This window comes from Rhododendron vialii, chromosome 7a (assembly GCF_030253575.1).
Source record: "Rhododendron vialii isolate Sample 1 chromosome 7a, ASM3025357v1".
NCBI lineage: Eukaryota > Viridiplantae > Streptophyta > Magnoliopsida > Ericales > Ericaceae > Rhododendron > Rhododendron vialii.
Genome location: NC_080563.1, coordinates 37,613,312 through 37,756,579, shown reverse-complemented (window position 1 = coordinate 37,756,579; position 143,268 = coordinate 37,613,312). Strand labels below are relative to the sequence as shown.

General features: G+C 38.0%; 10 protein-coding genes and 1 long non-coding RNA gene across 13 annotated transcripts in view; 6 read left to right on the top strand and 5 right to left on the bottom strand.

Annotated features, from left to right (window-relative positions):
- Positions 1 to 1,176, top strand: part of LOC131332012 (1-aminocyclopropane-1-carboxylate synthase 3-like) — a 4,959-nt gene extending 3,783 nt beyond the window's left edge. Inside the window, exon 4 of the mRNA XM_058366022.1 lies at positions 136 to 1,176. Within this exon, the coding sequence (XP_058222005.1) occupies positions 136 to 1,105 (970 nt within the window). The 3' untranslated portion in view covers positions 1,106 to 1,176. The remainder of the gene's footprint in view (positions 1 to 135) is intronic.
- Positions 1,177 to 9,112: 7,936 nt separating this feature from the next.
- LOC131332985 (uncharacterized) lies at positions 9,113 to 21,147 on the bottom strand. The gene is made up of 9 exons (XM_058367289.1): positions 21,097 to 21,147; positions 20,919 to 20,999; positions 14,757 to 14,796; positions 13,773 to 13,833; positions 13,654 to 13,688; positions 13,362 to 13,426; positions 13,072 to 13,125; positions 11,977 to 12,077; positions 9,113 to 9,565 (listed from the first exon to the last, which is right to left on the bottom strand). The coding sequence occupies exons 1-9, from the start codon at positions 21,145 to 21,147 to the stop codon at positions 9,484 to 9,486; spliced, it is 570 nt and encodes a 189-aa protein (XP_058223272.1). The 3' UTR covers positions 9,113 to 9,483.
- Positions 9,946 to 11,699, bottom strand: LOC131332011 (uncharacterized). The gene is made up of 3 exons (XR_009201572.1): positions 11,593 to 11,699; positions 10,528 to 10,589; positions 9,946 to 10,175 (listed from the first exon to the last, which is right to left on the bottom strand). It is a non-coding gene; the product is annotated as an uncharacterized LOC131332011 (long non-coding RNA).
- A 15,568-nt stretch (positions 21,148 to 36,715) lies between the features above and the next one.
- Positions 36,716 to 41,210, top strand: LOC131332009 (NEDD8-conjugating enzyme Ubc12-like). The gene is made up of 6 exons (XM_058366021.1): positions 36,716 to 36,912; positions 39,159 to 39,266; positions 39,462 to 39,570; positions 40,446 to 40,524; positions 40,609 to 40,725; positions 40,815 to 41,210. Exons 2-6 carry the CDS (start codon positions 39,164 to 39,166, stop codon positions 40,950 to 40,952), a joined length of 546 nt encoding a protein of 181 aa, XP_058222004.1. The 5' UTR covers positions 36,716 to 36,912; positions 39,159 to 39,163; the 3' UTR covers positions 40,953 to 41,210.
- A 17,032-nt stretch (positions 41,211 to 58,242) lies between these two features.
- LOC131332007 (homeobox-leucine zipper protein HAT22-like) lies at positions 58,243 to 61,010 on the top strand. 2 transcript variants are annotated; one of them, XM_058366019.1, is made up of 3 exons: positions 58,243 to 59,039; positions 59,260 to 59,336; positions 60,499 to 61,010. In XM_058366019.1, exons 1-3 carry the CDS (start codon positions 58,593 to 58,595, stop codon positions 60,797 to 60,799), a joined length of 825 nt encoding a protein of 274 aa, XP_058222002.1. In that variant the 5' UTR covers positions 58,243 to 58,592; the 3' UTR covers positions 60,800 to 61,010. The 2 variants fall into 2 exon arrangements, with proteins under 2 accessions (XP_058222002.1, XP_058222001.1); XM_058366018.1 differs by having other exon boundaries at positions 59,257 to 59,336.
- A 6,391-nt stretch (positions 61,011 to 67,401) lies between these two features.
- On the top strand, positions 67,402 to 77,758 carry LOC131332006 (uncharacterized). Of its 2 annotated transcripts, none has more exons than XM_058366017.1 (9): positions 67,402 to 67,559; positions 68,712 to 69,185; positions 69,690 to 69,771; positions 69,912 to 69,984; positions 70,876 to 70,956; positions 72,646 to 72,749; positions 74,684 to 74,933; positions 75,847 to 75,910; positions 76,823 to 77,758. In XM_058366017.1, exons 2-9 carry the CDS (start codon positions 68,765 to 68,767, stop codon positions 77,467 to 77,469), a joined length of 1,722 nt encoding a protein of 573 aa, XP_058222000.1. In that variant the 5' UTR covers positions 67,402 to 67,559; positions 68,712 to 68,764; the 3' UTR covers positions 77,470 to 77,758. The 2 variants fall into 2 exon arrangements, with proteins under 2 accessions (XP_058222000.1, XP_058221999.1); XM_058366016.1 differs by having other exon boundaries at positions 76,817 to 77,758.
- A 547-nt stretch (positions 77,759 to 78,305) lies between these two features.
- On the bottom strand, positions 78,306 to 88,744 carry LOC131332008 (ergosterol biosynthetic protein 28-like). Its single transcript, XM_058366020.1, has 3 exons — positions 88,558 to 88,744; positions 85,914 to 86,120; positions 78,306 to 78,548 (listed from the first exon to the last, which is right to left on the bottom strand). The coding sequence occupies exons 1-3, from the start codon at positions 88,670 to 88,672 to the stop codon at positions 78,481 to 78,483; spliced, it is 390 nt and encodes a 129-aa protein (XP_058222003.1). The 5' UTR covers positions 88,673 to 88,744; the 3' UTR covers positions 78,306 to 78,480.
- A 1,682-nt stretch (positions 88,745 to 90,426) lies between these two features.
- LOC131332005 (large ribosomal subunit protein cL38) lies at positions 90,427 to 91,091 on the top strand. Its single transcript, XM_058366015.1, has one exon. It carries the CDS (start codon positions 90,548 to 90,550, stop codon positions 90,890 to 90,892), a length of 345 nt encoding a protein of 114 aa, XP_058221998.1. The 5' UTR covers positions 90,427 to 90,547; the 3' UTR covers positions 90,893 to 91,091.
- An 8,894-nt stretch (positions 91,092 to 99,985) lies between these two features.
- LOC131332984 (anthranilate phosphoribosyltransferase, chloroplastic-like) lies at positions 99,986 to 113,689 on the bottom strand. Its single transcript, XM_058367288.1, has 6 exons — positions 113,622 to 113,689; positions 112,344 to 112,503; positions 111,190 to 111,354; positions 111,000 to 111,083; positions 110,128 to 110,316; positions 99,986 to 100,793 (listed from the first exon to the last, which is right to left on the bottom strand). The coding sequence occupies exons 1-6, from the start codon at positions 113,687 to 113,689 to the stop codon at positions 100,752 to 100,754; spliced, it is 708 nt and encodes a 235-aa protein (XP_058223271.1). The 3' UTR covers positions 99,986 to 100,751.
- Positions 113,690 to 117,061: 3,372 nt separating this feature from the next.
- Positions 117,062 to 128,658, top strand: LOC131332003 (KH domain-containing protein HEN4-like). Its single transcript, XM_058366013.1, has 9 exons — positions 117,062 to 117,214; positions 123,310 to 124,019; positions 124,634 to 125,014; positions 125,643 to 125,897; positions 126,123 to 126,458; positions 126,694 to 126,773; positions 126,903 to 127,014; positions 128,040 to 128,196; positions 128,377 to 128,658. The coding sequence occupies exons 2-8, from the start codon at positions 123,330 to 123,332 to the stop codon at positions 128,181 to 128,183; spliced, it is 1,998 nt and encodes a 665-aa protein (XP_058221996.1). The 5' UTR covers positions 117,062 to 117,214; positions 123,310 to 123,329; the 3' UTR covers positions 128,184 to 128,196; positions 128,377 to 128,658.
- Positions 128,659 to 130,252: 1,594 nt separating this feature from the next.
- Positions 130,253 to 139,590, bottom strand: LOC131332004 (amino acid permease 6-like). Its single transcript, XM_058366014.1, has 7 exons — positions 139,252 to 139,590; positions 137,916 to 138,149; positions 137,429 to 137,522; positions 135,748 to 135,962; positions 134,609 to 134,751; positions 131,660 to 131,887; positions 130,253 to 130,859 (listed from the first exon to the last, which is right to left on the bottom strand). Exons 1-7 carry the CDS (start codon positions 139,367 to 139,369, stop codon positions 130,428 to 130,430), a joined length of 1,464 nt encoding a protein of 487 aa, XP_058221997.1. The 5' UTR covers positions 139,370 to 139,590; the 3' UTR covers positions 130,253 to 130,427.
- Between the last annotated feature and the right edge of the window lie 3,678 nt (positions 139,591 to 143,268).

Here is a 143,268-nt window from a genome sequence, read left to right as displayed (position 1 = left end):
AACTTAACCAGTTGTTTTAAAAGATATTCACTGAACACAAAAAGATTATAGAGAAAAATACTTTTTGAGAAATGCCTTATAAATATCTCATTTTTTTAATTTCTGGCACTAATTTTGCCTATTTTTTTTCTACAGGTTTGACAGAGATCTTAAATGGAGAACCGGTGTCGAAATAGTGCCCATCCATTGCTCGAGTTCTGATGGATTCCGGCTCACTGAGTCCGCGCTAGAAGAATCCTACCAACAAGCCCAAGAACTCAAATTAAGAGTCAAAGGAGTGCTAATCACAAATCCGTCAAACCCTTTAGGCACTACCATGACCAAAAAAGAGCTCAACTACCTCATCAATTTTTCCATCGCCAAAAGAATCCATATCGTGAGCGACGAAATATTTTCAGGAACGGTGTTCGACTCTCCACAATATACAAGCATCGCGGAGTTAGTAGTGGAGAGAAAGCTTAACCAAATGACAGATATCTGGAATCGAATCCACATCGTTTATAGCCTGTCTAAGGATTTGGGCCTTCCGGGCTTTCGAGTGGGCCTGATTTACTCGAACAATGAGAAACTCCTATCGGCCGCCACCAAAATGTCTAGCTTCGGGCTCGTTTCCTCGCAAACCCAGTTTTTTCTCTCGAAAATCCTTGCGGATAAGAAATTCACGAGAAATTACATTAGAACTAACAAGAAGAGGATCAGAGAGAGAAAGGAAATGCTTGTTTGTGGGCTTTTGAATGTGGGGATAAAGTGCTTGGAAAGCAATGCTGGGCTTTTTTGTTGGGCCGACATGAGGCATCTACTTGGGGAAAATTCGTTTGAAGGGGAAATGGCGCTTTGGAAAAAGATAGTGTATGAAGTTGGGCTGAATATAAGTCCTGGGTCCTCTTGCCATTGCGTAGAGCCCGGTTGGTTTCGGGTTTGCTTCGCGAATGTGTCGAAAGAGGCCCTGAGTGTCTCGATGAACCGGATCAAGGCCTTTGTCGAGCCCATGGGCCGTAGGGCAAATGGTTTGAACCAAGGGGAAGTGGTTAGTAACTGGAGAATGAGGTCTCTTTCCAAGTGGGTTTTGCAGCTTTCGTTTTGTGATAGGGAGGCAGACCGTTAAGTCTCATGGGAAGATGTCAACTCTCTCTCTCTCTCTCTCTCTCTCTCTTCATTCGTGCTTGCATTATCGGTATTTGTATGCTATTTGACTTGAACACTAATTTGTCGGATATAACGCAATTTATTGTTCATGATGATATTTCGATGGCGTCCGTGTGATCTCGTTTTTTGTTAACCGATTGTTCGGCTAGTTTGAGCATGCGTCGGCTAATGTTAAAAGCCTAAATTTAACATCAGCATATTAGTTTAAAGTTCAAATGAAACAACTCCCTCCATATGAGCTTTAGTTCAGCTTAAGTTTCTGTGATGTATAGAGTCTATTAATAAAAATATTTTAGAGTTTAGAGTTCGTGAAAAGACAAAATTGCCATTAATTAAACAAGGGCTTTGTTTGGCTAATACAAAAAATGTCTTTTTTTTCATTTATTTGTCATAAATGAGACAAGAGCCTTATTTGGCTAACACAAAATATGTTTTTTTTCGTGTTTTTCGATTTTGTTGCACTTTCATAAGGTACCCTAGGGTTTTAGGCACTTTCATAGGGTTTTAGGGTGCACTTTTCTATTATAGAATTTTAGTGGTTTAAACACTTTCATAGGGTACTCTAGAGTTTAGGCACTTTCATATATAGGGTACCCTAAGGTTTTAGGTACTTTCATAGGATATCCTAGAGTTTTATGCACTTTCAATGCCGGTTAACCTTAGTCAACGTCAGTCAACCTTTGGAGGGATTTTTTTTTGTAAATCTTGGGCAAAATGTCCTTTAGACTTTACGGAAAAATATTTATATCCTTATTATAGCAAAAACCTTTATAGTATGTCCTTCTACTCAATTTGCCCAATTAACATTAGACAAATCTCTAATAACCCCAAAGCCCATGAGAGTGTGATACGTCTTCAGCCCCATTTATCATCATTAGCTAATTGTGTAGAGGGAAGGGTGTCATTGTGTGGGTAAGACTTAAAAGGATCATTATTTTACTTATCTCGATTTATATTTCTACAAAAAAAAAAATGATTCGAGAAAACTAGGCCCCCCTTTATTCAATAGTATACACGCCAGTGAATAAATGAACAAACATGCAATATTCTTTTCCTTGATTTCAACCATTATTATTTACGCAAGTGATTCTATTCAAAAATAATTTCCATCATAACGCCAATCCATTTGATAATCTACTTAGCGAAGACGTCTATTGGTACAGCCAAATTGAACAGATGTGTAAAAAAAGTGGGTCCAATCTCTCCCCTCAATTTTGAAGCAATTTGAACTCGCGCTCGCAGACTCATCTATGCACCCATCTCATTGAAGCATCACTCAGGGGCAATTTGCAAGGACATTGGGGACTCGAGAGATATGGCATACTTGGCCACACAGTGAGCCGCCTAAAATTACGCGAAACAAAATTGAAAGAACAAGAAACAAGTAAACTAGCTAAATTAAGACAATTACTGATCATGATCACTTCCAGGTTTGCTTAGACACTCAATCTTCCTTGAAGCTTCTGAACAATGTTCTTCGCGTCCCCTTCGATAATACTATAATCTTATGTCCCATGGATAGTTGCTGTCTAGATCGCGTATATCGGAAACCCAAGGCTTCAACCATTTCTGCCGAGTGCCGAAGTAGCATGCACACCCACAGTTGGAAAAGCTGCCATCCCCTTCAAGTTCCCAAACCAGTCCCTTTATCATGACAAATCCTACTCCTCCACTTCTTGGATGAAGCATTGTAAGAACCATATCAACATTGATTTTAAGAATACCAATGTCTGGTGATACCCAACATGCAGGATCCGTCATAGTTGGAGTATGAGGAGCTGGAGCAAGCTTCCTTTAAATTAATTTGTAGAACTCGTCAAACTCCTCCAAAGCATCTGATGGCGCTTTGGTTTCCTCTACCCTCACTCGGTTGAACACCCATTCATTCATTGCGTGCTTTCCAAATATTCCAGCAAACCTCCGCAAAAAGGCCAAGCATCGATCTTCCATTTCTCACCCTCGTACTGCTTTTGTACCCCAATTTCAGTCTACATGCGTCCAATTTGAGTGTCAACTAACACTTCTGGCCTAAACCGGAAGGGCAATAAAATCCAGACCTTTACAGCGCGTTCACAACGCAAGAGCATGTGGGATGTTGTTTCTGCCTTTTTGGTGCCATACCACAAACACGTACAACAGATAGGATATCTATTGGAAGCCGTCGGTGGGCCAACGCGTTGCTCACAGGAAGTATATTCTGAACACTCCGCCAAAGATAAGACTTAATTTTCGTGGGAGCAGTGATATGCCATATTCTCTTCCACTTTCCATCATCGTCATCTACCCCACTTGTCTGCCCATGCATGTGTCTCATCTCTGGTTCCGTGATCTATCTCTTTCGCAATCACGTAGGCCGATTTCCATTCGAATTCCTGGCCCAGATTCGTTTGTCCTGAGTGAAATACTCAATATCTGTTCAACATCTGAAAAGAACCATATATAAGTCTATAAATCTTACATATCTCTCCTTGATTGTATCCTATAATTAGGAAATTTGATTGTAACTTTGACTGTATCCTAGGATTAGGAGATTTGATTGTGATTTCCTTGATTGAAGGAGATCTTGATGTACTATATAAGTTAGTGAAGGCAATACATAACATATCACATTCAAAACCAATTCAATATTTGTCATGGTCCCTGCTTGCAAAAACCTGTTTAATGACTGACTTCCATCTCCCACTGTTTACATCAATCAGATCACTCAGTACTATTGAGAGGAATCAGAAAATCAGAAAACTATGATCCAAACTTAAAAATATTTTGAATAAAGACAAAACTAAGCCCAAAAAAACATATCATGAATACCGCTAAAGCAGTAGCTGAAATTTCATTGTCATGTTTTCACTAAACTAAACGGATTAAATGCACTAAAATCCATATTCTTGTGGATTTTTTGGTAGATCATTCTCCTCATATACATAAACTAAAATACCATTTAGCGAAAATAATTTGACTATTCATTAGCCTGTAGTCTCAATAATATGTAGAAACACATGATCCTACCTACCATAATATGGCAATCTCTCCTATGAAAATGAAGTGCATAAATACCCAAAATCCAACACTCAACGGAACTGAATTAATTAATCTTATGTCCAATCTCCACGGTCACCATACAGGTTAGAACAATGGACAAGAACATAATACATGTATGGAATACTTTGACTCTAAACCAAACATTTATTATAAAGAATTCAAAGCAAGCAACTCTGAATAATGATAAAAGATGAGGCTCTAATTCAGGTATGGGATAGAAGAGCATTTGGAAATACTAAGTATTCAAACTGAGAAACTTCAACAGCAATAATTTGTAGTAGAATTCAAAGTCACGGGCCTTGCTTTCAAAGTAGGCTCTCCAATTAAATGGTTCGGATCATATTTTTTAGCTCAGGATGAAGCCCATTTTGAAGGCACAGTAGTAGGCCTTGTTGTACAGGAGGCCCTCTAAGTCTATAGGATTTCGAATGTATCTGTTTCCACGAATCTCTATTCACATAAATTTCTTTTCAATTTTCATACAAGTTAAGTGCAATTCCAAGACAGGATCACAACACCAATAGAATAAAAATAGCAAAACTATACAGATGTAGATTTAGTAAGAAAACAAAGCAACCACTCCATGTAGGAGCTTGTCTATTGTTATTTGCTTCAGTCTTTGCAGCAAATGAAAGATTGTAGAGCACAAAAAGGGCACAAATTGAGGAACAAATATAATGATCAAAAGCTGCAAGAAAGATACGGAATGCGCCTGGTCCAATTGGAGATGGTCCAAAATTGTTTGTTCACGGTTTTGGAACCAACTAGCTCTGTTTTCATTTCTATTAAGCATATCCCATAGCACATGGACATCCTTGTACAGTGGTACTCGCAAGTCCTCACTTCTTGCTGAAGCTTCTCGATCTAGTCCTACAAGAGTATAGACATGTTTGATTGGTCAAATTAGACATAAAAGTGGAGTATCTGCGAGATCTTATGTATAGGGAGACCTTAACACCAACTGAACAATGCCACATGAACACTTGTATACAAATAGGGGCGAAACTAAACTTTTTTGACAAACAAGGTCAATGCGTAAGCTATATTTTATCAGCAAAGAAAATTAGAGAGTTTTGCTTAACATAAGTCAATAAGTAATCAGTGAAAGGGCAAACGTGGAAATTTTAATAAAGATCCTTGAGGCTGTTGAAAGATTATCACCGCCTCTCATGAATCCTCCGGAGTCTTCTGGGTCTCTTCACGCACACACGATATACGAATAAGAAACAGTAAAGAATCAACCCACATAACATACGTGGTTCTCCAAAATCGGGTACGTCCATGGGAGCGAGAGCGACTGTTGCTTTTCTTATTATCACTGTAGTAGGGTTTTTACACAGAGTATTTATATTCCACTCTATTCTAACCCAAATTTGGGTACACAGTCTTATTCCCAAAATACCCATACAATCCGTACCATACCACAGGTGGCTATACCCCCAACACCCCCCAACCGACGGGCCAGATGCCGGAGTGGAGCGGCATCTGACCTCTTTCTAGAACTTCTTAGTATTTCTTCATATAAACATGTGAGCCACAAGTTCTAACACTTCAGAAATTTTCGGGCTATTCCGGAAACATCTATACTTTACTAGAAAGTTCCAAAAACCTCTAAACCTTGCTAGAGTCTTCCGGACTCTTCCGAAATAATGTGGAGTATACTTGACCATCCTAGAAGCTCCTGGATTCTACTAGAATAGTTTGGAATATGATAGAACCTTAAAGGCTTCTCAACTAGCTTCTAGAAGTATTGAGTTATATCATGTATCTAGAATGTTCCTATGGTGTCTATATGATAAGCACCCGAGAATGTAATGCAGGGTGCGCTAGTATTTAGTTTTAGTTAAATTTAGTTACTTATTAGTTATTATTAACGTTGTTTGCTCGTATAGTGTCTAGTCCTATTTTGTAGGTAAATCGCCAAAAAGGGAGCTTTCGTTGCACTAGACAAGGTTTTGCCCGAGCAGAAGTTGACTTGCCAAGGCGGAACCTGTCATCGCCCGAGCCGAAGCAGATTTGCCCGAGCAGAAGCCCGATGGCCAGAGCAGAAGTTGAAGTTGCCAAGGCAGGAACTCATTTGCCCGAGCAGAAACCCGATGGCCAAGGCAGAGGCAGAGTTGCCCGAGCAGAACCCATCATTGCCCGAGCAAGAGGAAGGCGGCCAAGGCAATGACCCACTATTGGCCTCGGCAGCGATGTAAACTTTTACATCCCATCGATGCCGAGCCCCTTAGTGGCAAATACCCCTTAACCACTTCGGCAGCGATGGGACAAATCATCTTCCATCGATGCCGAACCCCATAGTAGAGCATTCTAAGGCCGTTGCCATCGATGCCGAGGGGCTTAAGAGCGGATTTTCTGAGCATCTTGGGAATATTCCAGGCGCGGACCTTCGGAGTATAAAAGCCTTTGTCATTATTTTGTACAAACAAGTAGACTTAGATTTGCTTACCTAATTTTAGATCTAGAATTAGATTCAATTTGCATTTTGAATTGTTCTTGCTGTTCTTCATTTTTCCAGCACTTATATTTTAATTTTCTGCCCTTAGTTGTTAATTTTTGTTATTGTTGCCTTAATTAAAGTTGTTTATTTTCTCCCGATCTATCTTAGTCTCTAGTTTAATTCAAGTCTTGTTATTTCATTATGGTAGCTAGATTTTTGCTTGCTCCTATCTCTCTAGATATGGGTGAGTAGTTTCAAGGGTTAGGTCATGGGATGATTAGCATCTCATGGCCCGGGCGAAAATTGCATTTTACACCCAATAAAGCTTCAAACTTTGATTTGAAAATTGATGTGGGGTTCGGGTTTGTTTGATAAATCACCGAGGTGTTAACCTCTTTGATCTTGTGTAGGTGGGAGCGTCGACTACCCACCACATAAGATGCTTAGAGCTCTTTCGCACGAGGTATTTGTCAAATGAATTCTAGAGCTAGCTTGGTTCTCAAATCATTCGATTTTCCGACTTGAGAACTTTAATCAAGTATCTTAAATTGTGTAATTGGGTGAAGAGTGTAGTTTAGCTCGAGTCTTGGGTGTTAATAATTCCTAGACCTAGCCTATCTTTTCCCTAGTTAATTCGCTTTAATTTAGCCCTTTTATTTCCACCTTTCAAAGTAAAACAAAGTTGGCCGTCTAAAGGCCGAAAGCCCTTACTTGCATCTACAAATCCGACCAAGCCATATAATATTTCCCTTGGGTACGATCCCGGATTTCCGGTTTATTATGCTTCAACCGACGTGTTAAGCCCTACGCTTGGGGTATTATTCCGCATTATTATTATCATCGGAGCGAACGAAGCACTATAACTAGGGGAGGGGTCTCCTACAATGAGATGTAACAAGAATGCAACAGAAGAGTGTAAGTGAGATAATGTCTAAGTAAGAGATTGAGTGAGGTGTCCAAGAAGTGTATTCGTAGATTGTGTAATAAGTTGTGTGTGTAAGAGTCATCCGGCAACGAATCAAACTTGTCGGTCAATCAGGAGCAGGCAGTGACTCAGGCTCTTCCTCCGCCTTTCCCTGAAGCTCCCGTTATGCACGATCTGTCAGCCCGAATTTAATTTTCCAAACGCACAAGGATCAATCTTTCACCCTCCCCTTATATAAATAAAAAAAAACCAACCCTCGATCTCTCATTCGAAACAATTCACTCCGAAAAACAAGCTACGTGAAACCCACCTTCTAAAGCTGTGTGCAGAGCTTTTAAAGTACGTTCACCGTGGATCATGCCTCGTCACCGATCCGGGTGAAAGGCACAAGAATCGATTCACCCTCCCCATATATATATATATACACACACACACACACACACATACCATCTCCATCCGGACAAGGGACATCGTAGTAGGTTAGAAAAAAGCACAAGAAGCCGTGTTGCTATTTTGTAGTAACATTTTATTGTATCATATTCAGTCATTGTTTGGTATATTTTTTCCCCAGTTTAATGCTTAGATTTCAAAATACATGCATCTATGACATCGGTTTCGCCTAAAAGAATTCTCAGCTTGTACTCCAAACATCTCTTGGATCGCACTAGTTGTTATGTTGGTTTATTTTAGTTTAACTGGATTGTATAATATTTCTACACTTCAATCACCCTCTTGCAACTTACTTGGTTAGAAGTCAGCTCTGCTTGCATTTTTGTGGCATACCATACACATCTCTTTTTTTCTTTCCAATCTTTTTTACATCAAATTGATCATATATACCTTTTTGGCTCATAATTAGGTGATACATATTAATAACTTTTGTGCATGTCCTGCCAAGCTATTGGCATCTCTTGTGATTTTTCATCCAAAGAGCATCTCCAATGGACAACCATTTTGAGAGCTAAAGCCATGTTTTGGCTTCAAGACCAAAATTATTTCTTCCAATGAGAAGCTAATTTGGGAGCCAAAAAATGGCTTGGCCCTTTCGTGTAAGGGTTGTGATCTAATGACTTAGCAATCTTATAAAAAAAAAAAAAAAAACTTAGCGATCCAATGGTTGGGATATATGGGTATGATCCAACGGCTGCAAGTAAAAACGAATAAATAATGGCTTCAGCAACGTACATTAGAGCACTTTTACCAAATTTTGCCAAACACCACTATAGCATGCCAAAAAAAAAGGCTTTAGCTTTTAAAAAATGGTCAGAACCATTGGAGATACTCTTAATTAGTAGTCCCATCCCCCCAAAGATACCTTGAAAAACTGCATTTCCCAGACCAAAACTAGAGAATTTTGAATAGAAAGCGTACTTATAGCATGCTTTCTCTATTCAAGGGAACCCGTCAAATATAAGTTATGTATTTGAAACAAAAGGATACAAAGAGGGGGTCATAATGAGCCTTTGCCTTTGAAATAGATGCATGCAGAATACAAAGAGATCATAATGGCAGGAGAGACCATCCAATCCATATTAACTTCGTAGCTAAGTTTGATTGGCTTTGCTCATTTCTTGGGCCACTGATTTTGTTCAGTGGATAGGCTAATTCCTTGAAAGGCATATAAATTGTTTTCAACCCCACCTTGGTGGTTGAATTCAAATATTGCATAGTACCAGCCAGCCGTACACTCTTTCTTGTATGATCCAATTTTTAGCACTGATGACCTCAACACTTTGCCTTTGCAAAATGCCAGGTCAAAAACACCACCCCAGAACTAATCTCAGTTCATACTAATACAAGTGTTGAGAGAGAGATGCTAAGTTTAAGGATCCTTAGACACATTCGAAGCGCTAGCATTGACTTGTTCTTATTACAGTGACCAACTAGTTTTATAGATCAACAACCAAGAGTAATCATACCTTGCAACTTCTCATGATTGTGTCATGGGAGAATTACTAGGCTCCTCAAAATTTATCAATATCTTGTCCATCCATGGTTGACGTTTCCTAACCCGTAGTTCAATTTTTAAAAAGAAATCTCAAAAATTGAAGTAAATGTTATATCTCATACTTCCAGGGAGCATTCAATCAATGACCTTAAATGAAAACAAACATTAGTAAACCATAAGTAATGAATGCATATTTATCCCCTTTTTAGTGTACTAGCAGCATTAATAAACGCAGTATGTACTATGATAGCTAATGGGAGAAACTGACACTAGGAAATCTTGAACTCCAACGGTCAGATTTGTCAGAATTGGCTCAGAACCAGCACCATCTAAGGCCTAATGTCACACCCTACCTCGGGCCAGCACTCAAATGAGCCTAAACCGACGTGAGGGTGCAACATCAACCACCAACCCATTTCCATAACTCAAGTTTTAGCAACTAAATTAACCAACAATCATTTTATTGATAACGCAAAACTTAACGTTCTTACAAACACAGCGGAAGTTTTAAGAAAGCATTAAACTATACAATAAACCAAATATGAACATAGGCTGCAACTACATCTCTATCTACAAAATTTTGCCAAAACTAGTCCAGCCTTCCCGACATGCTACCCTAAGTGAGCGTACAACCCCACGACGATCAGCAGTGGATATCTACAACGCCTGCAAAACTGGATTCCAAAATGGAATCGAGGAGTGTTATGAGACATGGATGCAATTCCATATTAAAGGTACAGCTAAAAGATATATCTCAACCAGTTAAACAGTGAACCAAGCAATTAAAAGCAACACCGAGCACACAGCCAATAATTTAAGGCATAAAGCCTTTTGGCATTAAGCCAATCACCGGGCACACAGCCAATAGTTTAAGGCATAAAGCCATATGGCATAAAGCCAATCACCGGGCACACAACCAATAATTTAAGGCATAAAAGCCTTTTGGCATAAAGCCAATTACCGGGCACTAAGCCAACAATCAAGTTCAATTCAATATAGAACAACATCTATGAATCAAACACTCACCTCGTACTCCAAAAGAAAGTACAACTATGGTTTCGGTGCTCCTTGATTCACCGACTCGTCACCTATCCACAAGCCAAACATTTTAGTATAGAAATACTTTTAAGGCTTTAACAAATGCATTAACAATGTTCTGCATGAATTCAACTATTTAACGTATGCCGAACAAAAGTAAATTCACCAATTCGTACCCAAAACCAAGAATTCCACAATTTCACACATTATCAACAGAACCACTGATCGATTTCTGACTATAGAATTCTATAGGTTTCAAAGAATACTACAAGACCACCACCACTAGCAAGAAGGCTTCTAATACATCAATCTAGATATAAAATTTGCCCAAATTGGACTCCGAATGACTAAGATATGCTCAATTGAAATTACACATCTAAAACAGAAACTACAGACCCAGCAGAACAGTCTGCGATCGAATGCTCATTAAAAATCACACACTCAATCTTTTCCAATATTTCCAACGCCAAAACAACACCAACTGATCAAGGTTTAAGACTCAACAGCATCCATAGTCAGTAAGCATATTCAACTATGACAAAACTGATGAAGAACACAGCTATAAAACCTGCCCAGAATTTCAGAATCACCAAACTATTAAATTCGGAACCAAAACTGAATTTGCTCAGACCAAACTAAGGCACAATCTTTACAGATTCAGAAAGATATACAAGTCTAGTTTCGGAATCAAGAAACGGTGCCTAAAACCGATACCCGAGCAAGAAGTTATGCCCGTTTTTCCAACATGTGTCGGGGCTGTCAGCACAGACGCGAATCTGACTGCAGCCTGGTTCATGATTTTTATCTTTTTCCATACTATTCAGAAAATTCTGAAATTTTTACAGCATAAACTACACACAAAGACGCATCTACAGTAAAAATACCAGAAAATAACATGATCGGTATGTCAATGGTAAAAATTCGTCAAAAACAGGACAGACTCAACTCTGCTCAAATCATAGTTGTGCATATCATATGTTATACACAAATTTTCAGGAATAAACTCAACTTCAAGCTCAAAAACCCTCTCTCATGGCTTCAATTTGACCATACCTATTTCCTCCTTTCTTTCCTTCTTTCTTCTTCTTCTCCACCGGCTGATCTCTCTCTCTCTCTCTCTCTCACACACGTTGGAACCTGCTGATGGGTTTTCTTTCTTTTTTTCTTTCTCTTTTCTTTGTTTTAAAGAAACCCACACACACAACACATCAGCACACACACACGGCACACATGCACAAATTTAAAAAAAAAAATTGCACTTTAGTCCTTTAGGTTATTAAATATAACATTTAAGCACCTCAATTGAAAAGGATGTTACACCTAAGTTATTTTCAACCAAAAACGAGAAACTTCTATTCCAAAGGTCTTAAATAGCTTATCAAAATCGGTAAAAGATTGTGTTCGAGAGAGAAGTTTTAGCAATAAGCAGAAGTTACTTTAACGCTTGCCAATGTTAGAAGTTTATGAGAAGTAACATAGGCAGTGTTTGAATTTTTCAACCTCTTCTCCACAAAATATATAACTTCGGAGACCCCTGACTGCTGATTAAAAAGAAAAAAGACATTGATATGGCAACCAATCATAAATTGAAAAAACTGTGACAAAGAGCGAAGAGTTGCATATTAAATGGAAGTAAACAAATCTCACTACCAGGGGCGGAGCCAGAAATTTTGGTTAGTGGAGTAAAAAATTAGATTCATATGCAATATATTTTTTCTACGCACAAGTTAAAAAATAACTAAATTAAAAGATTAATTATAAGATCGATATGCACTAATAATTCATTTTTGCCTCATAATTGGCCCCAAAAGACTTGTTATATTTGAAAAATAATACTACATGATAGTCTCATTTTTAGCACTATCAACTCTCGAAAAGAAGAGAACGCTTGTGATTTCTATGCACTTAAAACAAGTTGGGGCAATTTAGAGATTTTTTGTGGGGTCAAAATAGCTAAATTATATCTATTCCTATGAAAATTTAGGGTCAAATTAGTAAAAATGAGGTAAAAATTATACCTATCCTAAGGGAAATTTGGCAGTCAGTGGGGTCGGCCGCCCTCCATTGTACCCATGTGCCTTCGCCTTTGCTCACTACTGAGCTTGTCAACAACATGTCAATGCCACAGAGGTTGACTATGAAGCAAAGTAATAGCCTCAGGAACCTATTGGTGGCAAACCGGAGGAAGAGTGCAATTGCTAGAGCCATGATTAAGTAATTTGGGGTTTCAAACATCAGATTGTTGAGGTATAATCCCAGTATATGATCATTTTAAACAGAAAATAATTACTCTCGTTGAATTCAATAACTTTGAGAATTGATGCTCTCGTGGTTTCAATCTTTCTTCCGCAACACATTATGGTAACTTAAGACCTAACATGTACTATGAGTCCATGGCAAATCAAGTTAAGCAACATATCTGTCAAGAAACCTCATTTGCTGCAGAAGATAACAATAAAAACTATCCATCAACAAAGTTTTTAACCATTGCACTTTAGTGTTCCCTGCATCTCGCAAGTGTAGATACTTTACTTGAATGATAATCTTGGCACATTCATTGCATGGGAACATTGTGACGTAGAGCCTCTGCAGTGGAGAGAGATTAATTCAGACACTAGGATATATTCAAGGACATGCTGAAGTAGCAGTATCAGCTATAAAAGATAGGCAAATGTTATTGAGAAAGATACAATCTTGGTTTTTGTTTTAATGCTCCTTGTGGAGAAAAAAGTAGCAAGTTTGCAGACACAAAACATGCAGATGCTTGTCAAGAAAGAGACTTACACACACAACACACACTCAGAGAGAGAGGGAGAGAGAACCTGTCCCGCAGTAGATGCATGTTTAGTGTTTAGGATGGCATTGACTTCCGCATGACAAACATAAGTTCAAGAGAAACAGAATGGCATAATAGCAGCTCAGATTGAATAGAAATCATACTATATGTTAAGAAAAAAGAGTGGAGATAAAGGATTTGTGAAGCCTAGTGAAATAACTGCATAGCTACAATTCCCTAAATGGAACTCAATTGAAGCAGAACCACTATTCTTAGATCCGCAAACAAATTGCAAATAAATAATGTAGTACATGCAAATTATCACTAAGACACTTACGGATACTTAGTCTCCAAGGGATTCCCAATCTTGGATTTTTGAATTGCAAGGGGATGAAAGTCATTAGTTAATCACAAACTATTAAGAAATTGCTACTTTCAAATTTTAAGACTACCACCAACCTTTGACCAAGGAAGTGTGTCATCTGAATAACCACGAGGGAAACCGTTGTAGTAAATGTCTGGCCAGATATAAATCAGCTTAAATCAACTACATTCCCTTGCAAAGGACTTGAATTCTATCATTGAACCTTGTAGTATTGAAAACAAAATGGCCATGACAAGGAATTTATACATAGGCCAACTAATATTCAATAAGGTACTATATCAAATATAATGAAGCGAAACTTAAGAACCTACACTGAGCATCTTTTATGCCCTTGGCTCCAGAACTTTTTCTTAAATAAGTGAATAAAAGGCATGAGAACCACAAAATCCCAAAGTTAGGACATGCAAGAGCAAGCGTCTGAGCATATAGCAAATTAAGTGAACTATACTAGAGTACCAAAATAGTAGAAAACAGGCACATGATACAGCCATCAGAATCACCATGCCTTATGAAGAAACTAAAAGTCAAACTCAAACTCCATTCGAAATCAAACCATGTCATAAAATATACATTTTCTAGAGAGGGAGACTTCCTAAAGGACATGAAATTTCTACTTTGTTTGGACGGGAACTTGAAAAAAAAATTCAACTAAAAAAAAAACTCATTACCCCTACTTTCAATTATTACATACTCTCATTTCTCTCTCCGTTTTCCAATAATTATTCTTATTTCTCTCTCTATCTCTCTCCACTCATTACCCATATCTTCAATCATTATCCTATTTATCTCTCCACTCATTACACCAAAAACAAACTCAAAAATTCTAAAAACCCATCCAAACATAGCATTTAGCTGACAAATCACGTTTGCCAAATGGATTCAGATAATCGCGAAATGGATGCTCTTGTCATAGAGGGATTTTCTAGCTCGTAATGGATGTTCTTGTCATAAAGCAATGTTTTCCATTTGAGATTGCTTCTCTTCTCAGAACATTAGATGTTTTACATATACTGCAATGAGATACTTGTTAATGAGAGTTCAACTGGGAGGTCTTACCAAGTATTATACCACTTTGACTCACGAAGCATGCACCAACCTACACAAGCAAAACTATCAGAACTTCAGGTTAAGTTTTCAAATTAGACCTTGACGGAAACCATATCAGAATCAGTGCAATAGCTTCTTATAAAGGACATGAAGATACAGGGTTCCACAGAACTACATAAATCATTCCATCGGCAATCATGGGATTGAATCAGCACATGTCAGAACTCAGAAGGAATCTAAAATTTTACTTAACATGTAAACCTATAAAATCAACTCAAGAGGGCCTACTGAAGCCAAAGAAAAGGTCTTATGGTCCTTATCACAAGTAATTGGGATAAGGGGCCCAAAAAAAAACATGAACCAAAACCTAATTTTGTCAATGAGTATATGGTTCTGTCTCTTTGGGAATTCTAAAATCTATCGTATACAAATCTTAAAGGCAGCTATAAAACCTATGGTGATTCAAAAAAAAAAAAAAGGACAAGAAAAGAAAACAAACATGCATAATAGGAGGTCTATGTTTGCCATTGCATTGATCAAAGTGGTGAGACATAGGGAATCAAATTGTGCTTTTTTGAACTAAAGCCAACCTAAGTGTATCTAGCATCAGAAAGCAATCGCCAAGGTGTTTTTATCAAGTACTCCCAGTCTTTTAATAATCACAAAAATTCTACAAATTCTATACGCATATGCATCTATAAGCACCATATTTCCCCTTTATGACAAAAGAGGTGCCTAACCTAGCCCAATGTTGTTGGTGTTGCCCACCACGGGTAACGTACAAGCAGTATGCACGTTCAGATGGCCAGCACACGACTTTGTTCTTTCCAAGTTTCCCGGGGAAAAGGCCCTATAGTAAGAAGATCTAATATCTCAATTATGTAGCACTTCACAAAACCATGACCAAGCAATGTGTTTCAATGCACAACAAGATTCATTATTCTTTATCATATCTGTATGAAAATTTGATTCCTTGACAAGAGCTGGTTACTACCTTTTTTTCGGTACTTCGGATTGTTGAGAAGATCAATTATATCCTACCAATCATGGGATAGATTAGGAAACAAATACTCCAGTATATTGTATGGGCTGTAAATTCTCTTCTATGATTTAGATTCCTAAACTAGCGTAGGAATTCTCTTGAATAAAGTTTTGCTCTCTCATTCAATGAAATCAATCTTTTTGAAGGCAAAATATTTTTCTTCATTTCTTTACATGGTATCAGAGCATGTTGAAATACCCTAGCTCTCTGTCTTTTTATTTTTGCCTAAACACCCATTTTATCACCGTTTTCACTACAATGGTGACCGAATCCCCTTCGAATGAAAGCAAGCATGAAGTTGCCAATCCTTATTTCCTTCACCATTCCGATCATCCTAGAATGGTGCTTGTTTCCAAACCCCTTAATGGGGATAATTATTCGACCTGGTGTCAAGCTATGACCATCTTTTTGAACGCCAAAAATAAGTTGGGTTTCATAGATAGTACCATCACTGCGTCGTTCGCCAAGAACAAACCAGATGACCATGCAGCGTGGAAAAGATGCAATGATATGATCCTATCTTGGATCCTCAATTCACTCACACCGAATCTTGCAGACAGCGTTATATATTCAACCACTGCCCAGGAGGTATGGGAAGACCTTTGCGATCGTTTTTCTCAAAGCAATGCGCCTCGTATCTTTCAAATTGAAAGGGACATCTCTTGTCTCTCTCAGGATCAGATGACTATTGCGGCTTCCTACACAAAGCTAAAACGACTATAGGATGAACTGGGTTCTTACAATGTCACTGTTTGTTCTTGTGGGGCAGACCATAAGAGACGTAGATTGATGCAATTTCTCATAGGACTCAACGAGTCCTACAGTGGAATCCGAGGCCACATCCTATTGATGAATCCACTGCCTGATGTTACTAAGGCTTACTCTTCCATCATGCAAGAAGAGAAGCAGCGAAGCCTAGGTGCTACACATGAGGTAATGGAGACTGCAGCCATGGCTGTTCAAAGGGATGAACCGGTAGCCTTGATTGTGAGACAAACACAAGGTTCTTCTTCGCGTTTCAACTCATCTAATCACAAACCATTGCATTGCTCTTTTTGTGATCAAGGCCATCATGTGCAAGAAACATGTTGGAAATTGAATGGGTATTCGCAAGGACACCCGAAAAATAAATCCAACAAGTTCAATCAAGGAAACAATCGTTCTAAGCCCAACAATAGCCAACAGTCTTCGGCCAATAATGTCAAGGAGGGTCCAACCGTGCAGGAGATGCAGTCGGTGATAAGTGGAATCTCACTGATTTTCAATTCCAGCAAAAACAGCAAAGAGACACCATAATCCGCCAACCCTAAGGCTCATGCTGCTGGTACTTCTTCAGGTTTGTCACAAGCACCGTTGCGCCTTCATCGATTAATTATCGATAGTGGTGCAACTGATCATATTACTTCATCTCCAAATTTACTTGTCGACGGTGCTAAGAACACCTTTTTGCCGCCGGTTATTATGCCAAGTGGAGAACAGGCTACGATTACATCTACTGGGACTTTACCCTTGAATTCAGATATTTCTTTGAAAAATGTGCTTGGTGTACCATCTTTTAAGGTGGATTTGATGCTTGTGAGTCAAATTACAAGAGGCCTCAATTGTTCCGTAACCTTTTTTCCTACTTGGTGTATTTTGCAGGACTTGAGGACGAGGATGATGATTGGTTTGGGTGAACAACGAGGCGGACTTTATTACTTGGTTGCGTTGGCGTCAGAGAAACCACAACCTAATAGCCGACCCTCCACAACAGTTGTTAGCCGTTCATCCTGTTCTCATGTCATCTCCTCCACCGACTTGTGGCATCATCGATTGGGGCATTTATTTTCCTCTCGATTAGATTTTATGTCAAAAAAATTGTTAAATTTTCCGTTCAAGCCTAATTATGCTTGTGATGTTTGTGCACTTGCAAAACAGCGTAGGCTTCCGTTTTCTGTTAGTTCAATTTCATCCGTTAGACCTTTCGAACTAATTCATTGTGACATTTGGGGCCCTTACAGAGTTGCCTCTCTTGCTGGTGCTAAATATTTTTTGACAATTGTGGATGACTATTCTAGATTTACATGGGTATTTTTTATGCAATGCAAAAGTGAAACACAACGTTTACTTGCCAATTTTTTTTCTTTTGCCCAAACACAATTCAATGCCTCTATAGCAATCTTCGGGTTGATAATGGAAGGGAATTCTCTTCTATGATGGATTTTTTCACAAAAATGGCACCAATTTTCAACATACTTGCACTGATACGCCTCAACAAAATGGGGTGGTAGAGCGCAAACATGGCCATATTCTTGCATCCGCTCGAGCACTTCGTTTTCAAGCCAATCTTCCTTTGCATTTTTGGGCGGAATGTGTTCTCACTGCCGTCCATCTCATTAATCGATTACCCACACCATTTCTTTCTTGGCAAACGCCTTTTGAACGACTTTATGGAAAGGTCCCTTCTTTCTCTCATCTTTGAGTTTTTGGGTGTCTTGCATATGCGACTGCTATGCATGTTCCTCATAAGTTTCCTCCTCGAGCCCAACATTGTGTTTTTCTTGGTTACCCAGCCAGACAGAAGGCTTACAAGCTCTATGACCTTACCACCCATAAAATCCTTTCTAGTCGTGATGTTGTTTTTCATAAAAATATTTTTCCCTATGCTTCTCCTTTTTCCACTCCTTCTACTTCCCAAAATTCAGCACCTGTAATTCCTCATTGTGTGTTCGATCCTCCCCTTTCCGACATGTTTTCACCCATCCAGCCCAACTCGCCACCCGATGTGGTTCATCCTTCTGAGTCTTCTATTCAGCCCACTCCCATTAGTCCTATATCGTCCCCTCCAGCTAGTCCACCCCCCGCACAAGCATTGCGCCGTTCCCAACGTCTTCATGTCCCCCTGCAGCTTTATAAGATTATGTTTGCAACCAAGTGACGTCTCCCAAACCATTGTTACCTTTGTCGTCCAGTCCACAAAAAGGTACGTAGTATCCTTTTTGTAATTTCATCTCTTATCATTGTTGCTCACCATCACATCGATCCTTTGTTGCAACTATAAGTCAGGATGTTGAGCCTACTACATCTTATAGTGAAGCATCTTTACATCCCCACTAGCAAACACCAATGCAATCTGAATTGGCCGCGTTGGAGGCCAACCACACTTGGTCTCTCACTTCTCTTCGCCCTGGCAAAAAGCCTATTGGTTGTCAATGGGTTTATAAAATCAAACGTCACTCTGATGGCACCATTGAGCGTTACAAAGCTCGCTTGGTGGCGAAAGGTTACACACAGCAAGAAGGTATCGATTATCATGATACTTTTCACCCACTGCTAAAATGATTATTGTTCGTTGTTTATTGGCTTTAGCATCTGCCGAGAATTGGTCTCTTCACCAGCTTGATGTCCACAATGCTTTTTTTCATGGGGATCCCCATGAGGAAATTTATGTCTCCACCTCTTGGTCTTCAACGACAGGGGGAGAACACTGTGTGTCGCCTTAACAAGTCATTATATGGTTTAAAGCAAGCTTCCCATCAATGGTTTGCCCGAGTTTTCTAGCGCTATTCAAGCTGTCGATTTTGTTCAATCCAAAGCAGATTATTCATTGTTCACATGTCGGAAGGGCAAAACCTTTACAGCTTTGTTGATATATGTTGATGACATTCTTATTACGAGTAATGACCTCACTGCTATATCTACTCTTAAGCAATTCATGCATAGTCGTTTCCGGATTAAAGACTTGGGTGATTTGAAGTATTTTCTAGGCATTGAAGTCTCTCGCTCAAATAAAGGTATTTCCATCTCACAAAGGAAATACACTTTGGAAATTCTAAAGGATGGTGGATTTCTGGGCGCCAAACTTGTAAACTTTCCCAGGGAACAAAACATAAAGCTCTCGGATGAAGGTGAGTTGATTAGAGACTCGTCTCAATATAGGAGGCTCGTGGGACGCCTAATTTATTTGACTATTACCCGGCCATATATCACTTATTCGGTGCATGTGTTAAGCAGAGTCATGCATGCACCACGCAAACCTCATATGGAAGCTGCCTTTCGTATATTGCGATATTTGAAAAGTAGTCCAGGACAAGGATTGTTTTTCTCTTCTCAGAATAATTTATCTTTGCGGGCTTTCTTTGATTCGGATTGGGCTGGTTGCCCAACGTCTCGTAGATTGACTATGGGTTATTATGTATTTTTGGGATCATCTCTTATTTCGTGGCGGACAAAGAGGCAGAAGACCATGTCCCTCTCCTCAGCAGAAGCCGAATATAGAGCTATGACAGGCTCATGCTGTGAATTATCTTGGTTGCGCTCATTGTTGAAAGATTTATGAATATTGCATCCAAGACCGGCATTGTTATATTGTGATAACAAAGTTGCCTTGCACATAGCAGCTAATCCCGTCTTCCATGAAAGAACCAGACACATAGAAACGGATTGTCATTTTATTCGAGACAAAATACAATACGGTTCTGTTGAAACCAAGTATGTTACTTCGACAAATCAATTAGCAGATGTGTTCACTAAGCCATTGGGGAAGGAACTTTTTTCTGCCATGATACGCAAGTTGGGAGTTCTTGACATTCACTCTCCAACTTGAGGGGAAGTGTTGAGAAGATCAATTATATCCCACTAATCATGGGATAGATTAGGAAACAATATATTGTATGGGCTGTAAATTCTCTTATATGATTTAGATTCCTAAACTAGCGTAGGAATTCTCTTGTATAAAGTTATGCTCTTTCATTCAAAGAAATCAATCTTTCTGAAGGCAAAATATCTTTCTTCATTTCTTTATAGAATATTAAGAGCTAACTGGAATCCAACTATACCGCGGTACTGGAATAGCATTGCACGCATGCTCAGTTTATCATTTACACTACAACTCCTGGACTATCGCAATATCACTTCTGTTGGCGCAACAAACAAAACATTTGACCTCGTTCATTTGGAGAATCCCAAAACAAACGATTCCCCAAAATGAACGAGGCCTTTATGTTACGAACTCCAATTCCAATCAGAACCACAATTGTAATTAGGTACTCCCCTTTTAACATTCCCAGTTATCACGATGTAGTTTATAATACCAAATCAAAAGAATTAGGGCAAGGATATATATATATATATATATATATATATATGACCTGTCTATTAGGATCAATTAAGAGAGAGAGACTTCTCTGTGTTTCAGCTCCGGCCAAAGTGCCACCGCCTGAGGCTGAGACCTTTGGCCACGGGAAAAGGGCAAGACAAAAATTAAAATAAAAAATAAAGTGGGAAATATAAAAAAGGTTGCAAGTTTCAATTGCGTTCGCATAGCACGAGTTTCAGTCGATTCAGACTTTGCAGGTATTCAACACAGTCGTGCTCCATTAGTAATCAAATATGAGCTTAGATCGGGCTTATTTCACAGATCTAAATCGTTTATATTGTATAAATCATCAATGATAATGAACATAGAAAAATTCATGCAAATCGAATACGATTAGGTATCTCATCGAGAAGTAAAGTGAAATTTTTGTGTTGATAAGTGTGGGCTTGGCTTCATTGAATCAAATCCAAAAAAGTCTGCCAGCCGAGGGAACCTCTCGGGTTCAACACAGGACGTCAATTTGAGGGTAAAAAAAAAACTCCACTCGCACCCCCCTAGATTTCACTCTAATCGTATTGCATGCCCCTCTCTCTCTCTCTCTCTCCAAAGTAACACTGCACCTTTTTATTTTGTCAATCGGTAGAAGATAACATCACATCAAGTATTCATTACAATGTACAAACTACGGAACACTACATCAATTACGTGAAAGTCTAAGAGATAACAAAGCCCAATAACTCATTATTATAAACCCAACTCAATTACAAGCCCACATTAATGGGAGAAATAATCCCAATGGAAGAACACCCACACGTATATGAGAAAACTCAAACTCCTAACCTCTTAATGAAATTCAAAAGTCATGACCAACTAAGGTACCCCCAGTTGATTAAATTCAAAAGTCACTTTTTGGCCTAAAAAGTGGTTATTTTTCAAAATACTTGGATAAAAGTAAAAAAAAAAAATTACTTTTTCAATTTCTCGCATTGAGACAAATCAATAACCTGCATGCAACAATAGTGCTTTAACCTGGAACACACACTTATCTAGTGCCAATTTGAGTGAAATGGTAAGAAACCGCTAAACTACGGGGGTGTTTGGCAACCCTATTTTTCCATTTTTCCATTTTGGGTGTTTGGCAAGCCCATTTTGGAAAACACATTCTCGGATTCTCTTTAAAGAAGCAAAAATTGAGAATCAAGGCAAGAGGGCCTTTTCACGGTTTCCCATTTTTCCATTTTTTGTGCAATTACTAAAATACCCATACTATTATTACCTATTTACCACTTTTGCCCTACCTTTAACACTTTTTATCTACTTCCTCACGTGTGAGAGTAGACGCAGTTGCAGCACAGAGAGAGAGAGAGAGAGAGAGAGAGAGAGAGAGAACGCAAAAATAAAAAAATTAAATTTTTTTCTTACATCTTTTAACACAATAATAAAGGCCAAACGCAAAACAAAAAATATATATTTGTATACCTTCTAACATAATAATAAAGGCCAAGGGCAACTTGGTAAAAAATCAATCCATAATTCATTTTTATCATTCATCTACCAAACACTACCATAGTTTCAAAATACATTCTACACATATCTCTCAAACACTCCTACCATACTCAAAATACATTCTGGCTATAATCCAAAAAGTCAAAAAATTAAAAATAAAAAGCCAAAAAATAGACTTTCAAACACCCTACATACTTGCTTTCATTTTTTGATCTCGCTAGCTATTTTTTGTTGAGAAGTTTTGATCTCGATGTATCAGTTTTTATGTGCCATCGAGTTTAGTCGTGTCAGTAGATTGTTGTTTGATCATGCATAAAACCGTGTTGTATTTTTGTTGTCTAAGAACTCAGAATTGTTGTATTTTTGTTGGGATTAAGGTATGGGGTTCGATTCTCCATCCGGTGAGTACCCTGCAGTAAGTGGGGGGCCGTGGTTGGAGCGGCCACGCTAACTATCCCATAGATTTAGATTGCACAGTCAGGTTCATATAGTGACTTGGCGGTAGGATTATTCCTCTGTTACCAAAAAAAAAAAATTGTAAATCTAACTTTGTGAATGCCCATCAACGACCGCCCCTTATCACGTGCTTTAACCCTAGTCATTTTTCTTCTCAACTTTCCACTTTGTGAATTCCCATCAACGACCGCCCCTTATCACGTGCTTCAACCCTGGTCATTTTTCTTCTCAACTTTGCACTGGTATCAGCTAATTAAGAGAGAGAGAGAGAGAGAGAGAGAGAGAGATAGATGGAGTATTTCAGTCCACAACTAATCTATAGAGAGAGAGAGAGAGAGAGAGAGAGAGAGAGAGAGAGAGAGAGAGATTTCAGTCCACAACTAATCTATAAGCTTAAAAATAGTGAATCAATCCACTTGATGAACAACCCCATGTGTGCGGCAAACCCATTTGAGGTGAGCTTGATGAGGATAAGAGCAAATTGAGAGCCAAATTTTTTTGGATTAATTATTGCATTATAGTTTTGAATTTTGGGTGTTTGATCGGTTGAACAGACTTCTCATTTCTCAGTTATTCCATTTTGGTTAACAAAAAATACCTACAGAATGTATGTATTTTGTACATATTTTACAAACACTACACTCTTGTTTGAAAATTCATTTTGCACATATTTCATAAACACGCTACACATTCATAATACATTTTGGTCATAATCTAAAAAAAATAAAAAAATTGAAGCTCCCAAACACCCGGCCAACACATTCTTGCTCTTGTCCCTCCAGTTGAAAAGATCAAACCTAAAACCAAACGAGATTACCTAAGTAGGTCCTCAACATATTCCAAGTTACTAGATTAATAGCTCCAACTCCATTTTCATGAGGGTATTTCTCTTTCGTTCCTTAAAAAATAAGTACTTATTTACAATTTTCAAGTTTAAAAAAAATAGACTTGTTGCAATAAAAAAATATGCAATATAGATTTTATTTGATAGATGTCGATGAGATCTATCAAACCCTGCAAAAATAATTAAAAAAATATTTTCGTAAACTCATTATTTTTAACTTGAAAATCGATTCTTATTTTTTAAGTGCTTATTTGAGAAAGCGGAACGGGTGTCTCATTCAATGACGGCTTTTGGTAATTTCTACCAGAAGACGGAGAAGACCGTGATGACATAATCAAGTATTGTTTACGTCAAATATGAGCAAAATTATTTTATTTATACAATGCTATTCATTATTTCTTTCTTTGTTCATTTCGGATGTGTATCCCAGCTAGCAGACGTTGTAGGATTAAATTATCAAAAGAAGTTGATTAGTACATGTATGCTTCCTCCATTCCTAATATTTGTCCGGTCGGCAAAATAAGACGAATTTTTTTTTAAAATTTCTTTTAACAATTTATTAGATATTGACGAATTCTTTCGTTTCATGTAAAAAGTTTGATTTTTTACTCGAAAGGAATGCATTATTTTATAATTCTCGTTTTGTGGACTGAAAAAACATTTTTGACGGATGGGATTTTTTTGCCGTTTAGAGAGTACATGTATAATTAGTTATCCGTCTTTTCTAAAAACTTTTAGTCCACATGTTTCAAGTAGGTGGGACAAATAGAAATTGACCCATTTCTTAATTGTTAAAAAAAAAAAAAATTAGTGCGTCGTTTAATTGCGTATTCAGCGGCATGGCGTGGTCAAATAGCATTAACTAAACACCCACCGATTCTCCATTTTTTTAAATAAAGTCCTAAGTCAGACTTTATTTCTCACACGCAACCCAATGCATACAAGTAACCGCAGTTAGGATCAAAGCGTTGACTTTGAAGATTTTTCGGGAAGGTGTAGTTTTCATCTCTCATTCTCTCGTAAGTAAACAGTGGGCTGGAGCGATCAACGCGTATATTTGACCTCCTTGAGTGGGATCATGGAGGAATCCACCTGCCTACCTTGGAGTGTTCGGCTTGAGTCATAGATGATCTGGCCGGGGAGAAAATATTTGTCCACCACCACATCGCGGAGCCTATCACCAAAACTTTACCGAAATGCAAATAGACATAAGGCCCTGTAACTTAACCATCTAGTCCTAAGTCGACTCGAACTTAGGACGCGGTTGAAGGGGGAGGGTTTTAATCTAGCTGCATCAAACACGTGAACTACCACCTCGGATGATAAGGATTCGAGAAGGACCCGCAAACGATCCAACAAGATAGTTCAATCCCTTTTTAAGCACCGGAGAAGGAGAATTTTTTGGATGCCGAATGGGTACCACGTGGCGGTATGTAACATTGAGCACATCCTAGCCGTCCAAAAGAGTTTTGGACGACCCAAATCCGACCACTCCCTCCTCTCATCACCCCACCACTCTCTCTTCTCTTAATTTCTCTGTCTAAAAACCGGCCCATCTAAAATACTTTTGTACGGATAGGATTGCAGACGGCGTACTACGTGTGTGGTACCCGTCCGGCACCGAAAATCTTCTAACAAGGAGAAGAGCTTGTTCCCGGAAATCAAAGTTATGCTGAGTTCTACTAACAAAACAATTGAGGAATACTTCTTCCGTCCCAATTTACTTGTCTCAGTTCTATTCTAACTGGATTAAAAAACTAGTTATATTTTTAAAGTGGTAATGATTTTTATATCCAGTATGGATCTTATTTGATAGATCTTGATTTGTTCTATAATTTAATGTTTTCGAAATCACCTAAAACATTATAAATTACAAGATATAATTAATTGAAAAGTGACACGAACTCTCAAAAATAACAATTAAATTGGAACGGAGGGAGTACAAATTAACTAGCTAGCTTGCCGTATTCAACTTATAAAAGTAGAATGAAAACTCAGACTTAACAAACATAGGACTTTGAGTCTTTGACAACTCTTTATTTGGGTACAAAATCAAACATTGATCTTAATAAGAAATCAAGATACCGCATGGTACAACGTACATGCACCTCCGGAGATCATTGAGGTAATGATCGATCACGCATGATCAGAGGATTGTACAACCCCAAGAGGGTGTAGAACCGTCACCCCCGTTGGCGGCGGTGCCAGAGCCTTCGCTGCCGGTCTTGACGCCTGGCCACCCTTTGCACTGGCAGTGTTGGCCTTCCGGTATGCGGTTGTAGACCGACCGAACATGCAGCCCGCAACCACCCCAGCTAGTCTTGCCACACTTCGAACACTTCGCCTCGTAGCACATTTTCTTCTCTCTCTCTCCCTCTCTCTCTCTCGTCCTACCTCTTCTTTGGTTTTTTAAGTTGTAGACTCTCTCTCTCTCTCTCTCGTCCTACCTCTTCTTTGGTTTTATAAGTTGTAGATTTTAAAATCATTGGAGGAAAAAGTAGATTACGTATAATCTATTGTATTTTGACTTGTACGTGTTGACTTTTTCAAGCTAGGGTGTCGTGATTGACCAATTTAGGGTATCGCAGTCAATTCGACCGGAAAAAACCGACTCATTTCCCACTAGTACAAGAAAAAGCAAAGACTTTTTCTATTCGAACTTTTTTCTTTTTATAAGCAAAATGAGAGAATATTTAATCACCGGAAACAAGCTACAACGATTAAAAGGGCCCAAGGTAATAAGGCATCACAACGGGGTACAAGCATTTCGACTATATTAACACCTTCGCATCCCGACAATGACATGCAAAAATAAGTAACGATTAAAAGAGCCCAAGGCAATACGGCATCACAACGGGACATAAACATCCTGACTATGTTAACACCTTCGCACCCGACAATCACGTGCTATGCAGGAACCAAGAGGAAAAAAGCTGGCGAGATATACCAACAAATACCACAGCTGCACAGCAGAGCCTAAAACGGTACAATTCACCTGGTTAATTAATCACCTAAAGGCTAAAACTCTACCCCTATTCAACACAGTAGCACCTAAACATGGATGAAGCACAAATACTGGGATGAAATTAACATGATTGAACCTCCAATTGAAGTCCTTAATGATCCATGGCAACACGACAAAATGACTTGCGTTTTCTGCATCGGTGTTCTCACAGTACATTCATCAATATTTTTTGTTTTGAATACGTATCATATTTTTTTTAGGAGAGACCTGAAAACACTTTATTTTAAGCTATTCATGCTAAAAGCAGACTAGTGTATATTTTGTTTTGCTAAAAGTAGAGCAGATGTCGGTATAATCCATTATATATCATAGACGCGTAAATGTTCACATACGCGCCCACTAATTTATCTTTGTTAAGTCCATTTATATTGTTATTCGGAACCTAATGCTTAATTTGTGTATTGTAGGTTTTTGGAATCTAAATACATTAAAGCCAACTAAATCATGGATTGGGCCATATTATTTCTTGCTCTTGCTGATGCATGTCTCGGTGGGCCCAAAAGGCTAATCATTATTATTTGTTTTGACTGAGGGAGTTTGGAATCAAAGAAAAAGAATTTCCCCGAAGCCAATTCTCGGCAACTAGGATGGCCCACAGCCTTAAGGAAAAAGAAAGAAAATAGGGTTGTCCCTTGGCAGCTTATAAAAGGATCATCACCTGCCGCTTCGAAGGGACCTTTTGGACGCATCACAGTGGAGAAAAAGAAAGAAAGGCTGCCGCTTCGAAGAAAAAGCCGAGAATCCTTGCTACGTGAAAACTGTGTCACGGTTTCATGCTTACTGTCAGCCGAGCTTCAATGAGTACCACTTCAATGTCCGGCTAAACTCTCTTCTAGGGCATAAATGAAACTCGATTTCTGAATAATAATGTTTATGTTTTGATTTAGTGTTTTATTATTCAAATCGTGGTTGTATGACATAAGGATTTATTTGCGATATTAATTTTTCCAATCACATCTTGTGTATGAATTTCTGGGTTTCATGCACGTTCATATAACGGTTCTTAATTATTTTGTGATAATTGAGTAAGCTGGGCTATGCTCCGTAAGACGCGCCGTGCTATTAGACGGTCTGTGCCATAAAGACGGATCGTACTAGCTAGGCGGCGATACCCTATGCCATTTGGTGATTCATAAATATTTTTAGGCGATACCGTGAGGGCCCTTGAACCCTAACGATATCCGGATTGATTCGAATAATTAATATTTATCATCGCATAAAAATTGTTACAAACGGGTCGAGTGGATTCGAAACCCTAGATCTTTTCTCTCATAAACTTTCTTTATTTCTTAATTGCTTTAATTTAATTTAGCTTTTAATATTTTCGAAATCCAACAATCAAATCTCTTTCTGAATTAAGTTAGAAATTAATTAGAACAACTGCAATTTAGCCTCTATAATTCCTGAGGACGATACTCGGAATACTTACCGCTATCTTTTAGATATTAGTAATTATTCTGTTTTATTAATTATATTTGATACGAAAACGACACGATCAATATACATGCACACAAAACTTTAAGTAAGGGCGCTCTTACTGTATTAAGTTAAGGACGTCCCTTTCCCGATCAAATTGCGATGATCCGAGCAGCTCAATATGTTCAGAACGTGATTTTAAAGGTACTCGCTAGAAATCAACAACAAAAAAAAACCGGAAGGGTTTTGATCCGAGCAGTTTTTGTTTGTATTCTATCAAACGGTTTAAATAAAAACTGCTCAAATCAAGCCATTTCCGGTCATTTTTTTTGCTGATTTCTGGCGAGTACACTAAAAATCACATTCTGAACACATTGAGCGACTCGGATCATCAAAATTTGATCGGAAAATGAAAGAAAATGAGACGTCCGCGTTTTATTTAAAATGATGACGCCCTTACCTAGAAGGATATATATGAGGTATCTATAGCTAACAAGGTTGAGGTGGTCATACGTACGTACGTAGCACCTCGAGCTTATCTATAATGTGCCTTTGACTCTAATAGTGATCATGAAACAATAAACTAGAAAATTCTAGTAACATGTACAATTCGTCGCCAAGATTTTGATACATCAACAATGGTCCGATTTCAAGTTTATTCATTTCGTATCTTCCTGAGGGAAAGATGATCAATTCAAGCAATTAATTCCTAATCAGGATCCTACCACGGACGTTTTGATATCTTCTCTCTTTGAATGATTCCCAGCGAATCGGATTGTTCGGATAACATACACAAATAAATGTACTCCACATATATAGTATTTGATAGTATCTCTGAGTTGAGAATATCTAATTTCTCTTTGAATAAGAGATTTCAACGTCAACGTCGACGGTTTTATTTTGTTTTATTACTAGTGCTTACCCGTGCCTACGGCATTACGCATCCCTGTTGGAATTGTCTGTGCCTACGACACTTGCTAGCTAGTGGCTCAAACATTAAATTGATTCATTAGTGTGTAGTATGTGATCCTCTTCTTAGTAGCACGAAAAAGAATTATCCACGCTTACGGCATTCCCCAAACTAAAATTTTAAGCTAGCTACAAAGAACATTTCTAACACCAAAAACTGCCAACGATGATCCCAATAGAGCATTGCCTTTACTTTTAGACACCAAACTCCAAAAAAATACAGAGACAGAAAATCCAAAAAAATTCCAATCCCAATCCCAGTAAACTCCAAAAATTTTCAAATACCTTTGCTTTTAGGGAGTTTTCTTTACCCACCGTCCACGCAGCTCGTAGGCTTTCTTCCAAATAGATATGGTTTCTTTGTTAAACCCCCTTTGCTGACACCAAAACTTCAAAAAAACAAAGACCAAAAATCCAAAAAAATTCCCAATAAACTCCAAAAAATTTCAATTACATTTGCTTTCACGAAGCTTTCTTGGCCCAGCTCCCACCATCCATGATACTCGACAGATTTGAAAGATTTCGCTGAGTAAAGAACATTCCACGTAACTTCGTTGGCCTAGATTTAAAAGATTTCGCCAAAAATTCGAAAGAGCAGTGTTGATCGAGAGAGAGAGTGTTGGCCTAGATTTGAAAGATTTTGCCGGAGATTTGAAAGAGCGGTGTTGATCGATCGATCGAGAGAGAGAGAGAGACACCAATAGAAGCATTTTTATATGCTTCCGACAAAATCTGATTTGGGTAAAAAAAATTGATGACATTTTTGTAATATATTTGTAAGAGTGTGGGTGTTTTCTGAAGAGAGTTGGAAAGCACACATCAGCCCTTAGATCAAATGAATCTCAATCATCCTTTCAACTTGTGTTTGTGTGATCCCCATACCTTTGTGTTTTATTAGGTAGATATCTCTTGAGATCTCGGAATTCCTCTTCTTGTAAAAGATGGGACGACCAGACTATACCGTGGGCAGACCATGTCAATTTGTTCAATCGAAGATCTTGACAAAATTACCTTTAAGGATAGAAAATTGCATGTTAATTTCCATTAAGAATAAACTCAGTTTTTATACAATAAAGCTAGAGGGACCGATGGTCTCCATACCGAAACTAAATCGACGGCCGCGCTGTGCCAGCTCCGGCCACCGGACGGCCGATCCGAGCCGTCCGAAAATTCTATAAAAAAAAACGAGGTGGCCTACGCGGGAATCAACGTCATCTGATGTATGTAAGGTGTTTGATCCAAACACCCTATTTGCCGTTGATTCCCGCGTGGGCCCCCTCATTTTTTTTTTATAGAATTTTTGAACGGCTCAGATCGGCCGTCCGGTGGCCGTAGCTGGCCCGACGCGACCGTTGGTACAATTTCGGTATGCTATCTGTCGGTATTGATAGCACTACTCATTTTTATATACCTTTAAGGACGATCGCATTATGAAGATTATCTTTTTACCCTTTATAATAAATACATTTCATACTTTATTATTTTTTATTATAAGATAGGGTAGGATACCCTAGGATTTAGACATTTTCATAAGGTTTTAGGGTGCACTTCATATTATAGGGTTTTAGTGGTTTAAGCACTTTCACAGGGTTTAAGATTTTAGAAACTTTCATAGTGTATGTGTAACGCCCCGATTTTCTGGAAGCAATATAAAAAATAAAATCTTAAGAAAATTTGTTAAATAAATATAATTTTTCAAAATAAAGTTTAGCCATTACAGTCACAAGATAAATTTACTGATTCAAAATACATTAACTTCAGAGCTGAGTCTAGTCTTGATACAGATCCCAAGCATACTCGGTCTCTGCCCTTAGTATTTCTCCTGTGTCAAACTGCTCCACCACTGAATCCTGCACATTCTGGCAAATTGATCGCCGAAGCAACCGATTTACCAGTATACAAACGTATCCGTGAGTGATAATTCACTCAGTAGAATAAGCCTAACCTTACCAACCCCTTACTTTACAGCTAAGCAGCTTTATCACAATTCATATGAAAATTTCATAATAGAACGACAAGCATTAAATAAATAAATCCATTAGCAAGCCTTTAAATTAATTTCTTTTGAATCTCACATTTCATAATCATACCTGCATCATAGTATCCATCACTTTTTCAAACTTAAAATTCTGTTGAACATATTTCAAACGTTCTGCTACCTTCAATATCACGGGGTATTAGTAGACTATCCACACAAATCTTGGTCCATCAGGCTGCCCTCAAGGTCCTGCTAGGCTACCCTCAGTACCTGAGGTCCTGTCAGGCTACTCCTAAGGTCCTGCTTGGCCACCCTCACAATTCTAGGTTTATTAGGCTGCCCTAAAGGTCCTGCCAAGCTACCCTCAATACTTGAGGTCCTGCTAGGCTACCCCTGAGATCCTGCTAAGCCCACAACTTTCATCTATTTTTCCTTTTTCATTAACCATAACAACGTCTACATAATTTCTCATTGAAATCACCAAACGAATCTAAGTCCGACTCAACAATACAACAATCATGAATCCATAATAACATAATCAGTAAACATGATATATTTTAATGGGAAAGCAAACATAGCAATTGGTACTGTGCGAGTAAGTAAAGCACGTAGAGTTTTATGATTGGGCCAATGCCCTTAATTTATTAAATAAATGAGAAATTTTATCAAACAAATAATTTAACTAGTAATCATTCATCATTCTATTTATTTATTATAAGAATCATATTCAATTAACACTAAACCAAGGCAACTCAATTATTTTCATTATCGTTCATATATAACACGTAAGTTAGAACCACCCAAACACATCTCTTGGGGCCAAAATTATAAATCCAAGAAGTCCAGGGGGATAACTGTAATTGTTGTGCCATTTGCTTTAAAACTTCCAACTGGTGAACAGTTCCAAAAACGTGATTAGCAATCACGGTTAATAATAGAGCAGTGTCTTCTCGGAAAAATCTGGGTTTCGTTCGTTCAATTTCAATTTCGAATCTTTTTTATTCTAATAATAAAAACTAACCTCTTAGTACATTAATATACTTAGGGAGAGGTAGGAGAAGGATTATAATACCTTTAATCCGGACAAAACGATTTGGTGGAGTCCAGTGGGTTTTTGATTGGCGGCGAAAGATCGGTATTCTAGCAGCAACTTTGGACTAGAATAGCTTGACCAAACCTTTGTCGTTTTGGACGATTCTTGTGTCTAACGCGAAGATCTTGAAACGCTCTACAACTTTTGTGAAGAAGTCAAAGCCCGAAAACCATTCGAACTAGGAGAAAAGTAGAGGTTTTCATAAGTTCTGTTTGCTGTCTGGAAACAGAAATCCGAAAATTTCACTGATCTTTGGACAGCGATAACTCTATAAATCCTTGACCGTTTTAGGTGATTCTTGGGTCGAAATCGAAGCTCTCGATGCCCTCTACAACATTCGTGAAGAAACTTAGGCCTAAAAATGACAGCAACTAGGAAGAAACAGGCCGTGAACAGAGGAACGTGATATGGACAAAAATTAAAATGGCGTGATCTCTCTTTTCTTGTTTCTGTTTTTGCAGTGAACTAGGAGTAACATAGAGGGAGTAGTGGAGAAAGGTAGGAGAGTGGCATGTTATAGAGATTAGAGAGATGTATAGTTTAGGAAGAGTATGAAGGTGAGTGAATAAGTGAAAAGATAGAGATAGAGGGAGAGATAGGTGGGAGATGGATATCCAAATCCCATAAATTGTGGAATGGTTACTAATATCTATTTTATAGACATATAGACACACTTATACATAGTTACAAAACTAATTAATAAGATATATGCTAAACTAATTTTAAATACCAAAAATTAATCTAGGTTCTAGTTTAATCAAATTACACTTTTAAATAATTAATCGATTACTATAGACTATTTGATTAAAAATAATTTCTTTATTCAAAAAAAAAAAAGGGCAAAAATCGGGGTCGTTACAGTATGTACCCTAGGGTTTAGGTTTAGGTTTAGGTTTAGGTTTAAGCATTTTCATAGGATTTAGAGTTTTAGGCACCTTCATAGCGTACCATAGGGTTTAGGTTTAGGCATATTTTTGTGATTTAGACACTTTAATAGAGGCAATTTTTTAAAAATATTTCAGAAATACTTAACGGTGCATTTTCATTTTTTTTCTGAACCTACACGTAAAGATCCTTAGGCCTATTGGTGAATGGTGAAAGACACGAGGTTGAATTTGAAAACTCGATTATGTTTGGGCCCGGTTGGTAAAGTTTATCCCCCCGCCAATGAGCTTCTTTTGACGTTTTTGGATAATGCAAGAAATACAGTACACTATAGTCTGTGGGGTGGTGTTCAATTAAGATGCTCTCGTTTCTCTATACTTTTTGAACTTGGATTGTATTGGGTGAGCTCCCCTTTCACCTTGATCTGCGAAAAGAACAGTCGGTTAGTGCCTAGCCAGCCAAAGATAGCCAGCAGGCACTCCGATGATTAAAGGTGCTCTTTCGCTATATTATTGAAATACAGGTTAATAGCAATAATCAAGTTTTTTCAGCTAAATGATTGAGTAGTATTTTGGGAAAATGACGATCAATGATGTGTTTTGATAATTAATATCCGTTAAGGACATTTTTAGCATTAACAAATATTCTCAGTATGCCCTTGGCAGATATTAATTATCAAAACACGTTATGAACCGTCATTTTCCCTTTCTTTAAATGACAAGATAAAGGCCCAATTGCTTAACAAAAAAAGAAGAAGATAAAGGCCCAATTCTAAAGAGATCATAGGGCTTCTTCGGTGCAATGTTCAGATGGGCCTCAGCCTCAACTCCGCAGCAAACTTGAAATGCGACACTAATAAATTTGTTTTGGGTCCAAACATCATAGGGCTCATCCTGCCAAAGTTTCTTAATTTGGGCAAGCATGGCGAATTTGGTTTTAATTGAGGTGGCCCACTCCAACTCATGCACTCAAGAAGAAGAAGAAGAGCCATTTTTACAAGGAGGGAGGGAGAGAGAAAGAGAGAGAGAGAGAGAGAGAGAGAGAGAGAGAGAGAGAGAGAGAGAGAGAGAGAGAGAGAGAGAGAGAGAGAGAGAGAGAGAGAGAGAGTCAATCCTCACATCAAGACTGCAACAAAAAAAATGTTTCATAGAGTGATGATTCGACTCACAGATGAATGCCAGAAAAGCAATGACGATAATCCAATATAAGAGGAAGTCAATCAGACTTGCCAGCCCGAAGGATGACTTATAGGTTCCAATAAAAAGAAAGAATTTTTGTCAAATCAAATTTCAAGACGCCATTAACACAAATCAAGTTTCTAGGTCTGGAGTACTCAAACAAAATATAAACGTGTACTGGAACGTCACCTTTTAATTTGATATCAAAGCCATGCAACTAGATCGAGGCTTGTCTACTCTAGTTGTATGAAGTGCATGTGTATTCCAATCGTTAAAATTAGGTTCTTTAGTTGAGATGCACTCAAACTGACTTAGACATTCGATTATAAAAAACAAACCATGATAATTAGGTCACGCGATTTCATAATTTCATTGAATAGAACTGAGAATAAGAATTTTTCAGCTAGCGAGAGGGACAAATATAGGGCAAATTTTAGGTGGGTTATGGTACACTTTGCTTTTTTTCCCAAAGTCGGTGGCTTTTTTATGCTTCATATGTATTGAAAGTAAGAAAGTTACATACATGATGCAAACTTGCTGTGTCCCGGGGTGTTGGGATGCTTCATTTTCACCTTTTCCATTTCTCGTTTTTTAGTTTTAGGTGTTTCGTTGCTTGTTCCCAAAACCCATTTCTTCAAAATGCATTTACAGATTTTGAAGATGGAGAGCAAAAGCCAAAAAGTGCTCCGAAGGAGCTTTTTCCATTCCCATTTTCTGGCACCAGCCACGTGAAAAGACATCCCTACCCTCAATGTTTTGGGATAATTCCACAAAACCCTAATCAGTCTTGAACGTTATCCTCTCCTCCATTACTCACATCATCTTCCACCACACAAATGATGAGAGAGAGTCGGAGCTGCCGACTGGAAAACAGGGAGCACCACTAATGGGATCCACTATTGACATTCACTGTTCGTTTTGGTCATATTTTCGAAAAAGCTCAAAAATCGATTTGCAGCACAAAGTCTTGTTCGTCTCTCCGTGATGACCTCAGAACAGAAATCGCAATCGCCGTCCGACCAAGGAATCTGCAGACTCCGCACGACCGTTGAAGCATTGATTCTATTCAGATCTGCCGAGAACGAAACTGTTCAAAAATCAATTTTGAGCATTGGGTTTTGTGCACATCGAGGAGACGATCTCAGTGGTGCAAACGCTGTCATGTTCTGTTGCCGGAGGAAGTCGCACGCACGGTTTGAAGTTTATGCGTGAGAACGTGGTGCAGTGGAAGGAAGAAAGGTTGAAGAAAAACAATGACCAAAAAAAAAAAAAGAAAAACAGTGAATCTTCTGTTTTGTTTCTTTACACCTAAAGAAGATATTGCAAAGTCCAGTCAGCATTCCATTATTAATAATCAAGGGCAACATAGTAAAAAATCAACCCATAATTTATTTTCATTCCATATCTCTTAAATACTATTCCTACTGTAAAATATATTCTGTACATATTATCTAAACACTCTACCAAATTCAAAATACATTTTAACAATTAATTCAAAAAGCTAAAAAATTGAAAATGAAAAGCCAAAAAATAGACTCTCAAACTCCCCCATAATTTATTCCCATTAGTTCGACCTTTCGAATTCTACCTACCAATTATTATTTGTGGAAAATTCCATCAGTGAAAGACGAGACATTGTTGATTGCTAGGGTTTATGAGAGAGAGAGAGACGTCGATTGTGGAGAGAGAGAGACGTTGACTTTGGGGTTACAACTGCAAACGAGTCGAGCCGATTCAAGCCGAGCTCAATTTTGAAACTAGCCTAGATCCAGCTCTTTTATTGTCGAGATGTGTTTGAGCTCGATTCGTTACACAACGAATTTCTATAAGACGAGCCGAACTTCTATATAATTACAAGCCAAGCTTTTGTAAACAAGACAAGATATAAGTAATTAGAGTACGGCTCGTTTATTAAACGAGCTTAAAATTTGAGCTCCAATCGTTTACGAATGAGCTAAGCAGAGCAGAGTCCATAACGAGCTGAGGTTCGAGTTGCTTGCGAACTCGATCGTTTTCAGCCCCTATTTAGGGTGAGATTTGGTGGATCCATTTTCGTCATTTTCATTCTTCTAAATGGGTGTTAAATTCCTCTATTTTCCCTTACTTTTCCATCATATCAACACAAGAATCAGTGGGAGTCTCGACATTTTTTGTTGGTTGCAACGATGTGTTTGTTAGCTTCATAAGGAGGGGATATGGCTTTGCCCCGAATATAGATATCCGGTTTGGCTATATCCCTCGTTTGTTTATCAATAGGAATCCGGATTATTTAATCCCCCTCCAACCTCCTTATTTTCCACCACCACCACCTCGAAATGGAAAACGTTGTAATGCATCCACTGCAGTACTACACCATGTAGTGCGGCCGATTCGGCCGTTTATCTCGGCACAAACGTCTTGAATTTAATCCGATCTTCTATAAATTCGAACGGTTCATTGTTCAGATTAAAGTCGAGCAAAAAATGAAATAAAATAGTAAAACTAAATACATATGCCCTTCCCCATTACCAAAATACCCCACCGGGCCAACGTTTTTCCTCCCGCAGCCCCTTTCTTTACGCTGTACTGTAATTTCATTTTAGGGCTCGTTAGAGCGAGAGAGAGAGAGAGGCGTTGAAGGAGCAGAAGACGAAGACGATACGATACGATACAGAGAGAGATTATCCTCACCTGCGATCGTCTCCGGCGACTCTCCTGTAAGATAATCGTATCCCCAATTATTCAACATGATTTCCCCCTCTGTTTTTTCGGATCCGATCCTTGGGTTTCAGTATTCACTGTCATGGAGTTTATTATTAGCCAAACAAGGAACCAACTGAAAATTTCTCTGGAGTTGTTCAACTGTTTGTTCAATTTTTTGGTCAGTTACCTTGACCTTGTTCGCTTTAATATTCCAACTTGTTATGGGTTTTTTTGGATGTTATCAAGGACTGCAGGTTTCAGATATCTTCTCTATTTTTTTGTTATTCGGTGATGAACACAAGTCTACAGGAACATTTGGTGGATTTCTGTATCTCTAGTTCATTGAATCAGTTAATTTGAAAATCTTGTGTAAGGGGATGGTTCTTAATTCCAAAATTGAACTGAACCCTAATACTTCAGAATTGCACATGCACAGTATGTGTACGAAATGGCAAGACTGGACAAAATTCATAAAAGAAGGGAAGAAGAGGCTGAGGGTTTCGTAGCTATACAAACTTTCGTGGCAATGGTTACTTGTGCGTTTCATCTATACCTCCTAATTGTGGACATTACTACGCGTATAGTAGGTGAGCGTCCGCGTATTCCTAGGAATCCAAATGCTTATCAACACCAAATCACTCATCTTAATAGGCTCGTCCGCGAAAGTGATCAAGACTGCCATGATAATTTGAGGGTATATAGGCATACATTCATGACATTGTGCGGTTTAATTCGGAGTGTCGGGTTAGGAGACTCTAAGAATGTTGTTGAAAAAGTTGCTATTTTTTGTGTGGATCCTATCACACCATACGAAGAATAGGCGTACCAAATTTGTCTTTTGGAGATCAGGAGAAACAATTAGCAAGCATTTCAATGCTGTACTTAGAGCTGTCTTGCGTCTTCACAATGTCCTCTTACAAAGGCCAGAACCTATAGATGGAATTGGTTTTAGGTACATGTACATTTCTGTGGTTATGTTTCATGTGGAAGTTTAAATTTTTGCAACTAATAACAAACTATCATTTACCTTCATTCCTTATTCTAAAGAATTGTCTTTGGGCTTTAGACGGGACCTATGAGCCAGTTCACCACAGGCCCGTGGCTGATAAGGCATAATATAGGAATAGGAAAGGTGAATATGTGACAAATGTGTTAGGTGTTTGCACTACACAAGAAAAGCTCATCTACGTTTTACATGGTTGGGAAAGTTCATCTATGTTTTCTACTCTCTCTGTATTTTCCTCAACTCAGCGGCATGGATCTGACGAGTTTGGGAAACCCTTACCCTAGAAAATCAAATCGATTGCTCATTTCTCTTTTCTTCAGACTTCACCAGCCTTTAATTGCTACCAAGTATACTTTTTAAAACTTCTACATTTCTCAGTCTGTATGTTTTTGTTTTCGTATACAGCCACGTATTAATGATTTGATTCATCAGGTAGACTCTATGTTGAAAAGATGTGCTATTCTTCTAAAAGTTTCGTGATTTTTATGTTTTGCTGGATTGAACAATGAACATCTTTGTTTGTCTCTGTATATGCTTGATTTCTGGTGGGATGTGGTTCAAAAATTTCTTAAATTGATGGGTCGGGGTCCCATTGAGATCGAAGTTTTTGGCCAACTTGTTGCATTGCAAGTAGGATTTCCGAGAAAGCAAAAAAAACATGAAGAAAACACGAAGATAAAGGATTACGAACACACCAAGGTACAAAGAGTAACAGAAAGAGGATTCTACTATTCTGTTTTCAAAATCCTCTTAATGGAAATTTTTTACAGTTCCTTTCAATAGTGATGCCAATACGCCACACACGATCCCTACTACTAAATGGAATCAAAGAAATACGGTTCAAATGGGAATGGGCTAGGATTTGTTGTGTAGCTGATTTTGAATACAATCATTAGCCTATGGTTTTAATTTGTCTTAGATTTCCATTATTTGTTGTCCACTTTATGATGTTCCATGGTCTTCTAGTGGATGTGGCTTCTTTTGCTAGGAGTTTGGAAAGTTTAGTACGTAATATGTGCCCTTGGGGACACCCCGACAGTTTCAGTTGCATTCTCCCAATAAAGTGACTGATTGCCTGTTTAAAAAAATGTGTCAATAGTATATTACTCTTCGTATCCTTCCCTTCCTATTCTCCTTAACAGTCAGTATGCCGAATTCATCTCGAGAGGGTTGTCTGGCACGTCTTCCGCCTATACTTGATATCTTTCTTTATATGCATCGGAGAAGTTAATTATATGTGATTTTACTTTGTAGGAAACATGATTAAGCTCTTTAAGGTGAAGGAGAAGCAGAGGGCTGAAAACCCAAATGGGGCAGCACCTGTCAAGAAGCAAAGCGCAGGGGAATTACGCCTTCACAGAGGTATACTGTCATCTCGTGTATTAAAGAATTCCATGCTATCCGGAAGTTATTGGGAACAATTATGTGTAAATTTGATACTTCTTGCTGTAAATGTGAACAGAGTGATACCACATTAAAAAAAAAGAGTATCTGATCTTATCCCCCTGATTCTGTCCGCATATTAACTGCAGAAGATTTGTGTGCTTTGTCCTGTAGATATGGGTGAACTGAACCTACCAAAAAGTTGTAGCATTTCGTTTCCGAATGGCAAAGATGACCTGATGAGCTTTGAGGTGACAATTCGACCAGACGAAGGATACTATCTGTAAGTAATCTTTTGCCAACCTGCTGTTTTCTTATCAGTATTTGCAGTTATTCATAATATGCAACCTATTTTGGGAGTTAGCATTAGGCTTGGAGCCCAACATACACAAGGACAAACTGTAGCATTGTCTTTGGGATCGGTTAGAAATTCCTATACAACTTGGCCCAAAATTAAAGAATAGTAAATCCTCTTTTGCTATGCGAGTTACAGTTGTTTCAATGTTTTCTTCAGGGTGAATACTCAAGCTATTGTAATCGTTTTCCTTGAAGTTGAGTTTTCAACTAGGCACTTGACAGCATAGGGCTGTCAGTTAAGAAATCAAGATGGTAAGCACCTGTGGAAGATTATTGTTGGCTTCCATACATGGTCAATCCTTTACCTCGATAACCGGGAAAGGCTCTACAACCTGGTTAATATGCTTTTCCTTATTTCCATAAATAGCTGAAGATTTTCTATAGAGGGATTTGTCCACACAAGCATTGATTTGTGGAGTTTGATACAGACAGCCATTAGCTTCAAATTGGATGCAGTCTTTATCATGCTCATGAGCATTGTGTTTGGTGAATCTAATTGTAATGCTTAAGATTTTGGCCAATTCTCTACATACTAGACAGACTCAACTCATCTAAGTTAATACTTTATAAGCTTACTTTATTTTTTAGAGGTTTGCTTTGATGTTCAAATTCCAGACCTACTTTTCTGCACAACTCCTTTTTATTGTTTTCCTTGTCTCTATGCTTAGATTTTTCTTTTGTTCTTTGAGAGGCATTAAACTACTATGTTTCTCGTGTTTCCTTCCTGTCTTGTTATTCTGGTTTTTTAACGTTTGGGTGGGACCTCGATAGTTAATGACAAGCATTTGATTCTTCTGACAGAGGTGGTACATTCATATTCACTTTCCAAGTTCCGCCTATGTACCCTCATGAGCCACCAAAGGTTAAGTGCAAGACGAAGGTAAACATTTGAATATTTGATCCTGTTTACCATAAACAAAGACTCTCTACAATGTTACTTACATTGTGCCGTTAATGCATTTAGGTTTATCATCCTAACATCGACTTGGAAGGAAATGTCTGCCTTAACATTCTTAGAGAAGACTGGAAACCTGTCCTTAATATAAACACAATAATCTATGGACTATACCATCTCTTCACGGTAACTATATTCTCTTTTCCAAATAAGTTATTCCGACTTCATTGTTAGATTTTAGTAACATTTTTGATGACCATCTATTGTATGAGCAGCAACCCAATCATGAAGATCCCCTCAATCATGATGCTGCTGCTGTATTGAGAGATAACCCAAAGATGTTTGAATCAAATGTCAGAAGGGCAATTTCCGGTGGTTATGTGGGACAGACACTCTTCCCCAGGTGCATGTAAGCAGCTACTTGTGCATTGAAATTCATTGCTCAAAGGTGCATAAATTGCAGATTGGGTTGGTGCTTTTGGCTTTTGCTTTCCCGTGTATTGTGTGGGAACTAAAAACCTCGGGAAAGCACAAAAATCTGGTCCAGTTTAAAGTGTTGTATTCTGGTGTAAACTGTGGTACGATTGTGTTATTGGTACGATTGTGTTATTTTCTCTTTGATGACTTTCTTCGTAAATTGAATATGTGGAACACCGGGAGAATTGGCCTTATTGCTCGTGTCTATACATGTGGTTTTACTGCCCATTTTCATTTTTTTCTATGCATATCTGATCATATTCCAAGAGTGTGATATGGTTTCTTTAATAACCTCAAGTCACAGCTGAATTTATAGTACCCGTTCCCCCCACTCCTTTCGGGTTAAAACTGGGCGGGGAAGCAAATACCACCCCACCCCATTTTCTTATCAGGTTGGGCAATACCAGCTCGGATCGACGCAGGGAGATTGGGGGTGGGCACGGGGTGGAGGAAATTGTCATCCGGGGGGGTTTGGTATGGGTTTTCAGAGGGTTCTTGGTTATTCTCCTCTCTTTTTGCTTTTTTTTTTTTTTTTTTCAGTGCAGAATTAAGTCAAAGGTCCTTTCTGTTCCTTTTGTCTTGCTTTCCTTTCTTACGTGGCAATTATTTTGTTTTTCTCAATTTGAGAGGCACCTTTTCTCGACAACTCCAAGAAAATCAAAGTCTAAGCAAGTTAATGGTGGTGCTAGGTGATTCACAAGGTAGGAAAAATATGAGAGAGAGAGAGAGAGAGAGAGAGAGAGAGAGAGAGAGAGAGAGAGAGAGAGAGAGAGAGAGAGAACCATTAACGCCCAAAAAAACAAAATCTCGGAAGTAATTGAGGTGCCAAATGAAAAGAGAGTCGAACATATTTCCTAGAACAATAACCTATACAACAGTCCATGTCTGTTCATCTGCTTTCTTCTGCTACCAAACTATGATTCTGAAAATCAAAAGTTTTGTCCACCAGAATTCAATCTTGCATGGACAAGAAGCATCATTCTGCAATTACAGAGAAGCAAAAGAGTAAAAGTTTGTAGCTAGAGTGTAAAAGTTTGTGGCCATAGTGCAAAAGTTTGCGACCATGATGTAAAAGTTTGCAGCTAGAGTGTAAAAGTTTGAGGCCGGAGTGCAAAAGTTTGCTGCCATAGTGTAAAAGTTTGCGACTAGAGTGCAAAAGTTTGCAACCACGGCATAAAAGTTTCCCTCCTAGAGAGGAAAGACAAGCCCCATGTTGGGAAAAAATTGGAATTCCACAAAAGATACTCGAATCAGAAATTAGAAGACAGACAGTGTCCTCACTCCTTTGAGGAACCTTTTTGCGATTTCTTGACCTCCCAAGGTGGTAAGCAGCCTTCGTAATGGGTGTGCAAAAACCACGAGGATATCCAACACCTGCCTCTCCCCCCCTCTGGTGCATTGAAATGGAACACCAAGAAAGGAAGAAGAAGAAAAGGGCTAAAAGAATGAACTCTAGAAACCACCACGACAAAATAACAAAAAAGTAAAAAGAAGCCATGCTACTAGATCGAGGGTACGTTGTCTACTCTAGTTGTATGAAGTGCGTATTCCAATCGCTAAAATTAGGTCGTGTAGCTGAGGCGGACTCAAGCTGACTCAAACAACCGGTTATAAAGAACAAACCGTACGTTATAATTGGGTCACACGATTTATTTGATAGAATTTTTCAGCTAGTGAGAGGACAAATATTATAGGGCATGCAAATCTAGGTGGGGTAGCTAGGGTACACTTTGCTTTTTCCCAAAGTCGGTGCCTTTTTAAAAGCCTCATATGTATGTGATGAAATCAAGAAAGTTACGTATATACAGTAGTAGTATACATGTTCCTAACTAGCAATGTCCCACTCCTCCCTCCCCCAGAATTTATTCTATTCCTCCCCCATTAGTTAAACCTTTCTCCGAATTCTACGGATCAATTATTTTAGTTGTGGAATACCATCACTACTTTAACCAACTCGTCTTGTGGTCAAATTTCGATAATGATTTGAAAATAGTGATGCCCGGCCTGATGATGATTTTCTTTTTCGGGTAATATTGCATGGTGTTTCGGGGTTGGTTTGTGAGCATCTCGAGCTAATCCCTAAAATTTCTTCCACTTGTCGTTTCGTACGCTTACGCGTGATCGGATAAGGTGGCCCAAAGAGTCGATTCTTCTCGAACATGAGAATATAAGAAGAAGCAAACCCCTAAGGACCTGCTTGGATGCAGGTCAAAAATCGGGGGTAAAAAATATGAAGGGGAGATAAGATAATAGGGGGTATTAATTTTGATGGGTTGGCCCACATCGATTTGATGTTTATGGAAGGGAATAAAATAGTAGTATGTGATTTGGATGAGGTATTAAATAAGGGGATAAAATTTGATTTTGTTTGGATGATTTATAAAATGGGGGGATAAGAAGGAATGAATGATGGGAAAAACTGTCAAATGACTATTTTGCCAATGTACAGTGTTAAATTTGATTATGTATTAAAATAAGTATAAAAATTCAAAAATCAATATATTTAATCAATTTTGGACAATTAGAAGTATAAAAAAATAAATTAATTAAAAAATGTTTATTCTCAAAAATTTATATTAAAAAACGTTTTTTTAATTAATGGTTCGTATTTATCAATTTTTTTGATAAAATCAATTCATTTAATCTATAAAATGTTTAAGCCTTATAAATTCATTTAATCTAGAAAATGTTCATTGAGGGAGATGCAATTTTAATTGTTCGGAAAAATGAAAACATTTTTTTTGGAAAGTGATTTTTTAAGGAATTTGATTTTGACGATTGTGTTAGAATGAATTTTCATTATGTTGTTAAAGATGCTAATGTTAATCTAATTAGCTTTTGGAGATAAAATGTTAGTTTCAACCTCTTTAAACAGTTTATATATTAGTAAAAAATATGGTTAAAAAATTAAGTGTTCCAAATTTCAATCCGTTTAAACTGCTGGAAAGATTTTAATTTTCTGATCATTTTATCCTAAATGATCATAATTAAATTTTGACTCTAGGGCTCTCATTGATTAGCCCTAAGAAAGTCATAGAACCAAATATCTCTTAGGGCTAACTAACGAGAGCCCTAGAGCCAAAAATTAATTATGACCCTTTATGATAAAATGATTAGAGAAATAAGATCTTGTTACCGATTCAAACGGATTGAAAATTAGAACAATTAATTTTTTAACCATATTTTTTAATATATAAACTGTCTAAAAATGTTGAAAAATTAAGTGTTCCAAATTTCAATCCGTTTCAACCGGTGAAAAGATTTTAGTTTTCTGATCATTTTATCTTAAACAGTCATAATTAATTTTGATTCTATAGCTCTCGTTGATTAGCCCTAAGAGATACTACGTATTTGATTTTACGACTTTCTTAGGGCTAATCAATGAGAGCCCTAGAGTCAAAATTTAATTATGACCATCTAGGATAAAATGATCAGAAAATTGAAATTTTTCCACCGGTTCAAAACGGATTGAAAATTAGAACACTTATTTTTTTACACCATTTATATATTAAAAAATATAGTTAAAAATTCAGTGTTCCAAATTTCAATCCGTTTGAACCGGTGCGAAGATCTTATTTTTCTGATCATTTTATCTTAAATGGTCAAAATGGATTTTTGGCTCTAAGGCCTTTCAATGAGCACCCTAAGAGAGCCCTAAAACTAAATAAGGAGTCTTAGAACAGGTTTGAATGGAAAGTATGATTTTGGATAGAATGGAGAGTAGAAGTTAGTTGAATGGTGGATGGGAAAAGGGGATAACGAAGGGCATTTTCGTCCATAAAACATCTCTCCACAAGGGGATTATTTTTGGGGACCTCAAGAGAAGCCCAAAACTAAGACCCTACAATCCCTACAACTGGGGAAAACGAAAAGAGGGTGAAAAATAATAAGGAAACAAATTGGGTTGCCAAACGGAAGAAAACAAGTGGGCCCCTCCCCATATACCACTTCTAATTTCCCCCCTCCTCTTTTCCCTTCATCCAAGCAGGGCTTAAGCTCCATGCTAAGATCCGTAGGATGATCATTTATATTCCAGAAAAAAACAAAGAAATCAACCATCATAGGATAGTGTCGCGTCTATCAATTTTGGAGAACTTTTAAAACTAATCTCCTTTGTGATTATATAGGGTCTATATGCCTCCAAGTACATTTTTCTTAAACAAACATATATAATAGAGAATACCGGATCAAAAAAAAAAAAACCATAATAGAGAATTCATCTGTATGTCCGTTTGTCTCTCTCTCCATACAACGTACAACAAAGGTATAGTCCATGGGGAATGGTGTTGTGCTGGTGGCGTACACAGCACGGTGCTGTGAGCCATCCGAGTTGTCCGTTCGGCGATCCAAAAGGTATAGAGTTCATCTCGGGTGCCGTGATAAAATCTGGACAATTAATGAATCGCCGAACGGACGGCTCGGATGATGCATAACACAGTGTTGTGCGCCACCCGCACGGCACGCCCCCTAGTCTTTCATATGGAAAAGTTTTAAAAAAAAACATGAAAAATCCACCTCGTTTATTGTTTTATTCTTAATGCTTCAGTTTTAATCTAACTTCTTGGAATAATTTTTTTTTTTTTGAAACGACAAAAATATTATTAGGAAAACTTGATAATGGACGCATCAAGTGGGGGGAGGGAATCCAACCAAAAATTTGACAAAACACCTGAAGAGGGCCAAGCCCTACCACACCTGATGGCATAAGCCCGAGCTCCTAAGGGCCTACAAATGCCCAAATCAAACAAATACAATACAACTTAAAAAAAGGAGCAAAGGGCTTAAAAATGCCCAGATATACAATAATGGTCCACAAAAAGCCCAAACCCAGACACACAAACTGTGACGACCCGAACCTCGGGCCAATTTTTTTTTTTTTCTGAATAAAATCAAACATTTTATTGACTTATTTTTGTAGATATAATTGATTTTGTTAATTGATAAATATAAACTTAAACTTTCTAGGAAACCCTAGCCCTAATTCATAATCCTAAAAATCTAGTATAAGATTAGGTTGGATTTTGTTAGATATTATAAGATTTTGTTGAGATATGATAAGATTATAAGATTATGTTTAGATATTATAAGATTATAATCTAGATTTGATATGACCTATATTCTAAGTTCACTTGTATAAATAAGCTCCCTCCCCTCCACCTACAACACACACCACACACTACCTAGTAAAATAGAGAAAGGAAGGAGAGAAATAAATTGTGCTGGTGTAGTAGATAGAAATTAAGAAAGGGTAAATGGATTTAGTTGTCTCAATTAGCTTTTCCTTTATAAATTGTATTTGGCATCACATACATAGAATGGGGTCAATAGTCATAGCATTCGAATAAAAGAAAAACAGTGGCCTTTTGGCCAAGATATATGGGTCTTGATAGCAAGAGGTGATCATGAAGTTCAACGGTGGTGATTAATTTGAGGTAATCTGGGGAGTATACGATATGCTTCCTACTTCCGGAATCCTTTCTTCACTCCTATCTTTGTACTCCTTTTGATTATCTCGTGATATTTGTTTAATCCTGTGGATATTATTGAAAAGTGGAATAATTGGTATTGAATATGATATTGTTGGCTAAGTACTATAGAATTGTTTAGTACAGGGATCGAGTGAACTCATACACCAATAGCCTATCCAATAGCCAAAATGGGTCGAGGATGACTCGGTGAGGAAGGTTTTGGGAGAGTGTCACTGGTCATGTACTGAGGAGGACAAGGTATGAGATCCCTTGTGATTGTTGCTTCGACTTGGTGGTCGATTATCGTTTATTGATTCCACTTATGAACTTTGTTATTCTGTTGTATCGTATACTTTCCAGATAATTTTTTTTTCAGGTGTGGAGCTGGATTAGTGGAAATTGAATCGGAGCATATAAGGATTAATTTCGGAGAGGTCTTGGAAGAGTTGACACTACAAGAAAAAGTATGTTTAGTGACGAAAAAGTGGGGACAAAATTTAATTTCGTTCGCTAAATGAGTATATTTGGCGACAAAAAAATAAATTCGTCACTGTTTTGATAACCTCCTTGACGAAATTATTTTGTCACCAATTATAACTATTTAGTGACGAAAAAAATATTTTTGTCACCAAAGGCTTCTATTTGGCGACGAAATTAAATTTTCGTCACCAAAAGAGTAAAAAAGGAGACGAAATTATTTTTTGTCACCAAAGATAACTATTCGGTGACGGAAAAAATATTTTGTCGCCAAATGAACCAATTTGGTGACGAAAAATATTTTCGTCTTCTTTTTACGTTTTCAGTGACGAAAAATTTATCCTTTGGTGACGAAATTTATGAATTACGCTTTGTCACCAAGTATATTTTGGGCATAACTCTTTGCTCAGAACTCCGATTGAGATAATCTAAATTGGGTTTGAACAATAACATAAAGAGCTACGACTTTCATGTTTATTAAAATTGCTAATTTTAATGTTTAATAGTTCAAAATGGCGTTCAAAATATATTTTAATGTTCAATGTATGTGTTATATATTAGATATTTCAAACATATGTTGAAAAGTTTGTGTGGCGTAGTTGGTTAAAGCATGCGTGCAAAACGTAGGAAACTCGGGTTCGAAACCCCGCAGGAGCAAGAAAGTGAAATTTTTTTCACATATAAGAATGTCTTTCGTGACGAAAAATTTCGTCACCAATGGGTCACCTTTGAAGAGCCAAAGGGAATAATTTGTGACGAAATTTTTTGTCATCAAAAAAGCATAATAGGTGACGAAGAAAATTTCGTCACCAAGTCATTTTTCCGTGACGAAATTTTTCGTCACCAAAAGGCACTATAGGTGACGAAAAATAGATTTCGTCACCAGGTAGGAATCCTCGACAACCTTTAGTCGACAAATTTTTTTTCGTCACCTATATTATTTGTGACGAAAAACATACAATTTGCGACGATTTTCATTCGTCACCCAATGCAATTTTTCTTGTAGTGTGATAATTTTGGAGTATTTAGAAGATTATTTAGAAAGCGGTTTAAGTTTATTTTGGTGATGTAATTTATTTATGGAGAAAATATGGGCCTAGAAGTGTTTGAAAAACAGTGTATTTTGGAGTTTATTTTTAGAAAATAGCGGAGCGTTACACAAACCCTAAACCAGTCACCACCACCTCTAAACCATAGACCAAGACCAGCTGAGCTGACCACCCCCACCAGCAAAACCCAACCAGACCGCCAAATCATATCCATCGGAAAACGAAGCCACCAGCCTGCTCCACCCCCGTTCTCTACAACGAAGGAAACAAGAAGACAGACGCCGAGAATCGAAATTTTCTTTTGAATTTTTTTAATTTAAACAATAAGAAATTAAATACCTACCCTATTAGAGGACTATGCCAAAGAAAACACCATTTTTTTTTCAAATTTTGAATAGCCAATTGTAAACATCACGGAACCTTTTTTTTTTTCACTACATCAATCATATGACTATATATGCACCAACTAAATTAAGCCCAATAGTTCAAAACGGAGAAAAAATAAACTAACGGCCAAACTCCTCCTACACATAAGAATTAGACATCAAACAATAATCAATTGTTGCATTTGAAAACATTTTATCCAATGACTCCTCATTAAAAAAAATGCATGAAGGTGAGCTAATTAGACTAGCTCGCCCATAGTTAGTTGTAAACATCATGAAACTTACAAATATGTTATTTTTCATTAACACCATTGATCCTATCTTTTATTAAGGCCTTTTATTGAATCAATGAAAACAAGAAATAGCATATCTTTTTATCACAAATATGTTATTGTGAAATGAAAACGTAAGATTAATAATTCAATACAAAGAAATCAACACATATATTTGGTATTTGGAAAGGGCAACGAAAGCATTACGCTTGCCTGAGAAGTTTTACCGGCACCCCGTCGGCGATTCGAACAGTCCAAAATTTTGGACGGTCTGAATTTTAGAGAGAGAAAAAGAGAAGAGAGAGCGGTGGAGTGAGGGGAGGGGAGGGGAGAGAGAAGGAGAGTGGCTGTACCCACTCGACACCCAAAAACTTTTTGGTTGCTTGATATGGACGGTTAGAATCTATCTATCTATTTACATCTAAACTCTCTTTCGTAATTTTCTAAATTTTTTATTTGAGAGAGAGAGTTGGGGGGGGGGGGGTTTGAACATATAGGAAAAATTATCCTATGCCCATGGGATATCATCATGTGGTACTCCGAATTTATTTTTCACACATATATGTCTTTCAGTGCACATAATAAGACCAATGCTAGCGTTCATCAAAGATGGAACCGAAGAAAATGTTAAACTATCTTTTTATCAACTAGCATCGTGCCCATTCGAGGCACGGGGTTAAAAAAAAAAAAAACCAATGTACATAATATTTTTCATTCGGTGTATCAAACGGGCACAACGCTAGTTAAATGAGATAGGAGATGTACAAAAAGCCAAACAAAAAGCAGAATCTAATACGAAACACTGGTCGGCTTGGGCGTAAAAGCCGGAACATATCTGAAACCTTATCTCCAACAAATGCCCATAACCCCTTTGCCACCTTCTACGCTCAATAATTGTTCAATTGTTGTTGATGATCCTACTCCTACATAAGAAGAATCAAATTCCCATCATCCCAAATCATTTGTGGGATCCACACGCCTAACCCCTTGATTCCAAGGTCTGACTAAGAGCATGTGCAACACCTCTTGTCTAACCCCTTGTTTGCCGTGGGCTAACCGGAAAAAAAAAAAAAAAAAAAAAAAAGAAACGGTGGACAAAATGGTGTATATAATATGCATACGGGCAATCTCTAAAAAATAAGGCATAAATAACTCATTCTATGCGCCACGCATCTTGCTAACATCATCATACCCTTGACCTTGCATATTGCAGGTTGTAACGAGTGAGGACATCGAATATCTATTTCTTAAGAGTTAATGTAGTGATGTCTTTAACATGCATGCACAATATGAGAAAAAAAACTCCTATAAAAACCACCGTAATTAAAATCTGATTTAAAAACATGGAGCACCTGATGTTTCATGAAGTTCCTTGAGTCGATTTAACTGGATTTTCAGCTCTGAACAATTAACAAAAACTCAACCCTTGATGGTAGGAGAGGGAAAGAACGTTTGTTAACAGAGAGGCTGAGAGGACCGAGCCAAAATTGTAGTGAAAAAATTTAGTACGAACGACTTAACTGAAGCCAAAAAAAAAAATTGTAGTGAAAAAATTTAGTGGAAATCTTATTGAACAATATTACACATTTTTCCATTTTCAATACTAACATTGTTTATTTCACTTATCCTCCATAAATTTTATTTATTTATTTTCATTTCTTTATTCCTCCAATTCCATATCTCTCTCCATCTCTAAATTCACAACCCCAGCCGCTCCAAACTCTCCCTCTCGGCGTTGCAATTAATATGGGGCGACGACGGATATGATGGATTTTAGTAGTTTGTTGCCGACGATGGCGGAGAAGAGAGATGATGACAGTGACGAGGCTGGAGAGGTCCGGTAGAGGGTAGTGAATATATCGGCGCAAGGAGGTCTGGCAAAAAATAAATAAATAGAATTGAGAATGCATATAGTGCACATATAATTAACTAGGTAAAATTAGCGAGGTCTTGTGTCTCGGGAAATTTTAGAGAGCCCCTGTTGATGCTGCTGGTGGAGAGCATTTTAACTAGCCTGCTGCTCATACCCTAAGGCTCCGTTCAGTTGCCAGGAAAGGATGGGAAAATCAACTTTCCCATGATTTTTGTAGTGTTCAGTTGGCAGGAAAGTAGTAGGAAACACGTTTTTAAGTTTTCCTGCAGGAATTACTTTCCTGCAAAAGTGATCCTGCAAAAAACACAGGATTTTGCGTCGCGGGAAAAGGAAAATGAGTGAACACTCACAAAATTTTCCCGAAAGTTTCTTTTTCTTGACAAATGAACAACTAAACCTCAATTATTCTTGCAAAATTCTTTTGTCAAATGAACACTCACAGGAAAATAATTTTCTTTTTCTTTTACTTGACTTTTCCTGAGAATAACTTTCCTGTACAATATTCCTGGCAACTGAACGGAGCCTAAAGCGCAGACGCAGATGAAATCAAACCTGATCATCCTATACATACGTTGAAATTTTTTGTTAGAAAACTATTACTACATCTTTTTCAGAAACATAAATTAATTAACACCCGCCATTCAAAACGGTTTTGGTAAAACTAATACTACTAATTAACTTAATTCCCTCCTAAATATTTATAGAACAATTCACCCGATGATCATCATATGTAATTATCTATAGAAATATTCTGATTTTTAGTAGTAATACTTTTTTGTCTTTTACTAAAGAAAATATGAATGCACCGGATTGTATATAACTATAAATATATGAATCTTAACAACAGCATAAGTTGATCGTTCAAATTCTGTGTCCGCCGTCTTTCCTTTTCGCCTCTGAGGTTGCGGTCTACATGTTACTACCCCTCTGTGATCGACAGACAGGTGGGCGAAGAGGAGATCGAGAGTATCAACCATGGGAATCATGACATCAGTTGCGCGTTATTGCTTTTATCCACTGGGAAACCGGGGGGCGGGGGGATATATATGCCAGCGTGATGAAAAGAGAACCTTTGGTAATGCTACTTGGCATCATACTTTGTGCTTTTAATTGGTTAATTAATAATATTTGGATCAAGATAGTATGTTTGATTTTATTCTTTCCTTCTTACTTTAGTATTTTGAGGATTGGGTTCTTTTCATTAATTCAAGTAACCTAGCTAGATCATCGGAGTTGTTCAGTTTTGTTTCCCAAAACCGGTTTTGGGAGCCTCTCTCTCTCTCTCTCTCTCTCTCTCTCTCTCTCTCTCTCTCTCTCTCTCTCTCTCTCTCTCTCTCTCTCTCTAATATTAGTGCTCAGTTAATAATTTTCACATCATTATAGGCACACGATTTTGATAATTTCACCATACTTGTGTTTTAGTCGATTTTCAAAAATCATATATAGTAGTAATATCTACGGAATATGATGTCACTAACACAATCGTATAATGAGCCCATAAGAGTACCCAATTGGAAAAGTGATTATCAAGTGCTTTTTTGGAGCACAATCACGTAATGCTCTAGTATGTATCTTTATTCACCACATATATATGAGTTCGAGCCTAGCCAGACATTTTCACAGTGAAATTCACGTCAATTCGTGGTGAAAAAGAATCCTTGAGCACTGTGGCGGTGCTTCAGGATGACCTAATAATGTTTCCGATTGAACTATTGATTCCCAGTTTCACTTGGTGGAGAGGATCCGAGACGAGTCACTTGCTTTTAACCGAGAACAAACACTACTACTACTTGTCAGAGTCAATGTCGGTTCATTCACGTAATTAGGAAGCTTGTCAAGAATCATAGTACTAATATTTACGTATGATTTGATGTCACTGACCCAATCATATGATGGGCCGATAAGACCCAACTAATCGAGTGATTATTAAGTGCTCCGGAGCAAAATCACGTGATACTCATTTACCGAAAAAAAGGACAAAAAATTTCACTTGATGCTCTAGGATTTTTACTTTAACCGCATATTAGTGTGAACCAACGAGCAGTGGCGGGCGGGTTTACAAAGGACCTGGCAAATTGTCAATTTTTTTAAAATTATAGAACTTGAGTGCTTTTAGCTTTCGAACGAAGTAAACCCCTTTTTGTTCCTTTCCAAAAAACCATGCTGGAACCACGCAGTAGCAGGCTAAAGTGGAGCTCCTCCGAATCTCGACCCCAGCTGCAACGCAGGAGCTCGTTGAACGCCGGTCGCTTGACATCGAAACTTAGACATCGTGGGTTCACTGATCCGTTTCTTTTTTTCTCAAAACACGAAAGCTCGATCATCGTGGTCTATAAATCCATAATTATTTTAGTATCTTTTGTTCATCACAATGATGTTGTATTTTTTATGGAAAGCTGATTACCTCTAATGTGGGATTATAATTAACATGGAGTATTGCTTTTGGCTAGTGTTTTCAATGAAGAAAATTCATATATTGTCTCGTATCATCTTGTTAAGGAATTTTTTTTCGGGATTAGTTTGTGTTTCATTGTGCCCCAATGCTAGCTCTGTATTCTTGGCTACGCCCATGCTGACGAGCCTGACATTTTGTCGTACGTGGGGCTAGTCCACACCAAACATGTATGGTGGAAATTAAGAATCCTACAAAATCATGTGACGTGATTAAGGATTGCGTTTTGATTTTTCCAATTGGACTTTTTGTTCCAGTTCACTTGATGGAGGGGACTCAGGGGAGACGAATCACTCGCTTTAACTTACGAACATCCATAACTATAAGGCTTGTCTAAACGGACTAAACAAGCTAATCCCTCCCCCCCACCCCCCGAAATATATATATTTCGAGACATGTTACTCTCATCACATACATCAATTAAAAGTCCATTTAGTGAAAATAACTTGTCGAATATCCTAATTAGAGCATCTCCAATGGGAGATGTCAAACATGACATGGACGGTGTAACGGCTACTTTTGGCATCGACTCACCTTCCAACCCATCTGCCTTCACTCATGTCAAAGCTGATGTGACTTTGGCATGAACCTCTTGCATGCCAATTTTGACAACTACCCTCTCCCATGCCAAATTTCAAAAAGTAACCGTTAGAAGGCAAAAAAGCTATTATTATAAAGTTTAAAATCTCTCCATACTACTTGTTTGAGTTTTTTTTTTCTTTTTAAATAAATAAAATTTGGCATAAGAATTGGAGAAAAAGTTTTAATGTCAAATTTAAAATGCCAAAATACCACATAAGCCTTAAAAAAAATTTTACATCACTAATTTGAACCTCCTGTTGGAGATGCTCTTAGAGTACTATAGACAAACTTTTTAAAGAAAATCCACCCCAATTAATTAATATTCTTAGATAGTCATATATGTTTGTTGATGTTCTCTAGTACTGTTGTCAAAGTCAATAACGGTCGCTTCACGTAATTAGGAAACTTGTCGACGAAGTTTTGGATAATTAAACATTTTAATGCTAGTTCAACAACTTTTTATGGACTAAAATGAGTCAATGATCTTAACCCTATGATTCAAATATATATTTTTTATAATCAGATTTTCGGATTAATTTACGCGCAGCTTAACTAATTGTAGCGTAAGAATTCCACCGTCAACATTCACCTTGTTCTGTCATGACTCATGAAATTTTTTTTCTTCTGTTGGGAAGTTAAAATTTGTGCAGTGCATTGGTTTGGAACTTTTACTCTGTTTAATTGAGATTAATTAAGTCAGTCACCCTTGTGTACTCTTAAATAAGAATTGATCATTATCTTGGATTATTGTTCATTGTGTTTCGTTTAGTTATTGCCGATTTTTGTATGTCAACGTATTTTTCGTTTTGTGATTCTTTTTTTCCAATATTATATTCTATCCATCATTTTTTAAGTGTCTATGTTTGACTTTCACGCAATTCTTAGGAGTCAACTTAATTATACTTCCAAAATATTACTTTTCATACTTACCCTTTATGAAGATATCATCATTACACTTTTACTCATCAACTTTTTAAAAGGAAATCTACTTTTAGAGACAAAACAAAAAATGTATCAACTTTTACAGACTAAGGGGCTGTTTGATAAAACTGAAAACTGAAACTGAAAGCTGAAAAATTAAGTACTGAAAACTGAATGCTGAAATTTTTAAGCTGAAAAGCTGTTTGATAAATATATTAAGTACTGAATTAAAAAAATGATGAATTAATTTTGTTCCAATTCTATCTTAATTTACTAACGGTCACAATATACTTTTGGTAATGGTGGTGGAGTGGTGGTGGGGGAGTGGTGGAGGTAGTAGGAGTGCTGGTAGTGGTGGTGGTGGTGTAGTGGTGGTAGTGGTGGTGGAGTGGCGGTGGTGGTGATGGTGGTGGAGGTGGTGGTAGGAGCGGTGGTGTGTGGTGGTGTAATGATGGTAGTGGTGGAGTGGTGGTGGTGATGTGGTGGTGGTGGTGGAGGAAGTGGTGTTGGTGGTAGTAGAGTGGTGGTGGTGGTGGTGGTGTAGTGGTGGGGGAGTGGCGGTGGTGGTGATGGTGGTGGAGCGGTGGTGGTGGTGGTGGTAGGAGCGGTGGTGTAGTGATGGTAGTGGTGGTGGTTGTGGTGGAGTTGTGGTGGTGGTGGAGTGGTGGAGTTGTGGTGGAGCTGATGTGGTGGTGGTGGTGGTGGTAGTGGAGGAAGAGGTGGTGGTGGAGTTGCTGGTGGTGATGTGGTGGTAGTGGAGGGAGTGGTGGTGATGTGGTGGAGGAGGAGTGGTGGTGGTGGTGGTGGTGGTGGTAGTGGTGGTGGTGGTGGAGTGGTGGAGGTGTTGGTGGAAGTGGTTGTGGTGGTGGTATGACGGTTGAATGTAAGTACACAAAAATTCAGCCAGAATTAAGTAGCTCAAAGCTACTTAATTTTTTTCAACTTTTTAGCCTATATTTTAAGTGGTACTTAATTTGTTAAGTACTATGAAATGTGGTTATCAAACCTACTGAATCACTTATTACTTAATTGATTCAGTATTAAGTGCTGAATTTAGGTTATCAAACAAGCCCTAACTTTACAACAAGACACTTATTTAGGGACAGCCCAAAATAGAATATATGATACTTAAAAAGAGACGAAGGGAGTATATATTAGTAGGGGATTAGCGAAGAATTAATAAGTTAACAACCAAAGAAAATTCGACGTCTCTCCACGAACTCAAATCTCAGACTTTCCCCTAGAAAGCCAAGGGGTACAAGGAGATGGTCTAAAAACCACATCTATCAATCCACATTATCAATGCGTTGATAAGTATATTTGTTAGGTAAACCCAAAGATTAGTCTAGCGGTCAAGACCTAAGGTTCAACGAGTTTGTTCCCTTATAAGATTTTAGTTTTGAAACTTGTTATATATATGTGCCAATTTTTGATGAACTAGTTCTTATAAAATTTTACTCTGACTTTAATTGAAATTTTTACAAGTGAGTAGTGTGATTGTTTTTTAAAATTAATTGAGATGTACGTAGGATGAGTCGTGCATCTGAGTTAAAAAAGAGAGAGATGAATTTGAACTGTTATCATGCAATGATTATTTCGTCAAATCATAATCAATGTTGAAATTAGGACAGGAATATCAGAGTGATTTGTCGGTGGAAAAGCCGTACCATATATTGGGCATCACATCCCATCACTTTGCCCACATCCCATTAATTAAAAAGAAATGTTATGGACATATTAATGTGTTACATCTCAATCACATATCTCTCATATGCATGTGTGAAAATACTCTATCAGTTCCAGAAAGTTTATGCCTTGTTTGGATTAAGATTTGGGGAAAAAAATTTCAACTCAAAAAATACTTATTATTTCTACTTTCAATCATTACTTTCTACTCATTATCTTTGTCTTCAATCATTATTCTCATTTATCTTTCTATCTCTCTCTATTCATTATCCTTACTTCGAATCATTTCTTTAACAAAAAATTTCTTAAAAACTCATCCAAACACAGCATTAGGGGGTGTTCTGGCTTATTTTTTGTCCTTATTCAAATTTTTTTTCGTATCACTTGCCTTATTGTCATTTTTTGGAGAATTATTGCATCTTCACTACAAGAGGAATCTAAAAAGTAAAAAATTTTGACCGAAATTCAATTTTTTTTGAATAAAGACGAAAATAAATCAATAAGCCAATTTTTTCGTCTTTATTCAAAAAAAAATTGGACTTCGGTCAAATTTTTTTACTTTTTAAATTCCTCTTGTCGTGAGGATGCAATAATTCTCAAAAAAATAACAATAAGCCAAGTGATACGAAAAAAATTCGAATAAGAACAAAAAATAAGCCACTGTGACTTATTTGTCCGAACACCCCCTTAGTCTATGAAATGTCCTACTCCCTCCGTCTCATTTTCTTTACTTTTTTCGTTATCCATGTCACTTTTTAAATACTTATATGTCTTGTTTGATAATATTTTTTATAATTTTAAATTTTTTGTATTATAGGCCTAATAAAAAACTATCAAACAAAATTCAAGTTGCATATTTTTTGAGATTTATATCGAAAGATATAAGCGATTGAAAATTGACAAAAATATCGAAAAATGACATAATTTGAGAAGGAGGGAGAATTACTTTTTCTCTCCTTGACTATTCAAAATGGACAACAATTTGGGACATCCACAAAAGGAAAGGTGAACCAAAATTATGCGATGGAGGGAGAACTAAATAAATGCCACAATTTTCCCTTTATCCTTGTTTGCAGGTTTCGTTATTTATGTGATTGGCGTTGAGGGTATACTTGTATTTTCTTGGTTTTTTGTGGGTATGTTTTGTTTGCTTTGTTTCGTTGGGTCTTTTTTTTGATTTGCTAGATTTTGTTGTATTGGTTGTTGTGTGGAGTGATTTGTACTCATTTGTTTGTACTGTTTAATTGCTTTTTATAAAAAAAAAAAAAACAATCATTTTACCTCCACACCCAATTATACACACATACTTATAATAAGGGTAGAGCCTGCACACATTACACACTCAGTGTGTGTGGGATCCACCCCTATTGTGAGTATGAATGTGTAAATGGGTGTGGAGTTAGAATTTTCCAAAAAAACAACCATATTCATGTTGGACCTTGAACTTTTTGAACAATTCATCATCTAATCATCCATCCATAGCCGTCACCCTAATCCATACGGGAGACGGAAAATTGTGTTAATTACGTACCTATTCTTCTTTGGTTAGTTTTGACTATTTTTCCTCTCATCTCCACCATTCTTTATGAGCGCCACTATTGGTACTGACCACGGTGCGTACGTCGTCTTGTGCGGCCCGTCATGAATCTCACACAAACGATTCATTGATAAATTTTAAAATATTTTTTCAAACGGACCTATAAAAATCAGCTTAATTGAATATATATAAGGCCCCGTTCCAGAACGATAAATAAGTACTTATTTTTTAAGAAGGCAATTTCAAGCTCAAAAATTATGTGCTTACGCAAATAATTTCTTATCACTATGAATCTTGTTTAATAGATCTCATTGAGATCTTTAATACGGCGCAAAAAAAATTGAAACATTATTTTTTATTTACATTATTTTTGAGTTTGAAAATATGAAATAAGTACTTATTTTTTAAGAAGGTAAATTGATCAAATCTCCTAAGACATTTATCCCATACACCAATACACCACCATGCATGCACATACACATACATACATGCATATATAAATACACACACATATATAGGAGAGAGAGAGAGAGAGAGTAGCTTTACTTGGTCAACCTAAGGTTCGACAAAGAGATATGGGCATACTTGTAGTTTTTCTCATAGTCCAAACTCAACAGTCTAGATTCGTTTTTCTCTACCGATCATGACCCCCTTTTATTTTCTAATCAACCAACCCCCCTCTCTACTCCATTCTTAAATTTTATAGACTCAAATACCCTTCCACAAGTTCTCTTTTATATATATTCCCCTTTCGATCTCTGAGATCATCTCCTCCATTATTTTATTTCCACCCTCCTATATTTCAACAACTCTGGTCTCCTTATTCCACACCCTTCAAAAAAATAGGTTAATCTCCACACACACAAAAAAAAAATGATTTCCCAGTATTTCTGCAACACTGGCCTCACTCTTGGCTCAACCTCTCTTGATCATCACAACCCCGATCACCACCATCTTCGGAATCGAGACGAAAGGAAATCGTCGTTGAGATTCGATCACGCGATCCCGTCTCTTACGCTGGGTTTGATCTCGTCGGAGGAAGAGAAACATCAGGTATCGAATTATTCAGTTCTTTTTCGCCGACAGGTCTCCCACTCGATTAGTGCGACGTCGTCGTACTCCAACAACTCCAGTGTGAAGAGAGAGAGAGATGGTGTTGGGGAGGAGGCGGAGGTGGAGAGAGAAAGATGTTCCAAGGTGGGGGGTGATCATGATCAGGATCTTGAAGAGGGAAGTGTTGCAAGGAAGAAACTTAGACTTAGCAAAGAACAGTCTGTGGTGTTAGAAGACAGGTTCAAAGAACACAGTAGTCTCAATCCTGTATGTAGATACTCTCTCTCTCTCGTAGTCTCAATCCTGTATGTAGATACTCTCTCTCTCTCTCTCTCTCTCTCTCTCTCTCTCTCTCTCTCTCTCTCTCTCTCTCTCTCTATGTTGAATTTTTTAAAAGATTTTTATAAGGATTATGGCTTTGGAGAGGGAATATATTGATCTTTTTTTTAAATATGGTTATTATTTCTTTTTCTTGAATTATCAGAAGCAAAAGCAGACCTTGGCGAAGCAGCTGAATCTACAGCCTCGGCAAGTGGAAGTTTGGTTTCAAAACAGGAGAGCCAGGTAAAAATTCAAGTTTTGTTTCTTGGAAGTTTAATTTTTTTGGCCGATCAAAAAAAGAAAAGAAAAGGTTAACATCATACCAACTTGGAATCTACATCATATGCTCTCTTTTTTTCTTTTCCCAAAATGTTACTGACTCGGACATCTCGATTATAAAAAAAAAAAAAATCGATCTATAAAACAAAGTACTTTTGTGGCATATTTTTTTTTGAATTTTTTGTACCAAATTAAGGATCTTAAATAGTCATTTAAATTTACACACGGAATTATGTATTTTTTGACATAAAAATTGCATGAGCTTTTGTACAATGAACTAGTATTATTTTGAGAGGGAGGAAGTATCTCTCTCCTCGAGTGGAATTTTAGAATTTCAAACTATTTCAAAATATTTAACCTTTTGTGAGATTCAAATTAACAATTTTTCTAAGTACAAGCTCCTTTCTTGCCACTCGGTCAAACCCTTAGGGTTAATTTGCATATAGAATTGATGATAGACTCACAATGTTCCCCTTATTTCTAAATAAACGAGTAATGCTTAAATGATCATATTTTTTATTGTGATCTTTAACGTGAAGAAAAATTATATTCTTGAGGAATTAATTATAAATTGAAGCTCAACCATTAGGAACTTAATTAGGTCGTTGACTAATACCCGTCAAAACTCTTGAAAATTTCCTTCTTTCCAATTTCCAAAGACCCTAGCTAATTGTCCAATGACTTGGCCAATTTTGGCTAAAAAATTATAAGGAATTTTTTTTTGTCTTTATTCAAAAAAATTTGCATTTGTTAGTTTTTTGTTGATTTTTTGTGAATTATTCCTTCGTCATGAGGAAAGAAATCTAAAAAGTAAATAGTTACGATCGAAACCCAATTTTTTTAATAAAAACGAAAATAAGCCAATATTTTTCGTCTTTATCAAAAAAAAAAAAAGGTTTCGATCATTATTTTTTATCTTTCTTTTTGGATATCTAGATGTCTAGGACTAATTCTGAAGTCTTGAAGTTAACGACTGGACAAATCCTCCAATGGCCACAAGGCTTAAAATGTTTGACTTCCGTAAAAATCGAATATGCGACATTATGGAGGACAAATACTTATTTGCTTTCCTACGATTAATTGTTCTTATCTTAGTTCTCAAATTTGTTTCCTTTTATCTTAACAGGACAAAGCTTAAGCAAACTGAGGTAGAGTGCGAGTTACTGAGGAAGTGTTGTGACACACTAACAGATGAGAACAAAAGGCTGAGGAATGAAATACAAGAGCTGAAAGCACTCAAGAAAACTGCGCCGTTCTATATGCAACTGCCGGCGGCGGTAGCCACCCTCACCGTGTGCCCCTCCTGTGAGCGGCACGACAGCAGTGGCGAAAACTCCTCCAAAAGCCTTTTTTCTATTGGCGCAAAGTCTCATTTTTACAATTCCTTCACCCATCCGTCTGCAGCTTGCTTGCAAGATTTTAAATAGCAGTCTATACGTACGTATATATGTAAATATGTCTACATGTATATCGCTTGTTACGTGTACAAATTTATCGACTAACGTTAGTCTACACGTGCTGTATATGTCTACATATCGCTCGATCGTTTAAACACTACTTGGAGGTTAGAAACTTTAGTTCAAGCTAGCCTTCTATGTATAGAACTAGTTGTATTATGCAATTTCTATTGTCCTCTCTCTCTCTCTCTCTCTCTCTCTCTCTCTCTCTCTCTCTGGTACAGCTATTGTTTGTACATCTTTACCAATAGTCCATGAAGCCATGAAGGGATTCTTTCCTTTCCTCTCTCTCTCTCTCTCTCTCTCTCTGGTACAGCTATTGTTTGTACATCTTTACCAATAGTCCATGAAGGGATTCTTTCCTTTCATATGTGGAATGTGTTTCTATTTATAATTTGGTGATGTTCCGGTTGGAAATTATTAAATACTGACTGGTTAGTGTACACGATGGGATCGAAGAGAAGGAAAATCATTTGTGAATGGGAAATTCTGTGTCCGTAGATTTATGTGCACAGATATATCTACGGTGAGTTTTCCCTAAATTTTTGATATTTTTGTTATGGAATACATATTTTTGTTCGTCTTTTAAGTCTTTAAGATGGTATGAGCTCCCGTTCTCAATCATTGTTCATAGTTTGAGATGTGATTTAAAGACGTTTTCATGCTCGTACTTGAGCTCCCACTCACAAACGTATGCGCACGTAAATTATGTGACTTAATGCACACCCGAAACTCCTTGACTCTTCAATTTATTCCTTACCTTCAAGTATTTTAACCATACACAGACAAAATGGGAGTTTATCCATGGGAGATTTCAGATATATTGATGGTTGGGGGCTACGAGTGGAGTGGGGTCCGATATCCTCCGTCCTAAAAATTTCTGTGCCTAGGGGTCGGCCATTAAGATTGTATAATTTTTTTTATGTTCTAAATTTAATGGCCAAAAAATCTCTCGACACAGAAACACAAAAATTTTCAGCACAAAATATTCTGCCTCGGACGGAGTAGACGGTGGGTGCTCTCTATTGGACAATTGACGGTCATATATAGTTGTGATTGGACACGTTACGGTCCTCACATTGGTTTTAAAAAATTGATTTAAAATTTTTGGATAAATCCCTTAAATTACATCATCATATCATGATAATAAAATGTTGAATATAATCATGGAAGATTACATTATACAAATAAACAAGCACATCTAACAATATAATATCTATCCTCTATTTACGTATTGGTTGCTCATAACATGGGCATCGTTGTCCATGAAGATCTTGTGACGATCTAACTAATTAATCGTATAGTTTATGGACATAATTTTTTCTAAGGTCCACGTTCAAAATAAGACCTCATGATATATAACTAATTAACAAAAAAAAGACCAAGGGTGGCAGCGCTCATGACTCACTCCCACAAGGTTTGGGTGGCCAGAAGGTCGCAGCTCGCAGGTTTGAGTCGCGCTAATGACTTCCTCTTGAACTTGGTTCTCCTGCGAAGTTCGACCGTGGCCCACTAGCCCTTGGTGGGGCCACAGTTGTTGTGGCTCTTTAATTGGTTCTTTCCGGGACCCGCCGCAGGTTTAGAGTCTCTTTGGTCACGTTCAGGGGAGGGTTGTTATGCCCTGCCCCCTCCTCCAACTTTTTTACTTAGAAAAACAAAAACAAAAACCTCGTTTAAATATACTCATATAATGATGATGAAATGTTGAATATAATCATCAAAATCGGCGGTATACTAATAAACAAGGATACCTAACCACACCTCAATGTGTCACGAATCACACCTCAATCACACCCCTCTCACATGGATGTATAAAAATATTACAATAAATCCTAAGGACCCACATGCAGAGACGGATTCAGAAATGTTGTTTAGTGGGGACACCTTGTTAATCATAGTGGCGAAAATTTATTTTTTTAGTTAACCACAATAAGATCGTTACATAATTAAGGTATACAATACAAACTACAAAAATATATAACACATATTTTCACTTAAATTATGTAAAAATAAGCACAAAATCTCTAACAAAATTTGAGAGTATGGTTTAATTACATGAACACCAACAAGTTTTAGAATAATCGATATAGTTTTATTAATGATATTATTTTAAAATATTGCTCTTAGACAGTTAAAAATCAAATACAATTAAAAAAGAATCGATCAAAATAGACAAATAGTTCAAAAATCAACAAGTATAAATGAACCATATGACGAAATTGAAACATAAAACTAGTTTTATATGTATATTTTCAAAATATATGCACTTGTTTATGTGTAGTAGAACACTTAATTTTATAATTATACAAAATATACAAAAATATAACAAAATTATTTTAATTTTGAGCGGGAGCACGTGCCCCCCTTTCCCTCCGTCCCTGCCCACATGTATGTAAGATGGATGTGATTAAGGTGTAACAAATTGATGTGTCCCTAGCATCTCGATCCATATAATATATCTCTTGAATTGACAAATTAATTTGTTACTCATAATATAGACATCGTTGTCTATGAAGATCTTATGATGACCTAATCGATCGAAACTCAGTTTATGGCCAGAGAATTTATCTTAGGTCTACGGTCTACCGTCCACGCTAATAATAACCCGTATAATAAGAAAATGTCATATCTCTCTTTCCTTTCTTTTGCCTTTGTAATGTGATCTTGTTTATATTCATGCCACGAAGCAAACTAATTGGTTGCAAATAGTAATTGGAAACTTACCATCTCACAGATCCTTAGGTAATTAAGCGAGAGCCTTTATTGAAATATTAAAAAAAAATGCTAGGAACATAACAATCTAAAACCTAGTTTTGCTAGATGATCCACACTTTTTGTTGGCCTGGCCTCGCGCGACACGTGCTTAACACTCCTCACATCGCATTAAGCCATCAATATCTTGCAATCACAAATAAAAGCACACAATGGATGAGCATCGCCTTGATTACTATTGATAATATCTTTTTTTTGAACTGTGAAAAAAAAAATTATTAACCTTCAAAATATTACAAAGATTAAAAGGACAATGAGAGAACTACTATTGATAATATCTGTCGTGGTAATTGCATCCACTTTGAATTAAATTGGCTGTGGATCTCCATATTTCAATTGTACAATTTAATTAAGGGTTTATGAGATCCTAAGGTCTCAACCTCGAAACTTTACAAGTGTTATCAACTTCTTTAAGGCCAGTCCATACGAGACTTTGGCCCGGCTTTAATTGAGCACTGGCTAGTGGACAATAGAACTAGTCCCCTAAGATTGGTATAACAGTGCAAGTACATAAGCTGGAAAGTACACCTGAGTTATAAAAAAAATATCATACTGACTAGTTATATGCTCAAACTACTAATTCAAGAGTATAATAGTGCTAGTCTAAACTCGCTTACTCCCAGTGATGTAATAAAAAAAACAAACTCACTTACTCCATAAAGTGTGTTATTCTAGTTGGAATACTTAGATTTGGAATACTTAGATGCTCGACTTCCGTTGTAATAACTAACTATTAATCCCTGACTCCCGTTGGGAAGATTTATTGTATCAATCAATACAAGAAGAGAGATGCTTTATAGAGAACCAATTGTCCTACTGGCAAAATTTAACCTACATACCCAGCCTTCAATTCTTAATTACCTCGATTTTTTTTGGCAGATAAAAAATTGAAAAATAAGCGAAACAACAACATATTTTTCGTCACTAATTTTACCTAAATTCTCAGCCAAATTTAGGACATATACATAATCACAACGGGGATTAATTTACTTTAAATTGATATTTTCAAACTTTACCCCTATTTAATTTCTTAATTTTTCAATGAGACAAGATTTAAAATTAAATGCAATGGTTATTCGTAAAATCTCCTCCACATGATGTGGAACCACACATTTAGGTGGACTTTTGTAATGACCTGACCCAGTTGACCTGCTAATCATTCGTCTAACCACGTGGCTTAAAAAGTTAACCTCAAGTTATACTTTTTTATTCCCACCGATGTGGGATTGTGTTGTGCTCATTATTGGCTCTCATAATCTCCCCACCTTGGCTGCAATGTCTTCGTTGCATTGGCCACATTTAGTTTTGTATAGCACAATCAGTGTGCTCGTATTATTAGATTCTAAATATGGCCCCCACCATGTAGATCAGAGTTGTGCTCTGATACCAACTGTAACAACCCGACCCAGTTGACCTGTTAACCATTTGTCTAACCACGTGACTCAAAAGGTTAACCTCAAATTATACAGTAACTAGTCGGATTCCTTTATAAAACAACTTTTACCTTTTTATTCCCTCCGATGTGGGACTGTGTTGTGCTCATTATTGGCTCTTACAACTTTGTAGCAAATTAATTCCATGATTGTTGCCTCAAACTCCGTCATCAATCAGAAATAACATTGTCATGATTATATGCACCCATGTTTAGTGGGTGTTTGGAAGTGATTCTAAATTCTGGATTACTTGTATTTCTAGATTATAGGGAAGCGTTTGGCAGAGATTCCGAAAATGAATTATGGCATAATGAATTCTCAAAGTAAGTGTATGGAGACACAATCTCATGAGTAACTTTTGAATTCACTCTAAATTTTGAAATTTTAATAACCATTTTATCTTCAACCTTTTTAGTTACTTACGAACCTGCGTAACCTTTACGGCCCGTTTGGATGCAGATAAGAATTGTGGGTATTAGTTAATAAGGGGGATAAGATAGTAGGGGGTATTAGTTAATAAGGGAGGACCCACATTGATGTAATGTTTATGGAGGAGGATTAAATAGTAGGTTGTTTGGATGAGGTATTAGAGAAGGGTGATTAAATAGTACTTCGTTTGGATGAAAGATTAATAGGGGGTATAAGAAAGGGTGGATGATGTAAAAAACTGTTAAATGACCCTTTTGCCCTTGTGCAGTGCCTAAATTCATTATGTATTACGTTTTATATATAATTGCAAATTTAATTATTCTTTCACAATTTAAGCCATAATATTTATTTGTACTAACAAATTAATGAATTTAGTATTATTATTATTTAAAAAATTATATATAAAATTCGGTTTTTTTAAAAAAAATCGAGGTTTTTTTTTTTAATTCTGGAATTTTTTTTATTTAAAAAAACACATTGTTTGGTAGTTGGAAATGTGTCTATCAAACTAGTTAAGTCAATTCTCGTGTGCATAACAATATTATTTGGTGAAAATGTGTTCATTTTAATTAATTATTCGTGAGGGTGTATGATAGCACATGGTCTCGTATGCACACAATCATTTTTCTTATTCTTTTCTTCCTTTCTTATCACTGTTAACTTTTCTTTTCATCCTTTAACAGAGAGAGGAGGAGAGAGGGAGAGAAAGAGCGAGAGAACTACGGCGGCAGCAACAGCGGCGGCAGAAGAAGAAAATGAAGAAGAAGCAGCAGCAGCAGCTTTGACTGGTTCGATCCCTCCTCTCTTCGATCTGTCCTTTCTTCGATCTGTTTTTGTTGCTACTGTTCTTCTTCTTCCTATTTTTTGTTTATTGCTCCAGAAAACAAAAAACGGTGTAGGGGTTGGGGAGGGAGATAAGGAGGGGTGAAATCGTCAATTTTTGAGAGGGATTAGGGGATATAAGTTATGAATACCTCAGACCCTGTCCATAGGTAAGACCCCCTAATACCCCTTTCTCCGGTATTGCACAAGAACGGGATAAAACAATACCCAACTTCACATGGCTTCCCAAACGAGAGATAAGCCGTGGGCGCAGATATAAATGGGGGTATTAGTTATCCCCTTCATAAGCCAGCATCCAACCCGGCCATTATGGTAATGTGCTATATCATTATCAACCGCTTCACACAAATTCGAGACTCAATTAGTGGATGCAAGTTTCTAGGCAGTAGCAGGGTCGAAATATGTTTCGAATTCTTTATGCATTTAAAGACCTTTTTCTTTTATTTTTCATGATATAAAAAATTTAAAAATATTATTTTTTAGGAATAAAGCCTTCTATTGAATGATATACATTTAGAGCTACTTATCATTGAGGCTCAGTTTGGATGACCGTAATCTTCAGTAGAAATAAGAATGTGATTATTAGGAATTAAATTCCTAGGAATTTTATTGAGTGAGAATAGGAATATGATTACTAGGAATTCCTAGGAATACAATACCTGAAATAATTTCATTCCAGTGTTTAAATTAATTTAGTAATCTTATAGAGGAATCAATTTTTTTGAAAATTTATCAAAGTCAATATTTTTTTTATAGATTGACCCAGAAATCTAAGATTTCCATGGGATAAGGGAGGGATCAAATTCTCACTCAATCTGGTAATGTGATTTCTGATCGAATGTGTCGTCACGAATCACAATCCTATTCTTGTCTCTCCCCAAATATGGGAGTCCTGAGAGTGTTACATCACATTCCTATTCATGTTCCCTTCCAAACGTCGGAATCATAGAAGTATGGAGTTACATTCCCATTTCTTCTCAAGATTTTTGTCATTCAAACTGAGCCTCGAAGGACGTTACTGAATAAACTATAAACTTCAGGGCGTAATAAGAAAAAAATTGAAAAGTAATCGTGGGGTTATGATTGGCAATTCAGAGACAGATCTATCCGAAATCTACACCCGCCGACCGTCTCTCTCTCTCTCTCTCTCTCTCTCTCTCTCCCCCGACCGCGTCCACAAAGGTCAAAACCCTAACTCCCACAGACGGCGGCGACATCGTCGGCGGCAGTCAGTCTCTGGCCCAACGCTACTAGTGAGTCTCTCTCTACTCCAATCAAGCCTCTGTGTTAATTCCTATCTCTAATTCCGTCAAGTAAAACGAATCTGGATTGAAAGTTTTGATTTTATCTCTGGATCTTGGATTTGTGAAAGGAATGAGTCGGCATTTGTCCCAATCGCATGTATGCATCGAGAGGTGATCCGTGTCGCTAAAATTTTATGAACTCTTGTGGCTGTTATTGGTTCCATGTTTAAAGAAAGATTACGTGAATTGTGTATGGTTGTGTTGCTTATGCGGTGAAACGGATTGGCGATAAAATATCGGATATGTTCGAATATCAAATTTACTGATTGGCCCAATTCGAAAAGGAAGTGGATCCTCTCCGGTCCACGACTGGAGGAGACAGTCGAAATATGGACTGTTTAATGCTGCAATTAATGGTTTGGATTTTCTCAGAAACTCTTCGCGGGAAGAATCGAAATCTGGACCATTAAATGCTGCTATCAATGGTTCGAATTTGTTGAGAGACTCTTCGCGGGAAGAGTATTTGAACAAATCCGAACCATTGATTTTCCCAATGTATGGTCCAGATTTGGACGGTTTCCTCTAGTCCAAAACTTGGACCGGGGAGGATCCGATCCCATTGGAAAAGATTATGATGATGAAGGAGGATACAAAAGAGACCCAGGCTTTGTATACCTCCTGGAGGCACCCATTCCCATTCCCATTCCTTGTGAGTAGTGAATGGTACGCGAGTGGTACGCGAGTGGTAACAATCCACCAGCGTTGGCAGAATTATACCCTCTTTGACGTTCGCCTTGTGTATGTGATAGAAAGAGTCTTTTGCTTGTGAAACAGTGGGCCGATTTGAAGTTTGCCTTGTGTATTGCATTTGAAAAGTCAAGTTCTGATCGCAAGTCCATGCATAGTTCTCCATAATCGCATGCAAATTCAGTATTCAGCTGCCCAATCTTCCATACAAAATGAGTTTGTCCATATTCATATTCTTCTAAGGTCGCTGTTGAGTACAGTTTGCACTTTGTACTTTCCTATGAATGTTAATATCGTTGATGGTATTTTCTATCAGGGAAAAAAAATATTGTTGCTGGCAGTTAGTGTATGCCAATGTGAAAAGTTGTTGTTCTTGTGCTTCTTCGAGGCTGACATGGTACCTTTTTTTTCTAGGGTTTATTTCAGCACACTTGTGCCACCCTGAGAAGCTTTCTTCAATTGTAAATATGGAAACTGAGGATTCAAATGACCTCCCCCCTGCTTTCGATTCTGTCCGTGAAAGGGAGAATGATGACCTTCATAACTCCAATTGTGAGACTAATGGTGCTGGTTCTCAACCAAGTAACTCAGAAATTATAGAAGACAAGCTAAATGGAGAGGTCTCGGGGGCTTTGGAGGTTGATGTTGGAGATAGAGGCAGCCAACCGTTTGTGGCAGATGACTTGGGTGGGGACTTGATTGAGAGTTCATCTGTCATGGAAGTAAGTGTTGAATTGAATGAAACTGTTGTAGTTGCAGACGATGTGAAGTGTTTCAGAACTGAAATACAAACTGAGAATGACCTGGTAACTGTTCATGATGGAAGTCCCATTAACAACCGAAAGAGAGGCGGAAGTCCTATCAGCAATCTTGAGATAGATGATAGTCGTATCCTGTTATTTTATTTCCTTGAATATCTAGAAAACGGAATATTCCTGCTGTCCCTTTCTTGTTTATCCAACTTTTGATTTTGGAATGTCCATAAAGGCATGTTTGCTGTAGAAGTCTTAGCATAGAATTTTGAAGTTTTCCGAACCATCCTTTGTGATGTATGGATGCTTTGCAAAGTAGGGATAGAGGGCAATGTTGATAATCAATACTTTCTGGTTTATTTTGAAAAATTCATGTCCCTTAAAAAGTTGGAACTCTCAAAAGGGATCAACATCTTTGATCTTGGGATGGATGGAGTAATGTATAGTTATTGGCCCCTTCTACTATTGTTTTGTCTCCTTTTTTATCTGGTAATCTATGTCTGTTTGCATCCATGCAGCTACACTTGTAAGCACTTGGTGTGATCGTTTGCTTGTGTTCAGGTTCATCCACATAAACAAGCCAGCCTTTGGCTTAGAATTAGTTCCTTTGTATCATGTTTTCCGTAATTTGCAATGCCAGCCATATCTGGAGTTAAGAGAGCCAGAACAACAGTTGAGGAACAGCAACCTTCAGTCCTCATAACGTATAACTGTTTGCGAAGGTATTTTCATACATAGAAAGTTGAACTTTCCTTCAACTATCTCTTTTAAAAAGATAGCAGTCCTTATTCCTAAAAGGGGACTTTATAAGGTGGTTTTTCTTTTTTCGTCAAATTGTGCATGGCTGAATTTTCTGCAACAGACAGAGTAAACAGAAGCTTGAGGAGCTATTACAGAAGTGGTCGGACTGGCATGCTCAACATTGTTCGTCTCTTGTAAGCTGATTCTTTTTTCTGTGTTCTATGTTGTCTTTCAGTTGATTTCAATTGTTGTCCTAGTGGTCTAGCAGTTTTCCCGTAGTCAAATACAGTACTTCTGGTTGCTTTGGGTATTTAGAAGGCACTCAGTCAGTGGGATCTTTTTTCCTTCTTGCAATAAGTTTACTGAATCAGTGGGATCTTATAGTAAGTGTTGTTGTACATTTTTGTACGAGTGTCATGCTTCTTTTATTTTCTAGTTAGACATGGATAGTATGTTGGGAACAGTGGGGAGCATTAGGCATGATTCCCATGAGGTGGAAAAATCTTGTGACATTAGGCCACATTGAGTGCAAAGTTGTCTGCGTTGTTCTTTACTATCTTTAGTTCCCCACCAACAGTTTTGAGAAGATCCCAAAATGACTGGCCTGAAACGCCCTCCTCCACATAGACAACTTTTTTTTCTTGTTCCTGGTGCACTTATGTCCACCGTTTAAGTGTCTAATATTGTACTATACTGAGTGTAATGTGAGGGCCAAGACAAGCAAATTATTTCAGGTCTGTTGCAGTGCAAACAACTCTTCATTTAGTGAACCATCTAAGAGTGACTAATATAGGTGGTACACTGGTACTATAGTTTTAGCACCACCAGATTGTCTCTTGTTCAATGGATAATCTGGAATAGTACAAAACCGCAAGGTTTTTCCTTACTCGGTTTGCTATTGTTTTGTGAGCTCTATGTTGAAAGTTTGGATTCCGTTTTTTGTTGGATTTCTTGCTTGCGTTTATAGGAATGACATATGTTATATATTGGTTATGCATTTGATATAGTTTTCTCTTCATTTAGCCGCATCTTTTCCATTAATATGTATTCTCTTCAACCTGATTCATATATCTCTGTCTCTGCAGGATTCCGATGAGGTGCTTGAATCTGGTCAAGAGACATACTTCCCTGCTATTCGTGTTGGTTTGGATAATCCTTCTTCAGTGGTATGTCCAGCATACCTATATCTGGTGCACAAGTAAAGCGCTGGCATGCTATTAATTTGATGAAAATTTGGGTTTGGTTTTGAATTATCAGTGCTTGTTTTCCATTTTCTCCCCACAAGTGAAAAAGTATTGAAAATATCACCAATAAGGTGCAAACTATGTACAGTATGCATACAGAATCTAAACCCCAAACAAGACAGAGTTATCCAGTAAAAATCATCAAAAGAGGAATCACAAGAATTCTCCTTGGCCACTAATGTAAAGAAAAAAATAAAGCTGATTTAAGCCCATCAGCCCATGTATGGTGGTAACTCTACTGCACCTCATCCAGATATGGTGATTCAGTTTGTTCCTTATGACACATCAAACACAAAAGTGCCAAACTTCCGTACTATTTTCATTTCTTCAAATAGAACCCACCTTTTTAGCTTGCTTTCCTTGTCTCTATACTGATTCATACGGTTTTAGTTCATTGAAGTGTGAGGTGACCTTTCTGACCCAAATTTGGAGTATGAGGTGACAAACTATCTCGATCCATCCTATTAAAAATGGTTTTACAAGTGCTGACTCCTTGAATGTCCATGGCTTTTTGTATCAATTGATAATGCAAGTAACGTCATTCCTCAAGTTCAGGAGAAATGGATCTGCATGATTGGTTTTAGATAATTTTGTGTTATTATAGTCAACTAAGTCAAGAAAACAGAAAGTTCGTGCAATGAGGACTTCTTTTGGTACTATATTCACTTGGTACCTAATATCAATGATAATCGTATTATGAGTATGATGTTTTCAATGTTATCTGCTGACATAAAAGTCATAACTAATTCTGGTAAACAGTGTTGATGTGCGAGTCTCTCGAGGATATGATTATTTGATCGATGGATGTTTTTTTCAATAGAATTGTAATTGGTGATCAACTAATAATGCACATTGTCCTTGTCTTTACCAGGGTTTGGGGTGAATCGGGTGATTGTAGACTCTCTTTTTTTCTCGGCAAAAGTAGCAATTTATTAAGAAAACTTGATAATTTTCCTGATGGAAGGCAACCCTAGAATTTCTATTAGGCTAGTGGCTGTAAAAGCGGTGAGTCTGAAGATATAGATTTTCTGAAATACTACTTCAAGGAGGTCACTGGTCACTGATGTTTATTGTAGCAGTGTTTTCTGAAAATCAGGGGACATGTTCTGGCTTGTAGAATCCATATTGATTCTTTGTACATGCGTTATAGGTTCAGACTTTTTCTTGATTGTGTTTTCACTTTCTCCTTCTCCCTTACAAGACTCTACGTACTTCCTCGTATTGATGGCATCATGATAAGTCAACATGATCCCTCTGCTTTAGATCAACATAAGAACTGGATGCTTTTTGGCATCATCTGCTACCTGTCATGATGCTTTTTGTAAGTTCATCTAAGAACTGGATTAACCTTCCATTTCTTTTTTTTTGCTTTCGTCCTCACTTTAGTTTGGGATTTGTGTGGGACCATTAAATGGTTTGAAATTGCTATGCCCTTTAGTGCATGCCCTAACACTCTAGTGGGACAAGTACGAAATCTGGTAGTTATTTGCTTCCATTTGGCCAGTGTGTCTTTCAAATATTTTATCTCGAGATTACGACGAAAACATGAAGTAGTTCACGGGTTTCCTTGCAATGCAAGCTTTGAATTTTTTAGCACTCTTTTACCTGTAGTCATTCTGGATGGACAACCAAACAAGGAACCAAACAAGCACGGAGTTTATTGCATTGGACAGTAAATCTGTTCCACTTTATGATCGTGGATACTCATTGGAAGGGTAAATACTTTTAGTTTTTGTATATTTTGATATTTATTTCTGTTTGTAATGATAAAAGTTTGGCTGCTATTAACAAAAATACTACTGTTAACAGAAGTGAGCTGTAGATTCACAAATTGCCTTTGAGTTGCAAATTTTGATCTCAAAGTCTCTAGCAATGTCTTTGTAGTCCAAAGTTTTGATAAGTTTCTACCTTCTGACAACCAGGGTGAATGTATTTTTTAATATTTTTATTAGAGAACGTACAAACATTTCGGGTTTCTTTGACATCTGCAAACTTAGATAAAATGCAGCAGTTGTAGCCGCCACTGGAAAATAATGTCATATTTACTGTTCAGATGAAGAATATATACATTTATGACATGTTGAGGCACACATATCAGACTAAGGTGGATTTAGGACTTATAGTGCCTTGTAATGTTGGCAGTGACGATGCACTGTAATTACAGGAGTTTTTTTGAAATGTAATCTGAATCCCTTTTACCATTATATATCTGTTCTCTAAGGGTTTGTTCTGAGCCTTCTGACTTATGGAAGGCAAGTGGACTTCTGTGTTTTACCGTATGTTACATGGACTCGGGGGTTGTGGCGGGTTCAAGTACATGTCTAAGCATAGGATGCATCTAATTAGATATCCAAGGACTGTAGAAAAGCAATACTCCTATGTTCCTACTTCTTTACACGATTCATTTGTTTTCTATTTCAAAGGGTTTTTACAATGTTCCATGGAGTGTTTCATGCATAATTGTGAGATTGATATACATTTAACTGTCTCGGAGAATTTGACTGCTTGGCATACTTTGTTAGACAAATGTCAGATGCACATGTTGGAGTTGGAGTTGGACAGATACCCGTACACTGTCATGCGTCCAAAATGGGTACTTACAAACATACAGAAGAAACCATGTAGCACATGTTTCCCTGCCCATGATCCATTAAAACTGGACATGGTTAAAAACCGGAGAACTTCTCAACAAAGTTGGTTCAGATTGTACTGTTGGATCCTGCTGATTTTTAACCCTGTCAAAGTATCTGTCCATGTTTCAATACATGGGTTTTGCACCAAATTGTTCCAACACATTTTGGAGACAACTGGAGAATATATTGCACCAAATTGTTTTTCTGCTCTCATTAATCTTTGCCCTCTAGTACTCATGTGATTTATAGAACTTTCTTAGAGCATCCACAGTGGTATAATCAAAACCAAAAGGTTGCTAAGGTTAGCAACATTTGTTCAAAAAAGAGCTCACATTGGAATAACCAAACTTAGCAATTTCTTAGCAACTCATCGAATTTTGGCCCTTGGATAATCAAAATTAGCAACCTTTTGCTAATAATCAAATTTAATTGTCCAAACATTTCCTCATTCAAGTACACCATCATTACACAAAAATCTTCTCTCTTCCATTTTCAACATGTTTGTAAGAAAAATACTTTTAAAAACAGTTTTTATTTTTTTGCAAAACCAAATTTTTTACACATGTTTTTTTATTAAAACTGTTTTTCCCAAAACCGTTCTTTTGAAAAAAAAAAAAAAACTTTTTTTAATTCAAAAACTGTTTTTTTTTTTTAAATCAAAGTTTTCAAAAACTATTTTCTCTTTTTCTAATAACCTGTTTTTATTAGTTTGAAAACTATTTTTAAAAAATTGTTTTCTATGTCACAATTTCTAGATGTTTACAAGTTAAAAATGTGATGTGGCAAGTTTTGATTATTCAATTTTGATTCTACCATTGTAGATCTCTACATTGCTAACCTTAGCAACTCCTTAAATGGATAATCAAAAGATGATGTGACAACTTTTGATTATTCCACTGTGGATGCTCTTAGGGCTTTATTTTTGTATGAAGCATCCTTTCAGGCTGTCCTTGAGAACTAAAAATTACATAGTTCCAACGGATGCGTTTATTTACATCTCAATTTCTATGTTACAGGGGTTTGGAAATTGGAGATGCTTCCCGGTGCTTCAATTGTAGTTCGTATGGCCACTCGCTAAAGGAGTGCCCAAAACCTCGTGACACTAAGGCTGTCAATAATGCTCGCAAGCAACACAATTCAAGGCGTAATCAAAATGCTAGTTCCCGTAACCCAACTAGATACTATCAAGATTCTCCCAAGGGAAAGTATGATGGTTTAAGGCCAGGCGTACTTGATGCTGAAACACGGAAACTTCTGGGTCTTGGGGTAATGTGTATCGTTCTTTTGCATGGAATGGCTTGGTGCATTTTTTATTAGTGTTTAACGTGAGCATGAATTTCTATGAAAAAGTGTCACCTCAATGCAGTAGAATAAGGCCATTTGATCTTGGATTAGATATTTACACACATTAAATCTTATCTTATTGTAATCTTCATCCTGGTGCTTCTTACACCAGAAAAAGAGTCCATGTATATGCATAGTATAAATTAGATGTTAACTATGGGTGACCCAGTTCAGTACTGAAGACATTGTTTATTATAAACCCTCTTACTCCCCCAATTATATTTATCGTGTAAGCCCCTTGTTCTCATGATTACGTATTTCTTGTAAGTCCTTTTTATGCTGTTTACCTCAGTGTTACAACAAACCTCTTGCCACCGCCACATCTTACCAAAGAGAAGACCAATGCTATCAATCTCTCTGGTAAAAAAAAATGCCAAAATGACTTAGCACGGATGGAGCTATTTCCATTTTTTGACGTTATGACACTATAGCAAGGAAAAAACGGTTAGACTTCAGAAGAAATACCTTTGAACTTACCAGAACAGGCATTTGCTAATGCATTTTGAGGTTTTGGTGTGGGGGGTGAAGGTATCCTTACATGGTACCTACTTTCCTCTTTCATGTTTAAGAGGAGGAAAATATACAACTGTTTTCCACCATGCCTCTGTCATTAAGATTGGAAGCAATTCTGTTCTTGAATTATTAGGGAAATTGAAATGCTTCATTTGTTCTCCATCTTTAAATTGGTTGTTTAACTTTGTCAGCTTAGCAATACAAGAAAAGAATTATTGGATTATCTGTCCAAGTAATTTCTATTGTGATAGAAAAGTCGTAACTTTCAATAAAATAATGATTTTTTTTCCCTTCCCAATTTGGTTTTTGAATCTACGTACAGGAGCTTGATCCACCTCCTTGGCTTAACAGAATGCGAGAGATGGGATACCCACCTGGATATCTAGGTAATTGCGTTATTTATCGAGTATATTTTTTATGTTTGTAGTTGTGTTATTTAGAATTCCAGCGTGCACATAAAGGTAATTTGCCTCAGTCTTGTACTCAATTCAGGTGTTAGAGTTGATTTTCTTTTCCGTTGCATCTGCAGTCTTTTCTTTGTGCTCTGAGTCTTGTTTTGTTGCCATACTTTCCTGAATAAGGAATGTCTGTAATGTGAAAAGGCTTTTGACCGTGCCCTAGCTAAAATGTCTTGTGGTTAGATTGAGGTTGGTTAGATTGTACTGCTACAATTGCAGATTCTGCTTCCCTAAATTGGGACAATGCCTGTAATCTCATACTCATGCAGCTCGAAAATTACCCAATATGTTGGAAATCTCTTTGTAAAGCTTCTCAAGATCTTTGGAGAATCTACTCCGTTGCTGGTAAGAATGCCAGTCAAAGGGAGATAATATTTGTTGTTAGAGATAATGCAGTTGACGAGTTTAAATAATGTAGGGGTTTGTGCTCAGTTGATGTATGACCATAATTTGTGTTCCCAAAAGAAAAGAAGAGTTCCTTTGCTTTTGAACTTTCTCAGTGTAGATCCCTGAATCTAGTTTTCCTTTTATGGCTCACTCATCAAGGCTGCATTTGTTTCAATGGAAAATGGTTTTGTAGACTACTCAAAGATTGATTTTTGCGCTCCATGAAACCACAAAGTTGTTATTTTTGGTTGATAAAGTCTTGGACTCTTGGCTAAGCACTGAAAAATAAGAACTATACTGAAGGTTTTACCGTAAAAAGTCTTGCATGAAAATAATTTTTTCTGAAGTAAAACATTATAGAGCCATCCCAATTATTGTGGTGTTCATGTTTCGGCAATCTCTATTTGTGCTCATATTGTTTGTCTGTATGACTGACTGTATTTTTAGATGCAGAATTTGAGGATCAGCCTTCAGGGATTACAATTTTTGCTGATGAGGAAATTAAGGAAGAAAAAGAAAAGGAAGATGGTGAAATCCTTGACACCGGCAATCCTCCAGACCCACCAAAGAAAATGAGTGTTGGATTTCCGGGAATGAACGCACCGATTCCCGAAAATGCTGACGAAAAACGATGGGCTTCGGGCTCATCAAGTACCAATTCATCTAGGAATCGATCACACCACAGAAATAACCGTTCATCTGATACGATGAGCAGAGGCCAGTATCACGATCAAAGGTGGGACAGGGATTTCAGAGATGAAGGGCCACCTGGTGTTGACCCTGTATTTAGCTCTAGTTATCCCCAGAGGTATGGTGGTTATGACTCTCCCCAGTATTCAGGAGGTAATATTTCTATACCAAGCCCTAGTTTTGGAAGGTCATTGTCTGAAAGAGGTAGATGGAATCCTTCAGTCTATGAAGGATCTTCAAATCCCGGTTCACATAGTTCTGTACCGTATTCCCCTCCAAACGCGTTGTTTTCACCCCCAAGTTATGGTTCAGCCGGTTTTCCTAGACGGGATGATGACAGTCGAAATATTTTAGGCCCCGATTATTCATCTCATCGTAGGGATAAGCACCACCATCACAGTCGGAGGTAACGACATTTCATTCTAAATCTTGATTTGGGGTATTCTTCATAAAACTGACGTTAGATCTACTATACTTCTTAGGAGGAATGATTGTATTATGTGTTTTGTAAAATGATTCGATAGGTGATCTTTAGATCAGTTGACCTGGTAAAGTTGTATTGTACCATGCGATTGCTCTAACTTTAATGCGGTTTTTGTATTTTTTTGGACCCTTTCGGGTTATCTTTTCGGCTTTTGTTGTTTATGTTAATGCCAATTGCAATAATATCCCTGAAGTTTCCTACTATTTTTGTGATAACACTCCATTCAATAACCCAATGTTGGATTTTCTTTTCATGTCAGCGAAATTTTACTTTACAAGCAATATATACATGTTCAATTACAAAGGCAAACCAAGAAAAGTCCCAACTTTTACAGTTTTTTTTCCTTCTCTTTTTTGAAACTAACCTTGCAATTGTTAATAGAATCTTAAGGTGGTGCTTGTAGCATACTCCAAGCAAATTATAGCAAGCCGGTCTCGTCGTAAAGAAACCTGCAGCCAGGAGCCTCTTTTCGTTCTGCTCAACTCATCGGAAAAAAATGTTCGACTTGCAAGTGGTAAGCATATAGCTAGCGTTCCTTCTGAGCGAAGATCATACTCCAATTTTGACTATGATTGGGTTCTTCCATTGACTATGATTGGTTTCTTTAGTTTACTGATTGATATCTGATAGCCTAATTGTGCACTGCGGAAGATGCACTTTTCGAAATCTTCTCAAACTGTATTGACATCAACGGAAGTAAAATTTTCGTTTGAAAAACAAAAGTAATTGAAAGTAGAGGAACTGACTTTCTGGTCTACTTAATTGGTACCCAAGAAGAAAATGAATATTTCGCCAATAAATTAATGCTTTCATCAGAATCTCATCCTCCAAAACTTCATATGATCTATAAAACAGTAAACCCTTGAAACATTCTAACAACATCGATAGAAAATGATAAGACGGCGAGAAGCAAGAAAATATACGCTTCGTTTCAATATCAGGAACGCTTAATGTCAATTCGCTGGTGTGTATTCCACTGCAATAACATCCATATTATGGACGTGCCTGATCGAAACATCATCTGTTAGATTCCAAGTAATACAATATGGTAACCAACGAAATCGAAAAACAAACGAGAAACTGAGGAAACTGAGGAATGGATAATCATTTGGAGCACACTAATGACCATGAATAACATCAATAAAAGAAGATCAAATTCACGATACCAATTGCTAGCTGGTGCTATGTAGAAAAATTGGAAGGCTGCTCTTACATGTTACGTTGTTTATCTGTACCACGTAGGTAATCAGTACTAGCAGCAAGACATGTGCAGAAGGTTATACCTCCTCCCCGTACCAATGGGAGAGAGAGAGAGAGAGAGAGAGAGAGAGAGAGAGAGAGAGAGAGAGAGAGAGAGAGAGAGAGAGAGAGAGTTTGGTCCTATAATGAGCAGACTAGACACAAAACCTACGCAACGAGAATATTGACACTTGACAGCTTTTGAAGGCTTAAAATGGGCTAATCCTCTTTTAGTCCCAACAAACACCTTATATAACCTTTACCTAAAGGTCCTTAACAAAGCAACAAAGGAGTTTAGTGTGCACAAAATGACACACATCGCAAAATGCACCAAGCTATCCTTCAACAAGTATCACACATGACGTAGATTACCCAACAACTCTGGATTGACAGCAAACCTAGGTAGATTCGGCTCGAACTCGGAAATAAGGGGTTAGGTGGCATTTCAAGTGCAAGAGATTTTCAATAGTAGATGAGCAATTGAAGCGTGATTTAGGGGTAAAAGTTACTCAGAACCAACAACCTCTCTGATTCAAATGTCTGGAGTTTGGGCACGATAAAGGACTTCAAATGTTTAAGGGCTAACAAGGGTGGTGTGGAGGCAAATATCTACACGGACATTCTTAACTTGCCCAGGATATCCCAGCAGGCGCACCATTCTCCTATTTACTGATGCTTCATTTGTAAGCTTGATGAAGCAGGAAATAAAACTCTGGAATAAGTATTAACTTCATTTCTTTTGGGGGGATAAAAATAAGGGACACCTTTAATTGACTTCTTTGCCCAAAAAGCAAGTCCAATGGGATCTCCAGGGGCAAAAGTTCTTCCATCTTTGTTACAAATTTTGATCCCCTCTTTTTTCTAAATACGGAGTAAAATTTCCATCTCTCCTTATAAGGGTGGAGATAATACATTGTCTTAAAGTGAGGGGGTGATGGTGATGTTTATCAAACATGAGGGGTATGCCTATCTGATCTCCAAATGTCAGGGGTGTCCCTAACTTTTAACCTTTTATTTTACCCACCAAGTACTAGCATCTTCATGGTTTAGAATTGTTAGAGTATTGTCAGGCTTATGTTAGTCCCACATTGGTTAGTTATCTCATTGTAATGAGTATCTCATAATATAAATAAAGTCTTTGTGTGTTAGGGTAACTTAACAACCCTAAACACTTTTCTCATTTCTCTCTCTTTCTAACAACATGGTATCAGAGCGGAACCCACCGTAAATCTACCATACGTCACCCACCACCACATAACAGTCGTGAACAGTAATCTCGGCTGTGAACAGTGGAGTTTTCTGAAGACCATCAGATCTACGCCTGACAACTCCAACCCAGGTGCCGGCGACCCTCGCCGGCCGTCGCCCAGTCATCGGCGACCCTCGCCGGCCATCGCCTGACTCCGGCGACCCTCCGGCGACCCTCGCCTGACTCCGGCGACTCTCTTCTGTACCAGATCTGCTTCTTTCTCTATCATATCTACTCCTTTCTCTGCCGACTCTCTTTTGTACCAGCCTCAAACCCGTCGCCACCCACAGCCCAGCCACCGGCGACCCTCGCCGGCGGTCACCCAGTCTCCGGCGACCCTCGCCTGACTCCGGCGAGTCTCCTAGTTGCAGATTCATGTGATTTCAGCCTCCTGTGATCGTTGTTTCTCTATCTTCTACTCAATATTGATGTAAGTCGGACATTTTGGAGTTGTTTTGTTCAGTTTATTTGGGTTGGACGGTGTTCGATTTATCCTGTTTAGTTATTGGTGGATCTACGTCATCTATGGAGTTCGTATCCGTGACTGTAATGTCTAACGCACGTCCAATCTGTTGGGTATTTATGGCTGTGGTCAGTTCTAGTTGTTCTTGCTTCTGTTGATGTTCGCTTGTTGATAGTTATTGCTCCTGTTAGTTGATCTTGTTGGTTCTTATTGATTGGTGCCTCTCCGTTGACCGGTAAAATGTCTGAGCAGAAGAAGGATTCTGATTCTGGTACTGTATCTAGCACTAGTTCTACTCTTGTTGGTAGCTTATCTGGTGGCTCTTGGTCTCGCGACAGGCGCCCTATTACCTCCACCCCATTAAATGGGGGCAATTATGTTCTTTGGGCTAAAGCCGTTGAAGTATATTACATGGGTCAATTCGAGGACTCCTATTTGATTGATGATGCTCCTGCTACTACTGATGAACCAACATATAGGGCATGGAAAGCTATTGATGCCCGTATTCGTTCCGAGTTATGGAATAGTATGATTGAACAAGTTGCTAGTACTCTAATGTTCTGTGATACTGCTAAAGAGGTGTGGACCCAGGCTAAAGAATTGTATTCAGGTGTCGACAATCTCCGTCGCACATATGACCTTCATCGGTCTTTCTTTGCTATAACTCAGGGTGATGATTCTTTTGAAGATTATTATGCTAAGTTTCGGCGCATTTGTAATGAATTGGATATTTGTGAGCCACTTTCTACTGATATTCAGGTTATGCGGCGCCAGCGTGACCGTATGAGGGTCACTCGGTTTCTCTCCGGTGCATCATCAAACTTTGGTCCTGTGGGTAATCAGATTTTAGGGACTCGTGACTTACCTCCTCTCAGTGAGGTTTTCAGTCGTCTCCGTCAGTCATCATCTATTTCTGCCCCGACTCCTGACCGTTCTGCTTTAACTTCCGCTGTTTCTGATAGCTCTGTGTTCTCAGTCAGCCGTGGTCGTGCTCGCGGCAGTGATTCTAGGTTTAGAGGTCGTGGCCGCGATTTTGGAATACATGGCCGTGGTTCTGTTGGTCGTACAGATACTGTTATCGGTGGTCGAGGTGATCGTACATTTAGTCGAGGTGGCCGCACGACAGGGGGAGGCCGTGGTCGCGGCCGTGGTGCTCGGTTGTGTACTTACTGTGGGGGGACCAATCATTGGGTGGACACATGTTATGAGTTGTATGGTTTTCCTCAGGCTCATCAGGCCACTGTCTCTGAGGATACTGGATAGTTTGCTCAATCTTCTACCGATAGTTTGGTTATTTCAGCTGATGAGTACCAGCGCTTATTGTCATTTCAGAATACGACAGGATCTTCCGCTGCTACGCTTGCTCAGACCGGTCCATCTATTGCTTGTGTTGCCTCCTCTTCTTCCTCTCCTTGGGTTATTGACTCGGGAGCTACGGATCATATGACTGGTACATCTGTTTTCCTTTGTGATCGACAGCCAGTTGGTAGATCATCTCATGTTACCTTAGCTGATGGATCTACCACTGCTGTTACTGGTTTGGGTTCAGTTCCTGTCTCTTCCTCTCTTACATTGACATCTGTATTACATGTTCCTCGTTTCCCATTTAATCTTATGTCTGTAAGCCGTCTTACAAAATCTTTAAATTGTTCCGTTACATTTCTTCCTCATGGTTGTGTTTTTCAGGATCTCACGACGGGGAGGAAGATTGGTGGGGGCATTGAGCGAGGTGGCCTCTATTACTTGACAGTGTCTCAACCTGTTGCCCTTCAGACATCAGAGTCTCCATATCAACAGCACTGTCGTCTTGGTCATCCCTCTCTTAAGAGTTTGCAGCGACTTGTGCCCTCGTGTCGTTCCATTAATAAGTTGGTTTGTGAAGTTTGTGAGTTTAGTAAACATCGTCGAGTCAGTTTTTATCCTAGGGTTGAGCGTCGTGCGTTGCGTCCTTTTCAATTAGTTCATTCAGACATTTGGGGGCCTATTCATGTGCCTAGTATTTCTGGTTTTCAGTATTATGTTATTTTTGTGGATGATTTTTCTCGTATCACTTATCTTTATCTAATGAAAGAGAGATTTGAATTGAAATCTGTTTTTAAATCCTTTTACATGCAGATTAAGAATCAGTTTGATACGTGCATTAAGACATTTCGTTCAGATAATGCCCGTGAATATTTTCATAGTACCCTTTCTCAATTTTTTGATGATCATGGCATTATTCACCAATCGTCTTGCTCTCGGACTCCACAACAAAATGGAGTAGCTGAGCGCAAGATTCGGCACTTGTCTGAAGTTATGCGTGCCTTATTATTTCAAATGCAGGTTCCTAAGTCATATTGGAGCGACGCTGCCCTCACTGCCTGTTACTTAGTCAATCGCATGCCCTCTACGGTCCTAGGTGGTCAGGTTCCCCATACGGTCTTATTTCCTGATCGGCCTCTCCATTCCTTACCTCCTCGCGTTTTTGGGTGCACCTGTTATGTCCATGCTCTTGACCCTGATAGGAGTAAACTTGACCCTCGGTCTTTTCGGTGTATTTTTCTGGGATACTCACACACTCAAAAAGGGTATCGATGTTACTCTCCTACTTTACGTCGTCACTTTGTCTGTGCTGATGTCACGTTTAATGAGTCTTTGCCATATTACTCAGCTCCTATTACTACCAATGACCTCCTTACCCTAGAGTCTGTGTTACCTATGGCTATTCCAATTGGCACTATACCAAATCGTTTGCAGGTTTATGTTCGGCGTTCCCCTGCACCAACACCACCCCAGCCTCCAGCACCAACCCAGCCTCCATATACAGAACACTTCTCGCCTGCCGAACCGTCTTCGCCAGCACCTCCGTCTTCTCCCCCGTCGCCAGATCCGCCTGCTCCTCGCTATCCGACTCGTGAGAATCGCCACCCGCCTGTAAAATATGGTTTTTCTAATTGTTCTCGCACTTCTCATCCTCTTTCTCAGGTTATCTCCTATGATCATCTATCTCCATCTCTTCGTGCTTTCACTACTACTGTCTCCTCTGTTTTTGTTCCTAACACTATTCAGGAGGCATTATCACGGTCTGAGTGGCGGCAAGCTATGGAAGATGAAATGTCTGCTCTTCATAATAATGGCACGTGGGAGTTGGTTACTCTTCCTGCTGGTCAAACTACTGTCGGTTGTCGTTGGGTCTATACTGTCAAGTACCTTCCTAATGGCACTGTTGAGCGCCACAAAGCCCGTTTGGTTGCCAAAGGGTACACCCAGACTTATGGTGTTGATTTTTCAGAAACGTTCTCTCCCGTTGCCAAGCTTGGTTCTGTGCGCATTCTTATTTCTCTTGCTGCTAATCTTGGTTGGCCGTTGTTCCAACTCGACGTCAAAAATGCCTTTCTCCATGGCGATCTCCAGGAGGAAGTCTACATGGAGCAACCACCTGGGTTTGTTGCTCAGGGGGAGAATCATAAGGTATGTCGTCTTCGCAAAGCACTCTATGGACTTAAGCAATCTCCTAGAGCGTGGTTCAGCAAGTTTAGTGATGCAGTTATGAAGTTTGGCATGTGTCGAAGTCAATCAGACCACTCTGTATTCTCCCTTATGTCGGCTCGAGGGAAAGTATTGCTCATTGTCTATGTAGATGACATTATTATTACTGGAGATGATCAAAAAGGGATTGATGAGCTAAAACAGTTCTTACATAGTCAGTTCCACACTAAAGACTTGGGTAAGCTGAGATATTTCTTAGGTATTGAGGTAGCGAGGTCCAAGGATGGGATCAGTCTATCCCAGAGGAAATATGTGTTGGATATTCTAGAGGAGACAGGTTTATTGGGAGCTAGATCTGTGGAGACTCCAATGGATCCTAATGTGAAACTCTGCATTGATCAGGGGGAGGTATTTCCTCGTCCAGACCAGTATCGTCGATTGGTTGGTAAGTTGAATTATCTTACCAATACACGTCCTGATATCTCATTTGCTGTTAGTACCGTGAGTCAGTTTATGTCTGCTCCTTGTCTTCCACATTGGGAAGCTTGTATTCGCATTGTTAAGTACCTTAAGGCTCATCCTGGACGCGGTTTGTTTTACCGTTCTAATGGTCATTTTCGTGTTGAGGCATTTACGGATGCAGATTGGGCAGGGTCACCTTCTGACAGGCGTTCAACAACTGGTTATTGTACTTTCGTTGGTGGCAACCTAGTTACTTGGAAGAGTAAGAAGCAAACTGTTGTTGCAAGGTCTAGTGCAGAGGCTGAGTACCGTGCTATGGCTCATACCACATGTGAGATTGTTTGGCTGAGATCCTTTCTTGAGGAGCTGGGATTTCAGATGCAATTACCCATTCCGTTGTATTGTGATAATCAGGCAGCAATTCACATTGCATCCAATCCGGTATTTCATGAGAGGACTAAGCATATTGAAGTTGATTGTCATTTGGTGCGCGAGAAGTTAGTTGGTGGTGTGATAGCTACTCCCTTTGTGTCTACAGGTGCTCAGTTAGCTGACGTGTTTACTAAGTCATTGTTCAAGCCCCGGTTAGAGTTGTTATGTAACAAGCTGGGACTTTGTGATATTTACTCTCCAGCTTGAAGGGGAGTGTTAGAGTATTGTCAGGCTTATGTTAGTCCCACATTGGTTAGTTATCTCATTGTAATGAGTATCTCATAATATAAATAAAGTCTTTGTGTGTTAGGGTAACTTAACAACCCTAAACACTTTTCTCATTTCTCTCTCTTTCTAACAACAAGAATGCTAGCTCAGCATGTGGGACTTTGCAGAGAACATGGGAGAGTGAGCAACAATATTAGAAGCAAGAACTCAAGGACTCCGTCACACTTCCTTGGACTGGAGTAGGCTACATGGATCCATTTTACCCGGATGGTTCTATTCAAAGTTCATATCATCAGTTAAAAATACATTTGTGTATTCATCACCAATAAGAAAAAGCTGGAAGCTGCATTCACCATTTACCATTTTGTTGCACAGAAAACCTTTGCCCAGATCAGTAACGGAAACTTTCTAGTACAAGGTTTATGTAACACAATTTTTTTTCTTTTGTGATTAGCATATTTATTTATGTTTGGATACGAGGCCTGCTGTTAAAAGACATGAGTCGCCATAAGATGAAAGATGCATTTAGGCAAAAAGATAATTTAACAAATCAGTAGTGTGTGAAAAGATAGTGTTATTTGACATGATGTTGTGCAAGCAGAATCCTTGGTGTGAATATTGAACATAGGAACGACTATGGCAAAGGTAATCAAGGATCCTATCAAAATATTACCATGGAATGACACTCATCTTTAAAGATTGTTTGCATTCTGCATAACCAAGTTTTTCTTACGCAGGAAAGGGTGAATTGATAACAAAGAACAGAACCAAGGCAAAGGTCAAGCAGAATGAGTACAAAGGATGGCATACTTTATAAGAAAATCAATACCTGCAAAGATTCCAACAGTTGTCAGATTTGCTATGGCCATGGTCTGATATATAAGGTATTCTGCCAGGAAATGACCGAAGGCGTAGATGAATGACAAAAGAGTAGCTAGGTATAACGGCCTGTTATCAAGGTTAAATGCACAAAGAAAGCAAAGAGTGCAAGTCAAGAGTGTCCATACGCCAAACGTCCTTCCATGAACTTCAGTCACTACACAACATTAGGAGAAACCGAGAAAGCATTAAGGCCTGAAGATAATGGAAAGGCTGATCAATCCTTACACCACGCCAAACCAATAAAAGAAAATTTAAAGAGCAATACCATTGAGTGAAAAAAGGATGACTACTGGGATTTTAAGATAAAAGTACATAAATCAGCCAGGTGTCTTGGAAACGAAAGCTGCAAGGGTGCTAGCTAATCATCATAGGATTCAAATAATTTCTAAGCACCATTCCTCTCGCATAGATGAAGATGAGTATGTTAGTTTCCAAATTATTTGTGACCTGACATTATCTATGCTGGATTTAACTGCGAGATGCTGTCAGTCCATATACATCTATCGCAACCACAATCACAATCGGCAAGATTCTAGCTAAACATGAGAATGTAACCTATCCTAAGCATAAGACATGCTTCCCGATGAGCCTCTACATTCTTTGCTCTTGGTTGTTTATACAAAGAAGTTATTGTGATTCATGACTGACCAGTCTTTTTGCGTTTAAGCAAATTGGGGAAGGGAGGGATTCCGGTGCCAATTGCTCCGAAGGACCAAAACCAATCAATGTCAAAACTGGAGATGGCAACCATACCTTGCTTTAAAGACCACGGTTGGCCTAGTCGATAATGTGCTTATTTACCAAGCTCATGTCTGGATTTCAGTCTTATGTTGTGAATGCAGCTTCTCGCCTTCCGATCCCCATTTTAAGCCTTATCGTCCTTTCTATTGACCAAAAGACATACCTTGATTTCCATTATCAATTTCAGTCTTATCATCCTTTCGATTGACCAAAAGACATACCTTGATTTCCACCATTTACAGATCTACCAGTCCACCTCTTATGGAAGTTCGAGGTACAAATAGCATAATAAGAATAAGCTTTACCAGCATTTTTTTTAGAGAGAATGTTTCTTTATGAGATTAATTGTTTGTTTCTGGGAATGACGGGATTTTGATATATTTGGGATTCCTACTAATTCTACCCTTAGTCTTGAATGAGGATGGAAATCTGATTACCCCGAAATGACAAATGAGATAATCCTAATTTAATGTTCCGATTAATTCAGTAGTCTTGTCAAAAAATATTCTTTCAAGAAATTTGATATAGTGCAACCTCTCTTTTTCCTTTCTTTTTTTTTTTTTAATTTCTTAAGGTTTGTTTTAATTTCTTATGGGTTGAGCCTCAAATATTGAGATCAATGTGTGGTAAGACTTTGTAAGATAAAATTAGAAACGAAAACCTTCGCAAAATGGTAAAGGTAGCACCAGAAGATTAGATGAGAAAAAATAGATTAAGATGGTTTGGATATGACTATCATAGTCTCGCGGGATGTTGTAATGAGCAAGGAAAAGATATGGTTATGATAGATGGTGGCATTAAAGACAGGAGTATACCAAAATTGACTTTAGGAGCGATAGTTCAAAAGAATCTAACTTCATTGCATATGAAGGAACACAATGCCCTCAATAGGTCTTAATGGGAAAAACAGATTCATGTAGGCTGTAGCTAACCCCAATTGATTGAGACTTAACACTCGGTTTGATTTGGTTTGCCTGGATTGAAGCAAAATCTAAAACTAGCATAGTAGCATGACAAACGTGAGTCCGATTTTGTTTACTTTCATTTAAAGACGGTGAACATTACCTTCACTCGGATTGGTGAAAATTGCTTGGGGTCAACGGGACCAATACACTTTTTGGTAGTAATGAGGTTAGTTTGTGGTTGGATCCACATTTTTTCACCACTCAATGAGGGTAATGTTCACCCTCTTTCAATGAGGGTGAACAAAATCATTCTCCAAATGCGTGGGATCAAATTTTTACTTAGTTTGAGAGTGTGATTCAGAGTTGCATAGGTAATCAAGAATCACTTTCCTATTTCAGTAAATTCCGACCGTAGTAACCGGGAGTTCTGAAACCTCATTCTCATTCTCACCATCCAAACAAAGCCTAAAAGGAACCAAGATCAGAACCCATCAAGGAACTACTGCATTGGATCTATGAACATTTTGTTCAAAATTCCCACCATCCAAACAAAGCCTAGAAGGAGCCAAGATCAGAACCCATCAAGGAACTACTGCATTGGATCTATGAACATTTTGTTCAAAATTCCCACCATCCAAACAAAGCCTAGAAGGAACCAAGATCAGAACCCATCAAGGAACTACTGCATTGGATCTATAAACATTTTGTTCAAAATTCCCACCATCCAAACAAAGCCTAAAAGGAACCAAGATCAGAACCCATCAAGGAACTATTGCATTGGATCTACACACATTTTGTTCTGAATCCCATTGCAATTCAATTTATACACATTACTATCCTCTAACTGGAGAAAGAAAAGCAAATAACCGAAAAGGCTAAAGATTGTGCAAAGAGATGTTTTCGTGAGTAATAGATCATAGGAGGGATTGGAGAAGGCAACTCAACTGGTGGTGTTGGAGAAAACGGCGACGCGAAGGGCCCATATGTTGAAGAAGCCGAACCAAACTGAGGCTAATCGAAGTGAACCCACTGACATTAACCACCATCCTAGCATCTTCATCTCTCTCCCTCTCCTCTCACTGAAACACCAATCGTGTCTCTCTCTCTCTTTAAAATGTCTGATCTTAACTTGCTAGTTAAGCCATCCACGATGGTATAACCAAAAGATAATTGTTGTTAAAGTTAATAATATTTATACAAAAAATAGCTCACAATGGTATAATCAAACTTAGCAACATCCTTAGAAATCATCAAATTTTGCGCTTTGGATAACCAAAACTAGCAACTTTTTTCAATAATCAAAATTTGTGAACCCTACACTACATAAGTTAACTAGTTCCAAAATTTATATATACACGTATTTCAACTATTATTTTACTCTTCTCTTCTTCACTTGCTCTATATCTTCTTCACTTCAACCACAAATTGTTTTTCTTTCTTTTCCTCCAAAAGTGAAGCTCATATTTCTCGATCATCTATAATTTAACTCATCGATGCTGGATTAAGGTATTTTACTCTTCTTTTACGTTTCTATTTTAGGCTGCATTCTTATGAATTTAATTTAAACTTAACTTAAATCTGAAAATTGTCTTTATTTGAATTTTTTTTGCATTTTTTAGTTTTGCATCAAACTTTTATAGGTTATTGATTCTTTTCAACGCGAGGAATCGGGAAAAGTATTTTTTTTTTTTTTACTTTTATCCAAGTATTTTGATAAATAATCATTTTTTAGTTTGAAAATTGTTTTTGTCACTTTTTTTTTTTTATTCAGTCTCATTCTTTTACAAAATAAATCATCTAATGATATTAATAAAAAAAGAGTGGCAAAATCACTACCCTTTAGTTTTGGTAGTGGTTAAAGAGAGAAATAGGATAATAATTGAAGAGATGAGTAATGAATAGAGAGAGAAATAATGTAATGATTAGAAAACAAAACTAAAACCAAGAAAGAGAAACGAAAAAGAAAAATGGAATTAATATTCACATTCCTTTTTTGATAATGTCAAAATTATTTTTGTTGGTGCCAAAAATTCTAGTGCACAAAAGACTTATACCATGTGTAGTGTACAAGACTTTTATGCGCTGAACGGCTGGAGTTTTTGGCACAAAAAAAACAGTTTTAGCATTATCACTACCATTTTTTTATTCACATTTTTTTAATATTAAAAGTGTATGTATTTTTTTTTCTAAAAGTCAATTAAAATTAATAAAAAAAGGAATGCGAATCTAAATTCCCCAAAAAAAAAAAAAACTGTTAGAGTTCTTCATATCTTTTATGAAAGAAAATGATTTCTGAATGAGGTGGAAACTATGGGATTTTTGACTCTCATTGTGGCCCCATGGTGTATTTATTGTAATAATCTGAACCGTTCATCTTAGAGAACTCGCAAAATAGTGAATTCACAAAAAAAAAAAAAAAGGTTTATTAGACATTCATAAGTATATTAAAAATTGAAGCTTGGCTTATAAAATGGACAGTCATACACATTTTAACTTAAAAGTTTTTGACAAGAATCCAAACCATCCGTTTTTATGAACCAAAATTTAATTTTTTATATAAACAGTGAGACATCTTGCTGCCACATGTATATTGTGTAGGTCATTTATTGTATGGATCATTACAAGTTTTCATTCGCTTATTTCTTTCGATATAAATCTCAAAAAATATGCAATATAAATTTCATTTTATAATTCTGATTAGTGTTATAATTCGTTTTTAAAATTAGAAAAAATATTATAGATTAGAAAATATAAACGTTTAATTTCATATTTTTTTTTCAAAAGAGAAACGACGCCGTCAGGGTTCTACGGATAAAAGTGGCCAAAGCCCCAACATCACCACTAACCAGAGTCACCTCTTATCTCCTCTCTCTCTCTCTCTCTCTCTCTCTCTCTCATCCCCAATCCTGCAGCAGATAACAAGCAGCAGAAAAAAATGTCAGTTTCAGCTCTATTCGCTTCAAAAATTGCAACCCCGCCAATCTCTTCCGCTTTCGCCGCCTCCGGTTACGGCGTCGTCGCGACGAAGACATCCCCGAGACTCACCGGCGGAGGAGGACTGGTGATAGAGTGCTCGTCTCGGCCTCGGAAGAAGGCGACGGCGCACCACAGGAAGACCCGGCCGCGCAAGACGCAGCCTTGGGACATCAAGCGCAAGCCCACCGTCTACGCTCCTCTCCCTCCCATGCCTCCCGAGTGGACCCTCGTCACCGGCGACGACTTTCCCCAGACTCCGACCGCCGAGACCACTCAGACACTCGAAAGCGAAAGCGAGCAGTAATTTTCGATTCACGTTATCTTGTACTATCTTTTTTTTTGTTGTTGTTGTTGGAGAGTAGATGTGGTGGTGAGACTTTGTTGAATGATTCCGTTGCTGATTTCTGTTGTTTATTGTATGGTTTGTGATTGACAGTTTGTTCTATATGTGTTCGTTTTATTATCAGTACGCAGAAATGGTGTCTACAAGGTGTTTGATGTTATGTCTGAGTAGGGGTGTGAACGAGCCGAGCCACGGATAATAAAAAAAAAAAAAAGTCGAACCAAGCTTCGTAATGTTCAAGCTCCGCTCGTTTATTAAACAAGTCTAAAACTCGAGCTTTAGTAGGTTGTAAAAACGAGGCAGGCTAGTTTAGCTAACGAGCATATACAAACGAGTTGAGCAATCTTTCTAGTAGTAAGGGGCCGTTCCAGTTTGGCTTCTTTTTACAAAAGTTCTCTTTTTGGTAATGAACAGTACCAAAAAATAACCTCCGTTCCACTTTCCTTTAAAAAGTTGTTCTTTTTTAAAAAGGTTGTTGTCGTAATGACTATATTGCCCCTCCTACGAATTCAAATTCCCCAAACTTTACCCCTGACTTTCTCCCCTCCCTCTTCTTTCATACCCAGAGAATCCCAGACCCTCCCTTTCGCTTCTCTCTCTCTCTCTCTCTCCTCGTCCTCGTCCTCCTCTTCCTCTCTCCTCTCTCTCTCTCCCCCCCAAAACGGCAGCAGCTCTACAACAAACCCCAATCACATTCCACTCCAGACTACCCCTATCCACTCGAGTAATCACAGCCAAATTCCACACTCACAGAGCCACAGGGGCAGCCCCGTTCAACGGCGACTTCTCGTCCGCCGTTAGAATCCCCAGGCGGGCTGTTAAAATGGAAGCCAAGGTTGGGTTGCCAACAAAATGGGACGAGGGAGGGCTGTGATGATGTGCTCCCAATTTATGTTGGAGATGATCGGACTGATGAGAAAGGGGACGAGGGAGGGCTGCAGAGATGAGATGAGGAGGTTATTGAGTCGTACACTGGAAGCCCTCGGAGATAAATGGGGCAAGGGCAATATTGTCATTTCACTCGGGGACTGTGGGGACCAAAGACCAAAACGACGTCGTTTTGGTCTAACATTTTTAAAAATGGGGAAGGCACAGAGATCTGGAACTGACCTTCTTTTTGTTGACAAAAAAAAAAGAACTTTTTCTAAAGGTGGAACACACCCTAAATCAGTCTAAACCCAAGCGCATCAACCTTTCCTTCTCGTAGTGCTTGATAATGATCTAAGCGGGCGAGTCCTATACAAACGAGCCGAACTTTTGCAAGTTGAGTCGAGCTTTGAAGTGTCGAGTCCGACTTATTTAATAAACGAGCAAAAAACTTGAGCTCAAATTCAGCTCAGTTATTAAAAAGCAGAGCCGAGTTGAGCCGAGCCGAAAACTCGACTCTTTAATAACCGAGCCAAGCCAAGAGCTACTCACGAGTAGCTCGGTTTGTTTGCAGCCTTTCGTCTGAGTAAGAAATGAGAAGTCAAAAAGACCAAGTTTGAAAACTTAATGAGTTTTTTTGAAGGTATGAAGTTTTTCTCGAAGCTCGAGGGGCGTTTTGGTGGATAAAAAAAATGTTTTTGCTCGTCAAAGACTTTTTTTTTTCCTCGGCAATTGCTCGGCAAAGACTTTGTATGAAAGCTAATTTCAAACTGAGATTTATTGGAAACTAGATTGTGCATTAGACGAGTTGATTTGAAACAAGTTTTAATCGGACAAGGGCACGAACGGTATCAAAGGTTTTCTTTTTTAGCCCCTCCGACGGTCGTGTACGTGAAGGAGTATGAAAAGTATTTTAGCTAGGAGAAACAATTGCCTTGTTTGGATGGTATCTTTAAAAAAAAATTCAACTCAAAAATATTCATTACCCCTTATTTCTCTTTCAACTCTTCAATCATAATTCTCATTTCTCTCTCCACTCATTACCTTTATTTCTAATTATTGTCTTAATTTCTCTCTCCACACATTACTCAAAAATTTTCAAAACAGCATCCAAATAAAGCAAAGATACCTTCTTAGGGTTTATCCTTTAGTTCTTATGGGCCAAGTGTACCTGCTCCCCAAGCAAAGCATGCACGGCACACGCCCTTTTCGTCTCACACAACCGCCTTGGTTAGTGACGTGATGGTGACGATCGGCTATCACATGGGCTCACCGTGTACCAATTTGTGTGGCTTCTAGAATCGTCTAGTTTTGGCTCGAATTGTCACTCAGCCGGTCGACCATCAGGGTCGGGTCAACTGTCGATACCGACCGACCCGCCATTGAATGGGTCATGGGCCTCCACCCGGGTCGCTCACAGGTGTGCTGTGCGTCACGACACACCACCGCCCAGCCCATCACGCCCTTCTAATGGGCTTGGTCTTGGTTAGGCCCAAACGCGGCACACCACGTACGGCCCAACTTGTTTCTGATATCCAGTTAGTCCGTTTAGCTGTTCGGGTTTAGCCCATGAGGGTACTTGGGTTCGGCCCACCAGAAGTTTGTTCATCAATCCTACTCAAAAGAATGGAAACTGCAACTCTTGGCCCAGATAACGTCCTAGGCGTAAAAGGGGATTGAAGCAACATAAAATATCATAAAGACAATAAAAGCTTTATTGTACATTTTAAAGGAAATTCTAAGCATATTAAATCATAAAAGGAATATATATATATATATATATATATATATATATATATATATATATATATATAAAAGTACTATTTTACATTTAAAGCACAAAATATATATAAAGGGTCTAGTCCTCCAAACTCCTAGTCACGGTTTCATCCGATTCAAGTAATAATTAAATAACGTTTATTACAGTATTTATCTATTTACCTTCAACAAACTAACTAATTGATTCTATAATGGTAGAAATTGGTAAGTCTATCTTCCAATTTTAAGTAAGATATTAATGGTTTCTTTCAAATATTGCATAAACCGATTTACGGACCGATGGCCAAGAGCCAGTTTCATCTATTAAAACACCTCTATAGATCTCTTATCAGTAGATGGTTTTAGCGCCATGATACTTATCACCAGTATCTCTCTGACACGTATGTAGATTCACACGGGATTTCACGTGTCTCATGCTACTCGGGACAGAGCGTAAGCTAGTGATGCTTTCGGCTACTGGACTTTCACCATTTGTTATATAGGTTGTATGCATGTATCTGTAATTTCTTTATCAAATGATTTTATACATCGAATTCAGATGCTGTCAAAATGACAACTAGATTCTTGACTCTGCATGGGTGTTTGGTATGAGTACGTGTCTAGCTGTCCAATTCATTTAATTCCCAAGTCCAGTCTTGCAGAAAAAATTAAACAGCCAAAGATTATTTACTCCAAAATAGATGAGTCAAGAAAACGGTTATGGTAATCTTTTGAAAACATTTTCATAATCATAAATGTCATAGAACTCATACGAAGTGAATGTATCTGATCATCGGAGTGAGACCGGAGCGGATCGCGCTCGCGGGGATAGCACGGTGCTGCCCTGCACCAACCCCAGGTCCGATGGATACATGTGTCTGAGGCCAAAATACGTACAAGTAATCATTCCAAGGTCATCGATGCTATTCTCACTTATTTTTATAAAATAAAATGATCCTTCCATGTATAATTAAAGATCAGTAAACATGAATATTTTGGTCATTGTGAAATCAAACCACCACAAAAATCCGGTTACGATATCTCACGAAGGGTAATTTCTCATTTGGCTAACAAGGGAATCTAAAGCTTTGAGAAGTACTGCAGCTCTCCATAAGCAAATTAAAGATTTTGTTCTCGATATCCATAAGTTGCACATTTTGCTCAGGTTCAGACTTCACGCTATTTCTTGTTATTTATAGAATGTCTCGTAATTGACCACATTCATACAATACGACATATTATACTAGTCAAATCCATTCATACCACGTAAACAGGTGTGGTTTGTGTTGTGATAGAGCCTAGGTTATTTCTCATCATTAATGGGCTAGTGTCCATTGATACCAATGTTAAGAACTCAGAATGACCAAAAAAAAAAAAACTTCTTTAAATGTTTTTCTAGAAAGTAATTTATTGGGATCCAAAACACGTTTGGATGGCTCAAATTTATTCTTTCTCTCCCCTCACCCGACCACTCTCTCTTTTTCTCTCTCTAAAATCTCTGGACCGTCCGAGACACGTTTGGACGGCTGAAATTGCCGACGAAGTATCACGTGTGTGGTACCCACCCGACACCCAAAAACTTCTTGTCTTGCATGAGTTTCAAGACAGATGCATGTAAACATGCGTCCCCATGCAAGCACCAACATGGGTGTTTTCACATGCTTTTCCTCTTTCTTGCCCGGCAACATCATTGCATTGCGTTTTTTTTTTTTTTTTTTATCGGCAAAACAAGTACTTATTAATAGAAACCTGATATATAAGGTACATCGAGGAGGAAACAAAAAGAAAAAAACCACCCGCTTAATAATATAGATATACGAAGCAAAACGATTAACCAAACAAAAACAAGCATCCAACAAAGAGTCGAAAGAAGAAAAGGAAACGGAGTTCAGTACAATGCAAAACAAAAACAAAGGCACAAAGGCCAATCCTAGCGCCTGGATTCAACTAATGCAACGTTGCATTGTATTTTACAGTATTAAATGGAGATAATCCACAACAAGAAGGGTTTCTAAATGCTCCAACGCAGCAACAACAACAACAAAAAAACCCTTCAAGAACTTCATTTTCTGCCATAAAATTCATGAATATTTGAGATCACCAGCATCGTTCCCCGCAACAATCACTCTTGAACTGCTTCATGAAAGTTCTTTAACGAACAACTTCCTGATTCCAAAACCTCTCTCTTTCTCTTTCTCTCAACCGAATTCGAGTTTGGATCGGATCTAATCCGGATCTCGATTCCAATCTTGAGATTTTTAGAGGACAAATCCTCGGTGACTTTCAAAACGTCAACGGTCGGACTAACGTCCGAGTCATCGACCGGTCCGAAATCATCGATGCAGGTTTTGGGAAAGAAGCATTTACCGTTTACATCGGTCCACGAGATGGACCGGTTTTCGCCGCTCTCCAAATCTACCTGAACCATCCGGTACAGGTCGAAGAGGAACCGGCTGACAGCACCCCCAGTTTCAACCTCGATCATCGGCTGGCCTTGGTCGAACCCGGCCCGGAGCTGTTCAACAACTCCGGCTGGGAAGTCGAGCCACGATCCGGCTTCATAGTACATGAACCGGACCGGGGGACCGGTTTTCCTAAAGTTGGAGTGGTTCTCCAGGAGCATCTTTGTGCAACACCCCAAGTCATTTTCAAATAGCATTTGTTGGTGAGGTGGGGGAGCGGAATCACACAGAGGGGTAGTAGGAACGACGTCGTCGTTTTCGACGAGAATCGCCTTCCCTTTGGCCTTGGCATCGGAATTCATGGCTGATAGTAATATGATATGATATCTCACTCAAGCTCTTTGGACATGAAGGCTGTATTTATATAGTCTCCAAACATGAGGGTTGGGACCGCCGATGGGTACCACCTTGGACAATGGGACCGCCGATGGAGTGATACCCGTTCGGCACCCAAAAATTTCTTATGCGGCACAAATTTAGTTCCTCTCTCTTCTCTCACCGGACCACTCCCTCTCCTTTTTTTTTTCTATCTCTAAAATCCGGCTGAGATCGCCGACCCTCACGTGTGGTACCCGCCGGCACCCAAAAACTTCTGAGTCTCCAATGTAAGGAGATTGTGTGGACCTCGCAACGTGTGGGGCTGATTTGACTTGCGCATTAAGTAATTTAGCTGGGAATTAATTACCATGGCGATTTGCTTACTCAGCATAGTTATTATAATTAATCTGGTACCAACATGCATGTTTGTTATGCTAACGGTAGTAAAAACGGAAAGTTTGATTAATCCAATCCAATCCCACTAAATTGGGAAAATAATCAAATTCAATCCCACTAAGTTAGGAAAACAATATAACATTGAATTAGAAAAATAATCCAATCCAATTCCACTAAATTGGGAAAACAATCAAATCTGTAGAAACTTTTTGTCCATCTCAAAATCAATTGGCAATGAGTGAAGAGGTCTCAAATGTAATTAAGTGATCACCTATTCCACTCCCAAGCAATGTGGGATTCTATTTCCTTAACATCCCCCCTCACGTGCAGCCGCATTTGAGGTCTGTCACGTGTGGCCACTTTTGGGTCCTATCACTGTGTAGCCTTTTTGCTGGTCTGTCATCGTGGGGTGTGGATTGTAAATTTTTTAAATGGCAATTGGCTTTGAGATGGATATAAAGTTTCCACATGGTATCAGAGCGGGGCCCGTTCCACCCCACATTTTAAAAAATTTACAATCCACACCCCACGATGACAGACCAACAAAAAGGCTACACGATGATAGAACCCAAAAGTGGCCACATGTGACAGATCTCAAACGCGGCTGCACGTGAGGGGGGATGTTGAGAAATGAATCCCACATTGCTTGGGAGTGGAATGAGTGATCACTTAATAACATTTGGGAGCTCTCCACTCATTGCCAATTGATTTTGAGATGGATATAAAGTTTCCACTAATCCAATCCCACTAAATTAGGAAAGCAATATAACATAATATATGTATATCATAGTAAAAAGGGTAAAAAAGATAATTCACACACTAAAAGGATGAAAACATAAGTATGAAAAAAGGGCGGGATGAATTCTTACATGACATAGATAAAGAGGATGAATATTTAAATATTCCTAAAAAAAAGTGTAAATATGTTTATTGGATAAAAACCAACATAGTTTATGCATGGAAAAAAAAAATAATCATTTGTTGGCATTGACGTTCGATGCTACTTAAAAATTTATCCCGTGTGTACTAGGCATATTGTTTTGGAAAATTCTATGTACCATGAAAGATTATCCAAAATTTCTCCGAATTTGAAAATCGATGGTTCAGATTGATTTCAAGTAAATTTGGACAATTGATTTTCAAATTCGGGGTGGGGGCCAACACGTGGGGATGGATGTGACCTGTGCATGAACTAAATTAGGTGGAGTATTAATTACCATGGTTATTTGCTTAATCAACATAGTTATTGTAAGAGAGGTTTGATATGTTTAGGTCAAATTTTCTGATCCGAATGTATTGGAGAGGTATGAATAATCAATGGTCAAGATGAGGAATGAAATGATCTCTTGAGGGTGACGGGGAAGGCAAAGGTGTACAGAATGGACTATGGCAGTCACTCTTTGTGTGGTCGATTTTGGAACCCTAAAAGGAAGACGATAGAGATATATTGAAGAGAGAAAAGTTTCTAATGACGGTTATATTAATATTCAATTGCGCTCTAGGAGATTGTGTTGATGAGGGTATTTGGGAAATCTTACATAGCGATTGTGAAGTAAAGATAGTGCGGATCTCATTTGAAGGTGGGGGTCAACACGTGGGATTGATGTGACCTGTGCATGAACTAAATTAGGTGGAGTATTAATTACCATAATTAATTTTGTCATTCATTTTGGTTAATTTTGTTATTCATTTAAATGGGAATTGTATAAATATGTGTATAAAATATAAAAATCCATGTAATGTACATCTGTGAAAAAAGAATAAAATCATTTGTTGGCATTAATGCTTGAGACTGAATGAAAGTTTGCCCGATACGCAACAGTCTTTATCAAATTTCCCTATTTATACTACAGCACGTATCTAGCTATCTCAATTGAAAATTGAATTTAATTACCAGATACGCAAACTGCCTTATCATTTTTATGTATGATAGTATCTTGCTTTTAGAAAATGAGAAGCGTTTTGGACATAGATCGAGCTTCTGGAATGACAAAAAAGTTTTTATTTTTATTTTTTATGCCGGTTGTAATAATAGTCGGCGCCGTAGGAGACTGTGTTGGGAATAGACTTACTCTCATGCCCGGGATGGAGGGGGGTTTTTAGAATATCGTAATCATATATCATGATTTGATTACGATGTGCTTATGATTTCCGTGATTATGATTAATTGAATTGTAATTATTTAATTAGGATTATTTTTTTTCCCTAATTAGGTCTCTTCACTTTGTACTATAAATAGATGACCCGTTGTATAGTTTTATATTCATTCAATCAAATACACATTTTCTTATCTTCGTCTGACAAAGTTAGGTCTTGGGTGATCTTATCTCTCGTAGGAAAGTCTTTGTCATCTCTATTGTCCGAATCAATCGCTTAGCTCCTTGTCTTTTCGTCACCTCCACATGCATCTGGGCTGCACGTGAGGGGGAGTGTTAAACTTGTCCTACATCGCTTATTTAAGCCACCCAAGCTTGATTAATATATTCTAGAGGTTACACTACCTATTACCAATTGGTTTTACGTTAAGAAAATCTAACATGGCTAGTGAGGAGTTTATGGTTTGAATTCGATGAGGGTGTTTGAAAAATTGTACGGAGAGATTGTAAAGTGAATGTGGATCAACATGTGTGGATCTCATTTGAAGATAAGGACAACACGTAGAGATTGATTTGACTTGTGCATTAAATAAATTAGTTGGTGTATTAATCACCAACTAATGAAAAATTTGTAGAATTTTATTTTTAATTGAGAAGTTGTTAGGTGTTTCTGGTAGTAAATAAGTTGTTGAGAAATGCCAAATTGTTTCCGATAATGAATAAGTTATTGATGGGTTTGTGAGTAGAGTTATTATAGCAATAAAAAAATTTGTTGACAACTTTTTTGTTAGTAAAAACGAGATGGTAAAATGCGTTAAATTTTTAGTGTTTTTTGTTAGTAAAAATAGGGCCTAACAATAGCTATTAATATGGTACCAACATATATATTTGCTACGTAATTTTTCATCCTTATGCAAAGAAATGGCATAAAAACATGTGTATGTGGTGAAAATCAACTTAGTTTATGCATGATGAAGAATATCTAATCATTTGTCGGTATTGACATTCGATACTAGCTTAATATTAAATATTTATCACTTACGTAACGGTCATATGATTTTTCATAATAGAGTATGTATCTATTTATGTAGATTTTATGAACGTTATAGTACTACTAGGTTCTTCATTCGTGCAAGGCACGAATGCCATGCCCGTCGAAGAGAAGAAGTCATGTCCTAGGGCAGTAATTTTTTTGGATTTTAACTGCATCGCTAGAACTGTAAGAAGTAGTCGGTAATAGGTACGAAGGCACAGTACATATAAACCTATAATATGCACTTTGCATATGCGAGACAAGTAATCCTTTTGCTTATTATGCGACTAAGTAGTTGAGAAAATGTTTGCTAAAACCCCATAGAAGGTGATCAGACAAACAAATGTAGTGGAAAACAACATAGGATCAAAAGGGGGAGAAGGTTGTGAATGGTGGCCTTGAATTTTGAGATTATGAACTACAGTGGTAATGATATCAATTCGATACAAGAATTTCATATGCCATGTTAAATGTGAGGATTGCATCAATTAGTGCACGTATAGTTACATAGCACTATGGTCTAACCATTGGTACATAATGCTTACATTGAAGGCATTTGCAAGAGTCACAACATCGAAACCAGAAAGCACAGACACGGGATTCGTTTTTCCATCGACAAAGAAAGACTGCACAAATCAAAAGGGTACAAAACTACCATTAAAGAATTCTCCAAACATTGGCATAGACATGTTATGAAATAAAAATTGGAAAGACAATGTTAGCATTCACAAAATCAGCATATGATTTTCTTACAATAGTCATGAAATGACTTTTAAAGTAGGTGGAAGCTGCCCCATTCGAAGCCATCACACTTGTCAATACTAGAAACGATATGGAGCCTTTGGCCCTTTGTAGTATTCCTCAAGTAGAACACGTAACCGGCTCCGATTTTATACACATCTCCACCCTTCATTATGTTCTGAAAATCCTCTCTATCTGACAACAAAACCGAACAAAATCAAGCACAAATGAATTCAGATAGTGCTCCCCAATATCAATAATCTGAACCTTACAAGTATAAGTAAATTATGGAGTTCTGACATTAAAATTTGGTAAGAACACCCAAAATAATGAAGGGAGAATAAATCAAGTCATTAAAAAGTCACCTTGAAAAATTGAAAAGCACAAAAGAAAACTCTCAACCATATATCGTAGATAGAAAACACATGCTGAACTAGAAAATTTGAGAGAGAGGCCCAGCAACCTCTCGACATTTGCTCTTTACATTGCCATCTACGGCCACCACTGCCACTGATCGCCACCAACACTATCGTCTCTCTCCTTGTGTCTTTCATCTGCTGACTCCTCTCTCTCTCTCTCTCTCTCTCTCTCTCTCTCTCTCTCTCTCTTTGTGTATTTCTCTAGTATATGAAGAAATTGAGGAGGGGAAAGGTACCTACGTGGCCTGATATGGTCCATATTTTTTGCTTGGGACGAAAAGACATAATTACCCTCCTTCACTTTCCATGGCCAATTGCTGCCATGCAAACAATTGTTTTTTATGAAACTGCCAATCTCTTTTCCTTTGAATGCTCCTACTCTAGTTAGATTTGGCAGTCTATTTTGAAGAAGTTTCAATGCCATCAACAAAAACATCAAATGGCTTGCGCACAATCGAAGGGATGTTACTGTTTAGCCTTCCAACCTCGCCTTCAAATAAGGTTGAGAAAAACCCCAAGCGTAGGGCTAGGTCGTCGGTAGCATAATAAACCGGTAAGACAGGGATCGTACCCACAGAGAATCGAAAACAGCTTAATCGGATTGTAGGTTTTATATGGTAGAATGCAGCGTTCAAGACGGCCAACTTGGTGATGCTTTGAAACGGTGAAAATTGCCAAGGCAAAAGACCAGGAAAATGCTTAATAAACTAAAAGAGGCAAGTCTAGGGATCGTCTAACCCTTGAATTAAGCCATTACCGGTTCTCGATTATAACTCAGGCGAGAGTCACGACCACGTGCTCACGCTCGGAGAATTTAGCTTTAATGACTTCGTTTATCGAAAGATGTGATTAACCGGAATTAAATCAACCTATTCTTGCTAATGTATCTAACACGTAGGAGGCCACGAGCCCTCAATATGCCACTTGCCAAGACCGCTTGACTAAACGACATACTAAGGAGTTAACACCCCTCGCTTAGACCAAAATGGCTAGGTTAATGAAATTTCGAAAATCATGATTTTAAGCCCGAAGGTTTGAGAACCAAATAACAACCTAAGTCTTTGGGAAAGAGTAGCCCAAGACTTAGCCAAGAGACTACTCACACATATTGAAAAGACTAGAAATTATGCTAAGAATTGAAAACATGATTAACCGATAAAAACGGAAATAAACTTGATTTATATGAAGATCCAACTAATAGCTACAACATTAATAAGTGAGAAATTAACATAAGACAAATACTTACTTGAGTTCTTAAAGAAATAACTTGAAAAACTTGAAAGATTAACAATGGAAAAACCTAGAGAGAAAACTAGAAACTTAAGCCTAAAATTACCTATGTGAGAGAGAAAAACTTCCAACCTATTTATACAAACAAATCCACTCTCTATAAAATATCTTAAAAACATACCAAAAGTAGCAATTATTCCATTAATGGAAGGTCCAAAAAGTAACAAAATATCTGGCCGAGAGCTCCCCGTATCGATACAGATTATGCAAAGTATCAATACCACATCGCTAAGCTGAAGAGACCAATTTCCCCGTAACGCACCCGTATCGATACGGTTTATGGCCGTATCGATACGGAACTCTCTGCCTGCCCAATTAACCAACGCGTATCGATACGGCCCTTAATCCGTATCGATACGCAGAGCTTATCTTCATAAAGGAAAGCTAGCCTCCAGAACTTGACACCCGACGGCCCCGGAGCTCCACAACATCTTATTTTCATTCTCTAAAGTTAAGTAAAGACTACATTTTAAACCTTTCTTTTACCTTTTCTTTACTTTAATTTATTTAATGAAAATAAAAAAGTACCCCCCATTTGGAAACAATGGCATTACCTGAATTTCAAGATTCCAATTAAATCAAAATGTCAACCCCCCACTTTTAGTACAAAACAAAAAACTGCACATTTTTCACAGAAAGAAATAGCTCAAAACATGACCTTGCTCTTCAAATAAAACCTTGCAACTTTGTAGTTACTCTTAGAAAAATTCAAGGATCAATTACCGCCATTTTTAATCTCGAGAATCAATATTTTTCCTAAAAGTCATTTTTTCATATTTAGACAGATTTTAAGGGGCCGACAGGGTCGTGGGGTACTTGAAAGCACTTGGGACATCCATGGCGTTAAAATGCGCCTTATTTGCACATTTTACCTGAAAACACTAAAAACACACCTTACGTGCAATATTGTTATAAAGACTAAATAAAAACAATATAAAACAACATTAAACAGGACTAGTCGCATCAGATATCTACAATATTGAGTGCTCATCACGCCTCCCAACTTGAACTTTGCTAGTCCCTAGCAAACTAAAACAAAACGCATTTAACAAAACTATGCAATCTTCCCTGAGATTCAAGATACAAAAATTTTGCTCAACTACTACAACTAGGCAAGAGTCCAAAACACCCATTCAAATCCGAGTACGTGCAATCCACACACAAACATGCTATTAACTAGGACGAACAAACTATGCCATATTAGAGTAGTCAAGCACGTATACACCACAACAAGTTTCGACTCCATAACTCACAAGGATACACTCTTATTCAACTTTTCACACAGTGAGATATAAGATACATCTCATGACAAGCGCTAGCGAGTAAATGCAATAGCCAAAGACAAAAAGCTACGCATGCTATCAAAAGAGAGCTAAGAATGAAAGGAAAACTAATTATTGACAAGTATGGAAAGACTAGGAACAAATCATACTCAAAAAGCAATAAATATCAATCGTGCATCAAACGGAGTTAATTAGCTTATAAAAGATCAACGAAGGACTTTATTAGCTTATAACGACCTTGGATACAAAGAGAAATGGACTACAAAATTGTAATGGCCATATACTTACATGGTTCATCTACCCTTGGCCACTACCGACCCTAAACTACCCAAGGCATGACCGCATATTGGCCAAACACCAAACAAAGATTCGAACAAGAAAGAAAAACTACTAGATAAGTCCTACTAAAATTACTACCACCGACTCTGCCACACATAGTCGTCATCCTCATCCGACCCTTAAGGCATTGAGCCTCGAGCTCCTCCTTTCCATCGGACTCTTCCTCCTCCGGAATGTAAGCTAGCCCAGAGGTCACACCAATCCTCTCATCATAGTATTCAACCCTCTTTCGGATATGATTTTGCTTTTTTATAGCATTTCTTTGATTTTTCTTTGAGGAATAAGGTCATTTGAGGTGAGATTTGTAATGAGAGAAATTGAGGTGCCAATGTTGAGGGCTTGGAGAGAGAGATGAAAATTTGGAGTTTTAACATTTGTAGTGGGAGAGGAGAGATAAGGAATCATGTACCAAATTTCGCCTTTTTGCATCCCAATCACTTCTATCACATTCACACCACCCTCAAACCTTCTTAAAACATTGAAAACTATAGACACACAACCCTCCGAACATCCGGTTACCTAGGTTTGCACAACGGAAGAGACTCGGACTATGGTTCAAAATAAGGACAAAGTGACTCTTATGTGGTTTAATCAAGCAAAATTGCCTTGAATTATTTCCTAAGTACGCTAACAACTCCAAACAAGATGCACAAGAGATATAAACACTACTCAAGCATGAACAAAAGATATTATTTACGCAAATGCGGAAAATGAAAGCAAAAAGCATGGGATGCTTAAGAATGAATCTCTACTCTAGCGATACACAACACTTGACTTGACTTTTAGGCTAAACTTGTTCATCAATGTTCATGTATATGCTTGTGACATAGATTTAAACATATAACCAAATTCGACGGGATACATAACTCTTGCCATATTGACACAATTGAGCATAATTAAAGTATCTAGCAAGCGAAATTACTACTAACAAGGAAAAATTTGCACAAAAAATTTGAAAATTTTACCAAAAGTAGAAAAATGAGACAAGTCTCATGAACATATATATAGCAAATATATATCCCTCCCCCCAACTTAAATGATGCTATGCCCTCATAACATGAAGAACAACAGTATTGAGAGGAAAGAACAAAAGATTGTACCTTCGGGGGAATGTCAACCCCCGTATACCTCGGCCAAGTTGGATGTTTTCTTGTCATTGCTTCCCTTCGTCATTGGAACTGCTTCTAAGGCTCACTTTTTCGGCTCCTGCATTGGAACCACAGCTAGTCACACAAGGTCATCGCCGGGGTTTTCTTGGTCTTACAACCGCGACACGTAATCGCACTCATGCTTAGGGCTCCTGAATGCCTCACTCACCCTAACTTTTAGACCTAAACCAGCAAGGCTGGTATGGTAGCATGCTTACCCTGCAAAAGACTTAAGAACCAACTACCTACTAAGAAGCCAATGACATTAGTACCGCCCGGCTCATGTTATCCAGGCCCAACAACTGACAAGTAAAATTAAATCCACCAAATCGTCACGTGATTACACGGGTACTACTTTTCTTCTCATATTCAACTCATAGTGTTGTAGAGCAAGTCATACAACAACTTTGAATTAAAGACGGGTGGCTATACCGGACCATCAAAAGAGAAAAAGAAAAGAAAGAAAGAAAGAGTTTATGTACGTTTATCCAAACGCGGGCTCCTAACACTTATTATGCCAACGAGAGCTAATAAAATGAACATAGTACTCCACTCCACACTTTGCTTTAAAAATTGAATCCGACCATGCCACAAAAATAGATACTTTGAGTACCGCAACTGCCGAAGTCGTGTCAAATATTTAAGTTCCACCAAGTTTAAAGCCCAAACAAAATCAATTTTCAAATTGTTGATAAATTCTACTATGAGAGGATTGTAAATCAAGTCAATATCCTCAACACCAAGAAAATCAATTAGTTCTATGATTGGTAACTTCTCAATATTAAGCCCATATACATCTTGTTTTTCTAACAAAGAGTGGAAAGAATCTACATCGCCATCCATTTCCTTAGCGGTGAAAAGATCATGGCACGGAGAATTCGAAGGGACAATTGTAGTTTTCATGGGCTCCAACTCTTCAAAGATTGGTTCATAAACATCCTGTTTAGCCAACAAAGAATACAAGTAATCCACTTCGGCATTCATTTCCTTAGCAGTGAGAGGTTTTGCCAACGGATCTTCATAGTAGACGCCCGATGCATCAAGCAAGTTCATCTCATGAGCAAAGAGTAAGTCTTCAGGAGAAGGATCAAGATACGAGAGATCGGAAGAAACAACCTTAGCAGTGAGACATTTCTCCCCCGAATCATCACAAAGAGAGGAATCCATAAGAGGAGAACTCTGGACCTTAGTTTCATCAATAGGCTCATCACTCCAAGCAGACTCTGAGAAGCTGTCACAATCTAAACTAACATGTTCAACAAAGATATGTGGCTCAATTTCCTCTTCTATGACATTTGAGTTAGACTCTTGACAATGTTGAGCATAAATCCGAGAGTGTAAAATTTGAGCCAACCAATCAAAGAAATCTAAGGTTTCAGCGGGTTCTTTTTCAAAAAGTTTGCCATCGCATATCATGTCTAAGAATCGTTAACTCTTTTGAGAAAGTCCATCATAAAAATAGTTCGTCATTTGGAAATTTTCAAAGCCATGATGCGGGACCGCATTGAGCAAGTCCTTGTATCTTCCCCAACATGCATAAAATGACTCATTCTCTCTTTCGGCAAAAGTTTGAAGTTGGTTCTTAAGATCAAACCAATAGGTAATGGTCATATGACTTTTAAAAACATTGGCGTCATGAGTGGCTATGCATGGGGGTGTGAAAATTTGGTTGGGACAAAGGTAATCCCGCAAAGTCTTGTGGGGTGTGAAAGTTTGATTGGGACAAAGGTACTCCCGCAAAGTCTTGTGGAGTGTGAAAGTTTGATTGGGCCAAAGGTACTCCCGCAAAGTCTTGTGGGGTGTTTCCCAATTTGCTACTGCCATTCTATTAGATAGATAAGACATAAAGTAAACAGGCTAGAGGAGCTATGCCATCACCTCTCTCAAAACAGTTCCGTGGGGTTAAGCCACCACCACGTTATAAAAAAAATGCATTAAAAAAAAAATTGATGCTCAATCTAGCTTCGTTACACCTTAAGTCGAATTGGCAGCTCGGTTAGAGGTATCCGCTAAATCGAGTTCAAATTACACAAAGAAAAAATAAACGGAGTACTTACAGTGGTTTGCCGAACCTCCAAATAAGCTATATTAAGAATCCCCGGCAACGGCGCAAAAAATGCTTAGCCTTCCAATCTCGCCTTCAAATAAGGTTGAGAAAAACCCCAAGCGTAGGGCTAGGTCGTCGGTAGCATAATAAACCGGTAAGACAGGGATCGTACCCACAGAGAATCGAAAACAACTTAATCGGATTGTAGGTTTTATATGGTAGAATGCAGCGTTCAAGACGGCCAACTTGGTGATGCTTTGAAACGGTGAAAATTGCCAAGGCAAAAGACCAGGAAAATGCTTAATAAACTAAAAGAGGCAAGTCTAGGGATCTTCTAACCCTTGACTTAAGTCGTTACCGGTTCTCGATTATAACTCAGGCGAGAGTCACGACCGCGTGCTCACGCCCTGAGAATTTAGCTTTAATGACTTCGTTTATCGAAAGATGTGATTAACCGGAATTAAATCAACCTATTCTTGCTAATGTATCTAACACGTAGGAGGCCACGAGCCCTCAATATGCCACTTGCCAAGACCGCTTGATTAAACGACATACTAAGGAGTTAACACCCCTCGCTTAGACCAAAATGGCTAGGTTAATGAAATTTCGAAAACCATAATTTTAAGCCCGAAGGTTTGAGAACCAAATAACAACCTAAGTCTTTGGGAAAGAGTAGCTCAAGACTTAGCCAAGAGACTACTCGCACATATTGAAAAGACTAGAAATTATGCTAAGAATTGAAAACATGATTAACCGATAAAAACGGAAATAAACTTGATTTATATGAAGATCCAACTAATAGCTACAACATTAATAAGTGAGAAATTAACATAAGACAAATACTTACTTGAGTTCTTAAGGAAATAACTTGAAAAACTTGAAAGACTAACAATGGAAAAACCTAGAGAGAAAACTAGAAACTTAAGCCTAAAATTACCTATGTGAGAGAGAAAGACTTCCAACCTATTTATACAAACAAATCCACTCTCTATAAAATATCTTAAAAACATACCAAAAGTAGCAACTATTCCATTAATGGAAGGTCCAAAAAGTAGCAAAATATCTGGCCGAGAGCTCCCCGTATCGATACAGATTATGCAAAGTATCGATACCACATCGCTAAGCTGAAGAGACCAATTTCCCCGTAACGTGCCCGTATCGATACGGTTTATGGCCGTATCGATACGGAACTCTCTGCCTGCCCAATTAACCAACGCGTATCGATACGGCCCTTAATTCGTATCAATACGCAGAGCTTATCTTCAGAAAGGAAAGCTAGCCTCCAGAACTTGACACTCGATGGCCCCGGAGCTCCACAACATCTTATTTTCATTCTCTAAAGTTAAGTAAAGACTACATTTTAAACCTTTCTTTTACCTTTTCTTCACTTTAATTTATTTAATGAAAATAAGAAAGTACCCCCCATTTAGAAACAATGGCATTACCGAAATTTCAAGATTCCAATTAAATCAAAATGTCAACCCCCCCACTTTTAGTACAAAACAGAAAACTGCACATTTTTCACAAAAGGAAATGGCTCAAAACATGACATTGCTCTTCAAATAAAACCTTGTAACTTTGTAGTTACTCTTAGAAAAATTCAAGTATCAATTACCGCCATTTTTAATATCGAGAATCAATACTTTTCCTAAAAGTCATTTTTCCATACTTAGACAAATTTTAAGGGGCCGACAGGGTCGTCGGGTACTTGAAAGCACTTAGGACATCCATAGCATTGAAATGCGCCTTATTTGCACATTTTACCTGAAAACACTAAAAACACACCTTACGTGCAATATCGCTATAAAGACTAAATAAAAGCAAGATAAAACAATATTAAACGGGACTAATCGCATCAGATATCTACAATATTAAGTGCTCATCAGTTACCATGCACACAAAATATTATAGATAACCCCAGGGCATGAATACCACCGACAGCAACATTTTCCTACGTATATAGATTCCCATATCCGCAAAACAAATATAGTACTATCCCATTTAGTAGCTAAAGTCATCCTGAACATTCTTACAAAAATCATAGAGCAGGTTTTACACAAGACGCGACAAGATCTGTTGGTTTGGAGGAGGCTTCTATTCTGTCATTTTCCAACTTTAATCCCACTTCACTAAACTGAATCACCACTTGCATGAGTTCCATTATTATAACAGCACACACCACAATTGGAAACTAACATGAAACAATATATGGAAAATAAAATTAAGAGGCAAAACACTAAGCACCATTGCACCAAACATACAAAAAGAGAAAAACTAATACTCTCACAAGCGCTAATTCATGTGCAGCAACTATGTGTTGTTATAAATGGACGTTAGCATAAGATTAGATAGATCATATTAACATAAAATTTCGAACTTTAAGAGGACTCTTACGAAAACTTTTGAAAAAAATCTTGAAATGAATGGATGTTAGATTTTCTTTTAAAAACGTTGATGTTTGCAAGACAAAAACTAATATGATTCTAGAAAATTTTCAAAACTTGGGTAGGGTGGCCCAGTCTTATCCGCCTTTCGGTCGGTCATTGAATAGAAATTGATTTCAAGGAACGAGCAAGACACTTACACGAATCAAATGAGAACTTTTGAATATTATCCGACGTAACATCAAGGACTAATCCAGGCCCTGTTCATTGCAGTACAAAAGATTTATGCTCAAGTCAGGTGAGAAAAGTTTAAGCACAAAATCAGGAAAGAAAAATAGAAGGAACTAAACACAATAGCTAAGGAGTTGAAGTCTCAACAAGCCTCATCTAATTACACCCAATGGAAGGCAGCTTACCAAGAGGACTCATTTCACCTAGGCCTTCTGAGTGAACCACCAGTGCGCTTTTCATGCCAAATCTTTGAAGTGCTTTTGCCATTTTATAGACATGTCCAAGGAATTAAACATAGACCCCTTTCAGAAACATAAAGAATGGAATCAAATCTAAGAAACACACTGCAACAATATTGTTGTAATTGTGGGGAGAATGACTTACCAGGTCTTCCTTGTACACCCCAACAACAGCATACGGAACCCATGCAGGATTTAGCATGGGGCCTAAGATGTTGAAAACAGTTTTCACTTTTAGCTTTTTTCTCACTGGACCGACAATCTTCATTGCCGGACGGTAAATGGGAGCGATCATAAAATCAATTCTTGCTTGTTTTACGCACCTTGTCACCCCCTGTTTTCATTAAGTAAGAATCACAAAACACGCATAGGAAAAGGTGACTGTAACTTCTCCAATTCTATAAGTATTCACTTAACAGGTTTAACAAAATTCATTCTATATGATCTAGCATGGAACTCTGTGACGTCAAAGTGCTCAAATGAAGAGGACAATGTCAAATAGAACTACGTACATGCCATATTACTTCAAAGTACTCCATATTTGTGCAAAATCCACAGGTCTTCCAATTGCAAGTGGTAACCTTAGACATAACCCCATTTCCCAAGGAAGTGCTAATCTAATGTGGATAAATTGTTACTTGGGAGGCAAAGCTCGGCTTATTTGACTGTTTCTAATTTGCAAATCGAAACCTATATCTCTTCTTTTGATGCATGTGATTATTACTAACTTTCTATAGCAAGTACCTCCCAACAGTACCGTCTTAATAGACAATACTTTTGGATGCTCTATGAGGCAGCTTTGAATGAGCTAAGCAAACATATTACAGCTATAGAACTAACTGTGAACCAGGTGAAATGGATATTCTAGACAGTATATCACTCAGAATCATATGAATTCAGTTGTTATAGGCTACAAAATTCTACTATAAAGCACGTAACTTATACCAAAAAAACTGCAAAGCAATCTAATACTACAAATTTAGCAGCAAATGATCTACTTCCACAAATTAGAGATACCTCTGGATCAAGGTCAATTATAACCCCTAGTGCTTCTAAGACGTCGGCACTTCCACAAGCTGAAGAACTCGATCGATAACCTTGCTGCAACGAAGATTGCAGACCACTAGCCAGCTTTTGCATTTTCTGAACTAAAATATCTAATGAAAATTCATATAACTCCCACTGCTGACACAAAAAACAATTTCACCTTTGCAACTTTTGCACCACAAGCAGCAGCAAGTATAGAAGCACCGGCGGAAATGTTCATTGTGTGGGCGCCATCACCTCCTGTCCCCACAATGTCAACTCCATCTTCATCCAATCCTTCCACCCTTCTAGAATACTTGATCATCGCCCTTGCTAATCCCACAATCTACCCAACGTTCAATCAAAGTCCATTCACACAAGCTCAAGGCTCCGTTTGCATATATGCGGATTTCATAGTGAACAGATTTGAAATTACTATTATATGAGGAGAGTTCAAATTAGGTTTGATTGTCCTCATATGAATTTCTACATTGAGATGCATCTGAAATGACTAATGCTAAGTTTGGAGGCCTAACTTTATTATAGGAATATTTTTCACATAAATTTCATCTTATATGAACTCTTGCTAGTTCTGCATTTGGAAAACTTATTTGTCTCGGTGGAAGAAAACTACAAACTTACAAAGTAAAGAAATTATCCCTAAAATCATTAGCATACTAAAGACAAAGACAAAGATAAAGACTTTTTGGTCTTTCCTGAAATGTTATAAAGTTCAGTACATGCATTTTTTTTAGGGTATTTATGAAAGGTTAATGTTAGGACACATGCACCTTTTTTCTACCATCTAGTATATTGATCTTCTTGGTGCCACCTTCACTGTCAAATCGTGGCGCGACCACTGTGCATCTAATGACTTTTGGGGGCCCTGCATCGATCCTCTTTCAAACTTATAGATAAATTGCGTATGACTTATGCCTTCTTCTGTGATGAGCTAGCTTAAAGGCTTTCAGAAAAATGAATAATTAACAAATACGTATGGAAATAATGATAGAATCTGAGCCAAACATAAAATAGTGACTAAGAAGCTATAATAGGGCAAAGGAGAAGTCGTGGGTGAAAGTGTTTATACCCAAACTTGGCACATATAGGAGTATTATTTATGGGCATCTACGGGCCATTGATTTTATTTAAGTTTCAGTCCAAATGAGTTGGGCCCAATTGTTTTTAAAGCTCATTCGAAACCCACTATCCAAACGAAACCCTAATACGCCGATTCAGCCACCATCCAATTCCCACAAATCGAAACCCACTCCCAGAAATTACTACTAAATCCAACAAGCCACCCATCGAAACCCACCCAGATGAAGAACTTACCAGCGACAACCATGATTTTTGACAACGACGATCTTTGCTGGAGGCGCTAACTGGGCTAAGCTTCGCCGGAGCAAACGAAAACGACGGCAACGCAGCAGCTTTGGAGGCGGAGAGGGAGAGAAAGCGAGAGCTATAATAGCTCGTCACACCCACCGAGCAACTGTAGCAAAGGGGGGAAGTGGAGACGACGATGTCGACACTGCTGGGTTCCGTTTCCAACTTTGCCTCTCTGAAAAACGTCCAGAGGAAGAGAAGGAAAGGGGGTGAGGCCACGTTTGTTCTCCTAGCTCTCTCTCTCTCTCTCTCTCTCTAAACCAGAGGAAGATAAGTAGAAGAGGTGAAAGCAATTACGTGGCAACCGGATGGTTTGAGTTTTGGTTGGGCCACTGGTAATATGACAGAAATTAAAGGGGCAAATTAGTCCCAAATCAAAAAATGGCCTCCGAAAAATTGCTCCTTTATATATAGGAAGGAGAGGAGGAGGATATATATAGGAGGAGAATAACAACAATAATATCTATGTCAACTCGTACGAACCGTAATAATAGCTTTTCCTTTGTTATCGAAGTAGGTTTTCAATAACAATAAGAAGTAGATCGATACTCAATAAATCAACAAATGTGACAAAACATGCAAAATCGAATTGGCTAATGTTGCGAGCATGTCATAACAGGATTGCTTTCTGAATTTGTATCAAGGTCTGGAAGTCTCAATCTGACTTCTAATTGGACAAAAGTGCATAGCCTAAAGGTGGAGACCGTGAGATGGTTCGTGGGTTGCTTTAACGAAAAGGACTTAAAATTTTCTAACCGTTGTTAGAAAATAAAAAGAAAAGTAGAGCAAGGCCAAAAAGAGAAATAAAAGGACTTTATTAACGATTTAATAAAGTCTGATTACAAGGAAGATAGGATAAACTTAAGCTAAGTTGTATTGAGTACAAGCTGAACTTTTGAAAGTAAAATGAAATTGCAATGAGCCGTAGGCTTTAATGGTCGTGGACCTTTGCCAAGGCCTTCAAAACTGTAATTTATAAGCAGGAGCTTTAGGCTTTCAGCTGCTTCAAATGCTTCAATGCATGGCTGCCATGTGGCTCTCTTGAGCTGCTTCAAAATGCTCCAATGAGAGGTTGCTCCCTGACCAAAACGTGCTCTTCACTATAAGAAAACGGCCAAGGCCTGAAAAATCCTTCTTTATTGCATAAAATTTTGCAAAAGGGCAAAAGAAATTTCGGCTCCTTCAGCATCTAGGCCTTTTGAGCTGCTTCAACACTCAAGTTACTATGTGAATGGACGTCCTCTGGGCCCACCAATGTTGAAGACCGAGACTTCTCTAGGCCTTCCCACCATTATATTGGTTCCGACATCATGATTTCTTATGGTAGAAGAATCAGGAAACAAAGGATCAACCAGACCTGCGTGAGCTATTTGTGAGCAGCTTACTTAGGTCTGCATGAGTCATTCGCCAGCAGCTTCAAGTGCTGCATGTACGCCACTTGTCCTTGGCCTTGCTTCATGCTGAAAGATGGTGGCCACTCAGACCTTGAGCTGTTTGTGAGCAGCTTATCCAGACCTACTCAGCAAGAACATTCTAGGCCTTTGAGTTGCTTGTGAGCAGTTTGTCCAGACCTAACCAGCAAAAATATTCTAGGCCTTTGAGCTGCTTGTGAGCAGCTTAAGGCTTTTTCCTGCCAATTAAAGGCCATATGTGACGTTTTTTCAAGAAGTAGGCCCATCATTACTTGGGCCTGAATTTGAGGAGTATCATAGGCATATTCTCTTTGTAAGCCATGCGAGCCCAAGTCTGGAAAGAAAACTTGGGCTTTAAATGATTTAGGCCCACTTAAAAAGCCTTATTATTTCTAAGAATTGGCCTAGACCTGGATAAAACACTCAGATCTAGTAGGTCAACCCAAGTCTTTGGCCAATCTTGAGCTTGGGCTTGTGATAACGAAATTTAGACATGAATTTGACCCAAGCCTTTACAAAACTCAATTCAGTCAATGGCTTCCAATCCGGCCCTATATTGTGGGCAACTAGTTATAAGGCTTTTTAAGGCCATAGACCGACTTTCAAGGCCACTTTTTAACCCATAAATTCATTTTCTGATTTTGGCAAAAAATGGGTGTAAACAGAAGGCGAAGAGGGAGGCTTCGAAGTTTGGGAAGAAGAAAGGGAAGAAGTATCAAATGAGGGTAGGTCCATGTGGGGCAGAGAACAACGGGCTAAGGTGACATTTGTTAAGCGGATCTTTACACAACACAAATACACAGTGCAATTGTGTAGAGCTTATTAATCTCATCGTAGCATGTTGTGGCTTTAACTCATAATACCCAAGAACTGCATGCTGTGAATGTATATATTAACCTAAATTAACAAATAAAAACTTGTACTCGCTGATACGTTGTTGGCGTTGCCTAAAAGGTAAAGTGATTCATTAATTCTTCGTATAGTAACAAAAATGAATCAAAGTTGTTTATTTTGGTTTTCGAAATTCACTATGCCAAGTTTTATGTGTCCTCAGCACTACTACTTTGGTTTGGTAACAACATTTTTGGTATTTTGTACTATACATATATACTATTCTAATGCTCATTTTTTCCCATTAAAACTTGTAAATTGAATGTTACGGCCCAAAAAATCCCACGAATAAAATATTCTCAACATCAGAGTAAAAAAATATTCAAATGTAAAATCCTGAAGAATCGACGCATTAAAGTATTATCTGAATCATAAAATCGTACACTTGATCATCTTAAACTATCTAAACTCTTCATGTTAGGCTTCCTGTTAGTTTTCAGGTTCATAATAGCACTTAAAAGAGTCCAAAATAGTGTCAAACTGTCGTTTTCTCAAAGCAAGAGGAAAAATGACACGAATGGTATACACACACGTACATCTGACAAAAAAATTTGTTGCTCTGATCTTTTATTTCTTTTGTCATGTTACTTAGGTTGACCTCCTCCATATGCATAATTTGTAGCTTTGTGGAGAAAACATGGGTTAGGTTTTGTAGCTTTGTGGAGAAAACATGGGTTAGGTTAAAGAGATGACTTACGACATCTAGCGGCGGACGCAAAAGTTTGTTCTTTTCTTTTTTGATCTAGCAGAAGTTTGTACTTAACAGGTGCCCGAACATGTATTTTACGTTTAAAAAAAAAAAGGTATACTCTATTGGCATATATTGTCACTTATTAGGTTTGATGAAAATACAAAGTTTGTGTGCACACACACATTCGTCATCTAATTTTACATGCAAGTGCGGCCTCAACAAATAGATGGTAACTTTGGAATTTTTTTAAGAGCATTTTTTACACATGAGAATTTTAAGAATCTTATACATTCAAAGGGCTTACATGGGTCGATCCCATATAATTTTTTCAAATTAATCTAAAAAAACTAGTACAACAAATACAAATATTTGAAGCTGTATAAGGGCCTGACAACCCAGTGTTTGCCACTAAGGGCCCGATTGGATGCAGCTTTGGGTGGGTGTATTGTGGAATACACCCGGTTTAGAAGTGATGGGACAGTTTTAGCTGGGTTTGGCAAGCTTATTTTCACCTGTATTCAACTCTCCCCTTTCTGCGCGAATACACCATAATCCAGTGGAAGGGGTACTAAATTATTGCTACCCCTGAGCCCTGCAATAGCTTCTCCGGCCTAATACACCCAAATTTGGACTGTTTTACCCCTCATTATCCCCCTCCACTAACAGCTCTCTCTCTTCCAGCTACAGCGAATCGAGAAAAAGAACAACAACAAACAACGAATCAAGAAGAACAACAACAGATCACCACCACTACCACCACAAAACACACGAAATATGTATGTATATGTAGAGAGAGAGAGAGAGACGTACCTGTTTTTCTTGTGGGACGAACGGATTTTTTGACTGTTTGTGGGAGAGAGGGGGGGACGATCGCCGTCATGTGATCGCCGTCTTCTGGTCTTCGTGCTAAAAAATTGAAAGTCGCCACCGTCGTCCATGGGAGAAGGCGAGAAAGTGGGGGGATCGGTGGGGTATAAAAAAAGAGAAAGAGTGATGAGGTGCAAAATGTCTAACGTTTTTTAATATTTAAATTAAATAATTAATTATTATATTAGTTAACTAATTTACTTTTGATTTTTTGTGAAAAAAATTAATAAAAGTTCGATTTCGGAATTAAATATTTAATCTAATCAACAATCTAATTTAATACTGTACAAGGACAAAAGAGTCAATTGACAACTTTTTACATCATACGCCCTTTTTATATCTCTAATTTATCCTTTATCCAAATCAAGTATTATTTTATCTCACTTCTCTAATACATCATCCAAACCATCTACTTTTTAATACACCTTCTATAAATGTCACATCAATGTGAGCCTTTCCTTCTTAACTAATACCCCTTATCTTACACTCCTTCATAAATAATACACCCAAAACTCATACGACATCCAATCGGGTCCTAAAAGCATCCCCACTTACCACCACACTCGATCCTCTCTACTTGGTTGGCAAAAGTAGTAGTAATTGTACCTCACCTAGAAATCCCTACTTTTCCATTTATCCCTTATCATGGAGATATGAGTAATTTCATTGTTTTTCGTTAACGGCGTAATGCTAATGTCAAGTTTGTATAATTTAAGGTGGTCAAGCGTAGAGCTTTATACTAGTTTAGAGGGTAATTTAACAACAAGTGATAGTTCAGGGGGCAAGGTGTAAGTAATCCCAGAAACATTTTTTTTACTATATAAAAACCCTAATCCTGAGGGTTTGATTTCACAATCTGGGCCCTGCCTTTCTTCTTCTTCTTCTTCTTCGTGTATACACTGACTGGAGAAAGCCACACAGTGATTCTCAGTCGAAAATCCAAGGGAACAAAAACCGTACGTCTCTCTCTCTCTCTCTCTCTCTCTCTCTAGCTGTAAACGTTTATATATCCACATGTATGTGTATGCGTCGATTTTCTTGGGGAATTTGTGTCAATCTAATTGTGTTACAGTTCTTCACTCCATTGTACGTTGTAAAAATGCTATCTTTTTCTTGCTCTCATTGAACTTGTTTGAAAAAACGTTATTTTCGTTTTTTGTTTGCTTTTTGTTTACCACTTTATCATGTCAGAATCTCAGATGACGAATTGGGTGTCGAACCCGCAAAAACTGAAGGTTTTTTTGACTTGATACTTGGACTCCAGAAAAATTCAGAGACTAATGTTTGTTTTTTATTTTTATTTTTTTGAAAAAACTCATCACGTTTTTGCGTTGGAAGAGCTAACACGATTCTGAGCCCTGATTTCTCTAGTCATTTGCTAGCAAGCAGATACCCTTCCCTAGTCGAACTGGTTCGTACCGTGGCACCTTAAGTACCATATCAAACCACAATTACACACCGTTGACACCTTAAGTACCCAAACAAACCCTTGTCAGTTTTGGAAACTTGCCGTAAGAACCAAGCAAAATAAATTCAGAAGATTAAAACACCAATCGAGAACCCAAGTGTCGGAATGGGGTTGGAATGTTTTGCAGGTTTAAATTCTGCAACGGTTGAACCTTATTGGTGGGGTGGCATTTGGTGTGAGATTTGGGATTGATATGGACAAGGTTAAAGAGGAATTGTATTTAGAGTAATGCTGTCTAGCGAGATTAAGTCGTTAATGTTTTCTGGATTCATTTGAGTTTTAATAAATGAGGTTTGAGGCAATAAATTTATTCTCCAAACTGGTGTCCCATTGCTTTAGTGTGTGTAGTGGGGAAAACACCACCCTCCATGATCGGGGAATTTATTTGCAGCAGCCTCCTTCCTTTGTCGGTATCTCTCCCGTATTTATAGATATTGTTACGTCCTGGCGCGTACAATTCCAACATAAGTATCTAGTGAGAATTAGTAAAGGACCCTGGTGTTTGACCCTTGTAACTCATTAAACCCTCCTTTTGTGATTGTATCAATCTGAACTCTTATCTTCTAATTTGATTTCTATTCCAATTTCATCGCTTTTTGTAACTTACCTAACAGATCTTAATGTTTACAGCATGTGCTATACTTTCATAAGCTATTTTTAGTTGATAGGGAACCTCAATTTCCCACTTGACCACACTTGATAAAAAACACAATTTACCAGTCATTGATCATATCACAAACCAAACCAAACCGAGCCTTGTGTGTGTGTGTGTTGCAGCTAGGTATGTGGCAAGAAATTGAAAATGGCTGGAGATTGGTTTTAAAGTTGTGCTTTGTGTAGAATTTGTGTCGATTTGTTTTGTTCAGCCGTTGACTCTATTGTATGTTTCGGAAATGGGATTGTTTTGCTTGGTTTAGTGAATTTGGTTGGGTTATGGTGCTTATGGATTGTCAGAGTCTCCTCATTTTCGTTTTTCTTTGCTTATTGCATACCACTTAGGCACTAAATCATCTCGGACAACAAATTGAGTGTTGAACGTGCAAAAATGGAAGATTTCTTGACTTGAAACTTGGACTCCAGAACAATTCAGAGACTAATGTGTTTTAATATATGTTTTTTTTTTTTTTTTGAAAAATCTCATTATGCTGTGTTGAAATCTAGAATTTTTGGGTTGGAAGACTAACTCGATTCTGAGCCCTGATTTCACTAGTCATTTGGTAGCAAACAGATACACTAGTTGAACTGGTTCGTCCCCTGGCCGGGGTTCGTTGCCCTGGCTAACTCATTGCCATATCAAACCGCAATTGCACAAGGTTGACACCTTAAGTACCCAAGAAACCCCTATCAATTATGGACACTTGCCATAAGAACCAAGCAAATGAAATCGAGAAGATTAAAACACCAAGAGAACCCAAGTGTCGGCATGGGGTTCTAGGTGGAATGTTTTGCAGCTTTAAATTGTGCAACGGTTGAACCTAATTGGTGGGGTAGAATGTGAGATTTGGGCTTGATATGGAAAAGGTTAAAGAGGAATTGGATTTAGATTAATGATGGTCTAGCGAGATTAAGTCGTTAATGTTTTCTGGATTCATTTGAGTTTTAATAAATGAGGTTTGAGGCAATAAATTTTATCCTCCAAACCAGTGTGCCATTGCTTTAGTGTAGTGGGGAAAACGCCACCCTCCATGATCCGAGAATTTTTATGCAGCAGCCTTCCTTTGTCAGTATGTCCCCCGTATTTATTACTCGTGTCGTACTGGCGCATACCATTCCAACATAAGTATCTAGTGAGAATTAGGTAAAGGACCCTGGTGTTTGACCCTTGTAACTCATTAAACCCTCCTTTTGTAATTGTATCAATCTGAACTCCAATCTTCTAATTTGATTTCACTTCCAATTTTCATCGCCTTTTGTAAATTACCTTACCAATCTAATATTTAAGCATGTGTTATACTTTCCTCAGCTCTTTTATGTCGATAGGGAACCTCAATTTCCAACTTGACCACACTTGATAAAAACCACAATTTACCATCCATTGATCCTATTACTACCACCCATTATTAAAACCTACCATGTAGGTAGTCTAAAGATTAGACCACCGTCATCCATAGTTACTCTCCCATTTAGCCCCCTCTCCGGCGAACCTCACCTGCAACTAAAATTGCTGTTGCGCATCCCTCTCGTCCCCTTGCAGCAGCTCCCTCTCCGAGCCACCTCTGCCGGCTCCTTATAGGGTGAAGATCTTACTTTTGTTGCATGCTGCTTTCTGGGAAGAATTACTGATTCTGCTCTTTTATATTTTCGTGATTTTCAGAGGTTTATTGTAGGGTGAAGCACTTTATAGCAGCACATATTTTTGACATTTTTTGATTCTACATATGCGCAAGTTATGCCCACGCCCTAGATATATACACATATCGAATAGAAGTTAATTATAGATGATTTGAACCACCTGCGAGGCTGCACCACGCCCTCTGCTCTGTCCTTGGTTGGATTTTGTTTAAAGAAAGATTTGAAATTTAATGTGAGGCATTGAATCCATGGAAGCAGCTACAAATTTTCTCAAAGGAGGTGGAAATTGGTGGGTATAATTGCCGGGCAAGGTTCCGAAAGCCTTGATGTCGCATGTTTCTTCTCTCTAGGTGGTGCCAATATTGGGGGCAAGGGGTTTGGTGGTTTTATGGGTGGGCAAAGGGATGAACCAGTGGTGTCAAAGATGGAGATCAGGCGGTGGGATAGGTGCTCGCCACTGCTGATGGTGATGGTGGTGGTAGAAGTAGAAAGTAGAGTCTTTAAATGGAGCTTAACCGATGGTTTGAATTGGGAACATTTCAAAAGTTTAAGGTTTATTACTAAGCTCGTTTATTTTGCTTTAATTTTTACTTGTTTTCTTGCATGTTCCGGCTGTCTCTTCCTATTTTGCTCACTCCACACTCTGCTCCTGCTTGTATCCATATCGGTGCAACATGCTTTGAGGTTTCTTGCAATCAACTTTTAGATAGGGATGGCAATCGGGGCATTCAGGGCGGATATGAGGAATTCCGTACCCGATCCCCGAAACTAAACCCCTACCCATATCCGCCCTGATACCCGAACGGGGAGAGTAACAAGAAACCATAACCGAACCATTCGGGGTTCGGGTAATCCCTAAACCAATTGGGTACCCGAACCAAATGACAACTGTGATGCGCAGATCTGAAAATTTTGAACGATTTCAAGTTTTGTGGGTGGGTTCTAATCGATGAGAGAAGAAAGGGGAGTAACAAAGAGAGAGAGAAGTACGTATGTTTGGACGTCGCCGGAGTGGCCGATCTCCGGAGCCTCCGATCTGTGTAGAAACAAGCAACCAACCTAATAAAGGGGCTTGTTGAACAAGGCCGGCTTTCGAGCCCAAGCCCCTAACATATGATGAGAAGAAGAGGGGCAAATTATAGAGATTCGGGCCTGGCAGGGAGATGAACAGAAGGAATACGCAGAAAGCTAAAACATAAACGAGTTCATAAGCGCCTGAGTTTTGTTCCGGAGAAACTGATCAGGTTGGGGGGGAGTGTCTCATGTCTGAGAGAGAGAGAGACAGACAGAGAGGGAGGACGAGCAGCGGTGAGGCCGTGAGGGGTTCTCTCCAACGTAGAGGAGAGGATGGGTGGGTTTGAGGTATGAATTTGTGCTATTAATTGTAACCCTAATTAATTATAAATAAAGGGTTATCACACGTCAGGCCCTTAAATCTTAAATTTATGACATATGCACTTCGACCACTGGACTCCTATATATATATATATATATATATATATATATATATATATATATATTTCGGTTCGGTTCGGTTGGGGATCGGTTCGGGAATCTACTAAACCATACCCGAACGATACCCGTTTGGTTATCCAAGGCCTCAACCATACCCATACCCACGGGGAATTTTTCAGTTATGGTTCGGGGAAAAATTTCGATTACGGTTCGGGTACCCATCGGTTCGGTTCACTTTGCCATCCCTACTTTTAGAACACTTCTTTGGTTGATGTATTTGGCTAACAAATGTCACGTCATCCATTACTCCTAAGTCTTATCAAAATAAGAAATCTTTATGCGAAGATGGTGCGCTCTCTCTCTCTCTCTCTCTCTCTCTCACACACACACACACACATAAAGAAGCTCTTTTTGTCTTTGCCAACATTCCTCTAGAAATATATAGTATTGGTGGGATTTCTCATTGTTTTGTCAATTTACAAATGTCACGTCATCCATTACTCCTAAGTCTTATCAAAATAAGAAATCTTTATGCGAAGATGGTGCGCGCGCTCTCTCTCTCTCTCTCACACACACACACACACATAAAGAAGCTCTTTTTGTCTTTGCCAACATTCCTCTAGAAATATATAGTATTTGTGGGATTTCTCATTGTTTTGTCAATCATATACTCTCTCATCCCAAAATGTTTGTTTGATTTGCAAAACAAGGTTAACTACAATTTACTAGATATCAATGAGTTTTTTTCAATTTATAAAAAAAGTGAGAATTTTCTTGAAATTTTTTATCATCTTTGAGTCCTTGTTTTGCGGACCAGACAACTGCGTTTAAGATGGGTATTTTTATTCAATATTGATTTTGACCAAAAAATTGAAAACATTCAATAACTAGTCTTATGTCTTGCATATTACATAATAATACTGAATTCATTATGCTAAATGTAAGAATCAGTGATGTTATGACGGTACTGAATTAGTGAAGAATAATGTCCTAGTAGTAGTATCATCATAATTGTTTTGTAGTTTGACTGATTGACTCCGTATGTTTCATTTATGATGATAAATGAAGAAAAATATCTCAAACTGTACTGGTACTGCTAAGTACTATACAAGTGACCAAAACAGTACGCACATTGGTACCATTACCAGTTCACACCTTTATTCCCCACCTGCCTCCGTTACCCACTCAAGATTCTAGTCGCAATGAATAACTATGAGACTCTCCTTCAGAACCCCCTATTGTTTTTCGGAAGGTAAGTAGCTGATCTCCGTTTTTAGCTCTCATTCCTTCATCATACACCACTAAAAGGAACATGGGTAAAAGCTTGTTTGTTATGAAACAAGAATAAGATGGGATATCAAAAGAATATGAACTAGAAGAGCAAACTTACAAGAGAGGAAAAGGGTAACTGTCATAATTTATTCAGACTTAAGTTAATATTCAACATCAATTCAGTTAATCTCGTTATGGTAGGTAATAATGTCCGTCTTTATTAGACTTCATAGACAATTAGAAACCATCTATGTATGACTTAAATAAATATGGCTTAGATGGAGGAGATGTCTTGTCTTAGACACTAACACCCTTTGAGCACTTGTTTGACACCACTTTTACATTTCACACTTTACTGACACTTAGGCTGAGATAGAAATCAGGAATGCAGTCTCCCATGCCTGTCAATAGTAGGGCTTTCAGTCTGGGGCTATTGGCAGGCGCAAATTTAGAACCCGAAAGCACAGATAAAGAACTTTGAGGGGGGTGCTCTTATTCTTGTAGATATTTTGTTAAGACGGCTCCCAATTTTGATGTTTCTTCTATTGATCGCAATTTGTACAGGTCTGGGAGTATTTCTCGAAATGTCAGTTCAATTGACGCCTTCCAAGAGACAGTATGATCGGAGGCTTACAGAACCAAATGGTAAAGGGAAGTGGCACAAGTCGCAAAATTTACCATTGAAAGTTTCTCGTGGCAATTGTGTTTTTCGTGTACTTTGCCTTGTTTCAAAAATTGGCAGTGTTATTGGGAAAGGAGGCGGCATCATATCACAAATACGTCAGGAAACTGGTGCAAAGATAAGAGTTGAGGAAACTGTCGCTGGATGTGATGAGAGAATAATTGTTATAATAGGTTCTGATAAAGAGAGTGAAGTTGCTGCTGAGCGGAGCAAGGAGGATGTTGATGACACTAACAAAGCTGAAGAGGTTGATGATGCAAATGGTCAAAATGAGGATGATGAAGATAAGCAATCCATTCCTGTGGAAGATGTACAATCTGAAAAGGGAATGTCTTCTGCTCAGAAAGCCCTTTTACTTGTTTTCGAAAGAATGGTTGAAGGAGAATTAGAGACAGATGGAGGGGATGGAGAGAGTGACAAGTCTTCCACATTTGTTGTGAGGTTACTTGTGCTCTCCAGTCAAGTAGGCTGCCTTTTGGGAAAAAGTGGCAGCGTAATCAAGCAAATGGCCTCTGATAGTGGGGCCCAGATCCGTATTCTTCCTCGGGACAAACTGCCTCCCTGTGCATCTCCTGATGATGAGCTGCTTCAGGTAATTTTGGTTATACATTCGTGAGTTTGGATTTCATCCATTTTTCATGGGCCATTAGGTGGCAAATAGACTAGACTACGTTAAGCATTTGAGTTTTGCTGTCATTTCGATGTGCACATCAGTTGCGTGGAGGATGAAGCTTCTTGGAGTCAAAATTTAGGGGAAAGCAAATCATTTTTTATTCAATCGAAAATCTTAGAAAGAAAAAGGGGAAAACCATCATGGTGCCCAGCCTCAGCTTGGAGTGCCAGATTTGAGGGTAAACTAATATGCCAACGATTTTATTCTTCGCTAATTCTTCTTCATTTTTCCAGTTAGATGAGGATGCGTTTGAAAAATAAAACCAGCAATCACTTGGCAGCTTTATTTCATGTTGGGATCCAAGCTGTTTGGTTGAAGGTTTTTAGCTTTAATTTGAGTGACTTGCCACTCGTTGGATATGTGCCTAGCTCTTAAAGTACACCTCACCCCTAGATGGGCGCTTAGGTGTAAATACAACCTGTTTTAGCAATCAGTCTTAATAACAGTAGTATAATCAAAATATATCTCGTTAACAAGGAATACTTGTTGGTGTTAATATTTCTTACAGAGTGTAATCTATAATCTTCGTGCAGATTACCGGGTTAGTGGATACGGTTAGGAAAGCTCTTCAATCTGTTTCTCAGCAGCTTCTGGAGAATTCACCTCGTGATCAGGACCCCTTTTCTGCCAATCCTGGCCGGCCATCATCTCATTCATTTGGCAATCATTTTTCTAGGCCAGAAGTGTACCCACCACCAAACTATCCTTTCCCTCCTCATGCTCCTGGCCACATGAACCCTCATGATGATATTCTGACCTTCCGTTTACTGTGCCCTGAGGAGAAGGTAGGAGGCGTAATTGGAAAAGGAGGAACTATTGTCAAGTCACTTCAGCACGAGTCTGGTTGTGAAATCAAAGTTCAGGATCGTTTGTCTGATTCAGATGACCGCATTATTGTCATATCTGGTCCTGCGGTACGGTTTGACTCTTTGAAATTGCTTTTAACACTTTCAAATTGCTTTGTGTAACTCCAACAAAGCTTTTTATCTCCCCAAAACAGAGAACAAACAACTCCAATCAAAGTCTATATTTGATCTCTAGAATAGAGATCTCCTTTTGAGTTTCTATTTGTGACGATGCACTCTAAAAATAGAGAAGAGTCTCCATTACTTTTCACTTTTCTGTTTTGTGATGATAATGCTATCATATTTTCAATCCAATTGTTAGAGAATTGGTACTAACCTTACTATTAACAAGATATTGATGACACCTTTAAAATGAAGTCCACATTATTTACATTGGCCAAAAATTGGAAATTGCTTGTTTGGAATTTTGGTGGGAATGAGGTAATGTTTGTGTTCTTTTGAAAATAGAGATTAGGGTTGGAGTTCTGATGAATATTAGTGTTCTCTACATGCACTTTTTTTAATTGAAAACTTCATTTGGTTTTTAGTTTAGAGACAATGGTTGGAGTTGCTGTTAGATATGCTTTAAGATGCCTATAAGTCCATGTAACTTTTCTACACCGGCTGAAATATTTTGGTGGTTGGTTCAGTTAAAAGAAAACAATGCTGACATTTGTGTCTGAAACAACTAATACAGCACCCAGAAGAGAGAATATCAGCTGCACAAGATGCAGTCCTTCGTGTCGTGTCAAGAATAGTAAGGGCTACACCGGAGAGCAAGGAGAATACCGTGACAGCAAAACTTCTTGTCTCGTCTCATCAAATAGGTTGCCTTCTTGGGAAGGCTGGTTCTGTTATTACCGAAATGAGGAAGTTATCTGGGGCTCATATACGTATACTGGGGAAGGATCAACTTCCGAAGGGAGCTTCCAATAATGAAGAAGTAGTTCAGGTATGGCTCCAGGCACGTTGCTTCTTTTGACCGTTCTTGTTTGCATACACAACAGTAAAGATCATGTTCTATAATTGTCCTCTCAACTTTTGTATATTTTATGAGTGCTCTCCAAACTAGTTATGACTGTATTTTGTGCTTTTTTTAGTGGGTGTTGCCTAGTTATAGCAACCTTTACTGCCTTGTGTCTTCACTTTTAGCTTAACAGGGACTCTTTTCTGACAGGTAAATGGAGATTTTGAAACAGTACAAGATGCTCTTATGCATATAACCTCTAGGTTGCGGGATCACTTCTTCCGTGATGCATTTCCATCTATGGATCATCATTTTCCAGATCAACCACCTCCATTCCCTTCATATGGAGGAAGGGATATTTCACCGCCAGGAATGCATTCGAATTTAGGACCGCCATTTCATAAGTTTGATGCTTTTGGTGGTATGCCTCCACATGGGGGCTTTCAACCACATGATGACCGCCCTCCATTTATGCACAATATTCACAGACCGGGCATGCCCCATAACATTTCAGAAAGAAATCCATCTTCAGCATGGGGTCCTCAGGTATCAATCCTTCACTATCTCACTCATAAAACATTTTCTTTTTATTCTTGCAGTGTTTGCGGCATACCAAAATTATCATCGTGGGTTTTCAGATGGGGTTTCTGTAGGAATATCTTTTGAGAGAGAAGCATATTGTGTAATAGTGTGTTCAAAGATAGGAAAGATACCATTTACCCAATGCATTTGTGCATTTTTGTGTGTGGATAATTTACTAATCTTCCTGAATGGGTCGTAGGGACTAACTGAAGGTGGTGGGCCTTTAGGCATGCCGGAATATCCAGGAGCTCCCCAAAGGAGGATGGTTGGATTTGGAGGGTCGGTACTTCGTAGAGCTATTCATACAAGCTTTTTGACTCGTTAATATTTCTTATCCAATTGTTTGCTCGAATTATGTTACTGTCTAGAATTTTATTAAATTACTTACATCTGATCTATTATATGCAGAGGAAGTCATCTTGCAATAATCACAAACACCACTGTGGAAGTTGTTGTCCCTCGTTCTGTTGTTCCTGTTATTTATGGAGAGGATGGTGGATGTCTGAAACGAATTCGTGAGGTATTTTTTCGTCTGCTAATCGTCTTTCGTCCTTCTCTTAAGTGCTCTTATTTGCGTGTGTGAATCACATTACTTGAAATTACCTTTTGCGGAGTTTGAAACTCTATTGAATCTTTATTTGCATGTGGGAATGTTCTAGTGTTTCTTCAAAGAGCTTGGTCAAGCATTGTTAGGGCAGAAACTATTGATGTTTAATTTTGTTCAGTATTATTGTAATCTTTCCATTTCATGGAAGTTGTATATTTACCCCTTTTTGTTTGCGCACACAAAGAAATCCTTATGTACAATGCAGAGTTCAAGGAATCAAAATCAAATATTATCTATTTTTCCTTACTCTCTTGTTGAAATCAGATGTGATTTTTTTCTTCTATGAAAATAACTCATTGATACGGGTCTTCACATCCCAAAGAATATGTTGCTGTCTGCCTCTTTTTTATGTCTTTATTTGAAACACGGAGGTCAAGGAATCCAGATGTGTGCATTATCAGAAATGATTTTCTTACACTGGTTCTTGAAACCCTCTACTGGTTGATAAATAGATTAAGTAGTATTTGAAGTGCCCCAAAAGGGATTAGTATAGGAAAATTAATTATATTTTCTATTATAATGGAATTCCAGTACTGAATTTTTTTTCCCCATACTCGAAAATAGAGGAATTAGTATTAATCATGGTGATCATAGGGAAATAAGTAGAAACTAAATCAACATATGGAAATAAGCAAAGGATCATCATTTGTGTTTTTTGAACTGGATTTGATCATCTTATTGTCACCTTGATTGCTACTGGGATTTTTTTTTTTTCACTTGCTTTATGTAAGGTGTGGAAGTGTCTTTTCAATTTTGCAATCTTTCTGGATATACACGCTGGAGGGTAAAAACCTCGCTGATTAACAAACAAATCACTTTAGGGACACATTCTTGGTCCTCACGAGTCACGACCTTGATATTGATGTTACTTTTACTTTTGATCTGGTTTTTGGTAATACCCTTAATCAAGGAAGTTGCAAATTTTGACACACTTGCAGATTTCTGATGCTAAAGTTACCATCACTGATCCCAAACCTGGGGCAACTGAAACCAAGATTACAATATCTGGCACACCTGAGCAAACCCATGCTGCACAAAGTCTTATTCAAGCATTTGTGCTTAGTGAGACGGAAGCTTCTTGATCTTTGTATGGAGGTAAGGCTTTATTTTTATTCTTGTTCTATGTGGCCATGAAAATGAAAACCTTTCTGTGATAGTGTGTTTGGTATTTCGCATGCAGTTTGGTGGTAGTATATTCCTCACTTAAATAATTTAATTGTTATTACAACTTGCAAGAAATAGCTTAATACATAAAAACTTACTTTTGGTGTTTAGAACTTGGTACCTCAACTGAAGAACAGGGTGGCTGGGCAATGTTGGACTTCTAATTTTTGTCATTTCCGAGTAGTTGGAACTTAGTTGTGGACATTCCTAGGGCAGCACAGAAACTTTGCAGATTAATCTTGGAAAATTTGCGAGAGTCGTCTGTATGTGAAATGTATCTTCGCTTGTTGTCAAATGTAAGGAACAAGGGGAAGCAATCGGAATGATAATTGACTTTGTTTGTAATGGATGAGATTTTAAAATCATGGGAAGCAAATCTGAATTTCGAACTTATCACTTGTCTCCTTATTTATGTTCACGTGCATGTGTGTTTATGTGGTTTTCTCTCCTTTTCCGGTCCTATCTTGGTCTAGTGTGACTTGGGTCGTCTTTATATCTTATGCATAGTCGGTGTTCTTATGAGCAGTGCATACTTACCCACAACAAAGGGGAAGAAAGAATTTCGATTTGTTTATCTGGTAGTATTTAGAATTTATGGGGTTAATTTGGTTGATAACATGGTTTGGTTTATAGTCTGTGTTCCCAAGGGGAAGGTTGGTTGCCAGCTTTTGTTCAAATTTTGGGGAAATTTGGTAGACGACATAAAAAACTTACCGACATTTAATAGAGGCTGAAAGAATTTTGTTTTCATTATCCGGCATTCAGGAAGACAGCAATATTTTTATTATGGATAACTTATTGTTATTGATAAATAATTGTACGTGTTATTCCAATTTTGGGGAAATTTGGTTGATATCTCGGTGCATTTTACAGTGATGTTTTGATGGGATAGTTTTTTGTTCTTTGGGCTCTTGAAAGGATAATTGGTAGCCTGCTTATGTTGAAATGTGAAGTTCCAGATGCTAGTGGTGCAATTTAGTTTGAGATTGTTCCTCTTGGTATTGTCTTCGTTTTATGTTTTCATTTTCTGAAAACATCTCATGAATCGGACAAGTTTTTCGGTGCCGGGCGGGTACCACACACGTAGTACCCCGTCAGCAATCTCAACTTTCCGAACGTGTTTTGGATGGTCCGGATTTTAGAGAAAGAAAAAGGGGAGAGAGAGTGGTTGGGTGAGGGGAGAGAAAGGTAATAAATCTGGGCCGTCCAAAATATATTTGGACGGCTAGGATAGCTAACGGGTACTACCACGTGGTGCCCGCTCGGCACCTAAAAATTTCTCCATGAATTGGCTCGCTCCTTACTTTTGGTTGGCTTTTTAGTTTGTAATTTACTTTGTACATTTCTAAGCTGGGTTAGACCATTATGATCTCTGAGTCTATGACCATTCTGTCACGTATTTTCAACCACCAAAAAATCAGGAAGAATACTCTGGTAAAATTCTCTGCAGGCTACAAAAACTAAGAAATCTTATCAACCCGAGGCGAAAAGAAATATTGAATTCTTGACTCCTTGAGTATAGTTATATATGCAAGTAATTGCCTCTTTAATTAGGAAATCTTATCAATTAACTACTTAATATCCTCAAAATATCAATTGAGATGGTACTTCTAAATAGAAATATCAATTTAGTTTTATTCTTGACTTCTCATATTTTTTGGTTTGGATAGGGTATGTTCAGGGAAACCCCGATCCTCATCGAGAGGCGGGTTTGGTTCTTTACCTAATACCCCCAGTGGGGATCGGGGTGCCGATCCGTACCCTACCCCGTTGCCATCCCTAGATTGTCCCTTTTGTGTTGCAAAAAACCCCAGGCCAAAAACTAAGAGCAGATTTTGCCAAAAACGGAAAGCCGAAAGTATCAAGACATAATTTTCAGATTATTTGCTTTTTTACCTTCAAATATTGAAGTTTTTTTGTTCACAAGTAGATACAGAAGTTGTGCCTAACAAGTTAGCAGAAGTTTAGGTAAATATCCCCGGTAACGTACTCGAACGAATTGTTCTATATGAACAGCCAAGGTTTATAATCTCATTGTGATCAAATGGAAAAGGTTTATAATCTCATACTTAAATACAGCGCCACTGATCTAGACAACACTGTAAATTCATTTTTATTGGAAAATATTAGTACATTTTTAGGATACAAAATACTATTTCAATTTAATTCATAGTTTTGAAGGGCTTGTATGTCCTGAGGTCTTGGGCCAACCCCTGAATGGATCCAGCTGCAGCAACAAGTGAAACAACCAAACAGGACCAGCTCAAGATCTTGAGCCATATCCACGTGAAGGAAAACTTGGGTATTTTGGTCTGTGCAATGTGCATTTCTATGGGGAAATACACCGTCAACGGGTAAAACGATGCCGCCCCGATCAACCCCAGGAAGTCGTTGAAGAAAGGGAATATCATCGCGAAAACCGCCGTCACGATTACGTAGGCCGTCCTCCACACCAGTCTGAAGAAGTTGAAGTTGAAGTTGTAGGATACACAGAACGGGAGGCTTATGGAATGCTCGCTTGTTATGAATTTGCTTTCGGGCCAGCGGGCTTGGCAACGGGCCTCAACGAACCCGAATATGGGCTGACAGAAAACCTACATGGCAACAATTTTGAAGGGTGAGTAGTAGATCACAAAAGAGTCAAAGACTGTATTAGATTAGCCGGATTACTAATGAGTAGGGCTGTAAATGAGCTTAAAGCTCGGCTCGTTTACAGCCCTACGAATGAGGAAATGTCCGGCCCCAAAGGAGAAAGTGACAAACATGGAAAAAGTGCCCATAAACAAAGTGTACGGTCCCAGATTCAATTTCAGGTATGACTTGGGTCAAATCTAGAAAGAATCTGAGTTCTCCTTTGAGCAAAGTGTAGTGTGTGAATCATATTCAAACCGAGCCCAACTATAGGTACACCATTTGGTGTTACACCAGCTTGCATGAGATTCATATTGGGTCCCACATTAATGATCGGAGCCATTCAATTTATTCAATTCATTCAATACTATAGGAAACAAATATTCATTTAAATAGACGGGGTATGGTGCACATTTATTTTCCTGTAGCTTGCTACGTCCTACACGAATCTCAAACATATTTCGTCTTTTTTTTTTTTTTGGGCTATATTTTGTTTAAATTTTTTTTAGCATTGAATAGAAAACCACCCCTATCCGGTCTAAATTAAAAAAGAGAAGTTTTTTCGAAATTTTTGTTCGTTTTCCTTTAATCTTTTTACTTCGGCTCATCAATTTACACTTTCTGATTTTCCTCGTCGATGAGAATATTTAATCTAAAACATTTTGACCGAAAGCAATAGAAAAGTTCACTAAGTACCAAGAATACTCATCGTCTTAAAATTTAATTAATTTAGTCCAAACGCGTTAATGTTATATATACGTACTTGATAGGCCCCAACTAGGTGAACCGCGATGCAAATATTGGCCAAGTCGATTAGCCAGAATGGCTCATAGAAACCGAACCCGGTGAGGAAATTTCCTGGTGCATTGTTGCCAAATGCTGCATAGCCGAGACACCCACACAGCATGTAGAACATGGTGGTTGTTGAAACTCCCATTAGCGAAGCCTTCTTCATCACTTTGCTCTCTGGTGGGTGTGATCTCAGTGTGTCCTGTCGCAGAGTAACGATAAGCAAACAGAAACAGTTATACAACGAATTCGTAGTGGTAAACGATAGGGTACAAAACACGTTTGGACGGCTGGAATTCCCGAAGGATACTGTCATATGGTATCCACTTGCCACCCAAAAGTCTATCCAAGGATAGGCGATGGAAAAGATGAGAAAGATCGATGAAAAGGTGGACATTTACTTATAAATTCTAACACATCCACTGGCCCAAAAGGTCTAAATAAAGGCTTGTGGTCCATCAGTTTTCCAATGGTCCATGAAGGAATCATTGCAGTACAAAACCCTGTACACTAGTAAACTCTTTTTGAGGCCCAAAAGGGGGAAAGAATAGTTTCAAGAGAAGAAAAAAAAAACAAAAACTGTTTTTGGTCCTAAAATGCCTTTATCTGATCTGATAGAGAACCATGGGTATTCTCATGTCTTTGTCACATTTAAACTTGTAGCCTATAGCCATGTTGAAGCATATCTTCATCTGGACCAAAACAAATTTGTCTCTATTTGGCATGCGTATCAATCACATAGTAGAGGAGAATAAGTTATCATTTTAGTATAATAGGAATGGACATCAACCAAACCTAGATTATTCTCATGTTTTGAGAAACCGGATGTTTGGATTTGCTTGCGCAAACCTCAACTAATTTCGAGGTCCCGAAGTCAGCCTGGCAAACCCTCTGGTGGTGCCAAGGTTTAAAATGTTTAGGTCTCCATGAAATTTGAACATGCAATCTCGTGGACGACAAGAATTTATTATTTTTCTCATGCCCCCTCAGCCAAATTCCTTTGGGTTAAGTTAGTCTCATGTTGAAGACATTTAATTACCTACCCGTCCATTTTTTATTCTTAATTATGTCTATCAATAGAAGAATTAATCATATTGTGAGCATTGCCCTATAAAGCGTATGAGAAGGTTCTTTGACTTGGATGTTTTACTTGCTGCAATACATAATACTTGAGTTTTAATATAATCTTTTACAAATTCTTTGAATCAATTTTCTGGCTCAGGCAATATTGCATTGTATAATATTACCCATATATGGGATCGGCTCCTCTCGAGAATTCGTCTGTTCATAATTTAACTTGTGGGCTTCAATCCACTCTCGAGTTGATATCGAAGATTCAAACTATTCATTTTGTAGAACCACGATGGATTTAGGAATTCGACATAGAAACAAATCGCATTTCATTTCATAAAATGAAGGACGGATATGATAGGTAACTTAGCCTTTCATTTTGTGTAATGAAACGTGATTTCTTTCTTTACCTCATAAAATGTGATCGTCTCCTGTACTAAATACAATGATGAAGCTAATTTTTCACACGGAGTGGCGCTCACAAGAGGGACACGGAATTATATGGAGAGATGAAAGGAGGAACTGATCATGAATGTCTATATTAAATGGGAGGAGTTTTGGGGTGCAGATTGGGTATCACATGGTGGTTATCCAGTACGCATTCGAGCCGTCCAAACGTATTTTAGACGGTTCAGATCTTAAGCCGACCATTCTCTCTCCTCTTTCTCGGCCTCCAAATCCTGACCGTCCAAAACATGTTTGGACGGCTCGAATGCGCGCTCGGATATCACGTAGACTATACCTTATTTGCACCCCGTGGATTGATTGAAGGAGCCATACTGCCTACTGGTGTATTTAAAATCAGGGCACACGTTTCAAGAACCAAGATCACATTTAAGTACTTCCCTACGTAAAATAACAAAATCTGTTGAAGTTATGAGATAAGCATTGACTTTTTAGTGTAAAGAAACAAGATGTAGGATAATGAGTATATATATGCATACATACAACAATGTTACATGTTACGTATACAATTTTAAAACACAATTTCGAACACAATAATGTCACCCGGAACCATTCGATTCGGTTCACATGCGTTCGTATACATCTAACGATGTTGGACACGATTATTTTCGGAGTTGTGTTTGAAAGTTGTGGATGTAGACTTTCTGATACATAATATATATATATATATATATATATATATATATATATATATATATAGAGAAATTTTCAAGTGAGGGATCCCTCATTTTGTTAAAATGAGGGACTTTCATTTTCAGATCAAATTTAAAAAATCCGAACCGTTCAATGTGTGCAGAACGTAATTTTGAGGGTCCTCGCGAAAAATCAGCAAAAAAAATGACCGGGAAGGGCGTCATCCGAGTAGTTTTTTTTGAACCGTTCAATGAAAACTGCTCAGATGAAGCCCTTCCCGGTCATTTTTTTGCTGATTTCTCGCGGGGACCCTTAAAATTACGTTCTGATCACTTTGAGCGGCTCGGATCATCGAAATTCAACCGGAAAGGAGAGTCCCGCATTTTAATAAAATGAGGGATCCCTCACCGGAACCTAACTCATATATATATATATGACTGAAAAGTGCTTGTTTTGCATAGTTTTTAATTGAACCGTTCATCAAATCTGAGCTAAAAACTGTTCAGATCAAGTTCTTTCCGGTCATTTTTTTTGCTGATTTCTTGAGAGTACTATTAAAATCACGTTCTGATCATATTGAGCGGCTCGGATCATCAAAATTTGATCGAAAACTATGAGGTATTTTTTTAGGTGTTTAATTAGTTGTCCCCGGAACCGTCCCGTGTGTGTGTGTGTGTGTGTGTGTATATATATATATATATATATATATATATATATAGAGAGAGAGAGAGAGAGAGAGAGAGAGAGAGGTTGCCTGAATCTCGACGAGGACGGTGGAATAAGCGTAGGCAAAAGCGATGTCTCCAATGGCTTGGAAGGTCTTCCAAACTTTCTCAGATGCGGACACGTCTACCCCTACTTGCACCCCCGTGAGGCTTGTCCTTGCATGCCCACCTCCTAAACTCATCACACATAATAACTCCAAAACTCATTTCATGGTCATGGGCCCACACCATGTTACATATTTTTTTTGATCAATATATACACATGTCCATGTTACATAATGATAATGCAATCATGCAAGAACATAAATCAATGTACGCATGACACATATATGGAAATGTTCACCAAACATAGTTTTGTGTAGGGCTACAAATGAACCGAGCAACTTAAGAGCTTGGCTCGGCTCGACTGGTTTAGTAAACGAGCCAAGCTTGAGCTTGAGTTTTTGGCTTGTTCGATAAAAGCTTGGTTCGTTAAAGAAGGCTTGACTCGATTAAGGATGCTTTTTTAGCAAATAGTTAAACTCGGCTTGATTGCAACCCTAGTTTTGTGTATGAAAATGTTCACCAAAAAAACTTTTGGCCCAACAGGACCAGAGTGTCGTTATTAGGTGTCAGGAGAAAGAAGACAAGGACTTCAACTTTTCTTTCAAGGTGATCTAACTATTTCTAAAATTACTGACTTTCGTCGATAAGAAGAAAAGATCGAAAAACGTAATTTTGTAACACCAAATCTGCAAATCATCACATGGTACTTTAGTCCTATAGTAATGATGTTTAACTGCCAGTGTTTTACCTACATATACATATGAGACCTACTTTTTGTTTTTTCCTTATCAAACATCGGTCTATATTCTTGTACTTTTTTTATTATTCTCATCAAGATAAATATTTAATTTCAAAATATTTTGACAAAAAAAAAAAGGGTTCAATATTCAAGTCTTTTATGTTGTAAATCTCTGTGCATAGTGTGTATCTACTAACATCTTAAATAGGTCACGTCTAATTTAAAATGATATCGTCTGTCATATTTTAAAGACTGTATGATGAAATTATGTAGCTAGTACAATAAAATAAATTTTTTTTTTACTGAATGATCTACGCGAAAAACCTGAAAAAATGAATATAAGTTGAGAATATGTAGATATATATATATATTGTGTTTCAATACCTGCTATTTTGGCCATTGAGAGTCCAAGACCAATAGAAGAATAGGCAAAGGACATGACTGCTGCAAGAATGGAGAGCCAAGAGAGCTTGTGGAAGTTTGGTATCTGACTCAAAACTATCTGGATTGTTGCAAATATTATCATGAATGGGTAGTTTGATATCGAGCACTTGACATCGTGCCCGTGTTTGTGGAAACAATTTGACCTTTTCACGGCCCTGGTTCATGCAGAAGAAGACAAATTTACTTAGTAAAAGAAAACAATAATTCGTCATGATTTCTAAATATTACACATTAATTTAGAAGTTCTGAATCATCGACGCGACATGTGCATGTGTTTCGTCTAAGCAATAAAGATTTGCAAATTACATGAGAGACAATGGTGATGTTACATCTCACCGCCTGATCGAGGCTGTTATTTGTCGGCTCCAGGGCCGACCTCGAGGTTCTAGAGTCTCTAGGCAGGCCTTTTTATATTTTTGGAGGGAGGAATTCAAGAAAACAAACGGAAAGGTAACATTCGATGAAATTCAAAAGTTAAAATATGATCTTGTCGCTTCATATATATATCTTGATTACACGATCGAAAATTCCTTTCTCGAAATTCCAACTAAAATTATTATTATTATTAAGCTTGTGATGGAATTTATCTAGTAGTACTCTATCCCTTTCACCAATTAGATTGTACTCCCTTTTTGACATGTTTGATCAATGTTTGGTGAAGTCAAAACCAGTTACCATTCAATTATGAACTGGTCCTGTTAATTGGTTAATTATTATTATTAGTACTAAAAGTAGGATTTAAGCGAATATTCATGAAATTAAAATCAAAGCAATTGAGGTCTATAAAGCTTTTTTTTTTCCTCATAATTTATTACAAGTCTCCACCCTTCTTGTAATTATTATTACGGATAGAAATGTTCCGATAAAAATACCATGTTATACTAACATTTGGACAATAATTAAACAGAAAGTTTACAAACACAATTGTGTCAGACACCGTTCAATGCGTGTGGACATGGTTCCAGACAGGAACGGGTCCAGGAATATAGTGTAGTGGGGGCACATGTTAATTATAATGACGAAAATTTATTTTTGTAGTCAACCACAATAAGATAGTACAAATTAAGGCATTACTAACTACAAAAGTTTATAACGCGTACTTTAAGTTAAATTAGGTAAAAATGAGCACAAAATCTCATACAAAATTTTTAAAGTATGTTTAAAATGAACATTGACAAGTTTTAGATGATCGAGCTAGTTTTGTTAATGACTTTGTTTTACAATATTTCTCTCAAACTGTTAAAAATAAAGAGAGTCGAGAAAGAATAGCTCCAAATAGACAAACAGCCATAAACTAACAAGTATAAATACACCATATGATGAAATTCAAACATAAAACTAATTGTGTATGTGTTTTTTCCAGAGATATGCAAGTGTGTATGTTTATATATTCTCACACTTTCATAATTAGACTGACTTATACAAAAAAAATATTTTAATTTAATTTTGAGCGGAGGCACACGTTCGAATGGGGTCACGTGCCCCCGCTTCGGTCCATCTCTGGTTCCAAACACAACTGTGTCTGAAATTGTATTTTAAAGTTTCGTGCGTAGCGTTGCTCATACACAAAAGTGAAGAGATTTGAAAATTAATCTACTAGTAGAGTAATTAGTGTACTCACACCATGCTAATAGAAGCAGTTATTGTGTATCCAATAGTAACCCCTATGAGATTTCCATATTGAGCTATTCCACACAGCTGGACCTTCACACCCCCTGAGACAATGAAAAGGACCACACTAATTAGTTTCTCAAGATTCCTAAAATCCAATCAAATTTTCAACGACAAAAATGCTAATAACAGCTTAATGAGTTGTCAATAAAGTAGCAAAACGACAAAAAAACACAATTTTCTAGTATATGATAAATTGTCTTGAAAAGTGTAAAAAATTGTACCGAAGAATGTGTTTTCTTTTTTCTTTTTGCCTTATTAACAATCTAGAGGGTTGCCAATAGCATAATGTATTTTTTCCTCTTTTTTACGTCAGAAACACCAAGTTCATAATGACAAAACGGACCCGTACACTCTGACAAAATTTACGGTATAGCGTTTTTGTTTGTAAATTACTTCCGATACATCATATGTTGTCTTTGATGAATTAAACGTACCTAAGTGAGCTCTCACAACATCCATGTAAGTGTAGTTTCTCCGGCCGGTGATCGGGTCGGGAGCCCGGTAACAGTCGGCGAGGAGGGTGGAAGTGAAGTATGTGATGAAAGAGAAGGCCATGAGAACCGCCGGGCCGGCCACCCAGCCCAGTTGGGCTATGGCCCATGCTAGAGATAGCACTCCAGATCCTATCACAGCTGTTATGATATGTGCACTTGCAGTCACCAGAGTCCCTTCAAAACACCAAAACAACAAATCATCACCATGTAAGAAGCTCATAGATTAAATTAACACTTCGATCGATAGGGAGGAACTTTTAGGTATACCGGGGATACCAAGCTCCATAGTATCTCTTTCGGTCCGTTTATTATTTTTCAGCCATTTTCTGATCACGTTTGGATGATCGGCTCCGATAATTTTGTAGAGCTCGGCGAGGACCATAATCTTTCAAAAAATTGTGTTCATTGGACTTTATTTGATACATGATCGGCACACGTGAAAATCGCAAAAAAACTAAATCTGGGTTTTGATTCAGTGTGTTTTTGGACACAATTTTGGTTTTCGTTAATTTTCACGTGTGCCGATCATGTATTAAATAAAGTCCGATGAACACAATTTTTTAATTGATTATGGTCCTCGCCAAACTCTACAAAATGAACGGAGCCGATCATCTAAATGTGATCAGAAAATGGCCGAAAAATAAGAAACGGACCGAAAGAGATATTATGAGGCTTGGTATCCCCAGTATACCTAAAAGTTTCTCGAGAAAGAGATATCTTGGAACATGGGATCCCTATATAGTGGAGGGTTCTCTATACCCAAGTATTTTTGTCTCCAATTTTACTACACTCTCCTCACCATAAGAAATGGAGGATATCAGACTCTATTAAGAGCAACCCTTTTTTTACCTCAACAAACATCCGAGTAAAAACCTCTTAGAACTCACTTTAGCCCTTGACTCGTCGTATCTATTTCGGATTGCGTTTTACTCAAATTAAGAGAGACTCAAAACTTTTTTTAGACTATGTTTTCTCGCTCAAATTTACAACCGCGACATTAATAAAAGCCACCTTTTACTTCAATTTATGCTCCGCTATCGATTAGAGCGCTCTATACTCTATAGTACTAAATGAAACTTTTGCTCATTTTTGTAAAAGTAGAAGTGAGGACAGAAAATGCTCAAACAGATATAGCTCAAGCATATCAAGGTGCGAGTGAGTCGGCGGCTCGAATACCCGAGTGATAATAAAAAAAACATATATAGCTTAAAGCTAAACATGTGTACATGAAATCTAGCTACCAATGGGTAGAAATGAGAAATGAATGAGGCCATACCAGTTCTTATGGGGCGTCCATCATCATCCAAGTTCTTGTTAATTTTTCCTGCTTCAATGGCCTCCGGGACTTGTTCCATGTACATGCTGTTCATGTTGCTCTGCATCTCCTTACCCATCTCTCTCTCTCTCTCTCTCTCTCTCTCTCTCTCCAATACACACTCTCTGTATGAGAGTTTGGACTTAATTGGAGTTATATAATAACAAGGAGGAATCTCTATTTATAAAAGAGAGAAGATTTCATAAAGGGTCAAAAAGGAGGAGGAAATCGAAAGAGGACCGAAAGAGGTGGAGAGATTAGTGAAACAACGGTAGGTGTGAATTGCAGTCAAAAGATAAGTCTTCAGACATGATAGGGAAAAAGAAACAAGTAACTTATTGAGAAAATAAATTAATACAATATTACATTAGTAGAAAAACTATATATATATATATATATATATAGATTCAAATTTAAAATAAGAGAAAAATAGCTATAATTAATTAAATTCCATATAGCATAGGGTTCGGTTTGAACGATTGACCGGGTTTTGAACCATTGGTGGTGCTTGGTTTTTTGGTAAATCAAGATCCCCACTTTGGCTTCTTTTTTAGTACTCCCCCTGTCCCTATTTTATAGTCTAGTATTTCATTTTGGGTTGTCCCTTAATAAATGTCCATTTTGTAAAGTTAGTGGGTAAAAGTTGGTGAATTTTCCATTTTGCCCCTAAAAGTAGATTCCATTTTGAAAAGTTAGTGCGTAAAAGTGTAATGATGACGGGTAAGTAGGAAAAATGGAAGAAAAAGTTGATGTGAAAGGTATAATGATGATGTCTTTTTAATAAGTTGGAGTTACGAAGCAGAACACTTAAAAAGGGACGGAGGGAGTAGTTTTTTTTTTTGGTCCAGACCCTAGAAATTCTATATTTATGGGTACCACCCATAGGAATATTGTTGGAGTTTAGTAAAAAAGAGAATTCACTAACTAGGGTCTTTCTCACACTTTTTTTTTAGGGGTAAGAGGGTAATTTTACTTGACCACTCACCTAGGCAGTTGATGACTAAGGCCCCGTTCCAGAACACATTCTTAAAAAATAAGTACTTATTTTACATTTTCAAACTCAAAAATAATATAAATGAAAAATATTTTTTTAATTTTTTTTGCACCGTATAGAAGATCTTATCGAGGTCTTTCAAACAAGATTCATATTGCATATTTTTAGATTTCATTAAACCCATTATTTTTTTGCTTAAAATTGCATTCTTAAAAATAAGGACTTAAAAGCCGTTCTGGAACGGGGCCTAAGAAGGGCAAGATGGACCCTTTTCAACACACGCACAAACCCAAACTTCCAATGTGAAAGCCTTTCTCACACTTTCTAGATAAGCTATTATTAATTTTTCCTCGGAGATCGGTCGCTTTTTATGGAACAGAAATCAAAATTATGGAGTATATAGCTAGCTGGAGTAAAACTTAGACCTTGGGAAGATGTAAGAAATCTGTATCATATTTTGAGCATGTCCGCAAAATAGTCTCTGAAATATCACAAGCCCTCCCTGGATTTCTTAAATCTAGTTGGTCATTAAGATAGGCTGCATGCAAGTAGGGATGCAAACGAACCGAGCGGCTCGCAGCTCAGCTCGTTAGTGTTTCGTTCAATCACCTCTCGGAAATTAAACGAACGAGAGCTCGAGTCGATTTTTTCAACTCATTTTGCAAATGAGCCGAGCTCGAGGTAAGATAAGCTCGGCTCGCAAGCCGAGGTATATATACTTAAGTTTAGGATTTTTATTGTTATTTCATAATTTGTTCTTTCCGTTTTCACTTTCCAGTCAACCAAGGGAGATGAGAGCACACGTATATCAGTACACCCCCGCTCCATAGGAAAATGAAAGATATATACCTTCACAATCAAAATATTTTTGGTTGTATTAGGCCTATGCGAGGATATATATATATATATATATATATATATATATATATATATATATATACACAAATTATCAAGTGAGGGATCCCTCACTTTTTTAAAATGCGGGACTTTCATTTCCCGATCAAATTTTGAAAATCCGAACCGTTCAATGTGTGCAGAACGTGATTTTAAGGGTCCCCGCGAGAAATCAGCAAAAAAAATGACCGGAAAGGGCTTCATCCGAGCAGTTTTTTTTGAACCGTTCAATGAAAACTGCTCGGATGAAGCCCTTCCCGGTCATTTTTTTTGCTGATTTCTCGCGAGGACCCTTAAAATCACGTTCTGATCACTTTGAGCGGCTCGGATCATCAAAATTCAATCGGGAAGGAAAGTCCCGCATTTTAAAAAAATAAGGGATCCCTCACCGGAACCTGACTGTATATATATATATATATATATATACATTTTTCGTTGGTCCGTTGAGGCTCGTGAACAAACTCGAGCTCGGATTCGTTAAAACTTAACAAACAAGCTTGACTACTGTAAAGCTCAACTCGGCTCGACTCGTTTGCAGCCCTACATGCAAGTGTGGAAAAAGAAAATTAGAGATATACGCACACACTCTCTCAGTTATACTGCTCTTAAAACACACAGATAAGTGTGATCGCCAATCATAGAAGAGCTTGTGTGATCACGGCTCACGATGATGATGTATCCATATATTTTCGTAGATCTGCTCGTAAATATGAATACATCTTTTTTGCTATTATCCAAAGGCTAGATAATTGTGATTGCCAATCATCAAAGAGCTTGTGTGATCACGAGGATGTATATGTATATATTCGTAGATCTGCTTGTATATTAATACACCCTTTCGCTGTTATCCAAAGCTCAATGGGCTTTAGCTAGCATTTTCCGTATATAAATGATGAGAATCGCAATTTGTAGAGGCGATAGTGATGTCCTCTGTTCTGATGGGGAAAAATATGATCTAGCACTGATAAATTTTTGATATATTGATGGAGTACCGTTGCTGCATGGTCAGACAAGGGGGCCACAGAGCTACCCAGCCCGATGTTGAGTAGTAACTCGGGACTCGGGCCTGTACCGATCCATTTGCCGACGGAATAAATTTTTTTTTTTTAAATGAGAAGATTATATTGATGAACGTTTAGCAACACTTATAAAATGAAGATCATTACAAAGAATTTGGACAAAGTCAAACTAATCGTCTAACAGATACAAAATGAGTAAATCACAAGGCAATCGATGTCTTTCATCTTAACTCAAGTATGGCCTGACGCAACGACATTTTTAAATTGTCTAACATCTAATTAGGAGTCTCAAATGAGAAAAAGTGCAAAGTTAAGGACAAAAGACACCAACTATCTAGACTGTCAGATGCACTCCAACCAACTATGAACGCTCTAATGAACTCCCAAGAATTACAGATCTGCCAAGCCACCACGAGTTGCCCCGCCAAAGACATCTTGTAGGGACACAGAATCGTTGTGAAGTAACATTAATTGAGAGAATCCAATCTGTAGACAAAATTCGTCCAAAGATGAAACTAACAACTCTTGTAAAACGAGAGATAAAATTCTCACAGATCAGACGACAAGTTGCTAATCTGTAGAGAAGAAAAAAAAAAGACAAAAGGGAGTGGAATAGTACCATGACCTTCTCTTCCCGCCGCCGCACACGGGTATAGAACCCCGGGGGATGGGAGAAGAGGAGTTGAGATGGCTAGGGTTAAGAGGGAGAGAGAGATGTCGGCTAGTGCCTACAGAGTATAAGAGATGGATATATTATCACCTATGATATATCTAAAGTACTTATATCTTGTGTTTGCCACCCAAATAAATAGACCACGGATATTATATCAACCCACATGCGGATATATACATTTGTCCTTCTATCACATCTCCCGTCATATTATATCCACTCAAAATTAATTTGCTCGGCACACAACCCGTAAAAGACTCAATTATTCCTCCAAGTTGCCACAATCCTTTACTCAAGACCAGGTGGCAGGTGCCCTTCTAGAACTGTGGGAAACCGGACAGCCACTCGTTTTGCAGCAACAAGATCATTAACGGTCCCGTTCATCTACAAGAAGATGCTCG

What these genes read in the sequence shown, in the direction of transcription:
- LOC131332985 (XM_058367289.1), bottom strand. Translation starts at nt 21,147, where the DNA reads ATGGAGCACGACTGTGTTGAATACCTGCAAAGTCTGAATCGACTGAAA. An exon ending in TCAAAGTGGTATAATACTTG is followed by an intron (nt 13,834 to 14,756) that starts GTAAGACCTCCC and finishes ATATCTGGCCAG; the next exon opens with ACATTTACTACAACGGTTTC. An exon ending in ATGCATCTACTGCGGGACAG is followed by an intron (nt 13,126 to 13,361) that starts GTTCTCTCTCCC and finishes TCTCCACTGCAG; the next exon opens with AGGCTCTACGTCACAATGTT.
- LOC131332003 (XM_058366013.1), top strand. Translation starts at nt 123,330, where the DNA reads ATGTCAGTTCAATTGACGCCTTCCAAGAGACAGTATGATCGGAGGCTT. An exon ending in ATAATGAAGAAGTAGTTCAG is followed by an intron (nt 125,898 to 126,122) that starts GTATGGCTCCAG and finishes CTTTTCTGACAG; the next exon opens with GTAAATGGAGATTTTGAAAC. An exon ending in AGGATGGTTGGATTTGGAGG is followed by an intron (nt 126,774 to 126,902) that starts GTCGGTACTTCG and finishes TATTATATGCAG; the next exon opens with AGGAAGTCATCTTGCAATAA.
- LOC131332008 (XM_058366020.1), bottom strand. Translation starts at nt 88,672, where the DNA reads ATGAAGATGCTAGGATGGTGGTTAATGTCAGTGGGTTCACTTCGATTA. An exon ending in CGTTTTCTCCAACACCACCA is followed by an intron (nt 86,121 to 88,557) that starts GTTGAGTTGCCT and finishes AATGTTGTGTAG; the next exon opens with TGACTGAAGTTCATGGAAGG. An exon ending in AACTGTTGGAATCTTTGCAG is followed by an intron (nt 78,549 to 85,913) that starts GTATTGATTTTC and finishes TGTTTCGATCAG; the next exon opens with GCACGTCCATAATATGGATG.
- LOC131332007 (XM_058366018.1), top strand. Translation starts at nt 58,593, where the DNA reads ATGATTTCCCAGTATTTCTGCAACACTGGCCTCACTCTTGGCTCAACC. An exon ending in AACACAGTAGTCTCAATCCT is followed by an intron (nt 59,040 to 59,256) that starts GTATGTAGATAC and finishes TTGAATTATCAG; the next exon opens with AAGCAAAAGCAGACCTTGGC. An exon ending in TTTCAAAACAGGAGAGCCAG is followed by an intron (nt 59,337 to 60,498) that starts GTAAAAATTCAA and finishes TTATCTTAACAG; the next exon opens with GACAAAGCTTAAGCAAACTG.
- LOC131332004 (XM_058366014.1), bottom strand. Translation starts at nt 139,369, where the DNA reads ATGGGTAAGGAGATGCAGAGCAACATGAACAGCATGTACATGGAACAA. An exon ending in TGGACGCCCCATAAGAACTG is followed by an intron (nt 138,150 to 139,251) that starts GTATGGCCTCAT and finishes GGTGTTTTGAAG; the next exon opens with GGACTCTGGTGACTGCAAGT. An exon ending in CTCAATGGCCAAAATAGCAG is followed by an intron (nt 134,752 to 135,747) that starts GTATTGAAACAC and finishes TGATGAGTTTAG; the next exon opens with GAGGTGGGCATGCAAGGACA.
- LOC131332006 (XM_058366016.1), top strand. Translation starts at nt 68,765, where the DNA reads ATGGAAACTGAGGATTCAAATGACCTCCCCCCTGCTTTCGATTCTGTC. An exon ending in CTCAACATTGTTCGTCTCTT is followed by an intron (nt 69,985 to 70,875) that starts GTAAGCTGATTC and finishes CTGTCTCTGCAG; the next exon opens with GATTCCGATGAGGTGCTTGA. An exon ending in ATACCCACCTGGATATCTAG is followed by an intron (nt 75,911 to 76,816) that starts GTAATTGCGTTA and finishes CTGTATTTTTAG; the next exon opens with ATGCAGAATTTGAGGATCAG.
- LOC131332005 (XM_058366015.1), top strand. Translation starts at nt 90,548, where the DNA reads ATGTCAGTTTCAGCTCTATTCGCTTCAAAAATTGCAACCCCGCCAATC.
- LOC131332984 (XM_058367288.1), bottom strand. Translation starts at nt 113,689, where the DNA reads ATGGTGGGAAGGCCTAGAGAAGTCTCGGTCTTCAACATTGGTGGGCCC. An exon ending in TAATTGACCTTGATCCAGAG is followed by an intron (nt 110,317 to 110,999) that starts GTATCTCTAATT and finishes TAATGAAAACAG; the next exon opens with GGGGTGACAAGGTGCGTAAA. An exon ending in GGGTGTACAAGGAAGACCTG is followed by an intron (nt 100,794 to 110,127) that starts GTAAGTCATTCT and finishes GTTGTCAGATAG; the next exon opens with AGAGGATTTTCAGAACATAA.
- LOC131332009 (XM_058366021.1), top strand. Translation starts at nt 39,164, where the DNA reads ATGATTAAGCTCTTTAAGGTGAAGGAGAAGCAGAGGGCTGAAAACCCA. An exon ending in CCAGACGAAGGATACTATCT is followed by an intron (nt 39,571 to 40,445) that starts GTAAGTAATCTT and finishes TTCTTCTGACAG; the next exon opens with AGGTGGTACATTCATATTCA. An exon ending in GACTATACCATCTCTTCACG is followed by an intron (nt 40,726 to 40,814) that starts GTAACTATATTC and finishes TTGTATGAGCAG; the next exon opens with CAACCCAATCATGAAGATCC.